The 140050-nt window shown below is 42.1% G+C and overlaps 24 protein-coding genes across 24 annotated transcripts; 16 read left to right on the top strand and 8 right to left on the bottom strand.

The window, feature by feature from the left end:
* Positions 1-9439: 9439 nt before the first annotated feature.
* Positions 9440-11013, top strand: K441DRAFT_686823 (alpha/beta-hydrolase; the record flags this gene model as incomplete). The annotated part of the gene is made up of 4 exons (XM_067652028.1): positions 9440-9578; positions 9632-9772; positions 9821-10134; positions 10186-11013. 4 exons carry the CDS (start codon positions 9440-9442, stop codon positions 11011-11013), a joined length of 1422 nt encoding a protein of 473 aa, XP_067504556.1.
* Positions 11014-11646: 633 nt separating this feature from the next.
* Positions 11647-16540, top strand: K441DRAFT_676966 (WD40 repeat-like protein; the record flags this gene model as incomplete). Its single annotated transcript, XM_067651015.1, has 5 exons — positions 11647-12240; positions 12309-13122; positions 13435-14109; positions 14302-14324; positions 14381-16540. The coding sequence occupies 5 exons, from the start codon at positions 11647-11649 to the stop codon at positions 16538-16540; spliced, it is 4266 nt and encodes a 1421-aa protein (XP_067504555.1).
* A 4314-nt stretch (positions 16541-20854) lies between these two features.
* K441DRAFT_84341 (uncharacterized protein) lies at positions 20855-23104 on the top strand. The gene is made up of 6 exons (XM_067654488.1): positions 20855-21450; positions 21496-21739; positions 21792-22029; positions 22091-22206; positions 22259-22390; positions 22449-23104. The coding sequence occupies exons 1-6, from the start codon at positions 21101-21103 to the stop codon at positions 23031-23033; spliced, it is 1665 nt and encodes a 554-aa protein (XP_067504554.1). The 5' UTR covers positions 20855-21100; the 3' UTR covers positions 23034-23104.
* Positions 23105-23175: 71 nt separating this feature from the next.
* K441DRAFT_705256 (phospholipase C/P1 nuclease) lies at positions 23176-24239 on the bottom strand (the record flags this gene model as incomplete). The annotated part of the gene is made up of 2 exons (XM_067653580.1): positions 23479-24239; positions 23176-23412 (listed from the first exon to the last, which is right to left on the bottom strand). The coding sequence occupies exons 1-2, from the start codon at positions 24088-24090 to the stop codon at positions 23176-23178; spliced, it is 849 nt and encodes a 282-aa protein (XP_067504553.1). The 5' UTR covers positions 24091-24239.
* A 426-nt stretch (positions 24240-24665) lies between these two features.
* Positions 24666-27101, top strand: K441DRAFT_686819 (NACHT and ankyrin domain protein; the record flags this gene model as incomplete). Its single annotated transcript, XM_067652027.1, has 1 exon — positions 24666-27101. One exon carries the CDS (start codon positions 24666-24668, stop codon positions 27099-27101), a length of 2436 nt encoding a protein of 811 aa, XP_067504552.1.
* A 725-nt stretch (positions 27102-27826) lies between these two features.
* On the top strand, positions 27827-28505 carry K441DRAFT_676962 (uncharacterized protein; the record flags this gene model as incomplete). Its single annotated transcript, XM_067651014.1, has 2 exons — positions 27827-28043; positions 28273-28505. The coding sequence occupies 2 exons, from the start codon at positions 27827-27829 to the stop codon at positions 28503-28505; spliced, it is 450 nt and encodes a 149-aa protein (XP_067504551.1).
* A 956-nt stretch (positions 28506-29461) lies between these two features.
* On the top strand, positions 29462-30561 carry K441DRAFT_659006 (YCII-related protein). The gene has a single exon (XM_067648453.1). The coding sequence runs from the start codon at positions 29671-29673 to the stop codon at positions 30109-30111; it is 441 nt and encodes a 146-aa protein (XP_067504550.1). The 5' UTR covers positions 29462-29670; the 3' UTR covers positions 30112-30561.
* Positions 30562-30651: 90 nt separating this feature from the next.
* K441DRAFT_695983 (uncharacterized protein) lies at positions 30652-32156 on the bottom strand (the record flags this gene model as incomplete). Its single annotated transcript, XM_067652851.1, has 3 exons — positions 30652-30786; positions 30818-31946; positions 32000-32156. The coding sequence occupies 3 exons, from the start codon at positions 32154-32156 to the stop codon at positions 30759-30761; spliced, it is 1314 nt and encodes a 437-aa protein (XP_067504549.1). The 3' UTR covers positions 30652-30758.
* Positions 32157-38347: 6191 nt separating this feature from the next.
* On the bottom strand, positions 38348-39183 carry K441DRAFT_84295 (uncharacterized protein). The gene is made up of 3 exons (XM_067654487.1): positions 38752-39183; positions 38609-38669; positions 38348-38506 (listed from the first exon to the last, which is right to left on the bottom strand). The coding sequence occupies exons 1-3, from the start codon at positions 39147-39149 to the stop codon at positions 38456-38458; spliced, it is 510 nt and encodes a 169-aa protein (XP_067504548.1). The 5' UTR covers positions 39150-39183; the 3' UTR covers positions 38348-38455.
* Positions 39184-39895: 712 nt separating this feature from the next.
* On the bottom strand, positions 39896-40481 carry K441DRAFT_473620 (RTA1 like protein; the record flags this gene model as incomplete). Its single annotated transcript, XM_067641871.1, has 2 exons — positions 39896-40281; positions 40340-40481. Coding segments are annotated over 2 exons (528 nt in total), but the record flags the coding sequence as incomplete, so codon positions are not given.
* Positions 40482-58529: 18048 nt separating this feature from the next.
* Positions 58530-59402, bottom strand: K441DRAFT_659004 (uncharacterized protein). The gene is made up of 2 exons (XM_067648452.1): positions 58917-59402; positions 58530-58859 (listed from the first exon to the last, which is right to left on the bottom strand). Exons 1-2 carry the CDS (start codon positions 59190-59192, stop codon positions 58830-58832), a joined length of 306 nt encoding a protein of 101 aa, XP_067504546.1. The 5' UTR covers positions 59193-59402; the 3' UTR covers positions 58530-58829.
* On the top strand, positions 59396-59722 carry K441DRAFT_84220 (uncharacterized protein). The gene has a single exon (XM_067654486.1). The coding sequence runs from the start codon at positions 59469-59471 to the stop codon at positions 59634-59636; it is 168 nt and encodes a 55-aa protein (XP_067504545.1). The 5' UTR covers positions 59396-59468; the 3' UTR covers positions 59637-59722.
* Positions 59723-59809: 87 nt separating this feature from the next.
* Positions 59810-62933, top strand: K441DRAFT_705254 (glycosyltransferase family 1 protein; the record flags this gene model as incomplete). The annotated part of the gene is made up of 10 exons (XM_067653579.1): positions 59810-59954; positions 60010-60332; positions 60414-60772; positions 60827-60984; positions 61039-61296; positions 61345-61453; positions 61507-61857; positions 61912-62287; positions 62341-62479; positions 62539-62933. The coding sequence occupies 10 exons, from the start codon at positions 59810-59812 to the stop codon at positions 62727-62729; spliced, it is 2409 nt and encodes an 802-aa protein (XP_067504544.1). The 3' UTR covers positions 62730-62933.
* A 704-nt stretch (positions 62934-63637) lies between these two features.
* K441DRAFT_84060 (glycosyltransferase family 8 protein) lies at positions 63638-66349 on the top strand. The gene is made up of 5 exons (XM_067654484.1): positions 63638-63920; positions 63979-64006; positions 64060-64166; positions 64220-65127; positions 65184-66349. Exons 1-5 carry the CDS (start codon positions 63888-63890, stop codon positions 66211-66213), a joined length of 2106 nt encoding a protein of 701 aa, XP_067504543.1. The 5' UTR covers positions 63638-63887; the 3' UTR covers positions 66214-66349.
* A 937-nt stretch (positions 66350-67286) lies between these two features.
* On the bottom strand, positions 67287-68491 carry K441DRAFT_676956 (uncharacterized protein; the record flags this gene model as incomplete). The annotated part of the gene is made up of 3 exons (XM_067651013.1): positions 67287-67675; positions 67796-68336; positions 68411-68491. 3 exons carry the CDS (start codon positions 68489-68491, stop codon positions 67287-67289), a joined length of 1011 nt encoding a protein of 336 aa, XP_067504542.1.
* A 708-nt stretch (positions 68492-69199) lies between these two features.
* On the top strand, positions 69200-72697 carry K441DRAFT_686814 (uncharacterized protein; the record flags this gene model as incomplete). Its single annotated transcript, XM_067652026.1, has 2 exons — positions 69200-70490; positions 70527-72697. 2 exons carry the CDS (start codon positions 69200-69202, stop codon positions 72695-72697), a joined length of 3462 nt encoding a protein of 1153 aa, XP_067504541.1.
* A 632-nt stretch (positions 72698-73329) lies between these two features.
* K441DRAFT_635314 (uncharacterized protein) lies at positions 73330-75260 on the top strand (the record flags this gene model as incomplete). The annotated part of the gene is made up of 3 exons (XM_067646429.1): positions 73330-73575; positions 73673-73783; positions 73842-75260. Coding segments are annotated over exons 1-3 (1641 nt in total), but the record flags the coding sequence as incomplete, so codon positions are not given.
* A 1688-nt stretch (positions 75261-76948) lies between these two features.
* Positions 76949-78936, top strand: K441DRAFT_84158 (uncharacterized protein). Its single transcript, XM_067654485.1, has 2 exons — positions 76949-77065; positions 77129-78936. Exons 1-2 carry the CDS (start codon positions 77048-77050, stop codon positions 78503-78505), a joined length of 1395 nt encoding a protein of 464 aa, XP_067504539.1. The 5' UTR covers positions 76949-77047; the 3' UTR covers positions 78506-78936.
* A 431-nt stretch (positions 78937-79367) lies between these two features.
* K441DRAFT_676952 (uncharacterized protein) lies at positions 79368-83520 on the bottom strand (the record flags this gene model as incomplete). The annotated part of the gene is made up of 5 exons (XM_067651012.1): positions 79368-80324; positions 80372-83101; positions 83155-83210; positions 83279-83371; positions 83487-83520. 5 exons carry the CDS (start codon positions 83518-83520, stop codon positions 79368-79370), a joined length of 3870 nt encoding a protein of 1289 aa, XP_067504538.1.
* Positions 83521-83833: 313 nt separating this feature from the next.
* K441DRAFT_659000 (uncharacterized protein) lies at positions 83834-86270 on the top strand. The gene is made up of 5 exons (XM_067648451.1): positions 83834-83874; positions 83937-84481; positions 84593-85565; positions 85629-85827; positions 85888-86270. Exons 2-5 carry the CDS (start codon positions 84198-84200, stop codon positions 86130-86132), a joined length of 1701 nt encoding a protein of 566 aa, XP_067504537.1. The 5' UTR covers positions 83834-83874; positions 83937-84197; the 3' UTR covers positions 86133-86270.
* A 225-nt stretch (positions 86271-86495) lies between these two features.
* Positions 86496-89833, top strand: K441DRAFT_635306 (uncharacterized protein). Its single transcript, XM_067646428.1, has 2 exons — positions 86496-86589; positions 86709-89833. Exon 2 carries the CDS (start codon positions 86731-86733, stop codon positions 89761-89763), a length of 3033 nt encoding a protein of 1010 aa, XP_067504536.1. The 5' UTR covers positions 86496-86589; positions 86709-86730; the 3' UTR covers positions 89764-89833.
* Positions 89834-91077: 1244 nt separating this feature from the next.
* K441DRAFT_676949 (uncharacterized protein) lies at positions 91078-93771 on the bottom strand (the record flags this gene model as incomplete). Its single annotated transcript, XM_067651011.1, has 9 exons — positions 91078-91095; positions 91222-91366; positions 91416-91848; positions 91980-92251; positions 92296-92372; positions 92422-92740; positions 92800-93063; positions 93173-93437; positions 93582-93771. 9 exons carry the CDS (start codon positions 93769-93771, stop codon positions 91078-91080), a joined length of 1983 nt encoding a protein of 660 aa, XP_067504535.1.
* A 952-nt stretch (positions 93772-94723) lies between these two features.
* K441DRAFT_658997 (uncharacterized protein) lies at positions 94724-95301 on the top strand. Its single transcript, XM_067648450.1, has one exon. It carries the CDS (start codon positions 94831-94833, stop codon positions 95143-95145), a length of 315 nt encoding a protein of 104 aa, XP_067504534.1. The 5' UTR covers positions 94724-94830; the 3' UTR covers positions 95146-95301.
* A 30244-nt stretch (positions 95302-125545) lies between these two features.
* Positions 125546-126851, top strand: K441DRAFT_557349 (uncharacterized protein; the record flags this gene model as incomplete). Its single annotated transcript, XM_067643374.1, has 3 exons — positions 125546-125576; positions 125633-125719; positions 125776-126851. The coding sequence occupies 3 exons, from the start codon at positions 125546-125548 to the stop codon at positions 126849-126851; spliced, it is 1194 nt and encodes a 397-aa protein (XP_067504533.1).
* Between the last annotated feature and the right edge of the window lie 13199 nt (positions 126852-140050).

Here is a 140050-nt window from a genome sequence, read left to right as displayed (position 1 = left end):
AAATTCCTTTAAGGGTCTAAGGCTTTATTACTAGTTCCCTCTAGTTTTATAGGCCTCTACTTTTCCTAACTATTAGCTATTTAATCCTATTTATACTTAGTCCACTTTTAGCTAATACTTAGTTTGCTTTTTATCTTTAATATACTATAAATATATATTCTCTAGGTATTTCTACCACTATTATTTATCTAGGTATTCTTCCGTAAGGAATTTTCCTAGCTAAAGTATTAAGTTCCCTTAGCTTTATATTTCTACTAGGTGCTAACTATATATATACTTAGCACTCTAATATTTTACCTTATTCGGTGCCTAATATATCCTTACTAAGTACTTCCGGTTTTTATCTTTAAGTGCTTTATATATATTATATATATTATCTATATATATAATCTATACTAATATATAATATACTTAGTGTCTTAGGTTAACTCTTAGCTTATTTTTATTTTTAAGTTTAAACCTTTTTTATATTAATCTAAGCGTTATAACTTTATTTATAAGTACTAAGATTTACCTCTTGCTTTTCTAGTTCTCTAATTACTCCTCTAGATCTTTTAAAGTTATAATTAAGGCTCCTTTAATATAACTTATAGCCTTTTCTATAATCGGGTGGTCTTAAATAACTTTTTCATCTAACTATATATAGAAATCTTCCTACTCGTCGTTATATCGTTACCTATACCACTTTTAGTATAACCCCTTAAGTATATATAGCTTATCCATAAGAAAGTATCTTCTTATTACTATATTATAACAGCCCTTTATATATCATTCTTTAAACCTAATTAAAATCCCTAAATCCTTTTCTTATTCCAGTTTAGTAAGCCACTTAGCTCTTAGTATGCCTATTTTAGGCCTATTAGTAATTCTTTATATAGGTGCTCTGTCCCTTATATAACCTAATATACTAAATCTCTTATCTAGTTTCTAATCTTGCTATAAAGTAATTCTTACTCTAAATTCCTCTATAGTTTCCTTTTTTTCGCGTTTTATAAGTAGATCCTTAAAGTCTTCTTACTTTTTAATTTTATTAATAGTCCTTATTTATATCTTAAAGTCTTAGTTCTATAGGATTTTTAATCCTAAGCTTACTTCTATTCTAAGCTTTACTCCTACCTTAGTCTAACTAGGCTTAGGTATTCTTATCTTATTTTAAAAGTCTTAAATCTTACTTATCTCGTCTTAAGAGTCTTATGCCTATAGAAAACTCTATCCCAAGCTTATTCGTATATCTTTAAACTAAGCTATTGCCCTATTTTATCGGTTTCTATCTATTATAGGTCCTTAGGTATACCTTATCTCATCTTAAGAATCTTAGTCGTCTTTTATCTTATCTTAAGAATCTTAAGCCTTTAGCCTTTTGCCTTTATTAAGTGCCGAAGTAGTTTGCTATCCTATTTCTCTTACATCCTATAAAGCGATAGACATCGTATCTAGTGGGGTCTTAATCCCTACTAATGTTTTTTATTCTATAGTGGAATTATTCTCTACTTCTTTTATAATATCTTTAAGGTCTATATACTCCTAGTAAGCTACCCTTATTACCTTATTATTACTAAATATTTCGCCTATATTAAATTCATCGTCCTTAATATCCGATCTATAAACTAGTTTATTAGTTCCTCTATATTCTAAGGATTTTAGCTCCTATAGCTAATAGCTTACGCCGTACTTAGCGTCTTTATAAATTTGGTATACGTTATTATAATAAAACGCGAAACTTTTAATTAAATATTCCTTTATTCCTTGCAGTATACTATTATCCCTCTATATATATATGTCTTCTGCTAGTCTAGTTCCCTTTATTATATAACAACTCTAACTATTTTTATAATCCCCTATAAAGTAACCCTGTTTTCTATAATTTATATAAGCTCTATTTTTAAACTACTAACCTTGCTATAGAGTCCGCCTAAACATCTTCTGCTACTAAAATCCCTAGTTTAACCTCTACTCCTTAGTCCTATAATTACTAAATCCTTAACCTCTAGGTTTCTATAGCTTCTTACTCTATCTCTTATAGGCTTCTTTAGTACTACTTAGGTCTATTAGCTCTACGCTATACCATAGTTTTTAACTTAGCTTCTGTTATTGTGTACTTTGCGCCTTATATAACTATAAAACTCTATCCTAGCCTCTTTTAGCCTATTCCCTTTAGTAGATCCAATTATTAATCTTAATTGCTTAATATATTAGTTCCCGTAGGGTATCCGCATCTTTTATTAGAATAATCGCGTCCTAGACTTTAGCCTTAAGTCCCTACTTATACTATACTATAAGCGCCTTATTATTCCACTTAACTTATATAGCTAACGTCTGGAACTACGTTATATACTTAGTTGCTAAGGTTTATTACATAATATCTTAGAGTTTTCTTTCCGCTATAGTTACTGCCTCTAGGTCTCTAAACATTTATATAAGTCGCTCTATAAACCCTTCCTAGCTTAAGAATATAAACCGCACCTCTTAATTAGTAGTCGTTATTCTATTTGCCTATATTTCCGTAAGGTAAGGCTTAAACTACTTAAGTGCCCTTCCTAATAGGAATAGTCCCGTATAGGCTATTTAATCTATAGGTGTTAGTAGCTTAGCTCCTTCTTATATAACCTTAAAGTGCATTTATATAAGAAATCCCTTAAGCTTTAATCTTTCCCCTAAGTACCTTTTAATTAATAGTAACTTAATCTTTACTGCTCCTATCCCATTAACCCTTTCTTCTAGCGCCGCATTATTTGTTATTAATTAGTTAACTATCTCTTATAGTTGTCCAGCTGTTATAGGTTGCTATAGGTTGATATCTGCTATACTAGTGTCGCCTCCTAACCTTAAAGTAGTTGCCGCCGTCAATAGCGTTATAGTGGCTGCTTTTAGTGGTATATTGTTCAACTTTTTATATTTAATCCTATAACTAGGTAGTAATTATATAATAGAACCTTATAGCAAGTACTATAATAGGCTCGTTATTAGGCTAGGTGTGTAGGTGATATAAATTAAAGTTATCAATATAATAATAACTAGTGGAGTGGTTACCTAATAGATTAACTCTAATTATATTCTAAGAATCACTATAAGGAAGGAACTATCTAGGTAGGGACTAAGGGTCCTTAAATACACAACCGTACTCCTATAAAATCCTTCTTATATATAATATACGTGTTATATATATTATATCTACGTTCCCTTCGTATACTACGTATACCGCGTATAACGTTATATAACCTTAGTTACTATTCCTTATTATATAGCTCTATCGGCTCTATCCTAGACCGTGCCTAAATTAACTAACTAGCTTCTTCTAACTCTTCCCCAAGTAGTTATAACATCGTACTTAAAGCGTCCGTAATACAACTTAAAGCTATATTAGTCCTTTAAGGCCCTATATACCCGCGTTTAAAATACTAATAGAGTTAAAATTAAGGATCCTAATAGGCTCAGTAATAGGGAGCTTAATTATAACTATAACTAGAGTATATATTGGGGTATATACCCGCAGCTTAATAAGAGGACTTATTAGCAGGAAGTATGGCTATAGCCTCTACCGTAGAGCCGCCTATCCTAAATAGTAACTCTGTCCTCTTTATAACCAGGTTAGCGTTATATCTATAATATTATAGTTAATTACTACAGGCAGATCTAAGTGGGCCTTAGCCCCCCCCTACTACGGATTAACATTAATAGAGAGGCAGGAACCGGTAAATTATATCTTATTACTATTCTATCTACTACGCTCTATAATATAGCCATATCTAATAGTAAGCCGTTACTATTAGTTTAAGCCGCCCCTACTAGAGTAGCTGCCTTTAATATTAACGGTAGAACTATATATAAACTATTAAGGTTACTAGTAAATTGCCCCTTTAAGGAATTGCTTACTACTAGTTTTATACCTCTATAATAAGCTTTTAAGGATATTTACTATTTTATCCTTAATAAGAAATCTATAATTAGGCAAGTATATCTAGCCTAGATTAATTACCGCCTCTATTAGATCTACCCTATATATAATAACAACTACTTTAAAGGCTTAAACATCTTGCTAGTAAGCGACTTCTATTAGCTTCCCCCTATAGGTCAGGCGGCCTTATACAGTAATTTACCCGCTAGGCCATTAGAGCTTGCTAGCTATAAAAAGGGAGCCTATAAAACAATTAACTAAACTACTATCCTAGATTAAGTTATGCGGTAGGGCGGTAATAACGCTAAAAGCTCTATATTTAGGACCGCCCTTATAAAGCTACGTAGTAATTCTATAAGTAATTTAACCTAAAAGCTTCTTTTAACTAGGAATAAGCAGGGCCTATTTACCAATAAGGTTATAGGCTTTAATAATGTAATTCGGCTATATGGTATACGCGCTGCTATAGGTAAGTATAATACTATTTAGCTTCGCAATCTTTTATAGCCAGTAGTGGCTATTAAGTTAGTTAACACTAGTATAAGTACGCAGAAAGTTACTTCTAATTAGTGCGATACTATAGAGAATCTAGCTCTATATATTGGCGCGAAAGTAATACTAATATAAAATATCTGGGTTGAACTAGGCTTAGTAAACGGTACTACTAGTATAATTAAAGATATTATATAGAAGGGACACGCGGATATTAAAAAGGATTAGCCTTAGTTACTATTAATTACGGTAAATAGGTATAACGGACCTACCCTATTTACTTAGTAGGATAGTAAGAAGGTTATCTCTATATTTTTTATACTTTATAAATAAGAGGGTATAAAAGGCTCTTACTTATAGCGTTAATTTCTAATTACTCTAGCTTTTACTCTTACTATATATAAAAGCCAGGGCCTAATACTTAACTAGGTAGTTCTAGATGTTAAGGAAAAGGATAAGACAGCTGGGCTAACCTATATAGCAATCTTATAAGTTAAGAAGCTTTTAGGGCTTATATTTAAACGTGGGTTTAATATAGAATAATTTTAGTCATTTATAAGTAAGACTAAAGAGGTATAATAAAAAGATTTTATATAGAAGTAGTAGTAACTACTTATAAACGACTTTTCCTAATTAGGAAATTATATACTGGCTTAGAGGTAAGCGGAGAATATAGTATTTATCTTAGTTTCCTACCTTTTAAATAGCTTAACCGCAAAATCTAATTTTCTAAATTTTAACCCCCCTATCCATTTTACATTTTTACCGCTTTTAGAGCTGTTAGATATATATATAATAATATATAGGGAGAATTAGAAGTACTACTAGATTAATATTACTACTATCTATAGCGTTAATCAATTTTTAGAATTTTTTAATTTTTTTAAAGGGCGGAAATATCGCTTATATAAGAAGTTACGTAACCCTTAAGAATACTTAAGACCGTATATTAGCAGCTATAACTTCTCTATACTATAGTTAAGATTTTATATATACTACACCTAGAGCTACTTATAATAACTATTACCTATAAATCTGCCGATTTATAAATTAAAAATTAGACGTAGTTAAAGCTATTAGTAGGGGTTATTAATCGCGCTCCTCGTGATAAAATTTTATATTTTAGTAATCTAAACTAACAAATTAAATTAAAAGTTTAAAATATCTAAATAAGGTTCTACTAAGACGCTAGTTAAACCCTAACCTAGACCCTTCCTAACCTATTAAATTCTAAAAATAACAACCTCTATTAAATTAAAAATTATCCTTATCCTTAACAAGCTATCCAATTAGATTTAATAGTTTTTTATTATCTAAGACATAGCTAAAACTAATAAGGTATAGCAGTATATCGACCTATTTAAGAAGAAAGATAATCTTCTAAAGCCAGAATTATTAAGTTGGCTTATACTAAGTAATATACTACCTACGGCTATATTAATAGCAAAGCTAGACCTAAACTAGCTTACTACCTATAACTAGCTCTACGCTAAATATAAGGACGATTTACGCGTATACTAGAAGTAGAAATAGGCTATAAATAATATTAACAACTATATCGTTCGCACTATATCGGTAGCCTACCTTTCACTTATTAATAGCCTTAGTAGTTAGTTACATTAAATATTTAAGGCGTCTCTACCACTATAGTAGTCACTGCAGTAACAGAGACACCCTATATTTTAGTAAGTAATTAAGCCTATCTTATATAAGAATCTTATACTATTAGTACTTACCAAATTATATACTTATAGGGCCTCCTCCTATCTATAAATACTCCCTCCTCTATACCTTCCTCTCTTTTCTTCTTCCTTATAAGAGCTAAAGGTGCTCTAATACTCCTTCCTAGTCCCTACTAAGGGATCTATTAGTCGATATAGCAATATAAATAGTATTAGACGATAAGACGGGCGAGAGAGGATAGAAAGGATGGAGGAGCCTTTAGTATATATTAGTTAAGCAACGTTACTGGCTATATTATAGCTGCCTAATCTCCTATACTCGTAGGCCTCCTCCCGTCTATAAATATTCCCTCCTTTATATCTTCCTTTCTTCTTTTCTTCTTCCTTATAAGAGCTAGAGGTGCTCTAATACTTCTCCCTAGTCCCTATTAAGGGATCTATTAGTTAATATAGCAATATAAATAGCATCTAATAAGGAGATAGGTAAAAGAGGAGATAGAAAGGACGGAGGGGTATCTAGTAGGTGTTAGTTAAGCAACGTTAATATCTATATTATAGCTACCTAATCTCCTATTTATAGGCCTCCTCCCATTTATAAATACTCCCTCCTCTATACCTTCCTCTCTTCTTCTTTCTTTTTCCTTATAAGAGCTAAAGGTGCTCTAATACTCCTCCCTAGTCCCCACTAAGGGATTTATTAGTTAATGTGGCGATATAGATAGTATCTAATAAAGAGATAAGTAAAAGAGGAGATAGGAAGGACGGAGGGGCGTCTAGTAGGTGTTAGTTAAGCAATATTAATATCTATATTATAGCTGCCTAATCTCTTATTCGTAGGCCTCCTCCCGTTTATAAATACTCCCTCTTTTATACCTTCCTCTCTTCTTCTTTCTTCTTCCTTATAAGAGCTAGAGGCGCTCTAATACCCCTCCCTAGTCTCTATTAAGGGATTTATTAGTTAATATAGTAATATAGATAGCATTAGACGAGGAGACGGGTAAAGGAGGAGATAGAAAGGATGGAGGAACCTTTAGTAGGTATTAGTTAAGCAACGTTAACGGCGGTTTTTATTACCTAAAAATTACGTTATATAATAACATTTAGGAACGCAAATATATACCCCCATCCTATACTTATACCACTACTAAATATTCTAGATTTTATACTTAGAGCTACTTATAATAGGTATTCCTAAAAAATCTACCAGTTTAAAGCTCTATAATTAAACATTGTTAATATTTTATATAGGGGTCGTTAATTAAGCTCCCGGGATACGATTTTTAAAGTTTAATACTATACTAATATTATAACCTTCTTGCAGTGGCCAAGCTACCTCCAATCTCCTCCCTCTCTTCCCCCCTCCTATTACTCGGCGCTAAGCTATTACGTTATTACTAAGCTATTGCGTTATTATACGTCTAATCTAGGTAAGCAATAATATGGTTACTTAATTATATTAAACGTCTCTATATACACTTATATCTCTTCCTATACGCGTATTTAATTAAGTTAGGGTAATAGACTTACTTTAATTCCAGCTATATAGCGATTTAGTTATTAGGTATTAAAAATATTTAATATATAAAGCTTTAAATTAGAATTATAATCTACTATATTAGATCCTACGTAAAGGGCTCTATATTAAAGCTCTATAGTTTAAATATATACTAGATTCGTAACTAATATAATCCTTAAGCCCAGCTTAAGTAGGGCGCCTTAGTCACTATAGTAGATCCTTACCTAGCAGTGACTAAGGCGCCTTAATCTTACTACTACTTCTAAATTAAGTAAAAGCTCTATATAGGGGGGTCCTAGGGGGTCTCCCCCTGGAAAACCTTATCTCTATATATATTAATTAAAGTCTATATAATAAAGCTCTAAAATTAATTGGCTTATTACTTATAAACTCGGGTCAAAATTTACGTTAAGGGATTAACGTTCCGCATGTTTTCTAGGAATGGAGGGGTCGAATTAGTTAGCGCAGCTATATATCTTAATCCGGAAGGACTCTAAACAAGACTTAAGTAGCAGAAGAATCAATCCGCTGGTATACATCCTTCGACAAGCCGTATAAATTAAAGTCAAGCTATCCCAAAAGTTCGTCAATCTAGGGTTCCTTATTGGCTAAAATCTTATCGATAACGTCGGACACAACTCGACGGGCGAAGGGATAAGCTGGTGGAGGCCACTTCGAAATGAGGCCCGTGCGCGAACACTAAAATATTGACAATCAGCCCAACTAAAATACAACTACAGTAAAACCTCTTTAATACGATACCGTTTTTGCAGCCGAGCATATCGTAATACCAATGGTATTGTTATACTAAATAGTCACGTGATGCGTTAATAAACAGGAAAAAGGAGGCCAACTACCCCAAAAGGGTATAAGACACCTACTGTACGGGCTAAATAGGGCTCCTGTCACGGGAGTCACCCGCGCACGTTCGTCCCGTGACACCTACGCACGTCCCACGACCATCCCTATTTCTTTGACCAAGTTGGCCTGACCTGTTCTGTTTCCTTATCCAAATGTCTGTATCAACCACGCATAGTTACGCGTACGTAGCCTTCTTCAATTACTACCCCGTTTAGTACATTGTATTCCAGCTCGTGCCCACTTCCGTGACAGCTCCTCCCATACGGAATCTTATCTAGTTACAACGGTTTTGGTGGAGCCACCTTAACGATATCGTCAAAAGTCAGATTATCGTAATATTACACCAAAAAAGGCTTGATTAAGGAGTGTAGATCGTAATGTAGGGGATATCGTTATATACCACATATCGTATTAAGGGGGTTTGACTGTACTATAGGCCGCGATCGTGTTTCCGATAATGTGGATTTTGTCTAAATTATATATACATTATTCGGGCGACATTAAGCTTTAAAGTTGCGATTAATCTAAAGCTTTGTGGAAATAAGGAAGACGATTTGGAAGGATCTAATTGGCTCGGTTAAAAGTGGCCTCAATCTCGCAGCTTATGGGATAAAGCGTTCCACGAATACCCAAAATTTATCCGGAGCTAACTCCGGGAGTATTTCGGTATATAATACGATGATCTGTTTCAGGGTGCCGATAGTTGGTGAAACGGTGTCTCTTTGAAGCAATGATCGAAGAGATGGACATGTCCATGTGCCCGCATCCCAACCACCTTGCAGCTACCCTCTCGAGACTGCCCATCATGTCTTCCCGTGACTGCGGCTGGATGCCTTATATCGTACATCCTCAGTTTTCTGGGCCTTCTCACATTCATCGAAACTTTTTCCTATCCCGGGCGCAGTTATACGAGATACGAAGTCAAACCCCTCCATGACTTCGTACAAGAGTTTGCTCAACCTTAGACATTGCACCATCCGCAAAGCTACCGCCATGATCTCCAGAATCATCTGGCGAGTGTTTAGCTTGCTCTACGGCACGCTAGTCCTTGCTCTCTTCACAGCTTTTGCTGTCCTTGATGGATCGATCTTCCGAAGACCCACGGAAAAGGAGAAGAAAGAGCTCGCAATCGGTAAGCTGAATACTCACCCTCATCAGATTCAAGCTGAAAAAAGCTCCGTGCAGCTCAGCAGAAGTTCTGGGATCTCTCACAATCGCCTTTGGGGCTCAAGCACAAATTCTTCAGCTTAGAAGACGGTCGCAAGCTCCACTATGTCGAGAAGCTCGGGACAAATAGCTCAAAGAATCTCACAGTATTCATCCATGGTTAGGCTGATCCCCATAAATATCCAACATCTAGCTAACATGCCTCAGGGTTCCCGGATAGCTGGATCCTCTGGCAAGGCCTTCTGACATCATCGCGACTTTCCCAAAACTCCGTTCTCGTTGCTGTAGATCTCCCTGGATATGGTGGCAGTGATGGGCTACCAAATTACGGGGCAAATGCTGTCCTGGAGACTATGACAGCATTTATACTGGGTATGAGGGAGGAATATATCGCAAGCCAAGTGGAAGAAGCGGGCAAAGTGTTCGTCGTAAGCCACGACTGGGGTTCCATCATAGGATACAGGCTTGCGTCCGAGGCTCCTCAACTGGCCGACCGCTTCATTATCAGCTGCGCTGTTTATGTATGGGAGAAATCCACTATTATTTATTCCTAGGCTAACATTATCCTACAGCCACAGCAAACCTACGCCACAATCAAAGCCCACTTTGCCTCTTCCTCTAAGATGTTGCACACCTGGACCCAGCGCCCTTTCTCCGTGCGCCTGCTCAAAAGCGCGCTCAAGAACATCACTCCTGTCCTCAAGCAGGCCTCAAAATCTGGCTACGTCTTCGCGTTCAACCTGCCCAGTCCTCTCTCAAACTTTTGTGGTGCGATGGGCAATATGTGGCTATTAAGGATTATGCACAGAGTCGCAACGGGGAATGCAGAGCCCAGTGGCAAGCCTTTACTGCTAGGCCCCACAGAGGCCGCAGAAGCGATGACAGCTTCCATCGGGCCCGGACCCGCTCAATTTGGCGCGTCGGACACCAAAGAGGACTACCCCGAGTCGGTCAAACGCCGTGCTCCGACGGGCGGCTGGCCGGAAAAGATTCGCATTTACCGCGAAGGCCTCTTGCTGGGCCAGTGGGAGAAGTCTCTCGAGACCATCGTGCGGCTCAGCGAGCTTGATCGGGGCAGTCCGCGGTCCCGCCGCTCGAGCAGCGGCGCGGGACTCTTTGAGGATGGCCCGCCCGGCGCGCTCAAGGCCCGTGCGACGGTCGTGTACGGGAAAAAGGACCCGGCGTTCGAGCCGAAACTTACCTTGGAGGATATTTCGGATTATTTGACCAAGGGAAGTCAGGTTGTCGTGCTGGGTGAGGCGGGGCATTGGCTGCCGATTGAGAAGGATTCGGCTGAAGTGCTGGAGGAAGTGGTGGGGTGGGCTTTGGAAGGGGAAGAAGCGCCTTTGAAGGCAAGGCTGGAGGGCTTTGGGACTGTGAAGGTCACGATTGATAAGTAAAGGTGGTGGTAAGATATGCGATTGCATTTGCTGGTGCTGGTGGATGATGAATGATGATGATGAACGATCGTGGACTTTGTATTATGGCTTTGGAAAGATGGAGTTGTGGCTGAGCAGGGAATATTTCTTCTGGCGAATTATGAAGATATTAAGAATTTTGCTACTAGCTACGAGCGAGAGCCTGCAGGCGGCAATCAAACAGGGCTGGAACTGGGATTCAGCTTTTAAGAGCTCTGTCAAATCGTTTTTCCGGGTTGTTACCACATCAACTTCCGCCTTTTGCATTTGAGAAATTCTCAGCGCACAGTCTTCCTGCATCTCTTGGCTTTTGATCTAGGTATCTGGTTTAGTCTTCTTGTCAAAGACTGTTAAGGCGTAGTCCAATGGGGCTCGAGCCATTATAGTCAACACCTAATGCCGAGCTCAAGGCCAGCAGTGCAGCGAAGCGGCTTGTTCATTCCTGAGGACGTAGGGCCCAACTCATCATTTCACGCGGCGCAGATCGGAGGCAGCCGTCACGTCACTCTGCTACATTGTGCACATTGCTGTAGTTAGGCATCAACCGGAGCAGTATCAGACGAGATCCACTAACACATTAACCATCCGTCCTCGGTTAGTCTGTCAGATAATGCGATGACGACAGACTCAGTTACACGGCCTGGAAAGCGCGGCCGACTGCAGCGACTGCGCAAATTCTTCTCGCACTCAAGCACTGCGGCAGAGCTGTCCCATCCGCCACCTGCCTCTCCCGAAGCCGCAAACCCGATCCGCTCGAAGCTAAGGTCGTCTGGGCTTTCAGGTACACGATCCTCATCATGTCGAAGCGAAAAGTCGGATCTCGGGGCTCGACCCTTATCGCCGACAGGCCAAACGACGTCACCTGCCCAGGGATGTCCAGCAAGCAACCCCGGCCGGGATCTTTTGGGACGGGCGTTACAGCTTCTCGAAGAGCGAGAACGAGTCACAATACAAGGGTACCTCTTGCCTTCAACGGATGACATTGCTTCTGCCCTTGAGGAAGCGTTCAACGCCGCACAAGAAAAGCAGAAAGTCTGCGAGAGCAAAAGGTGGACTTTCACATGGGGGAAACATAGTATGAGGTTATGGGACGAGGCCGATAAGGTCATGCTGTGGTTGGATAGATTCAAGCAGGTGGGGGATATCGCTGTAAATGCGGACCCAATCCACGCTGGCTTACCCTGGGCTGGAATCCGTCTTTTACTTGAGGTATGCAGATATTTGACTACTCCTTTCCGCATTGTGAATTAGTTTATCATCTTCTGATAGTTTTGTAGGCAACAATTTCTGAAAGCCGTCAAATGGCAGCTCTTTTAACGGGTCTCAAGACCACTCTTTACATGATGAATCGACTGAAAGCGTACTGGGAGTATCTGCGCGAGCTTCCGGAAACTCAATCGCGGACCAACTTCGAAACAGCATTGACCGAACTTCATGCAATCATATTACAGTTCCTGGCAAGAGCAATCCAAATTTACCAGAAGACCTCTCTTTCTCGAGGTTTTGATGCCTTCTGGAAACCTGACGAAGTTTCCAATTTTGACAGTGAGTGTGATAAGATTGCGGCACGGGCTGAGACCGAGGCTAGCAATTGCGACCGTACTCTAAGTGCTATAGAGCGAGGGGGAGCGAACCAACGAAAAGAGCACCTTCAAAGGGTGCTGAAGGAGTTGGAAGAACTTCGAGACATCGAAGAATCAGTAAACATGCTTGCTACCAGGATTGACCTGGCGGGATTGCCTTCCGTCAACGGAGCCGCTTTCAATTCGTACGATGACGAGCTTGATGCAAGATGTCATCCCGACACGCGGATTGATCTCCTTCGTCAAATCAGGGACTGGGCTGACGATCCGCAAAGCAAATGTATCCTCTGGCTAAACGGCATGGCTGGAACGGGAAAGTCAACGATCTCTCGAACCGTCGCTCAAAGTTTCGCCGACGCTGGCCAATTAGGGGCCAGCTTCTTCTTTAAGCGAGGCGAGGGTGAGCGCGGTAATGCCTCGAGGTTTTTCACCACCATTGCTGTTCAACTCGGGCGCACGGTCCCCGCAATGGTTCCTTATGTCAGAAAAGCAATCGATGCGGATCCTGGTATCTCGGGAAGGCTGATGAAAGAACAGTTCCAGAATCTTATCTTCCAGCCACTGTCAGAAGTCGGACAGATTTCTGTAACAATGCTGAAATTGGTAATTGTCATTGATGCTCTGGACGAATGCGAGCGAGAAGGTGACATAAGGAACATCCTGTATCTTCTGTCCCAAACACAGCAACTCCAGCCAATTCACATACGCATCTTTTTGACGAGCAGACCAGAGCTTCCGGTTCGCCTTGGCTTCAAGAAAATGTCAGCTCACGCGCATCAAGACGTGATCCTCCAAGACATACCTAAAGTTACTATCGCAGGCGACATATCATCTTTCCTCAAGGCCAAGTTCAAGAAGATCAGAGACAACTATAACGACTTGCATCCAGACTCATCTTTACCGCAAGATTGGCCTAGTGACCAGTGCATTCAAGCTTTAGCTGAAATGGCTGTACCACTCTTCATCTTTGCGGCAACCGTGAGTCGTTTCGTCGGTGATCATCGATGGAGTCCCAAGAGAAGATTGGCAGATGTCCTGAAATACCAGATTAGTGGTCAAGCCTCCAAGCTTGACAAAACCTATCTCCCTGTCTTGGACCATTTACTAGCTAATCTCAGCGATCCGGAGCAGGAGGATCTGGTTCGAGAGTTCCAAGCAGTTATTGGCTCTATCGTCGTCCTCGCGGAGCCCCTAGGCACTTCTTCTCTAGCGCGGCTTCTTAATATCGCTAAGGAGACCATAGATTGTAGACTAGATTCGCTTCACTCTGTTCTCAACATTCCTTCAAATCCAGACTCTCCGATACGGCTCCTCCATCTCTCATTCCGCGAATTCCTTCTAGATCCTTACAAGCAGGGGAAGAGCCCATTCTGGGTCGATGAAAGGGAGAGGCATGAGGTTATTGCGGCTAGATGCCTTGAATTGATGTCTGAACGCCTCGGTGAAAACATTTGTCACCTGGAGTTCCCCGGGAAGCCGCGTGGCGACATCGACCGTAAGAGAGTAGAGAAGTACCTACCAGCAGATGTCTGATACGCATGTCGCTATTGGGTTCACCATTTTGTGGAAGCAAAAAGACCCTTAGGGGACCAGGATGCAGTCCATGCTTTTCTTCAAAAACACTTCCTTCACTGGCTTGAAGCCTTAAGCTTCATTGGGAGGATATCAGATAGCATTGCAATGATAGGTGATCTTCAATCTATAATTGCTGTAAGTTCATTTAAGCTGGGATTATTTACTTTACTAAAACTGACACGGTGTATTAGGCAGACGGAAACACCGAAATATCTTACTTTTTGTCTGATGCAAAGCGCTTCATCTTGCAGAATCGGTGGATCATTGATACTGCCCCGCTTCAGCTGTATTCTTCCGCCATCATTTTCGCACCTATAAAAAGCTTCATAAGGGCCCAGTTTGAGCGGCCCATACAGTGGATTCGCAGGTTGCCGGAAGTACCGCCGGCCTGGAGCCTGGAGCTTCAGAAGCTCGAAGGCCACAGCGGCGCAGTTAATGCGGTCGCATTCTCTCACGACGGCCAGCTGCTCGCGTCGGCATCTGACGACAGGACCATCAGGCTCTGGAATCCGGTGACGGGAGAGCAGGTGCAGATGCTTAAAGGCCACACCGGCGCGGTCAATGCCGTCGCATTCTCTCACAACGGCCAGCTGCTCGCGTCGACATCTGACGATAGGACTGTCAGGCTCTGGAATCCGGTGACGGGAGAGCAGGTGCAGATGCTCGAAGGCCACAGCAGCACCGTCAGAGCCGTCGCATTCTCTCACGACAGCCAGCTGCTCGCGTCGTCATCTTACGACAGGACTGTCAGGCTCTGGAATCCAGCGACGGGAGAGCAGGTGCAGATGCTCGAAGGCCACAGCAACATGGCCAGTTCTGTCGCATTCTCTCACGACGGCCAGCTGCTCGCGTCGGTGTCTGACGACAGCACCGTCAGGCTCTGGAATCCAGCGACGGGAGAGCAGGTGCAGGAGCTCAAGGGCCACAGCAACTGGGTTAATTCTGTCGCGTTCTCTCACGACGGCCGGCTGCTCGCGTCGGCATCTAGCGACGGGACCGTCAGGCTCTGGAATCCGGTGACGGGAGAGCAGGTGCGGGAGCTCAAAGGTCACGGCGACTGGGTTAATTCTGTCGTGTTCTCTCACGATGGCCGGCTGCTCGCGTCGGCATCTGACGACGGGACCGTCAGGCTCTGGAATCCGGTGGCGGGAGAGCAGGTGCAGATGCTCGAAGGCCACAGCGGCACGGTCGGAGCCGTCGCATTCTCTCACGACGGCCGGCTGCTCGCGTCGTCATCTTACGACAGGACCGTCAGGCTCTGGAATCCGGCGACGGGAGAGCGGACGCAGGAGCTTAAGGGCCGCGGCGACCGGGTTAGAGCCGTCGCGTTCTCTCATGATGGCCGGCTGCTCGCGTCGGCGTCTGACGACAGGGCCGTCAGGCTCTGGAATCCGGCGATGGGAGAGCAGGTGCGGGAGCTCAAGGGCCACCGCGACCGGGTTAGAGCCATCGCATTCTCTCATGATGGCCAGCTACTCGCGTCGGCATCTAACGACAGGACCGTCAGGCTCTGGAATCCGGTGACGGGAGAGCAGGTGCAGATGCTCGAAGGCCGCAGCAGCACCGTCAGAGCCGTCGCATTCTCTCACGACGGCCAGCTGCTCGCGTCGTCATCTTATGACAGGACCGTCAGGCTCTGGAACCCGGCGACGGGAGAGCAGGCGCAAGAGCTTAAGGGCCACAGCGACCGGGTTAGAGCCATCGCATTCTCTGATGATGGCCAGCTGCTCACGTCGGCATCTAACGACGAGACTGTCAGGCTCTGGAATCCGACGACGGGAGAGCAGGTGCAGGAGCTTAAGGGCCACAGCGACTGGGTTAGAGCCGTCGCATTCTCTCATGATGACCAGCTGCTCGCGTCGGCATCTGACGACAGCACCGTCAGGCTCTGGAATCCGGCGACGGGAGAGCAGGTGCAAGAGCTTAAGGGCCACAGCGACTGGGTTCGAGCCATCGCATTCTCTCATGATGGCCAGCTGCTCGCGTCGGCATCTAACGACAGGACCGTCAGGCTCTGGAATCCGACGACGGGAGGGCAGGTGCAGACACTTAAACAGAACGTTACCATCTACCAGTTGCACTTCTCCACCGACAGTCAGTACCTAGAGAGTGACAAAGGGATTCTGTGTCACCGTTCTCACCCATCTACGGTACTATCACTTACGCCGAAGTTAGCAGGCCACATCTTTCTAAATGGGGATTGGATAACTCGCGATGGCCGAAATCTACTCTGGCTTCCCTACGACTATCGAGGGACATGCTCCGCTCTAAGAGGCAATCTTCTAGTTATAGGACAAAGTTCCGGTCTAGTCCACTTTATTGAATTCAGCACTCTATCAGCTATTATATGAAGTTGAAGGTAATTTAAGTCTGGTTCTCTGATCTAAGCATTCTATTGTGTTAAGGTAGACACGTACTATTAAGATACCGCCTAATACTAAGGTCATTCTACCTTACGGACACAAAAATATATATTAACACAATCCCCATTTCAGGAGAGGGGTTCGGCAGAGAGTCTTGATATACAGTGTATTGCCGCTCTATTCTCGAATCTTCTAGAATTTAAGGAATCAAAAATAGCGCCCAGACATACCTTTTGTGATGATTGACTGTACAGTTCATTAGCTATCTTAGTGCTTCTGATCCAGAGCTGTCATCATATGGGCTTGACGACTTGAAGAGCTAGAGATTGCCCTCCAGAAGCGCAGGTTCGAGGTCAGCTTGATTGGGAATTCGCCCGCCCTGCCGGGCGTTTTGGGGTGAATAAAATGGCTAGCCGGAAGGTGACTCACTTGTCCCGCGCTTCGCAACATTAGTATTAAAGCACTATAATTTTGGAAACATTTCAAATGCTCCCTGTAAGCCACTAAGTCGAATCGGATAAAGTCTATACCAAGAGCTGTAGAAAGACCGTGCGCTGAGAATTTCTCGAATGCAGGGTTGCGGCCGATAACTTTTATCCTGATAGCCTATCGGATAATAATAGTATTAGCTGACACCGTATTATCCGATATTTATCCGATAAAGCTTGGTATTTAGAACTTCCGCATAAAAAATTATTAAATTCTTTAGATGGCTTTAACATGGCTAGTAATAATCTTTAATCTAATGATTTTAATAGCAATATCTTATTTAAAAATGATATTTCTTCTACTGCTCTTTTAAGCGCTGAAACTAAGGGTAATGAAGGCTTAGTCTTAACTAGACATACAACAACAAAACAGTCTTCCTTAATTTATAAATATACCTATACAGTAATAGCTGAAGAGAAAGCTTGTATAAAGAAGAGCTATTTTTATTAATATTGTCCTTCTAAAGACCTAAAAGGATATTATAGCTTAATATATGGACTTCAAATTTATCTTAAGAAATATAAGATTTAATGGAGTTTAGAGGAGAATAATACTCGTACAATAGTAAGAGATTAAGGAGAGAGTTCTACTTAAGTACTCTATACTAAGCTTCTGGAAAGGGAACAAATTAAAGGTGTTAAGGGCGAGGTTCTAAAGCATACGGTATATTAAAATATTGTAAAGCAAGCACTTCTAGATCTAATTATCGTACAATGGCTTCCCTTCTTATATGTAGAATGGCCAGAGTTTTATACTTTTGTAAAAGTATTAAATTAAGAAGTACCCTTAATTATCCCTATATACTACTTAATGATTATAACCTGGATTCTTAACTACTTTACTAAGAGTTAAGATATCGTATGAAAAGTACTTTAATCTATAAAGATAAATATTTACCTTGCCGTAGATATCTGGAGCTCTCTAAGTTATACTCTTCTTCTCGGAATCTGTACTAGCTTTATTAATATCTAGGATAAATACCAGAACCCCTTAATTGCTCTTCGTATGGTATCTAGCTAGAGTGGTATAAATTAATGGGAGGCACTTCGTCCTATTTTTATTAAGTATAGTATTAAAATAAAAATTAGAGCTCTTATTAGTAATAATACTGGATTAAACAATGTTCTCTGTTGTATAATTAGCTAATAGCTTAGCCTTAAGTATAAAATTAACTGGATCGTAATATATTAAAGAATTCGCTGTTAAGGGCATGTTATTAATCTTATTATTTAGGCCTTTCTATTTAGTTTAAAGAAGGATAAGAAGCTTATAAACTCGTATAATAAAGAGGATAAGGAGCAGAATGAAGAAGAAGAAGAGGAAAAAGAGGAGGAGGAGGAGAAGGAGGAAGTTATATAATAAGCACTACTACCAGTTAAGAGAAAAGATAAGAGGAAAAAGAAATATAAAGAATTAGAGCCCGCATTATACGAAAAGTATAAAAGGGGTAAAAATATTTAAAATATTATGGGGCTAATAGGGAAGCTTTATAACCACATCGTTTATATTTGCAGCTTAGCTAACCGTATAATATAGTTCGTAGAGCGTGCTAGCAGAATAATTCCTCTTAATAATTATATAAGGTGGAATAGCTAGTTTAATATATTAAATATAGCTCTAGAGGACAATGTGAAGGCTACGCTTTAACTCTACGTTAAGTACTATAAGGATAATTTCTTAAAAGATAATATCCTTATAATAAGCGAATGGATATATCTTTGTACAATTTATAATTTCCTTTAGTCTTTTTATAAAGCAACTCTATTTCTTTAAGGAGATTGTATAACACTAGATAGGGTTCTAGAATTAATTAATGTTCTTAAGGATATAATATATACCGCGTTAGTATATTATATAATACTCTTAACGTTTCTTTAGCTAATCCTTTTCTAGGTAATAGCTACTAAGGCTAAGGATAAGTTTATGGCTCCTTAACTCTAACGTGCTGAGAAAAAGCTTATAAAGTACGTTAAGAAGCTAAATAATTCTCCCTACTATTTAGCGGTACGGGTTCTTAACCTAGAGTGTTGTATAGCTTTCTTAAAAGATTAGAATGATTATATTACGATTAATAGAGAAAAGAAACTCTTTAGCGTATAAAAGCTCTAGGAGAGATTCTGTGAGAAAGTAATACTTTTAGATTTAACTGTATTATATAAAACTAAGACTTAAAAGTCGCCTTTAGAGTCTAAAGTAAACCTCTCTGCCTTTTATAAGGCTCGTCTTTAGCATTATTTAAAGTATACTTGTCTATAGAGCCAGGATAAGTTTAATACCTATATTAACAAGAGCCTAGTTCTACTTAATAGCCGTATAATAGCTATTTTATAGTGGACTTAGTCTCTATAGCGTATAAGATTCCTAAGACTCTTACTACTTACAGTTAAAGTTCTCTTAATACCTAGAATAAGTGATAAACCAAAGAGAGTATTTTTAGGATCTTAACGTCGCATTCTATGGGACCGTATGAAGACTACTCTACGGATACTTGAGGTATTAGAATGCGCGAAGGACTGGGCAGATTATGGAATTCTAGGTATTCCTTTATAAGTTGTATGCTAAGGGGTGCTGCTATATTCTGCCTAGGCATACTGCGGCATATTGCGGCTATGGCAGAATATGGCAGAATATTGCAGGTGTGGTAGAATATGGCAGAATATTGTAGGTAGTACGCCCTAGCACTGTTACACTAGTATTCCTTTTCTTAATATACGGTAGTGTCTGTACAAGTAGAGGTTGTAAATCGTATTACGTGCAGAGCGTATGCGGTAGGGGTCGCATGGCGTAGCGTAGGTCACCTGACTACCTACGGCCCGATAGATAGCCCGACCTTTACTACCCCTTTCTTTCTCTTTTAGTAGACGAGAAAGACACGAATGAATCAAGAACCAGTTACCTTATATTGCAATTGCAGTACCCCCCCGGGTGATACCGACAGGTAGTTTTTAAAGCGTTCGTTTCTGTAACATAGAAGACCTGGTATGGCGTCTTATGGATAATGTGGCTTAAAGTATTGGAGAATTATCGGATACTCTCGTAATACTATTAGCTGATAGGCTGATTATCCGATACGGGTATTGGGGTGTATCGGCCGCAACCCTGCTCGAATGTAAAAAGTGGAAGTGGATTTTGCAAGTGATTGTAGCTAATAATTAATGAGGTTCGAAAACGGAGCCCCGCGGAAGGGGCTCATTGTCCTTCCAACAATGAAAATGTGTTCTACGGTTATCGATAAGAGCCAGCCAATAGAATCAATAGGATCAAGGCTCCATGGTCATACGCGTACTTGTGATTCTAGTGTTCGCGCACTGTCCAACCGTTGGAAGGACAAGTAGTTTTGTAAAACCGAGCATACACTCGGAGAGTGCCGGAAGCTCCGCTGGTGCCAGCTAAGGCGCTCGTACGGGTGGGGAATCTTTGCGACCTCCAGCAAAAGGCAATCCTGACATCTCTTTTGTGGTCATCGATTCCAAAGCCTCGCCTGGAGGGTTCGAGGCAGTTGGCGACTTCAAAGACGCAGCTGGCTGGTGGACGTGATTGACTACCTGGAGAAAAGTGCAATGAATGCCTAATATAATAGCCAAAAGCATTGTCAAAATAGAAGTCCTAAGGTAAGCTTGAAGATAATGGAGGGTCAGGAGAAAAGGACTCGTTCATTAAGCGCTGCACCCCTGTTGTGAGCAGCCTCAAATGGTGGCGCTCTTGGCTCAGCTCTTCTTGCAGTCAGCGGACCGCTTAGAGGCTTCAATGGCTGACCAGAACCTGGGTATGCTTGATATGCCGCAAGAACTCCTGTCTTTGGCTCCAGCTAAAAAAAGAACGTGGCGCTTCTTGGTGGTGACGACGCCCAGCCTTCAGTCACCGAAAAGGGACCCATGACATTTCTCAAAGGCAATGGCTTTTACGGAAGGGGGTCCATCAGAACTAGAAATTCTCGAAGCGGGATGTTTCAGCCTTATCAGCTGAGCCTCAACGTTAATAAAGGTTCGGCCTTGCTCGACACTCCCCTTTCCTCTTTCTCCCTTCGTACAAAATGTCACTTGCTATCTTATAAGCATCATGTCGTCCGCGAAAGACCACAACCCCAATCTGCGCCGGCTACGAAACCGACCCGTCTGTATAATCTGCGGTCGACCTGCAGAAGCAGAGGAAATCGCGAAAGCCCTAGGGATCTCCGAAAATCGGCTGCCAGGTGACGAGGTCGAGAAGGTTAACGACGGGCATACATTCTACCTAGGTTCTTTCAAGCTCCAGGAAGGAGAGCTTGAATACTATGTAACGAGCAGTTTACGACAGGGAATTCAATCTTTTACCGTCAATGCGAGTGTCCTGTTCAGCATCTTACTTCCGCGGTTCGTTGTGCATGCAGGTGTCTGCGCCGGATTTAATGATCCTGACGGAAAATTGAAGTGAGCCGTTCCAGAGTTAGTGATGAAATAATACTAACCTTACAGGTTGCAACTCAAAAATGTCGTATTCGGGGAGGCGGCAATTAACTACGAGGAGGGTAAATGGGAAAACGTGCCCACGAAAGGGCTGCTCTTCAGGCCAGATTACAACCGCGTGAGTGCTTCTGCAGGCGATATGCAAGCATTCGCTGAGTCGCGCGGCCGACCACAATATCACTACGGAGAGTACATATCTGGTTCTGCAGTTCGAACCGATGCTGGCGTTGTATTTGAGAAGGTCCGCAGCGGAGTCAGTTTTACGTGCATTCGATCGTTGTAAACATCCACTGACTACCTCATAGATGCAACGCAACGCCATTGCACTGGATATGGAAGCAAGTGCTTTTATCCAGCTGTGTGAACATTTTGGGAATGACTACGCAAAGTGTCTTGGTGTTGTCAAGGGCATATCTGATTTCGGGAATTCTGAGAAAGGCAAAGATGAAAATGCTTACAGTGAAGCGCTTAAAAATACGGCACTGGCACTGCAAGAGTGGATTACACACAGAATTCCGGTCGTTAACTGGGAAGTCGACGAGAGTACGTCAGCAATGAATCCATTATTCTCGAGCACTCCATCGACCTCTAACACAATTCTTAGACCAGGAGCCTGGGGCCAAGATTGTCCCAGGTTACTACAAAAATTTTGTGAGCAGAGTCCTAGACAACTTCTGCCAGGGTTGGGCGGTCACGCTGAAGAACGACACTTCCGTTGTGGTAAATATTTCCAGTCACTGTTTTCTACAGAACTACGACTGATCGAGAACAGATCCCTCGAAACGAGATTAAAGGGTTCAAGACTGTACTTCCCAAAGGCCGTCAACCAGCATTCGTCAGCGAAATGGGAAATATAATGGCGATAACGCATCAATATGGCATTCGCGAGGTAGCTATTGGAGGAGTATGTACATGTCCAATCCCTCGTCGTTTCAAGATTAAGTAGGTTAACACACTGTTAGAACCAAGGCAGCCGCTACCTCTACTACAAAGCCGGCTACTTAATGGACTGGTCGCGTTGCTGCAACAGCCTTACACAATACGATGATGGAGTGTATCAAGTCGAAGTCTTCGAGCGGGTGCTGCGTAAAAATCATTACTATGCTACTGAGCACGAGGGTCCTGCGAAGGCCACCATCTGTACTTGGGAAGATACAGAGACATGGCTGAAAGACGTTGCTGCGAAGGAACAGGTAGAGGAGGAGGAGATGGCCGGGGAGAAGATGAAAAAGGAAAAGGCAAAAGGTTCCGGGAAGAAAAATGCCACTAACCACTCAACGCCTCCCCAACTTCCTCGATTGTTTACCACAAAGGTAAATAGGATAGCACAAGAACCGAAAGCAGGAAAAGAAAAGGTAACGGTCGAATCGCCAAGATCCCCCAACACTTTCCCAGCTTTGCCCAAAGTAGGGCAAAACTCCCCAGGCCACAGTCGAAAATCAAAGACTGGACCCGTCCCCCTAAGGAAGAGGATATCCCTCCCGCAGATGCTTCAATTGTTCCATAGGAAGATCCCCCCTACGCCGCTCATCAAGAATGAAGATTGACCTTGTCAGCGCTGGTTTTGTAGGTTCTTTGTGACGGAGTTTATGGCAATGTATATGTGATGGCACTATGATATGACTCGGGTCGGTCGGGTTTTTATGTAGAGAATGGACTATGTAATCTAGATTCTACTATATATCGCAATCACTTCAGTTCTCCTCGCTCCTTATCACCCCGCTTCAGTGCTTCCTCTTTCGCGAGTTCATTGATCCACGCCGCTAGCCTCCACCCCGCATTCGATACGAGCTCCTCAAGAGCCGGGATAGCCTCTATGTAATACTTGCCCGACAGCTCCTTCCTCTTCACACCATCCACTCCGCCCCTTAACACTGTCCGACAAACCCAGGCATTTGCTTCTCTCGCCCACCCCACAACCAACCTCTCCGCATTATTTTGTAGGCCCAGAAACTCATCAGCAGTATTGACCAGCCGCTGCGCCATCCACACGGTGGTGTTGGGGTCCTCCAGCTCCATGTTATAAAGCTGCCCCGCCCACGTAATAGCAGCGGCGCGCTCGTCTGCCTCGGTGCTGTTCGTCCTGCTCTGGGGAATCAGCACGTCCCACACAAAATGCAGATTCGTGTCCCTGCCCTCCCAGAGGACAGATATGTCATTCCCGCCTCGCAGCAGGCCCTCGGCATGCAGAGGACAATGCAGGTCCCCGATTAAATGCAGCAGGAACTTCAACGCCATGTTCCTCTCTCCGTGCTCTAACCGCTCGTCGTTCACTCTTCCCGTCATGTTCGCAATCGCTGCAATGATGCACGTGCGATTCGGCTGGCAGTCTCGCCCATAGGAGACGCTGCATGAGTGCGGGGGTTCATCACGGGCATCGACGAAGTGCCAGCTGCTGGTGTAGCGGCCTTGGGGGAGGAACTTGTAGGTGTCCGCCCATATGGCGGCGTCCGAGAGTGTTTCAGAGCCAAGAAGGGAGTGGATGTAGAGGGATGCAGAGGGGGTGAAGTGTTTTTGGGCCAGAAGAGCGATGGTGCGGTGAGCGAGGTTACCCCATGCTAAAGAGAGAGGGAGGAGAGAAAGGAGGGATAATAGGAGTTTCATTAAAGCTACCTATCCCTATATTTGCTTGGGGTTACGAGGGATAGTTGCTTAACACGCATGTGTGGCTATGCAAGTAGGTCAGGTCTTTCAGAATTGTATAACAATATTTATCGGGGATTGTCTTGAAATCATGAAATATGAAATGTCAGCCTAGCCAAGCGGTGAGATGGTGGATTCAGGGGAGCGTGCGGCAATATCCCAGTCCATCTCGTCACCCCAAATGCAGGGAAGCGGTTCAGCCGCCAAGGCTAGTTGAGACCTTTTCGACTCAGCCACCAGCGCCTTCGCTTCGTCTAGAATGCAGTCGTATTACAGTGCCCCCACGGGATTTCCCGGAGAAGGGGTTGGGCCAAGGCTGCAATATTTGGGGATGGCTGGGTGAGCAAAGCCGTTCCTCCTGAACTGTGCCGCTTTTGGCCTTTTGACCGAGCGTATGCAGTTTTCTGGCTGCTTTGTTGGATAAAGATGCCATGATTAGAGGAGCTCTACGATTTCAAGCATCTTATTTCTTTCGAGTAGCAGCAAAGGAAACGGCTGTGAGCCTTACGATCTCAAGCTTAGAAACATCAAGAGCAATGGCAGCGCCAAACAAGAAGAGAGCCGCGAGCATCACGGACATATCCTGGACGGACCAAAGACTAGGAAAAAGACAACATCTCCCGAAGACGTGCGAATGGATCCTACGAGAACCTATTTACAAAGCATGGAAGGATTGGGAAGATACTTCGTCGCCCATTCTATGGATCCATGGACCGCCAGGCTGCGGAAAGTCATACCTCGCCCAGTATATCGTCAAAGATCTGAAGGCGGCCGAAGATGAGTCCGCTGTGCTGAGCCACTTCTGCGATGCAAGCTCGACTCCTGCTTCAGTCCTGCGATCAGTCCTGGCGCAACTGCTCCTTCATCCTCGTGCTGAAAGGGACCTCAAAGAGCAAATTACGGAAACTGTCGAGCAACTTTCACCGGACTCCCATTCTGCGCCTTTGGATCCTACGTACCGGTTATGGGATAAGGTTATAAAAATCGTAGAAGGCGCTCCTCCAATAACACTGGTCATCGACGGCTTAGACGAACTACCCAGCAAGTATCTGTTACCAGCAGAATTTGACTTCCCATCTCGCCTTATGGAGCTCACCGCAGTTATGGCTGGATACATAAGACTGCTCGTTCTTAGCCGGACTGAGGCGAGCATTCGAAATGCCTTCAAGGACTCTCGCGAAATCCAGATCACTCCAAGTAGAGTTCGAGATGATGCGGAGATTTTTATTTCCTCGGAGGTCTCTAAGCATGCTAATCTGGTTCCCCTCAAGGACAAGATCGTGGATGCCCTTCTCTCCCAGTCCGAAGGTATCTTCCTGTGGGCTGCCCTGGCTGTCAAGACTCTCGCTCAAGAACCGACCGGAAAATTCCTGGAGAAACTGGAGAACCTCCCAGCCTCTCTCGATGACTTGTACGCTAGCATTTTCGAACATCAATCGGCCGAACTTGGCGATGGGGAGATTTTACTGCGTGACAGTATTCTCCGACTGATGCTCTTTGCGGTGCGGCCGTTGCGAGTCATCGAGATCGCGAACGCCCTGTCGGTAGAATCAAATGTATTCATACCCGACTTAGAGGCAAAATCCATTGAAGTGTGCGGCTCCCTTGTCAAGATTGGCGACGGCATCTTGAGGCCAATGCATCATTCTCTTCGCGATTTCCTACTCGGCGAACACTCTGCGTTGCAACGCATTGTTGGTATCAAACCAAGTATTGGGAATCTCTTCATCTCAAAAACTCTATTACATTACCTTGCCCACTCGAAGTTCGGAAGGATCTCCGAGCCATTAGATAGCGACAACTTCCACTCAACTCATCCTCTCGCTGAATATGCGACGCTTTACTGGGCCTATCACGCATCTCAGGCTGTATCAGATCCGAGCTTACAAGCGCAGATTCGGTCTTTCTTTAACCAGGACAACGCGAAAGAATGGGCCGATAGACTACTCCCGCTCTTTCTTCACCGCTCGGTCTTGCCTGTCCCGCCAAGGCCCTTCAACACTGCTCGCTTCTTCCACCTGTTTTCTCTCAAATCGCAAATAGTGAACTACTTTGATTCAAAGCAAAAGACCGAGGTCGATGAGCAAATCTCTAACTATCTACGCTCAACTTACGAAGAAATCCTCGAGAGCGCACGCACACAAGACGGCTCAGAGAGTCTGTCAGTCTTGAAGCGCCTTCTCGATCTCGCAGAAGTGTACAGCTGGCTTCCAAGCCACCAGAAACATGTCCCTACCGTCCTCGAAGAAGCCCTCCGAATATCCTCGCAGCTTTCATCCCCAGAAGCCCAGGATCTCGCCGTCGCCGCGCACCAAGCGCTCGCGGACGAGCACAAGCGCAACGGCAAGTACGAGGACGCGCAGAAGCTCCTGGACAAACTGCTCTATCTAGCGCACGACCGCATCCCCCCGAACGACCCTAAGATGATGTTCGCGCTGGACAGCCTAGGCTGGGCGTGCATGCGCCGCGGCCAACTCGAACCGGCCGCGAAGCACCTCCAGGACGCGCTGGACATTGCGACCGAGCGCTACGGGTCGCACTCGCCCATGACGTTGCGCTCCAAAGTCACGCTGGCCGAAGTCCTCGGCAAGCTCGGGCGCGGTGAGGACGCCGAAGCCCTCTGCGCCTCGCTGAAAGAGCAGCTGCGGCGGCACCGCGAGAACAGCGTCGCTCTTCCGAAGGACTCGATTTCGCACCTTAATACGCTTGCTGCCATTTACATGCAGGAGGGGAAGTACGACGAGGCGAAGGAGATGTACAAGGTGGTTGTGGAGGATCGGAGGAAGCTGTTTGGTGAGGAGCATCGGTTGACGCTGTGGGCGGAGATGCAGTGGGGGATTGCGATGGATAAGGGTGGGGATACGGAGGCAGCGAGGGAGACTTTTGAGAGTTTGGTTACGAGGCAGGAGAAGGTGCTAGGATCAGGCCATCCGGACGTTAAGGAGGTGAAAGGGAGGTTAGGGCTGAGTTGACGCGGCAAAGCAAGCTGGTGAGAGATCCTATTTTGGTAGCTGGAGACGAGGTATTGCAATGGAGGCCACTAATTTTAGTGAGGAGCAGGTGTTGGCAACGTCTATTATTCCCTCACCTTATATATATCTAAGTATTGCTCGGTCTTCTATTTTAGAAAGAAACATTCTGGCTAGATAAGGCTTACTTTATAACTATAACGATCAGTGAATTTGCATAAGCCATCTATATAGTAAGACACATTTCGGTTAGGCATGATTAACTTTTACGTCCTACAAGCAGTAATAAAAACCCGGCGAGTACTTACCTAAGCCCCCGTGGGTATGTAGTGGGATAAACAATGGTCTTCAAACACGAGCTCTTTGGGGCATCACACGCTCCATGGAGGAGAGGGCAATGTTGTTGTTGAGTACGTACATGTAGTTCACTGGTATTGTCCGGCTCTGGTTGATTGAAATAGTATAACATATGGATTACGAAGACATTGCTTTAAAACTTGGACCACTACAAGGTCCGCGGCTGGATTGGGAAGGTGGTTTAAGTTCGAGGCAACAGGTTCGAAACTCAGTTGACGCCCGCGGCCGAGAACGGGCCACTATTTTCCGTTGATAGCCCTTTTATTTTGCTCTACCTATATAAGAGCTGACTGCCTTCCCTCCAGGACCATTCTCTTTTCATCCCTCTTTGGACCACTCTCCCCACACCACCCACTCTCTGCGTCACCAATATGGCGAGCCCCACTCACAAGGTGCTTCAGTTCTCCCCAGCGAAGCTCAACAAGATGCTTCAGTCCTCCCCAGCGAAGCTCACGAATCTCACGCCTCCCATACCCTCTACTCCAATCCGAAAGAAGCAGCCTTTGCCGGAAAAGAAATGCCTCCCATCTACAACTGTTCTATCTAAACAGCACACCAGCACTGCAACCGATAGCGGCCCTCCAGAAGGTGACTAGAGAGCTTTTCCCACGGTCCACGCCATAGAACTAAGTCAGCCATACCTAATCGTTCGGTTTGTGGAGTTGCCCCCTTCTCCATGGCCCTTTACTATTAGTGGTCTTCCTTTACGCTTTACCGATAGTGAACACGGAGGATATTTCAACCCAGGAGTGCTTGGAAGAGGGAAGGAGGAGCTGCAAACAATTGATTTGAGGTGGGGGGACTGTACTCGCTCTAGGGCTCAAAGCCCCTGAGGAGGGAGAGACTGACTACATCCATCACACCTGGAATATCTTTGAGAACGGGAGTGAGCCGATTGATGGCAGCTGTGGTCCGATTTTTGACAAACAGGGAATGGTTGTAGCGTTATTCCGATTCAAGATCAGAGGAGATCAGGGATGCCTAGCAGTTTCTGCCATGGAGTTACGGCGATTCGGTTATAAGATTTGCTGTGTTGAACAGCAATTCTAGTCATGGATTCATCCAATTTCTTCACAGGGAATGGTTGTGGGGTTATTCCGATTCAAAATGGGAGGAACCTTCGTAAGAAGGTCTAGTACACGGTTCGGATTTTTGCTAGGACTTTGTATGAGAAATTCAAGGTTTCGCGGTACACTTTGTAGCAAGAACCACGAACTGGATTTTTATAATTTTAGCAGCGTTGCATTCACCTTAGGGTACCTCGATGGCTAATTCTAAATGCAGGCGTTGTGTGGTTATTAAAATATGTATAAAGTTGGTGTCTTTTGCCAAGTACAAAAAACAGGGGTTCTTTAGTACACTTATAGCAAGAACCACTGATCCGATTTTAATAATTTAAGTATCATTAGATTCGCCTCGCACAGCTCTAGGGCACCTCGTTGGCTGATATTAAATGCAAGTGTTAGTTGGTTGTGGATATAGGGTGCTCTTAAGCTTCATATAAAAATGAATGCGGAGCGCCAGCCGTGTACCAGACGACTTTTGCGAGGTAGCTGATTCAGCAGCCTCTCAAAGTCGTCTGGTCACGAGGTAATTCCAAGAAGGCCGCGGAGGGGTTAAGTGCGGGCCTAGGGAGAGACTACTCAGGGCGTGGTCAGCCTGGTTCAGGGCTGCTCACCCCTAGCTCAGGCTAAAGCAGCGACGACCCAGTCCAAAGACGGAAATTGGATTTTGTGAGGTTACTTTTCACTGGAGATTATAGAAGAAAGGTCAGGCAGCAAATATCAGTAATCATTGATGCCGAGCAACTTTCCAAGCAACTGGTGCAGAGTTTTGGGTGTTATCCGTCTGCCGTCTTTCGTATAAAATCCCACTTCTCCCGTGTCCTAAGACGCTAACGTCTTCTTAGGAATGGCTCACCTCCACCACACCCCGCTTAGGCGTTTCTGCCTGAGGGCTAACGTATCAAGTCTCATGATCTCGCGTTGTCGCGTTGGCGTTTGATGCGTGAATGAGTCAGTTTCTGATGGTGCAGCTTGGTCATAAGACAAGAAATACGGATATAATTGAATATAAAAGTGTATAAGCCAGCACTTTTGATGATCTCGAAATCATCATATGTACTGAACATTCACTAACTCGATACTCCTAATCAATACTGCACAGCTTATATAAAGTCCGATCACGCGTCTTTCACCTCAAAATCAGCGTCAAAATGCCTCGCTACATCCTCTTCATCAACGCCAATGCCGACAGCGAGGCCGGAAAGATGCCCTCAACCGAGATGCTCGAAGCTATGACTACCTTCAACGAGTCCCTCTCGAAAGCCGGCATCCTGCTAGCAGCCGAAGGGCTACACGCCTCGCGCTACGACGGTGCCCGCGTTGTCTTCACCTCCGACCCCGAAACCAACCCGCCTGCGGTCGTCAAGGGACCATTCCCCAACCCGACGCAGCTAGTCGCGGGATATTGGATCATCCGGGCTAAGGATGCCGAGGAGGCGATTGGTTGGGTCAAGAAATGCCCAATTCGCGAGGACGGGGTTGTGGTGGAGATTAGGCGGATTGCAGACATGGAGGACTTCGGAGAGCAATTCACGCCGGAGCTGAGAGAGAGAGAAACCGTTTTGAGGAAGGAAGCGGAGGAGAGGAGCTAGAAGGCTTAACAACCACACTAGTTGCAGGCTGACGGGATTTTGGATGGTTTCGGGCGATTGGAGATGCAATGATGTCATTGTCTTCCGTCAAAACTGCGGGCGCTTCAGAGGATCCAGGTGTCAGAAGTCGACATAGTCACCCATGTCACCTCCTGCATCCATGGCTCCTGCAAAATCGGCTCCTTCTCCTTCAATCTCGAGCTCTTGATCATATACAAAGTCTTGCTGGTCGTCCATGTTATAGTTGTTTGACTGATCCTCAAAAATGTCAGTATTTTGTTCGACTGATATAATCTGGTCAGTGGTGAGATTTTGGTCCACGCTAGTGTCTTGACTTTCGTCAATGAAGGTGTCTTGGCTTTGGTCAATATAGATTTCCTGTCCTTGATAGGTGTAAGGCCCTTGGCTAGCCTGGGTGCTCACGTATGCATTCTCCTGAAGCCCAGTGTTCGAGTTCGAAACAGTGATTGATGACCGGTGGGCCTGCTGGTTCGTATTTTGATATCGCTGTTGTTCGGTCTGGTATTGCTGTGGCATATTCTGATTACGCCGCTGTCCAATGATCCTTTGTCCGGAGACCCTCCGTCCAGAGCTGACAAGCTGGGACGGACGCGCTCCATCTGTATTCCGACATTCAACAGTGCGCCTCAACTTAGATGGACCACCAAGTCCCGTCTCGACACGTAGAGCAGCAGCTAGCTCTAACTCTTTCCTCTGTCTCTCGCTCTGCTCCCACGCCTGTTGCTCTTGCCAAGTCCGCTGTGGAGGCTCCTCTTGGCAATCGGCACCATAATATTCGACCGTGCCATCATCATACTCAACCACATACTCGCCATCATATCCCTCATCTACTTCCTCCAGTATCAATTCTTGGCCCTGAGGCCCACCTTGCCTAATGGTAACTTCCTGCCTGTCACGCCCACTCACTTCTCTGGCAGCCTTTCGCCACGTTCTCTTGACCTGTCGATTTGCGACGGCGATACCAGTCCCTTTGGCAAAATTCTGTAGACGCTTGTTATGTTTCATCGCCTTCACGGTGCTTCTGACGCCTTGTCCAGCGATATGCGCAGCGATCTTCGTGTTTCGCACAATGCCGCCCTCGGAAGGATCAATGAGATTGATTGTTGCCTCTGCCGCTGTCTGAATAGTCACTTGCGACGCGCTCGGTGGCGCTGCCCCTGCTGTCGGAGTCGACCCACGAGGCTTGATAGTGACAAGATTAGCTTTGGCTGCAATTTGTGCCGGCCTAGCCACAGGCCCAGATCCTGACGGCCGGATCAGGGCGGTACTAGTAGGGCCAGCCGAGATGGGAGTAGTTGTCTGCCTACCGCCATCGGGCCTGCGCACGGGCGGTTGCTCTCCTGGACGGTACCAGGAGGATAGCTGCAGCCCGTCGTGTACGAAGAATGATTTGCCGTCTGGGTCTTTCGCCTCTCGCCAGCCCGCCGGTAGGCCCGCGGGGATGGTGCGAGATAACTGTCCTGTCAGAGCGTTCTCGTAGTAAATCTTTCCCTCCGGATCTTTTTTCAGCTGCCATCCTGCGGGGAGCTTGCAGATAGCCGTCATAGGCTGCATGTATGTCTTGTACCCAGTTTGCCGATGCTCATACCAAAGCCTCTTCGATGAATTTCTCCGAACAACCCACTTCTGCTGCGGAAGCTGAGAGTCCGGCAAAATGGAGTCTGAATTTGAGGCGTAAAAAGAGAGGTTGTGACTATGGCTGGTTCGGGAAGCCCCAGTTGCGTAGCATGTAAGGCAGAGACTACGTATCACACTTGGTTCATTTGCCGAACTGCAGATGAGGCACCAGATTGTTGGGTGGGGCATTGAAATTGCTGTAGGGATGCTCAGATTTTAATATCAGAGGAATAGAGAACGGCGAGCTCACCTTCTTTGCAAGTTTCACAAAACGAAAAGTATGAAGGTGAAGATGCTGTATCGTTTGTAGCCTTATTCAGGGATTTTTCGTGAGGAAGATATGGTGGACTCGCTATGCTGGTTGGTGAGGTTATGTTGGTGCCGGTGGGAGAAATAGTTTTGCTCATGGTGCTACTTCTTCTGCTTGAAAGCGAAGTGGCGGAACTCGTGGTGTCCGTTCGAGTAAGATCTGGCGCCTGGGATGTATTCGCTGAAGGCATATGATCTGTATCGGCAATTAGCCTACCAGAGATTCCGGTCGTATAGGCATTGTCCACTTCTGATATGGGGTTAGATGCCAATATAGGGACATGGTCTAGGCTATTCCTATTAGGGATGGATATTGAGGATTCTGTAACTAGTCCTACTTGAGGAACACTCGCCGAGCCAGTTGGTACTCTTGCACATTTCTGTGATGGATTCTGTCTGAGAACAAGTCCGGATGTAGTCCTTGGTACCGCTTTCCGTGCTACTTTTGAAGTGGGTATCGCTCCAGTGGGCGCCACCGCCGCTTCAGATGCTCCTGACATGCTCGTAGGTTTCTAGATGATGATTCATTAGTCAGGTTGCTGGTAAGACGAAGCACAAATTGTGTCAATCGGAAGTCCGTGCACCGATTGTAAGAAAAGAAGGACTCGTGTGAAGATTGATCTATGAAGAAAAAGAGGCTATATGTAACCGACTACCGACACTGCGCTGAGACACAAGATCACCGCTTGGAAGGCTCCAAGACGGCGTCAACGCCACCCAATATATTGGTTGCAGATCAATATTGGTGGCAGATTACCGTTCCCATTTCAGCTATCTATTACCCCATTACTTCTACCTTCTTCGTGTATATATAGAGCCTCTAGAGCTACATTTACAATCAAGTCGTTTATTTAATTCTTCGCACTGCAAAGCTTATAGTTATAAGCCCGGATCGCACCACCTACTAACCAATTAATCTACTACCTTATTTAAGAAGTTACTACTTCTACTACCTTTGCAGTGTCTTGAGCTTCTTTACCTACTAAACAAACGGACGATTAACCCCAGTTGATGATCGTACGTATCTAACCGACGAACGAACTGATAAATTAAATTAAAAGTTTGAAACGTTAAAATAAGGTTTTTGCTAAGACGCTAATTGGACCCTGCCTGACCTGTTAAATCCTAAAAATGATAACCATGAGCGAATTGAAAGTTAACCTTATCCTTAACCAGCCATCTACTTGGATATAGTGGTTCTTTATCATCTAAGATACTGCCAAAACTAACGAGGTATGGGAGTATATTAACCCATCTAAAAAAGATAAGTGTTTAAAGCTAGTATAACCAAGTCGTCCTATACTAAGGGATATACTACCTACGGCTATATTGATAGTAAAGCTAGACCTAAGTTAGCTTACCGTATATAACTAGCTCTATGCTAAATATAAAGACGATCTTTGTATATATGAGAAGCAAAAACGGGCTATAAACGATATTAGTAACTATATTGTTCGCACTATATTGGTAGCCTACCTTCTACTTATTAACGACCTTAACACGGTATACGAACGGCTTTAAGCACTTAAGACTGTACTAGCCCCTACTACCTTAGGTTAAAAATAAGACGTCCTTAATTAGTATATGGCTTTAAAAGTCTATAATAAAAAGCAGAGTATTAATAAATGGTTAAATAACTGGCGGAATGTTTATAAGCTTATAGAGTAATTAAAGCTACCAAATATATAAGGATTTAGGCCACACTATGACTTTGTTTAAGCTATTAAATCTATTTCTTCTAGTTTTATAGGAGCACTAGAAGTAGACCTTATTAGGAAAGAACGGAAGGATAAAGCTGCCCCATCTATTATTGATTTAATTAAAGAATTTAAGGAGCACTACCGTATGCAGCAAGCAGCATCCTCTACTACCCCTGCCAATAACTCTACTTTTATAACCCTAGGCAATTCTAATTTAGATTCCAATAGCAATTCTAATTTAGATTTAAAATGGAATAAGGAATATATATACGGCTTTAAACATTAATTTAGTAGCTACTACTATGTTGTTAAGCAGAAGCGCCCTTAAGGATAAAAACTAAACCTAAATATCTAAAAGAAAGTAGAAGAAGCAATCTTATCTACGCCTTAGATTAAACGTATTATTAACCTTATCTTAAAAAGAGAATAGGAAGTAAAGAAGAATATAGAATCTATAATTGATTTTAATTCTAAAACCCTGACTAGCTATACTGCCGTATTTAGTACTGGTTAAACTCTATTCGAACTCTAGAATACCTAGATACTTAACCCTAGTGTAGATACCCACGTCTGCAACAACTAAGAAGACTTTACCTTCTCCTACCTAGCTGTAGAAGACGACTACTTAATTACTGGTGGAAATTTTGAAAAGATATAAGCTTATGGAATAGTAACGATTACTGTTAATATACCTACTGAGAGCTTAAAAATAAAGCTATCCTATGTAGTATTAGTACCTACTATATTTACAAATATTGTAGCACTATTAAGAGCTACTAATAACGATATCCATTTCGACTTAGGACGAAACTTGCTATACCGTCTAGTAACTGGCGAAATAGTATGCTATGCGAAATGACTAGGGGGCTACTAGGCACTAATGCATAGAGAGTCTACCCTAGATTTGATAACTTAATCGACCTTCTTAATAAGAAGATATTAACTAAGTAGAATGGCCTATAAACTAGTTGGAGCTATAGCTATAAAATATTATAAAATACTTGGCTATATAGGACCTGACGCTATTAAGCAGCTTCCTAAGTATGTTAATGGCGCAGAGCTTAAAGAGCTAATTGATAAATAAGCACCGCTTAAAATTAAATGTGAAGTCTGCTTATTAGCAAAGCATACGTAGTAGATCTCTTAAAGACGAGAATATAAATTTCTAGCCACTCGACCATTTGAGCGGGTAGTATTTGATATTATTACCCTAGGAGAACTAGGGTACAATGGCGATAGATATGTAATGCACTTCTATTACACGTATTCTAAATTAAATTTTATATTTACCGCTAAGAATAAGGATAAAGCTACCGTCCTACCTACTATCCATAAGACCCACCGTTTAATCAAAATATAATTCTACTAAGACGTGATCTTCTTCTGGAGCGACGATAAACGAGCTTTTGAATAAATAGGAGATACCTTAAATACATGGTGCGTAGACGAAGGCATTACTTTTAAATGCCGAGCCCCGTATATAGAAGAATAAAATGGCGGAGCTAAACGATCTGGATAAACCCTTATGGATTAATTAAGGGCTATGTAGCTAGAAGTATCTTTACCTTTATCTCTAGGACCAGAGGCTTTTTTTGCTGCTAGCTACGCACTTAATCGAACCCTAAATGAGTAACTAGGATGGAAAACTCCGTACGAGATCGCCTACGGCAAGCTACTATTACTTACCTATATATATGTATATGGTTGTAAGACCTATATACTAGATAAACGAATTAAAAGGGGAGACAAGCTAGCTCCTTATGCATTAATTAGATACCTAGTCGGCTATAATTTAACTAATATCTATTAAATCTGGATTTCGAGTCTCCGTAAGGTTATTTAAACTAGAGACGTTATATTTAACAAGACCTTGTTCTATAACCCTAAGGGTTAAAACATTAACTACCTGCTAAGGGAAGTATTAGAGGATACTATCTAGACGATTAGTCTACTAGAACCTCTCTATAAGGATAAGTCTAAGGATAAATCTGTCCTATATAGACCTACCTTAAATATAGATTAAATGACTATACCTAAATCAAATAATGTAGCAGAGCCTCGTATAAAGGATATTAAATAGTTACCAACTCCTAGCAGAACGGTATCTCCAGATTTACCAAAATTAAACACCTCACTATAAGGACTTTAAGACGATATCTTAAATATAATTAAAATAATTCTAACCTAGCTAAGCTCTCTAGAACTATTTAATAGAGTAACTAATATAGCTCTATAAGCTAATAAAGTCTTAGCTAAACCTTCTGCCGACTTTATCTTACTAAAAGAATTAAAACGAATTTAATGTTAAGCGTATGTAGTAGCACTAACTAATCTATCTACCCTATTTAGTTACTATGCTGGATTTGCTATAGGACTAGTAAAGGACATCAACCGAACTAGATCCTTATCTCTATATTAGGATAACCTTCCTCCTAAACTAAAGAATCTTAAAGATCTGAGAAAGCACCCTTTAACTACTGGCTTTTAAAAGGCTATAGAGAAAGAATATAATAACCTAAAACGCCAAGGGACATTTAAGACTATACTAAAAGTAGAAGTAGGTAACGAGCAGATCCTTTTACTAAAATAGGTCTTTAAATATAAGCTTAATAGCGATAGTTACCTTTAAAAGCTTAAAGCTTGATTATGTATCCGCGGAGACCTATAAATCACTGAAGAAGAGACCTATGTAGCAACCCTAGCTGCTCGAATATTCCGTGCTCTTATGGCTATAGTAGCCGCATTTGACCTGGAAATTCGATAGTATAACGCTGTAAACGCATTTATAAACGCTAAGCTTAGTAAACCAATCTACTACTATTGCCTAGAAGGTTTTAATCAAAACGGATATGTCCTAAAGCTACTTATAGCGCTATATGGATTGAAAATCTCACTACTACTTTAGTATAAAGAGCTTATTAATATACTGGCTAAATTTGGATTAGAACTAGTACTAGGCACTAACTGCCTATTTACCGATAGATGACTTATTGTCTTCTTCTATGTAGACGATATAGCCGTCCTATTTGCTAAGAAGGACCTTTTAAGACTTAAAGAATTTAAAGTAAAATTGCTGTACCGATATGAGATCCGTGCACTAGGAGACCTACAGTAGTTCCTAGGTATTTAAATTAGTTAAAATTAAGTAAGTAGGAAGCTCTGGCTTTGCTAAGACTCCTATATTAAAAAGATAGCTAATTAATTTAATATTTAACCACTAGAAAGATTTCTTAAGTTACTACTTTCTGCTAAAGAACTAATTCCGTCCGACCAGTAAATGAACCCTTAAAGAACCCTAGCCTACTAGCAACGAGTAGGGTCACTTATACACCTTGCCGTATTTAGAAGATCTAATATTACTAAGACGCATTCTAAGCTGGCCGAATTCCTTATTAATTTAAATTAATAATACCTTGACGTAGTAAACTAAGCTATTGCTTACTATCTAGGAACAAAATCTATAGCTATTAAATACTCTGGCGAAGTATTTAGAGCCTATATCTACTTTAGAAACCCTAAAGGAGAAGATATTACCTTTTACGGAGCATTTAACGTAGCATTTGCGGACCATATAGAAACTAGATAGAGCTCTTAAGGATATCTATTTATCCTATTTGGAGGACTAATTAATTAGAAAGCAACCCTATAGCGATCTATTACTCGCTTAACTACTAAAGCAGAGCTTCTCTCCCTATCTACTGCTGCCGTTAAAATTATCTGGTGGCAACGATTCTTTAAGGTAATTAGCTTTAATTTAGAACGCGATTTTACCGTACTCTGCGATAATATATAGACCGTACGACTCCTAAGACAGGATATACTAAAGCTTGACACTAAGCTTCGACATATTAACGTCCATTAGCACTGGCTAAGATAGGAAGTTTAAGACAAAAAGATTAACGTCTAATGGGTCCCTATAGATAAGATGCCTGCTAATGGCCTTACCAAGATCTTACCCCGTCAAAAGCACGAGGCATGGATAAAGCAATTAAATTTGGTGGATATTCGACATTAGATAAATTGACTCTATTTACAATGTCCGCAATATCCACAATATCCGCGATATTCGCAATATGCCATTTTAATTACCCTACCCTTTGCTACTCTTAAATTGTATCTAAATTTCCTATTTTGGTATAGCTTTTGCCCTTATTTTATGTTCTATAGCTTTAACTACACCGTTAAATCTGGGGGGGGTGTGTAACCGACTACCGACACTGCGCTGAGACATAAGATTACCGCTTGGAAGGCTCTAAGACGGCGTTAACGCCACCCAATATATTGGTTGCAGATTAATATTGGTGGCAGATTACCGTTCCCATTTCAGCTATCTATTACCCCATTACTTCTACCTTCTTCGTGTATATATAGAGCCTCTAGAGCTACATTTACAATCAAGTCGTTCATTTAATTCTTCGCACTGCAAAGCTTACACTATATATACACAAGGTAGATGCAGGTACATGGGGGGGGGTACGTAATAGAGAGTCGGTGACTGAGCCGGTGACCGAGTCAAGGGGTAGGTAACTGAGTCGGCGGCATGACACCCGACTCAGGTCGACAAATTGTGCAGGACTTTATCGAGATAGCAACAAGCATGCTGATATAGCGTTACCCCGCTGAAGCTTGGCACATGATGACTTCAGCAGCACTCGTTTGTGGAGGTAAATATTCCTGTTCTTAAAATATTTTGCCTCCTAATTGGTTTTGAGGGATTTGTGATTTTTTGCCAAGTTACAGCTGAACACCTATCGAAGTCAGAATCACGGAACCGCGTACCGCTATTCTAAATCGCTTCCGTCGTCTATCCAGAGAGAAGCTGGAAACCATGGTGGGGAAATATAGCGTACATCTGCTAAAAGAATTTGTACGCCGTTCAAAAAGACCAACCCTATCCGGCTGCTAGTCGACCTGTCAGGACCCCTTTTTGATTAACTACGGACAATCTAGATACACGATGTGGAGACCATTTAAAGAATATAGTTTAACTCACTTGCGATAACTCTTGATTTTCCAAGCCCGCCAGTAGTCCAAATTTGGTCTTTGCAGATATGATATTTGAAGTATGAGGTCCGAGATGGATACCAAAGAGGTTAGCCTGCACTTCTCCATATCGGCATTAAGAAGGAGCCAAGTTGCGTTTCTCGATCCTTTGTAGCTTTCGCTTAACTTCTCAGGGCACGTTCGATAACTTTTTTTGGCCGGTTCGGTTCCACCAGGTGGGCGCAGCCAGGTCGATATTTTTAAGGCCCACCTGGGCGCAATCTGCAGGGTGTAGGCGCCTCTTCTAGACGCCAAAGCAGGGGTGCTTTCCACCTGGTAGAAGGCGTTCGTTCGGTAGGCGATTCGAATTGGATCACGTGATGGGGAGACCGGGTCAAAAAATATCATGAAGGGCAGAGTCGTTAACCAGGTCGTGTCCGTGTTCCATCTGGACCCCCCCTTCAAAACGGCAGGTCCAGATGGAATTCGCCCAGGTGGACTGCCCAGGTGGCTTGAATTGCTGACAAAACTCGCTGCTATACTAGATTGGGGAGTGCAATCGCGGTTGGCGCGAACTCCTCCACCTAGCCAGGTGGAACCTCCTTTTCAGCTGCCAAGACGGCCAATCTGCCCAAAATCCACCTGGGGTGTCGAACGGACAGTATCTACCAGGTGGACCCAGGCGGCTTTTTTAGAGCACCCACCTGGTGGAGTCCACCTGGCCAAAAAAAGTTATCGAACGTGCCCTCAGGCCCATGTCTAACTTCCTAGATTGAACCCTGTGACAGGGCTTACGACAAAACATGCTTCCCTAATAAATGGGTTATCCCCTAACCGTTGATTTGGGTCCCACGGTTATCGATAAAGGACTAGCCAATCGGAGAACCCTGTTCAATACAAGTGTAGCGAATTCTCTAAGGACCCCAACGGGTTAGGGGATAACGTGGTTTAATATTGTTCTAACACAAATCATTAAATGAATAAATTCTAGACCAAATGTGCTAATAAAACCAAAACTCCATGGGGACGGAACTTCAACTATGACCATAATACCAGTAAAGATGTTAAAATAGGAGTGATTATCGATGATTTGGCCGCACTGCCCCGAGTCTGTGACTGTCAGTTGCTTCGACATCAGTAGAACTGAGCTGCAATTTTTCCCTGACAATGACCTTGCTTGGATGAGCGAAATTGAATAAGAGCATTGTGATAAACATGAGCGCCGCGTCGAAGAGATAGAGGTACATCTCGCGCCTGAGGAGGAAACCATTGGATCCTTGAATATATTCAATAGCACGGAAGACGGACCGAACCATGATTAGGATACTGGCGAAATACAGGACGAGGAGGTAGGTTTGCCACTTAAGACCCAGGGACAAGGAACGTGAAGTCGGCTTCCGTGCCATTCGGAAGTGGAAATTGCCTGCTACGATAATAAAAAACCCGAAGAAGAGCAATTGAGCTATGAGGCCACCAGTGATTGCGCGCTCTCCAAGGGTCACTTGTGAGTCTGTTTTCGCGTTTGCAAGAATACCACCACCTATGGCCATTTAGCAAAAGACAGGTTAAATAAGAGAATAGGTTTGCAGCAGGCTTACCTGCGGACTGTCCGAGAAATGATATTATGTCCCCTGCCACAAATATCTTCGTGATCCACCTTCGTTTAATCATTGATCGTGAGTCCCCATCAGTTAACGTAATTATTCGACCAAGTATCATATATATCGATGCGGCCAGTAGTCAGTGATCTTTTTAGACTGGACTGGAGTGGATCTGGGCTCGAATCCACTCCACCAGCCTATTAAAAGCTGGAGCTCCAAGAGCTCTATGAAGCTTCGAAGCAAATATATACTATAAATAGTAAATCTTAGTATAAATATAGTGTTAAGGAGGTTAAGGTAAAGGTGGTAAAAATTACTAATATTAAATTAGATTTTCTACTTATCGTCCTTATTAACCTCTCTATCCTTATTACTGTTATTAGTATTATTACCTAAATTAAGCATCGCCTTAATAGCGGCGGACTCTACCTCTAATACCCCCTCCCTATACTTATGCCATATTAATAACGTTTACATTTTAGTATTTTTAGGCGCCCTTATACTAAATATACTACTTACTATATAGCTTAAATTCCTCTACTTTTTTTAATGCGTTGGTTCTGTTTAGGTTAATTTTTTTAAGAGTAATAAGGATATTATTAAAGGTAGGTATATAGAGGGAAGGACCGCTCTATATTAGTTAGCAAGGAATAATACTAAAAGGGCAAGTAGTGGTGCTAAGGGGGGGGGAAATAGAGGGAGGTAAAAAGGGCAATGGCGAGGATAATAGGGGCGGTATAACTAGAAGTTCTAGATTTAGTAATAGCGTGGTTTTTAATAAGCGAAAATCTAGCCAATAAAATATTAGCATTTGTTAATATTGCAGTGTTAATATTAAAATATTGGCAATAATTTGGATATAATTATTATAATAGAAATATACTTATTAAAAATAAATATTATATAAATTATTAGTATAGATTGGCAGTTTTATAATATAATTATATAACTTAAGCTATAGTTACGTAATAGCGCGCCTTCGTATAATCTTTTAACATTAACCCTTTACTTTAACTTTAACTTTACCTTACTAATAATAGTAACAATAATATACGTATATTATCTAGAAAGATTATATAAAGCTAATATTAACTTAGGGCTCTTGTCCTCTATAACGCTGCCGTTACTACTACCGCCCTTACTAGCACTAATGCTAACCCCGTCCTTATTATAGGACAGCAGCAGTTAGTGTTACAGACGCTTTAAGTACGATATTATAACTACTTGGAGAAGAGACGGAAGAAGCTAGTTAGTTAATACAGGCACAGTCTAGGATGGAGCCGATAGAACTATATGACGAGGAATGGTAACCAAGGTCACATAATGTGATCTGTATAATCTGTGTAATCTGTATAATCTATAACAGAGTAGATAGAGTATATGTATATTATATACAAGAAGGATTTTATAGGAGTATGGTTGTGTATTTAAGGACCCTTAGTCCCTACCTAGATAGTTCCTTCCTTATAGTAATTCTTAGAATATAATTAGAGTTAATCTGTTAGGCAACTACTCTACTAGTTGTTATTATTTGTTGACTTCTATCTTTGCATTTCCTATATACCTAGCCCAATAATGAGCCCAACGTAGTTCCTGCTATAAGGTTCCGTTACACAATTACTACCTAGTTACGGTATTAAATATAAGAAGTTAAATAATATGCCACCAAAAGCAGCCACTACAACGCCATTGACGGCAGCAACTACTTTAAGGTTAGGTAACGACACTAGTATGGCAGATACTAACTTATAGCAACCTGTAACGGTCGGACAACTATAAAAGATAGTCGACCAGTTAATAGAAAATAATGTAACGTTAGAAAATAGGATTAACGGGATAGGCGCAGCAAAGGTTAAATTACTATTAATTAAAAGATACTTAGGAGAGAGATTAAAGCTTAAAGGATTCCTTATATAAATGCACTTTAAGGTAGCATAAGAGGGAGTAAAGCTGGCAATACCTATGGATCAAATAGTATACGCAGGATTGTTCTTAACAGGAAGAGCACTTAAATAGTTTAAGCCTTACCTTATAGAGATACAAGCGAACGGCATAACAACCACCAACTAAGAGGTATGGTTTATGTTCTTAAGCTAGAATGGATTCGTAGAATAACTTATATAAATATTCGGAGACCTAGAGGCAGTAACTATGGCGGAAAGAAAACTCTAAAACATTACGTAATAAACCTTAGCAATTAAGTATACAATATAGTTCCAAATATTGGCAACGCAAGTAGAGTGGAATAATAGGGCGCTTATGGCATAGTATAAATAGGGACTTAAGGCTAAAGTCTAGGACGCGATTATCCTAATAGAAGATACGGACACCCTAAGGGAACTAATAAATTAGGCGATTAAGATTAATAATTGGATCTACTAAAGGGAACAGGCTAAGAGAGGCTAGGATAGAGTTCTATAGTTGTATAAGGCGCAAAGTACGTAATAATAGAAGCTAAGTTAAAAACTATAGTATGGCGTAGAGCTAATAGACCTAAGTAGTACTAAAGAAGCCTATAAGAGATAGAGTAAGAACCTATAAAAACCTAAAGGATAAGGATTAAGTAATTAAAGGTCTAAGGAGCAGAGGCCGAATTAGAGATCTTAGCAGTAGAAGACATTTAGGCGGATTCTATAGTAAGAAAAATGGTTTAAAGAAGGAGCTTATAGAAATTACGGAAAATAGGGTCATTATATTAGAGACTGTAGAAGTGGGCAAAGTCACTATATAGTAAAAGGCATAAGACTAGCAGATGATATATATATATAGAGGGACAATAATATACTGCGAGGAACAAAAGAGTATTTAATTAAAAGTTTTACGTTTTATTATAATAACACATACCGAATTTATAAGGACGCTAAGTACGGCGCAAGCTACTGGCTATAGGAGCTAGCACCTATAGGATGTAGAGGAACTAACGAACTAGTTCGCAGATCGGACATTAAGGACGATAAATTCAATATAGGCAAAATATTCCGTAACAATAAGGCAATAAGGGCCGCTTACTAGGAGCGAGCAGACCTTGGAGATGTTATACTAGAGGTAGAGGATAATTCCACTACAGAATAGGGAACATTAGTAGGGATTAAGACCCCACTAGACATGATATTTATTACTTCGCAAGACGTAAGAGAAGTAGGACAGTAAACTACTTCGGCACTTGATAAAGGCAAAAGGCCAAAGGCTTAAGATTCTTATAGCGAGATAAGAGACGACTAAGATTCTTAAGATAAGATAAGGCAAGCTTAAGGACCTACAACGGACGATAACTAATGGAGCAGAGTAGCAGCTCAGTTTAGTGAGATACGAATAAGCTTAGGACGAAGTTTCCTACAGGTACAAGATTCTTAAGACAAGATAAGTAAGATTTAAGACTCTTAAGACGAGATAAGAATACTAAGTAAGCCTAGTTAGACTAAGGCTGGAGTGAAGCTTAAGTCAGAAGCAAGCTTAGGATTAAAGAATTTAAGGGACTAAGAATTCGGAGTACGAATCAGGACACCTATAGGTAAAAGGTAAGGAGCTTCTTTATAGATCAGAGAATCTATAGCGTAAATAGTAATTAGACTAGGAGACGAATATATAGACCTAGAAGATTTACTAGTAAAACATAGTGTTTAGACTAAAGATCGAAGAGTTAATACCAAGATTAAGAAGTAAGAGAACTTTGAGGATTAGAGCGTAAGGCGTAAACTAAAAGAAACTATGGAAGAGTTTAGGTAAAGAATTATTATATAGCAAGAATAGAAACTAGATAAGAGATCTAGCATATTAGGACATATAAAGGACAGAGCACTAGTATAAAGAATTACTAATAGGCCTAGGGCAGGCATACTAAGAGCTAAGTGGCTTACCGAACTAGAAGACGAAGAGGATTTAGGAATCTTAACTAGGTTCAAAGAACGACACATAAAGGGCTGTTATAACGTAGTAATAAGAAGATACTTCCTTATAAACAAGCCGTATACACTCCAGCAGCTGTACCAAAAGTGGTATAGGCAAAGGCGCAATAATAAGTGAGAAGATTTCTATATATGGTTAGATAAAAAAGTTATCCAGAACCACCTAATTATAGAGAAGGCTATAACGTATATTAAAGGAGCCTTAATTATAACGTCAAAGGATTTAGAGGAACGATTAGAGGACTAGAGAAGCGAGAGACGTATCTTAGTACCTATAAATAAAGTTATAACGTTTAGATTAGCATAATAAAGGTTTAAACTTAAAGATAAAGATAAGTTAAGAGTTAACCCGAAGTACCTAGTACACTATATATTATTATAGATCGCGTACGTAGACGATATATACAAGATGCATAAGAATCTAAAAGAAAAGAATTAGAAATACCCTATAAGGATGTACTAAATAATAAACAAACGATAGTACAGAAATGCCAAATATATACATAGATGGCATCTAGAGGTTTAAGAGGAAGGAAGTTTAGTACTTTAATTAGGAAGATTCCTTACGGAAGAATACTTAGACGGATAATAGTGGTAGAAATACCTAGAGAATATATATCTATAGTATATTAAAGATAAAAAGCGAACTAGGTATTAGCTAAAGAGCGAGCTAAGTGCAACAGGATTAAGTAGCTAATAGTTGGGAAAAGTAGAGGCCTATAGGACTAGAGGGAGCTAGTAGTAGAGCCTCAGACCCTTAAAGGAATTTAAGGACGATACCTAAACTTATAAGTTAAATGGCAAGATTAACAGTTTAAAGCGCTAATAGATAGTAGAGTAACGCGGAACTATATCTTACTAGTAGTAGTTAAAAGAATAGGGCTACCTTATAGATAGAAGGAGTAACCTTACCTATTAGTTATAATTTTAGGAGATCTAATAGCCTATAGAGGAGGGATTATTAATCTTAAAACAGGACCTATTTAGATAACCATTAAAGGAAGATAAATTGAGATGTCTTTTAATATCCTACCGTTGGGACAGAATAAGGTAGTATTAGGAATGCCTTAGTTATAGGAATACAATCTAAAGATTAATTGGATTACAGGTCAGGTTAATATTAGGGATACTTAACGCCGCAAGTAGCGATAATAAGCTAAGTTAGTATAGTACTAAGTCGGAGCGATATATAAAGAGATTAAGCGAGGCTTAAGTTATATACCAAAAAGATACTATAAGTACGGTAAGAAACTATAGTTACCGGAGAGTAAAAAGCTATTAGAGTATGCAGTATGGGACTATAAGATAGAGTTAGAACCAGGAATAAGCCTAAAGTTCTTTCTAATCTACAAGCTTACCGAAGAAGAAGGTAGAGCATTAAAAGAGTTTGTCTAGGAAAACCTACAAAAGAAATATATTAGACCATCGCAGTTATTAGCGGGTTATCCAGTACTGTTTATACTAAAGAAGAATGGCAAACTAAGGCTGTATATCGACTATAGACAGTTAAACAGCATTACTAGAAAGGATAGGTATCCTTTACCCTTAATTAGCAAAATCTAAGATAGGATAGGTAATGTATAAATCTTTACGAAGATAAATCTAAGATAGGCGTACTATTAGATTAGGATTAAGGAAGGCGATAAATAGAAGGCAGCCTTTAGGTTAAAGGAAGGACTATATAAACTATTAGTTATACAATTTAGACTTATAAACGTACTAGTAACGTTCTAGAAGCGTATTAATAATATATTAGGAGAATACTTAGATAAATTTGTTATGGTATACCTTAACGATATTATTATCTACTTAATAACTAAGGAAGAACACGGAGAACACGTTAAATAGGTCTTAAAGAGACTATAAGAAGAATAGATGCTAGTAGTAATTAAGAAATGCGAGTTCTTTACTAGGAAGACCAATTTCATTAAATTTATTATTAAACTAGGCCAACTCAGCATAGATCTAAAAAAGATTAAGGCTATAGTGAATTGGTAAGAACTAGAGAATGTTACGCAGTTAAGATTGTTTTTAGGGTTTTGTAATTACTATAAAAGGTTTATAGCGCAGTAGTTAAAGGATATTAAGCCACTTACGTAATTAATAAAGAAAGAAGAATTATAGGTATGGGGAGAGGAATAAAAGGAACTCTTTAAGAAAGTTAAAGAGTTATTTACCTAGGAACCAGTTCTTAAGATCTATTAACTAGAACTAGAGACGGTTATAGAAATAGATATATTAGACTATACACTAGGGGCATACTTTATGTAGAAATATTAAGACGGATAGCACCCAGTGGTATACTATAGTCGGAAGATAACACTACTAGAGTTAAACTATAACATCTATAATAAGGAGTTATTAGGTATAGTTATAGCATTAAAAGAATAGAGAGTATTCTTATAAGGTATAGAAAAACCATTTATGGTTAAGACGGATTATAAGAACCTAACAGGATTCCTAATAATAAAGAAACTTAACTAAAGACAGGTTAGATGGGCAGAGATGCTTACAGAATACTATTTCAAGATTTAGTATACTAAGGGTATAGACAATACGCGGGCAGACGCTCTAAGCTGTAAAGCTAAACTATAAAACGATAAAAAGCCGTTAGGGGCTTTACTGCGAAAGGATATAGACGGATTAATTAGGTATAATTATCCAAAAATCACAGTAACTTAAGAGAGTGACGAACTGGAGAGAGTCTACGGGATACTAGAAAGCTTTTAGGTATAGAGAATTCTAAAAGTATAACTAGAAGATCCATAAACGGATATATACGAAAATTGAGAAGTAAAGTATATCCTAAGAAGCATAGCAGAGCAATTTGTGGAAGAATTTTATAAGGGATTAACTTAAGGACACAACGGAGCTATAGGCTTAGTGTTAAGACTCTAGGAGGAGTATATTATTGACGGAATCTAGAGGATGGCTAGAAGGGTTATAAAGGAGTATCTAGATTGCTAAAGAAATAAACTAACAAGGCATAAGCCATATAGAGGGCTATAACCTATTAAAATACTAGAGAGACCATAGGAGGTTATATTATAGGACTTTATTATTAAGTTACTAAAGTTAAGAGATCCTATTACCGGATAAGATTACGACGCGATCTTAGTAATAGTAGACAAGCTTATAAAGTAGGGATACTTTATAGCATATACGGAAGAAATCTCAGCGGAAGATATTGCTAGAATCTATATTAAAGAAGTGTTTATAAGATATAGAGCACTAAGTAAGATTATATTGGATAGAGATCTAAGATTTATAGCAGTATTCTAGAAGGTATTCTTGGTGGAGTAAGGAGTTAGAGCAGCAACTTCTACCGCATATTATCCGCAGATAGATAGTTAAATAGAAAGATTAAATTAGACGCTAGAGCAGTATCTAAGGTATTATATTAATCACGTATAGAATAATTAGGTATCGCTATTACTAGTTATACAGTTTGCATATAATGCAATACCTTAAGAAGGGATAAGCATATTACTATTTAAGGTAAATTACGGATATAAGCTAAGGATATTATTATTACTACGGCAAGTAAAGAAAATAAGTAGCATAGTTAAAGAAAGAATAAAGACGTTAATAAATCTTTATATAGACCTTATGGAATTAGTAAAGAAAGTATAAGAAAGAATAAAAAGGTATTATAATACTAAGAGATCTAAGGGACTAGATCTTAAGGAGGGAGATAAAGTATGGCTACTATACAAAAATTTCAAAAGTTAACAACCAAGCAAGAAGTTAGACCACGTCAGACTAGGACCTTTTAAAATTACATAGAAGATTTCACCGGTCACGTTTAAGTTAAACCTACTAGCTAAGATAAAGATCTACCCTATATAGTATATTATAATGCTAAAGCCAGCATATAAGAATATTAAGCCACCGGTCTATAAAGTAGACACGTATAGAGGATAAGAGGAAGACGAATAGCAAGTTTTAAAGATTGTTAGTTACAAGGACATTAATAATAAAACATAGTATAAGGTTAAGTGGATAGGCTATATTAAAACTACCTAGGAGCTACTAGAGAATTTAAAGAACGCTATAGGAAAGGTATAGGAGTATTAGAAGAGATTAGGTTAGGAAGCATTAATAAAGAAGGATTGCCAAAGAACAAGTTACCTAAGGGGGACCTAAGAAGAGCAGTTGTCGAGCTACTCGGATCTATTTCCTTCTCTATTGGAAGAGAATCTATTTTTTTATCGCCAAGTTTCTATAAACCTTATTCTATAAGTTTCCACTTCTTAGAACAAACCTTCTTACGCACCTTCTTAAGACGGATTAACTAAGCGGACGCCGCAAGACGAGACTCGAGGGCCCGTTATTAAGCATCAGCAGCCTCTTATTTAGCATTATAAGAACGGCGCAGTTCCGCTAGAGTAACAGATAGTTTATTATCTAGCCGCGTAGTAGTAGATTAAACATAAGACCTTAAAATAAATTAATTAGGGAACTAGACGACTATTAGAAGTAATAGGTTGTATATACTTAGTATTAGAGACAAAGCGAACGTTATAGGATAAATGAATATTTGCTTTAGTGCACTCTAAGTAAGAGGACGGTTGTTATAAAGATAGGTTCGCCAACGCAATACAGACTAACCCCTCTTTTAAACAATAAGAATATAGAGACGGTATAATCTTACCAAGAGACAATATTGCAGCAACAGTGCAAATACGACGAGCAGTCGAGGAAGAAGAAATTGCTTTAGGTATAATGAGCAATAATATTAACCAAATTAATTAAACGGATATTATACCTCTAGTAAATAACTTAGAGATATTTTAAATCTTTAAGGACGAAGATAAAGAGGAGGGAGATAGTATTACGGACGCTTTAAGTACGATATTATAACTACTTAGAGAAGAGACGGAAGAAGCTAGTTAGTTAATACAGGCACGGTCCAGGATGGAGCCGATAGAACTATATAACGAGGAATGGTAACTAAGGTCATATAATATAATCTGTGTAATCTATATAATCTATGTGATTTATAATAGAGTAGATAAAGTATACGTATATTACGTACAAGAAGGATTTTATAGGAATACGGTTATATATTTAAGGACCCTTAGTCCCTACCTAGATAGTTCCTTCCTTATAGTAATTCTTAGAATACAATTGGAGTTAATCTGTTGGGCAACCACTCCACCAGTTATTATTATTTGTTGACTTCTATCTTTGCATTTCCTATACACCTAGCCCAATAACGAGCCTACCGTAGTTCCTGCTACAAGGTTCCGTTATAGTTGGCTCCCTAGTATTATAGTTCGCAGAGCTATACGTTACTGGCCCTTCTAGGACAGGATATGGAGTTCGTATAAGGCGCGATCTCCCCTTATTAGATAGCTTTGTACTAGCCTTTATATATTAACGCCATCCTTATATAATCTTGGGGTTGGGTAGTAGGTAACCTATACGCTGCGTGCCTCAGCGCTTACCTAGGCTACCGCCTGTTCCTATTATATTATTAAGTACTTAGGCACTTTAGCAAAATATATAGGAATTATAAATAGCGTAACTATATATCCCGCTACTCCGTATAAGGCGAGGATAGAGGTAATAATAGTAGACCTCTACGCTTGCTATAAGTAGGGCTTAGTAGTAATAGTAGGGACGGCACGGCAGCGGTACCGTTATTAATTAACAACGAGCCTAGGGCTATGGCCTAAAACGCAATTATTCTTATATAAGGTACGTATGAACTTTTATTTAGTATATATTAGCATATATCTAGCTATTAGGATTATTAGCAGCACTTATATAAGATTTATAGTTTAACGTGCCGTATAAGCTAAGTAGTTGTTTTATATAATAAAACTAAAACAGATTAGCATATATATAGATAATTAAGATAGACACTATTAAAAGCTTTATATAAAAAATAAGTTAAATAACCTTAAGCAAGAGCTTAGTTCGCTGCCACTATTTTAAACATTCTACTCTTTTAAGACTCTTAATACCTATTTATATCCTCTCCTATAAGATTATATAACGCGCTCCTAAAAAGGATCGTTCTAGTTTATTACTTATTACTAGAATTAATAGAATAGTAATAGCTAGTAGCGATAGTCGTGGCCATCGTACACGCTGTTGCTCTTAGCACTATTATTTAAGGGCAGAAAGCTTGCTAATTTAACTTAGAGAATTAGTAATATAGTCGTTGTACTCGTCTTAGCTTTAAGGTTAAGTAAACTTATTAAGGTCCTTAATAATTAGATTATATAAATCTAATTCTTATTTAGTAGAGGCTTGCCTATATAGTAAAACTAATGGCTAGGTAGAAAGAGTCTTAGGCCTAAAAGCTTGCGATTAGTAATCCTCCTAAAGTCCTTTAACCTTTTTAAGTATAGCTTTCTACTACTTCTTTTTCCAATTTGCTTGAATATACCTTATATAATATTTAGGATAAAGAATAATTACCGCAGTATATAACGGGGATTTATTAGACTTTAGGTAGTATTTATTAAACACCTTCTATGTTATAGCTTGTATAAATGCCTCTAAACCAAAGCTTATAGAATGCTGTATTACAAAGATACTAAGCTAAGGAGAAGAGGAGAGGTATATATAGGAGGCAGAGGCGTAATATATACGCGTTATGACGCCAAGTCCTTAGCCGAACCCCTAACTAGGCTCCCTGTCCAGGTTACGCGTTACGGTGCCGTAACATCACCCCCCCCTTTGAAAGAAAGCCTGCCTTTAGGCTTTATTAAAAACAAAGTAAAACTAGAGAAAGAGAGACGTAAGTACGTTTGGACTAAGTATATAAGGCAACTATAGGTTACGTGGAAGCGCTAGAGTAGAAAGGGTAGCCGCTAAAACTCTTGGTAAGGATCTGGCTAATTAGAGAACTTTAACCGGCGGTTAAAGTTCCTGGATATCTAAAGGCCTTATATGACGCGCAAATCTAGGTGGCCGTATATTATAGTAGGCTTCGTTTCTTAGGCCTTAGGGCATTCTTATCTTTATACTCTTCTAGTAACTTATCGTCTTTATTATACTAATATTCTATCTACTTGTCTAGGTACTTTGGGGGTCTAGGTAAGTTAGGGTATTAATTATAGAACTTCTTAAGCTTCTAGGGGTAGCCTATAAAGTTCTAAGTAGGGTACTAGGTTAGGTCTGGGTTATAGCCCTTCCATTAGACACGGTATTTTAGCGCTCTTCGCACTAGCTTATATACTAGTATTTCTTTAACTTCCTATTTACTATCGCTACTAACTTAAATCGGTAGGGGAGGCTCGTTCTTCTGCCCGGGTAATAGGTTACTTATAGCTTTTTATAACTTATCTAGTAAGAAAATAGGGTAAACTCTAATTAAATCTGGGAGCTTTACCTTATATAAGTTGCCTACCTTCTCTAGGACCTTATACGGTCCTACTATCTAGTAGTTTAGCTTATAGCTAGGCCGCTTAGTCCTCTAATTCTTTATTATAACCTAGACCCTATTACTAGGGGCAAAGTTAGGTTCCTAGCGGTGTTTGTTTACCTACTGTTCTATTAACCTCTAGGCTTTTTCTAAGTTCTTACGGGCTACCATCTAGGCCTCTTCTAAGCGTTTAGCGTACTGCTAGGCCTCACTATAGAATAGTTTCTCGCGTATAGTCTAGGGTTCTTCCGGTCTTTTCTAGTCAAAGCTTATATAGGGTAAGTAGCCTATTTCCAGCTAAATAGGGGCAAACCCTATAGAGTTATGGGGTAGGGTCACTTGGGTATAGTCTATTAGGGGAAGCAGTTTAGACTAGTTATCTTAGAAGTAGTTAATAAAGGGCTAGAGTCTCTAGTCTAAATACTAATTTATAATCTCTATCTAACTGTCTGTTTAAGGGTGATACACTATAAAGAGCTTTAGCTTAATACCTAGGATTTAGGTAAACTCGTTCTAAAAGGCTAATATAAACTACGGCCTATAATTAGATATAATAGTGTCTGGCAGTTTATAAATTCGGTAGACGTAGTGGATATATAGCTAGGCTACCTCTTTGGCATTAATATTCTTATAGCAGGGGATTAAAATAGGCGCTTACTAAAGCGGTTAACTAGGATTATAACTATATTATATTTATTACGGTCTATAGGTAGTTTATAGAAGTCTATAGAGATATATTACTAGGGGCGCTCTAGTATTGGGAGCGGTTTTAGTAGTCCTAGGGTCTTATCTCATGGGATTGTAGCTCTTTAGCAGTTGTCGCAGTTCTGTATATATTAATTAATATCTATAGCTATCCTAGGCTAGTAGTAGCGGCCGCTAATAATTTTACGGGTCTTATTCTTACTAGGGTATGCCGTAGAGACTTAGCAATAGGCTTTATAAATTAGTTCAGTCCGCAGATTATTAATATTAGGGACTATAAGCCGCTCTTAATATAGGAGCAATCCTTCCTCTATTTTAAAATTGGGGTCTTCTCTTATAGCTTAATCGCGGAGGGCCCTTAGGGCGTTAGCTATGCGGTTTATAGTTAGGAGGTAGTTAATTAGCCCTATTAGTTTATCTAAGGACTCCTCTATTAGTGCTAGCTCGTTTTACTAGAAGTCTAGCTCCTTAAGGATCTGTGGGTTAAGCTGTTTAGGATAAAGGAGCGGGCGCGTCCGGTATTGGGTCTTTAGCTCGTCCTAGGGTCCTATATCTTATTCTCTTTAAGTTAGGGTATTAGCCTTAGAGTTTTACTTGCTAGAACAATATATAATTATAAAGAAGAATTAGGAGAGTACTTTGGCCTACTAGGCTTACTATTTAGTAAGCTGCTTTATAGTTATAAAGTACTCTAGGGCCTTATAATCTGTATATATCTTAATTTAAAAGTTTATACCTTTAAGCTCCGCGCGCTATTAGGATAGCGATTAAATAATAGCTAGCATTTCTTTATTATGTATTTTATAGTTACACTTAGCCGGGTCTATTATTTTTTTAAAAAAAGGTAATAGGGTACTATTTGCCGTCCTAATATAGCTGTAATAGGATTCCCGCTATAACTCCGTCAGAAGCGTCCGTTTCTAATATTAATTTAAGGTCTAGGTTATAGTAATAAAGAATTAGAGAAGAGATAAGCCGCTCTTTTAACTCTTTAAAGGCTTCTATATAGTTACTATTAAAGGTAAAGGGCGTGTCTTTCTGGGTAAGTTATACAAAAGGCTTAGCTATAACTTTATAGTTACGGATAAACTGGCGGTAGAAGTTATAAAAACTAAAGAAGGACTAGATCCCTTTTATGGTATAAGGGGGTTTCTAGTTACGGATTGCTTTAACCTTCTTAGGATTAACTTTAATTCCTTCTATAGTAATAATAAACCTAAGGTACTTTATATATTTTACTCCGAATTCGCATTTTTTAATATTAACTTATAAGCCTACGTTCTATAGCCTCTCTAGGACCTTCTTTATATAAACTTCGTGCTTAAGTTCGTTATCTAAGTATATAAGGATATTATCTAGGTATACTGTGCAGAATTCATTAAGGTAGTCGAAAAGGACATTGTTTATATACCTTTAGTATATAGCTGGCCTATTTATTAGTCTAAAAGGAAGGGCTTTATATTTATAGGACCCGTAATAGGTACGGAACGTTATTAAATCTTTAGATATAGGGTCTATTCTAATTTAGTAGAAAGCTTAGCGGATATCGAGTTTAGTAAAGATCTTTGCCTAGCTTAGACGTATAAGGGTCTTATTAATTAAAGGAATAGGATACTAATCCTTTTAAGTAATAGCGTTTAGCTTTTAATAGTCAATACAGAAACAAAGGCCTCTATTAGGCTTTTTTATAAATAGGATAGGGGAAGTAAAAGGGGCTTAGCTTAGCTCAATAAACCCTTTATTAAGGTTCTTAATTAAGTACTACTTTATTACTTTTAGCTTATCCGTTAATTATTAGTATAGAGGGCTATATCCTAGCAAGTTATTAGCTTTTAATTAAATCTTATAATTATATATCCGGTAAGGAGGTAACTTGTCTAAAGCTGCCCTTAAAAATACATTCTTATATCCCGTATAAGTAGTAGGGAGAAGGCGTTTAACTAGTTCCTTATTAGTTTCCTTAGCTGGCTTTTCTTCCCTCTTATTAATAATCTAGTTAATTTTGTATAAGCTAGTTATAAAGACCTCATTGTCCCTCCTATATATATTAAAGTGGAATACTATAGCGCTAATTACCGCGATATCTACTATAGGGGGGTTATGTGACAATAGAGGTATACGGGACCCTAGGGGCTTCTGGGGTAAAGGCGTTATTATTACTCCTTTTAGCTCCTATTATATCTTTTAGAGGTCGTCTCTTATATCCTATCGGTATGTTCTCTTCCATATTAGTTAGATCTGCGTAATTTAGACGTCGTCTATATCGCTATCTGTCCCGCTACTATATATAGAGTCTTTGTTAACTATAGCGCTCCGGGGGAGTATCTTTGTTAGTATAAAAGAGTTCCTTTTAGCCTCGTAACGGGCGTCTTCCTAGGCGAAGGCTAGGTCGCGGTCCCTAACATCCCACTAATAGGTAGGGTTAGCCCTCGCGGCTAGTGTCTTATGGTTGGTTTAGATTTCCCTAATAAAGGAATATAATTTCGGTCTATCCTCTAGCTAGACAAATTGTCTTTATTATATATTTAGCCAAATATTAAAATAGGACATCTATTTTCGGCTAAGGATTATGTTATGGACCCTAGGTCTAGGATATAAAAGGGGATATCGTACTAGCGTCGTCTATTAAGAGCGATATATAACTTTAGGACGTAGGTAACTGGCTTATTAGCCTAACCGTTATATCCTTTTACTTAGATAGGCTTCTTTAGTCTAGTAGCTTTTATATTTAGAAACTTAGCAACGTTATTTATATAGGTAGTATTTATAAAGGCAAAACCATTTGCTCTAGTATTAATAAGGGCGGTTATATTAATACTATATCTATTTTAAGATACTATACATAGAACCGTAAAGTATTTTCTACCTATTAACTAACTTAGATTAATCTCTTTAAGATTAATAGGGTACCCTAGGGGGGAGTCTTTCCCTAACTTGTTAGATGTCTCTCCTTCCTCTATCTCCTTAATATCGCCTATATCCCTTAGCTCTAGGCAAGATAAGGCGAAGTAACTATCCTTATTGCAGTTATAATATATAACCGTAGTAGGGTTAATTGGGGTATTGCGGCGATTGCTAGTTAAGGGCGTAGTACGCGGCGGGTTAGACAAGGCTTGCGGATGCGTAGTAGTGACCGCTTTTAGAGTAGGGACCGCTGTAACTTATCTTCCTACTCTAGCTCCTGTAGGTGTAATTAATGGGTTCTAGGGTCGCTTCTGCCAATTAGGGTGGGCGTTAATTCGCTTTAGTTCTAAATTTAATAATAGGTAATGGGCCGTAAGTCTTTTATAGTTTGGTAGGTCGTCTAAGGTTACTATAATCTTCTCTTATAGCCTAATCGTCAGTTTATTGTATAGGTCCAATTAGTAATTTTTAAGGGGGACTTAGCCTTCTCCTGTAAGGTATAGGAATTAAGTCTAGAATTTAGCAAAGGGTTGGTTTAGTTTTATTATTAGGCGATTATAGTTATACTAGGTATCCTATACTTTATTCGGGTTAATATAGATAGTAGCTAAGTATTATATTATCTTATTAACAGATATAAATCAGACAGGGGAATTATCCTTAAACTTGGCTTAAAGGTGCCGTTGGGCGTCCCTAGTAGTTTAACTAAAGAGGTAGAGTATTTTGGCTTCTTTAGAAAGGAAGTGGTTATAGTTAACGCGGAGCTTTCCCCGTACCCAAATCCCCCAATTCCCAAAGGTAGGGTCTATTCTATTAGACAGTAGTAAGGGGTTAGGGAGCTTAACGGACTTTAATTACTTTATTATTATATCCGTACTCCCTAGTATATTGCACTTAGTAAAGTAAATAGGTCGGCTAGGGCTTTAAAAAGGGGAAGCCGGGCTATTTTATAGGGCCGCGAGGCTCTCTAGGATCTCTTATAGGGTCTCTTATATATTTCTTGCTTTAAGACAATCGGCTTCCTGGCTGGCTGCGAGGGCACAAATCTGCTCGCGTACGTCTATAATGTTATTATTGTTTTCGATTTCTAATCCCAATTAGATCTTAGGTTCCTCTTGGGTAGAGGCAGCTCTCTTAGATAAGCTAGCTTTAGGTGCCATCGTTAGCTTCCTAGGGTTCGTTAATATTATACGCTTCGGTCTTAATTCCGGGGGTATAGGTCCAGTCCTATCTAGCTTATAAGGTAGGATATTATCTAGGCCTTCCCAGGCAATGTAGAGTTATTTTAGTGTCTGAGTATAGCGCGTTAACGCGTTGTTGCAGATAAAGTTTCTTTTGGGGTAGGATATTATTAAGGCCTTCCTAGGCAATGTAGGGTGAGCTTAGTATAATGTTACGGCTCGTACAAATGCCTCTAAACTAAAGCTTGTAGAATACTGTATTACAAAGATACTAAGCTAAGGAGAAGAGGAGAGGTATGTACAGGAGGCAGAGGCGTGACATATACGCGTTATAACGCCAAGTCCTTAGCCGAACCCCTAACTAGGCTCCCTGTCCAGGTTACGCGTTACGGTGCCGTAACATTCTATCCAATTTAAATCCTTTTACTAAAGTAGCTATTATTCTTATAGTGTTCCTATTATACGATATTAAAAAAACTTTTAAAAGCAAAGAGAATTCTTATAAGACTCTGCTTAAAATGCCTTATAAGAATATTCATTAAAAAAAGAACGCTTAAAATTGTTATATTATGCCCCTAAGTTTTTAATGTTACCCTTTTAAAGATTTAGAGGAAGTTATATATTGTATAAAGCGAAGTCTAATCCTATAGAGTTAAGAAATCTTCGCCTAAGGTCTTAGTATACTTCTTTATATAAAGATTAATTGCTAATTTATGCTCTAAGGCAACCTAAAGCATCTAATACTAGCTATTCTACCTCGTACAATTATCTAATGGAATTCTTCTTTAAGTAAAGGTAAGGAAGTTGTTTGTATAGCTAGGTAAGCTCTAAGTATATGCAATAATATTATAGAGTTTACCTAGTATACTAAGAGCTTAAAATTGGCTACTCTTAGAGTTTAGGTTAACTTAAAGTCCTCTTTTATCCTTAATGTTGTATAATATAAGCTTATCTTCTTAAATTAAGTCTTAGAAGAGGAAGGCCTTAATAATAAGGTGGATAATATGGCCATTATACTAGATTCGTTGGTGTATAGATTTCCACTCTATATTATATTCTTCTTAAAGATACTTCTAGATCGTACGATATAGGACGTTATTTATAAATATATTATTAGCGATAATAGTACCAAGTCTCTATATAATACTATAGTCCTAAAGTATTAGAAGTAGCGTTTAGAACTAATTCTCTCCGCTATATAATGGAGTTATATAAAGCATAAGAAGGCCTCTTTTTAATCTTTTATTTTAATCTATAAAGTGTACGTAAACCCTAAGCAAAAGATGTTAATTTAGGGACGTCTAGATATCTAGTAAGAGATAAACCTTAGATATTGCTAATTAAAGCTTCTTTTATACAATATCCTTCTGCACTATAAATGTATTTTGGATTATATTATTAACTATAGAGTAAGCTATTATAATATAACCCTTAACCTCTGGATTAAGGACCCTATAAAATACGTAAAACTCTGGCCATTTAACTATTCTAAATAGGAGTCTCCGTACGGTTATTAAGGAAACAAACGCTGCAGTAATAGCTTCCCGATTTAGGGTGTTTTAAAGGGTAAGTGTATTAATATTATTTAACTACTTTATATCGCGGAGCTGTATATAGAGATATCAAAGTTAATTGCTAGTATTTATATAAATAGGGCCCTCTTGCTTTTCTAATTGGATATTATACTTAGTTCTTAGGTAATTTTGAAAGTTTATAGTAGATTTTAAGCAATATACTGTTATTGTACAATATTTACAGTATATAAGCCTTATTCTCTTATAGTGTGTATCCTCATCTTTGTCTAGAGCCCGAGTATGTGTCTATAGGTTGGAAGTCTTCTTTTACTAGCGGTTTAACGACTCCTCTGTATTAAAGGAGTCTAATATAGGTAGAAAAAGTAATAAGTCTGCTTTAGAAGCCATAATATTTGGATAATCTATCCGTACAATATTAAGGTTAAAAATTTTTAAGGGGTGCTAAGAAGATCTGTAAATATGGCCAATACTCGCCAATACTCGCCAATATTAATTAGTAACAATATTAATTAATCTGATTAGCAGTATTTATATTGAAAACCACGCTGTTTAGTGGCTAATACTAGCTATTAAGAACGCTGAGCTATTGCGTAAACCCCTAATTGGCTAATCCTACGTACTAATAATATAATGTCCTTTCCTTCCTCCTAATTAGGTATAGGGTTTAGAGCTCTAAGAGCTCCACTACCTTAGATCTACTCTATCCACCAATTAAATTACTTAGATCCACTCTAGGGCAAGCCTTAGTCCATCCTGGAGCTCCATATTGGCTCCAGTCCAAAAAGATCACTGCCAGTAGTGCAGGAGCTAAAAGCAATAGTAGACTCTGCATAACGTAAGGCTAGACTTGCCAATCTGGGCTTTGTCGACTGGAAATCATTCGACCCGTATATCCCCCAATTTCGACTTTTAGGACTGGTTAGCCAAAAATATCTCTAGTGAAGGAGACCGGTCCCAACTTACATATCCCGCTAATAATGAAGGGTATGAAATACCAAATTTTGCGTTTATATATCTGCCATAAATGAAACAAAGTGGTGTTTGCGAAGAGCACCATAGCAGCAGTCGCGGCGAGGAATGAGGGTTTGTAATGATAGAGGACATGTTTCTGGACCATTTTGTGCCTGACAGAAATGGGTACACGATAACGAAGAAAGAAGTAACAATGTGTAAAGGGGAGGGTGAATTATCAGTGACCGGATGAAGAATTAGAAGAGCAAAAGACCACACGTTGGACATAGTAGTATATATAGCAAATTGATCAGGGGTGAGAGTGTATGACCATACTTCAAAATAACAATATATTGTCAGGATCATATTCGCACATCGTAACATCGTCGCAAGGTCTGCCCAATATGTCCAACGCGGGCTTGGCGATCTAGTAGCCTGTTTGAATTTTATGGCCTTTTCTACACTCAGCCTCTTCGACGATAAGCTAGCGAAGTTGTGTAGCTGCCGTAATTAACTCAGATCCGCGAGTGTCATAAAGTCTCTTCTCGGCGTGTGGTACGAATCATGATGAAGCCCTTCGGCGATAGGAACCTCCGTCGCAGGGCCGGTGTACATAATGCGTGGCACGTTGTCGCTTGCGTGTGCGATCTCGCACTCGTTCTCGTGTTCGGACTCGCAAGCTTTTCCGATTCTAACAACCTTCACAAGTGTACAGTCACTTCTGCTAAGTGAGTTCTTTGCTGATCTCTGCTCTTAAGCTATAATTGGAGCCTAGAGAATTTGGCGTGTAGTGTGGATGCGCCTGAATCAATTGAAGGAAATCATGAGCCTCTTGTGTCGAAATTTTACCCCTATGCCTAGAGTTTCCTAAATTACTATTGCAGTACACTTCAAGTAGGCCCAAAATGTACCACGATCAAGACCACTCAGATAGTCGCCCAGCACTTGAAGCCAATTCCGCCGACTCCGCCGACTCCAATTCAAGCTTGCCTTTATACAATGATGCTGTGTCTGACAATGCGTTCATTCAGGGCGCCGTTGATGTCGCATGTACTTCCTCTTATTTTCTGTTATCTCTGAGTCTCTCCTTACGCTCTCCATGTAGACAATGGCCGAATTAACGTGAATCTCGACTCAAGATTCAGCAGGTTACTTGCTAGTCTAGTACCTCCTGCGCCTGACGACCTTCCTCATGTCGAGCCACCTCCATATAGCACCACAAGGAAGTCTTGGCACATTCCCCTCAACATCGTCATACAGGTAGTCGGCAGTAGAGGTGATGTCCAACCATTCGTCGCTCTTAGCAATGAGCTACAAAAATATGGACACCGAGTTCGATTAGCGACACACGATGTATTCGCAGACTTTGTAAAAAGTTCAAACCTTGAGTTCTTCCCCATCGGAGGCAACCCAGCTGATTTGATGGCTGTAAGTCTACTATTTCCAATTACGCTAACAACCACCGACGAAGTTGGCTCGAAAAGCTGATTGAGAATCCTTGATTACTAGTACATGGTCAAAAATCCTGGGCTGATTCCAAGTATGAAAACGCTTCGCAAGGGCGACATCCAGAGAAAACGAGCTATGATGGAAGACATCATTGATGGCTGCTGGAGGTCTTGTATCTCGCCGGATCCATCGACAGGTGTTCCTTTTGTTGCCGGAGCCATTATTGCTAATCCAGTTAGTTTTGCTCACATACATTGTGCGCAGGCGCTCGGCATACCTCTGCATCTAATGTTTACGATGCCCTGGAGCGACACACGTGCATTCCCTCACCCTCTTGCGAATATCATAAACTCCAACTTCAACTCCGGTTTGGCCAATTACTTATCATACGGGATCGTCGAATGGATGACGTGGCAGGGGTAAATCTCACAGCCTTAGACAATAACGATGCCCAACGCGCTGAATAGTAGAAGTTTAGGGGATATCGTAAACAGATGGCGACGAAAGCATGACCTGGAACCGATTCCTACCTCAGAAGGGCCTTCGCTAGTAGCAACTCAGAAGATCCCGTTCACGTACTGTTGGTCCCCTTCGCTAGTACCAAAGCCAAATGATTGGCCACCCTATATCGGTTCGTATCTCGGGATCGTCTGAAGTTATGGACTTTTGCTAAATCTAGTTGCAGACGTTTGCGGGTTCTTCTTCCGTGAACCTCCGCATTATAAACCACCGCGCGAATTGTACGATTTCCTTTCCCAGGGCCCTCCGCCGATATATATCGGCTTTGGAAGTATTGTAGTAGACGATGCGGAAAGATTCACAGCGACTCTTCTGGAAGCGATAGAAGCTGCTGGTGTACGAGCTATTATCTCCAGGGGATGGAGTCAGTTGGGCGGAACGGAAGGACGGGAGAACATATTCCTCTTGGATGATTGCCCCCACGGTAAGAGCGAAGACCTGCCTTACTTACATGCATTAACTAACTCCGCAGAATGGTTGTTCCAACGTGTTTCGGCTGTCGTGCACCACGGTGGAGCGGGGACAACTGCGTGCGGGTTACTGAACGGCCGCCCATCTGTGGTTGTGCCATTCTTCGGCGAGTAAGTCTCCCATCGTGAAGCTGTAAAAGCTGTATTTTGTTGATAGATTCTAGTCAACCCTTCTGGGACAGCATGATAGCTAGGTCAGGAGCAGGACCGGAGCCGATACCGTATAAATCTCTCAATAGTAAAAATCTTGGAGAAGCAATCAAATTCTGCTCGAAGCCTGAAGTAGCGGTCGCAGCGCAGGCAATCGCAGATAAGATGCGTACGGAGGCTGGGGCTGAGGCAGCCGTTCAATCCTTCCATCGCAATTTCCCCCTTGAACAACTTCCGTGCGCTATACTAGGGGATCTGCCAGCAACATGGTCGTATACGCGGTCGAAGAAGACACTGAAGTTGTCTGGATTGGCAGCAGAAATCTTGATCAGACACCGCAAGCTCGACAGAAAGAAACTCAATTTGTATGTTCATATTTGCGTGTTGTCTAGCCGCGAAACGAGCTGAGAATTTCTTAGGCACCAATCCAATCCGGTGATAATTAAGCATCGCCGTTTGGATATTTTGACTGGGTTTAGTGCTGTGTGGGTGACGACGGCAGCGGACTTGGTCGGCGCCATGGGTAGAGTCGTGTTGGAGCCGGCTAGAGAATACCGACGTGCAGCCACCAGGTCTAAAAAGGGGGAGCCAGGCGCTCAGACTCCCGCCGCTGCGGCTGCTGCGGCCTCTGCAGAAAGCTTCTTGAAGCTTCCTATGCACGTTCTCAAAGCAGGCGCGGAAATCCCAGTTGCGGTTGCTGATGGTTTCTATGCTATAACGACATTATGTGGAGACAAAGTTCAGGACCATGGGCCGGTGACAGATTGGAAGAGTGGCATGAGAGTCGGCGGGCTAGTAAGCACTACCGAGAACCAACACGATAGCAGTGGAGGTCTAACCGCCGCTAGGGCTTCGCAACAAGCGTGTTCGAAAGTGTCGCTGGCCTTGCCATGCACCCCTATCGAGGGGCGAGAGATGAGGGCGTAATAGGTCTTGCGAAGGGCGTTGGGAAGGCCACTATTGGGGCTGCTGTGAAACCTTGTGGTGGTATATATTATTCCGCTCAAATATCAGCCCACTTTGTAGTTGACTGATTTTGCCAATAGCTATCACCGGCTTGATCGCTTATCCTCTCCAAGGCGCTTACAAAAGTCTCTATACAGCGACTCATTTGAAGACAACGAAGAGCATCATCACGGCGATACACGCAGAAGGAGAGTTTTTTCTCACCACCGATAGAGGACGAGCGGTGGACGCGGAGCGTGTGCTGAAGGAATTCGATGCTCTAATGAAATAATTGATGCAGCTATGGAGCCTGCATTTATAATCAGGAACGAAGTTACTACCCTTGAGCTACGAATCAATACAAGAAGCCGCATCACCGTAGAGGGAATAATGTATTAACTTGTCAGTGAATGGTACCTACAGTTAATGCTGCATTTATCAAGATATACGACCAGATGAGTAATATGGATTTTATTTACCAGGGGGCTGAAGTTGCTAGAATTGCTGCGTCTGGAGAACGGGAACGTTGGTTTGCCTGGAGTTTGGAGGTTAGCAGGATTCAACTAAATTAAAGATTGTAGCGTGGCTCATGTCCTACCCAAGCAAGTCTGGTGAAGCAGACGACGATTTCATGCTTATACCACAAAGGTCCGGCCATAGTGCGGTCGGAGATATGTTGGAAACATTACGGAACTCGGCGATGCTAAGGTGACTGTTGACATTTCAAGACGGGAGGGAGCGATCCCTGCGAGGGTCACACATGGGATCCGTGTTTTCCCGCTATGAAATGTCCGGCTATGAAGGCCAATTTTCCTAGAAGACGTCCCAAGGCTTGATCACCTGGTACGGCAATTCCTTGGCGGTGCATATTGGATAGCATCATATTATCAATCAGATGCAATTGAAAAGGGAAAGACGACTGCTGATATTAGTATGCTAGTTACAGCCCTATGACAGGCGTGGCACTCGTGGCGCTCGTGGCACTCGTAGCCGGCGAGCGTTGAAGCCAATTTCTGTTATGATGGCATTTGGCGAGCTAAAGTACGTAACCCGGCCATCTACAGAAAAAAAGTCTTGGCGTTATCAGAGCTTCTGCCAAGCTGCGGGTAACCCAGCATGAGGAGATTGCTCTGATCCCGCCATCAACACCAGCCTTTTTCGCCGTTCGGCTGCTCTCCTGCTCAACGAGCTGCAAAAGCTTCATCGGCAGCTGCGCTTGTAAATATGTTTGCCATTGAGCTGTTTATGCCCCGGCAGCTTTAGTCTTTGTTGCACCATCTTTTTCTCGTCGTGTGATCGGCAGCTCCATACGTCGTTAGAGGGCGGGGAAGCTTGAGAGAGAAAGAGGTTGATACTCACCAACCGGGAGCGTTACGCCCTCCACTGGCAGCATCGCTATTTTTCTCTTTGTTTTCTCCCAAACACGCTCTCTCTAATAAATCCTGCCATTATGGCCACTCCAGGCGAGGATGTCTATTGCACCGTAAGTTGCAGAGTCCAAGATAGCTGCTGTGCAAGTAAACAAGCTCATACAAGGATAGTTGCTCATGAGCGATTCTTATTTACCCGGTATCAACATTCCTCAACTTCAATCTTCTAGAACAATCACTCATTCCTTCTAGGAGCTGCTGTTCTCGCACATTCTTTACGAGATGCCGGGACCAAGAAGAAACTCGCCGTCCTCGTCACGCTGGACACCTTGTCTGCTGGTACCATCACGGAGCTTAAGGTCTGCTATTGAAGTTTTACTTTAGAGTGAACAGATGCTTATGATCTTTGCAGGAGCTCTACGACTATCTAATACCCGTTGACCGAATAAGAAACCCTAATCCTGCCAACCTCTACCTCATGGATCGTGCCGATCTTGCCTTCGCCTTCACTAAGATAGCCCTGTGGCGACAGGTGCAATTCCGTAAGATTGTATATCTTGATGCGGATGTTGTAGTTCTTAGGGCACCGGATGAGCTCTTTAACATCGACGCTCCCTTCGCTGCAGCTCCCGATGTTGGCTGGCCCGATGCCTTCAACACAGGTGTGATGGTTATCAGCCCAAACATGGGTGATTACTGGGCCTTACAGACAATGGCTGCAAGCGGAGATAGCTTTGATGGAGCTGACCAAGGTCTGTTGAACCAATACTACGAGCACAGAAATTGGCACCGGATAAGCTTCGCATACAATTGCACGCCGAACGCACAGTACCAATGGGAGCCTGCATACAGGCACTACAAAAGCAACATTAGCATGGTGCACTTCATTGGCAAGGACAAACCTTGGTCTAAAGGGAGACAGAGTAAAGGCGGAGGAGTCTACAATGAGCTTCTTGCCCGGTGGTGGGCTGTCTATGATAGACATCTCAAAGGAGCACAAGTCAGCCGTTCAGGCGGGCCTGCTTCTTTTTCACAACCCCAGACTTCGTACACTCCAAGTCTAGGTTCTCTGCCTTCCACAACGGTTCAGCAGCATGTTCACGGCGAGGCGACTAATGTCGATTTTGGTACCTCGTCCTTTGAACACATAACGCCAGCACCTGAGACCGCGCAGCCTGAAGCAGCGACAACGACTACGGAGCAACCATTTTCTGATCCAGGAGAAACATCGGAAAATATTGACCAGGGTGTAGTAGAGCCAACACCGACAGCCCAGCAGCGGAAATTCTCAGCCCTCACAATGTCTTGGGATGCGACACGGTAAGGTTCACTGGAAGACGGGTGAGCATTACATTCTGTATTGATCTATATTCTAGTTCCGCGCCACCGGTTGAGTCGAAACCTGAGGCCGCCAACTTCCCAGTCCAAACGTACACTTTCAGCGAGGATCGGGAGCTCTTCCAAGCACCGCAGTCGTATCCAGAGCCGCCTAGAGACATGTGGTACGAAGTACCTGAAACTAAGCCTGCTGTTGCGGAGAGGCCTAAGCCTATCTTTCCTTGGGAAAAAGAACACGACCTACCAAAGCCGACACGCGTCTTCGCCGAAGACTTACCACCAGAGCCAACACCACCAGCCCCAACTTCGGCGCCTAGTAGTGGCGAGAGGGCTGAGGAGGGCACATCGACTCCGCCATCATCAGCACAGCCAACAACTACTGACGAAAATTGGCAGAGCTTTTCACAGAGTACGAACGCTTGGGATACCGTACCAGGAATCGAGCAATACGTGCGCGCGATTATAGAGTCACAGCAACGGCGAACCAAACCCCAAGTTCTCCAACAACTTGGCGGAACCGAAGAAATACTCTCCCCTTCGATCGGTCGCAAAGAGCGCCGCGAGAGCCTTATCCTAACTGACTTCCCATCGGCCGTTGAACGGCCCAGCCTCCCCGTGACCCCAGCGCCAATCCGGCGACCAACGTTCTGGGGCGAAGAGAGAGATGCAGCAGGCGAGCTGCCAGCGGCGGAAGGCGTGCCGGACCAAGTCGACTGGGTATGTCCCCGTTGTGGGTTTTCCTCTGATAGCACTACATCGTTTCGTCGTGAACGGCGGTTGTCGTCGACTTCCTTGAGTGACTCGACCCTCGCTACTTCTGCTACTTCTGTTGCGCCTGCGCCTGCGCCTGCGCTCACTGCCGCGCCTGCTGTGCCCGCTGTTCAAAGCCCGTCCCTAGCTAGTCTCAGCAGCCCGCGCGGTGCGCCGCTCGCGTCGCTCACCAACCCATCCCACTTCCCCAGCCCCGCGGCCGTGCTGGCGCTTGCCGCGGAGCACGGCCTGGGCCTGGAGTCTGAGTCTGATGTTGATGCAATTGTCGCGCTGTTGATGAAGAGAGACAGAAGCTGACTACAAGATCGTGCCCGCAAGAATCCAGAAGAGAAGCTCGAGCAGTTGCGTCGTAGCTCGTTGCTCGAGTTCGAGCACCTCACGCAGCCGGAGAAGAAGCAGCCGCCTCCGCTGCGCGAGCTGCCGGAGCACTCGGTCCCTACGCCTAGAGACAAGCAGGCGCTGCACCATCATATCGAGCCTGTTGGTGGCGACACCCTAGTGGGTTTGGGTCTGGATCAGGCGGCGGTTTTGGGGACAGGCGAGCCTCAAAAAGATTCGGAGGCTTCTGATGGAAAGAGTGAGGGGAGCGAGAGGACGCAGATCGCGGAACCTACGCCTGTGGCGGCTGCGGCTGCTGCTACTACTACTGAGGAACCGATTTTCAAAGACCCTGATTTTGGAGCCGACGACGCGACGGATGAACGGACGGGCTTTTTTGATGGCGCGGCGGACGAGGGCGTTATCAGTCCTACGGAACGATAGAGATGGACATGTTGTGTCTTGCGCTTACGTCGTGCCCCTGTCTACACAGTTTTCTTTTCTCAGCTATCAAGGGATGAAATGGCATGTCTTTTCCTAATTATTCTGTTTAGTTTCTCACTTTTCCTGCTACATTTTCTTTGCTATGAGTATTGCTATCATTGTTACTTATGCACATGGATTTGTTAATGTGTTTCTTTTATGTACTATTAGATTACGCCTGTTTCCTATCTCGCATCTAGCTGCGACGTATCTCTTTTCTTTGCGTTGCTATTGCATGGTTTGCGTCTCTTCCCCTTTGAGGGCCGGCTCAAGTGCGCTTTGTGGCATGGTTTCAAGCTCTGAACTGCTTCTTCATTTGCCTTTGCTTGTTGAGCATGGCGGTGTTTTGTAGTTAGATTGATGCAAGGTGGAGTATATATCTCTTCTACCTCCGCCGTTTGCCTTCCCTGCCGGATGATCTTATTGAGACACTATCGTGGCAGACATTGCTCTCCTGGCTTCGTAGAGGAAGCACCTCGCCCATTCCATCACTATAACAGGAATCCACCCGCCTCCCTTACCTACTCGCTTTATCTCCCCATCCCACCGCTCCCCTCCCTCTTGTACGCCTACCACACCCACGGCAGCATCCTCGCCCTCCCCTTCACGCTCTCCGCCCCAAACCTCCCAACGCACCACCCTCGCGTCCCTTCAGCCGTCACGCCCAGGTTCACGGCAACCAGCATCACTGCGGCCGCCAGCGTGTAGTTTACCGCTCGGCCTGCCGGCGCGGCCAGTAGAGCAAGCAGCGTGTAGTGCAGGACCTCGAGCGTGTAGTGTGGGCAGAGGATGCGGGGGAAGAGTGGGGAGGTGGGGAGGGCGTAGGTGCCCGAGCGGCGGAGGGAGGAGAGGAATGCGTGGTGGGCGTTTTGGAGAATGTGGGTTGTTAGGAGTAGGGGTACGAGGAGGGTGGATTTAAGGTCTAGAGGCATGAGGCTGGTGGGCCGTGGTGAGGGTGCTGTAGGGGGGTCGGCAAGGAGAGCGGCTGTGGCGGGGGAGGCGGGTTAGTTGTGGGTTGTTGGGAGGGGGGGACGAGGATGGGGGAAAGGGAGGGAGGGAGGGGAGGGAGGCGGCTTACGGGTTCCTTCAATCCATACCGCGATGTTTACGGTGCTGTAGAAGAGCACGCCGAGGGCGTAGTGGCCGATCCACATCTGGCTCTTAGAGTCGGAGGTGTAGAAGCAGCTCTCGGCGAGCCGGCGGAGGCCTTGGAGCAGCATCAGGCTGCAGACTAGGTAGACCTGGGCTACGGTCATGGAGGGCGTTTCGGGAGGCGCCGCTGCAGCGGCCCGAGAACGTGCTGCGAAACCATTGGGGATGCGAGAGGTGCTGGGGGTGCTGGTTAGTTGCGCGAGCTGTTGAAACGCTGGGCCACGTGTTCGGAGCTGGTGGAGCCAGAGGATGGAGCAGAGGATGGAGAGGATGTAGAAGTGCGTGAAGTAGCTGTGCGGCACGCGGTAGGTGGTGAGGTGGTCGAGGAGCTGGATGAAGCGATTTGAGGGTTGTGGAGAGGTGGGTTTGGGGGTTTGTTTGGGGGTTTGTTTGGAGGGAGAAGTTGCTCGTGAGCCGTAGGCGAGGAAGCGGGTGCGGAGGGTTGGGGTGGCGTAGATGAGGAGGATCTACTGGAAGTGGTGCTGTTAGTGATGGAGAGGACTGCTGGCGAGTTGGAAGTAGTGCTGGAGGGAAGGTTTACGAGGGCTGCTGCGGCGAGATAGAAAGTTCGGAGGAGCAGAATAGGGTTCAAAGAGCCTAGCAAAAAGTTTACAACGCCCATGACGCAGATGTGATCGCGTGTCGCTGGTCCGTAGCTCCTAGTTTAGGGTATGACAGCTGATGGCTGCTTCTTGGTATTTTTACGCATCCCGCTCGCACGAGCAACAGCCTACCGGACATTCCCTTCTTCCCCAACATGTGGCTATTGGAGGCCCACCCGGAGGCTTGATTAAGGTTAGTATCAAGCGGAGCGGAAAACGTTGTGTATAGAACTAATCCTTGGATAGAAGCTACGGGATTTTGAAGTCGACCTCGGAACATGTCTATTGCGTGTCGCTTTCGTCCCATGACGTTTGTGAGCTAGGTGTCCTCGTCCTCGTTCATAACAGGCCTGTCCCTTCTGTTCTCCTTTGCAGGGGCGCTTATGATAGCTCGTGCAATCAGAGACCAGCAAATGTTGCCCAGACCAGCCTCAGCCGTGTTGGCCTCTCTGATTTGCGCCTTCGTCTCCCCGGTCGCATTTCCCTTCGCAGTCCTCCCCATCTCCTCAACATTCCACCTTCGAGTCTTCACGATCCTGTCACGATTCCACGACTTCTTGTTTTTATAGCTTTTTGTATCCACATACCCCGAGTCCCCGACAAAGCGCCACACCGAGGAGTTGCAGTCAAGCTTTTGTTCTTGCCTGCTCTACCCATTCCTTTCGTCCTGTGCTCACCCAAGCCGACAATGAGGCAGGATCCCTCGAGTCCTGTCACAGCCTTCCGTTATGACCAGTAATGTCGATGTTGCAAACAATGTACCTTCCATCTCTGCCGACTCTGTAGCTGAACCAACGCGCAAAGACGACCGGATACCTTCGCCTTCCAAGCAAACTGCCTCACCTCGAGCGCTCAAGCCTGCATCACCACCATCATCCGCAAAAGGCAATACAGCATCAATACCTCGGCTTCAGAATGGTGATGCTGGCTCCGACGACGCGCAGAACGAGTCGGAAGCGGAAACGGTCGTTCTAACTGATGCGGAACAAGATGAAGACAAGAAAGAAAAGAGGGTGGTCAAGACTGAAAGGAGCGATGGGGATGATGGAACAGATTCACGCATGGTGAAAGAGGCGGTGACTACGAGATCACCGGCATTAAATGGACGGAAAGACGTGGCCGTGGACGCGAAGGACATCAAGACAAACGGCGTCAGGAATGGCTCTGAGTACGACGGGAAGAGCTCAATTCCAACTTCTCCCAGCAGTCGATCAACCTTACGACAAGATCACGAAAGGAGTCTTGCCGAACCACCTCGATCCCCGCCGGCACATGCTGCGCCTTCACCACCCCTTCCAGTCTCAACTCGCGGGAGAAGCTCATCAACCGTCGAGTCTAGGAAGCGCAAACTACATGATGACAACATTGAGCCGCCGCGACAGAGACCCAAGACTGATGGACCTGCAAAACCATCTCACGGCCTCCGGATTCAGCCCACATCCCCTGCAACACCTGGGATAAGACCGCATAAACGCTCAGCATCTTCACAGTCAGTCTCACAAGCTGCCCAAAGTCGTAATAGAAGGGAGCTTTCAACGATTGTGCTACCATCACAGGAGCGCAAGACTTGGTCTGATTCGAGCTCCGAAGCGTCGTCCCCACGACACGTCCAGACGCCCAACCTACCGCCTCACACACGAGTCAAACGCTCATCTCATCGGGCTCTAACTTCACCGGCTCGCGCCATGGCTCACAAGAAGAACGTGGATCGATTTGGAGCCACAAGACTTGCTAGAGAATGCGAGAAGGGTGATCTGGACACTGTTAAGGCCGCATACAATGCAGCACCGGACGAGCTGAACCAAGAAGACTTTGCGGGAATTGCTCCTCTACAGAAGGCATCGCTAAACGGACACGCGGATGTTGTGGAATTCCTCATTGACCAAGGTTGCCGGACCGATTGCGAATCGAATGATCGAGATACTCCATTGATTGACGCTGTAGAAAATGGGCATCTAGCAGTCGTCAAGTTGCTCCTTACGAAGGCTAAAGTCAATCCACACCACCAAAACAAGAAGGGTCAGAGGGCCATTGATGTGCTTAATGATGATGAAGATGATGTTAAGGAGATCGAGAAAGAATTGAAGGAAGCTATGCTACGTGAAAATGGGACGAATAACGATGATGAGAATAATGGTCCCGAAGCAACTCAGCAGAAGACTATTTCCAGACTACTCTACAACGAATACAACACTGAGACCCTAATAGAAAGAGCTGGGGTAGGTGACATCATCGCGGTCGGAGAACTGATTAACAGCAATATCAAACCTAACATCGCATGCGGTGTTGCTGCGGCTCGAGGAGGCCATTATGATATCCTCAGTATCCTACTCGCCAGTGGACTTAAAGCCGACCCGGACCCCTCCAAACACAGCGAAACTCCTATGCTCGTAGCAATCGGTAGAGGCCATCTCAAGATTATCAAGCTGCTTTTGGTACAAGACCACTTCGATCCGACACGACGTAACCGCGAAGGCCGAACGTACTTTGAGATATCTGAAGATCGTCGAGGGCCGAAATGGGAACAGGAGAGGGACATTTTGAAGAATAGATATGACAAATATCGCCGAGAACACCAGAGTCCGAAGAGGAACAAGAAGGAAGCACAGGGCGGCGGTCAGATACGAGCGAAGAGGAGGTCGTCGCCTAGAAGAGAGCGCTCATCTTCTCCAGTGCGTTACGACGCTAGACGAATCCATCTTGCCAAATCATCGACGGTACCAGCTGCTCATCAGAAAACAAGAGGCCGATTGATTTCTGGGCGTGAGCTGTCCAACCAGCGCGATCTGAAGAGACGGAGAAGGGTCGTAAATGATGAGACATCATCGTCAGAGAGCGAGGAAGAACGGAAACCAGCGAAGAAAGTAGCTCACAATCCACGCTCATACAGCGAGGGCGAAGAACAAAAGGCAGTCAAGAAATCAATTAAGCCACGCTCTGAGGACCTAGAGCCGCCGAGAAAGTCCGCACGTACACCATCTGAAGATAGCGAGGACGATCAGCGAAAGCCAGGGAAAAGATTAGTTACAAAGTCACGCGTGGCCGAGCGGGAGAAGGCGCGAGATATCAAGCCAACCCCAGATGCAGACCCGGATGATCGAAAACCTCCTAAGAAGATGGCAACCAAGCCACGCACTGGTGAAAGAGAAAAGAGCAAGGACATCAAGCGATCCCCTGAGGAGGGATCAGGCAACGAAGCGAAGCCAAAGAACTCTCCAACCCCAGGCCCCGAATCGAAAAGTACTCCCGCGCCACCAGAACCAGCGACAACACCAGAACCTGTTCGTGAAGCCCGCCGGCAGGAGGTAGAACGTATAATGGAGGAGGCTAAGCGTCGGGCTGCCGAAGCCGAAGAAGCGCGTAAAACCGCGGAGGCAGAAGCTGCACGCAAGGTGGCAGAGGCCGAGGCTGCACGGCGAGCTGCGGAGGCAGAAGCGGAAGCCAAAGCAGAGGCAAAACGTCTTGCTGAGGAGGCGGAAGCCGCACGCATTGCTGCGGAAGCCGAGGCAAAGAGATTAGCTGAAGAGCAGGCGGAGCAGGCGGAGCAGGCTAAGCAGGCCAAGCAGGCCGCCCGTCTCGAACGGATATCAAATTTACCAAAAGCACTTAAGCGTGCTGTCGAATTGGGGCCGAATCGCCCTCTCCACTTTTCTGGTGATGAAATGGGCATTTCGGCCAACTTTCTGCCACTTAACTTTGTGCACTTGCAGGAAATCGATTCAGCTTGTGAAACCGCCCAGAAACAGGATCCGTGGCTTTTGTCCTTCCAAGCCGTGGGCGTCCTGGGTTTGCCAGAGCAGGACCTAGCATTGCTAGAGGAGCCATACGTTGCCTGGCCCCGTAAAGAAGTGACAGAAAGGCAGAGAGAGCTATTTCTACGTAATTATGATATCGCGCAACTAGCGCAAGACTTTCGCTTCCAGCCGGAAGGATCCCCTGATGATTATGCTGAGATTCAGAAATGTATCCAAGAGACACGGCAACAATTCCTCGGCATGCAAGGGCTGTACTGGATACCTTATGAAGCTTTCCTGAGTGCTGCTAAAGAGGTGCCGACTCTGAAAGACCTTCTGAAAGACCTAGACATCGCGAGAGCGAGGCTCATCCATGTCAAGCAGGAGGAAAAGGGGGGTCAGTCGCCGGAGAACATGGTCAGACCGCGGAAGAGCTTCTTGGATGTCGTCTTGGGAAGGGAGCCTGTCGCGGGGGGCATGGAGCTAGGTTGAGATATGGGGCCGGAAATGACCATTTGATGTCTCGCCTTATGTGGCTTACGATACTACGCCGCATTTTGTGGCGCTTAGAAGCCTGTAGAGTGCACAGTCTGCATAACTGTCTCCGCATGGTGTGTTTATGGAATAAGCGTAGACTAGAAGGCGGTTGGAGAGGTGCTATGCGAACGCTTGGCCGGCGTATGGGTGTATGAGACGGATGAAAAAGAGCCGTTTTGTCAGCTTTTCAGGACGCCTTACAATTCGGACGAGACAGCTGGATTGTTGCGGTGTGACAGCGTTCTGTACCTAGCAGAAATACCATGACGGATTACGATGCTGATGCCGATGATCGGTATATGGGCGTGATGGGCCAAAGTTTTTTGGCCGGAGGTATATAATTCATGCAGCCACATCGGAGTATTGACGCCACAGCGGCTGCATATGGTCTTCCGAAGACTGGAAGCAAGGCTGTGCGCTGACTAACGGCGAGGATTTGTCCCCTGTTCAGCTGAGCGATTGAGGCTGTAAGGCATGAGAATGTCCCGGCGTTTGAGGCGCTAGAGGCTAGTGCTGCACTTAGCCACAACGGCACCCTCGTTATCACCAGAGCACGCCGCGTCAGTAAGTTACTTATGCCAGTCCGCCCACCCCGCGTTGCCTAATATTCCCTCGGTTTCTTGGAGTCAAGTCATCATTCAACACGAAGCACAGTTCACCATCCTAAAAAGCTTTTATTTTGCTAGCCTACCGTGCCGGTCCATGCCACTTCGCCTTGCAACATGGCCCGACAGGGATCGTCCAAGGAGCCCGCGCCGTCCATCTGGTCTGTCGACTCGGGCTATCACAGCTCAGAGACATGTGCCGATGCGCCCGCCGCATGTTTAGGCCAGGTATATAGCACCTCTTTTCCCTTCTTTTCCCGTTTTTTTTTTCGGATTTCCTTTTTCTCGTCCATAACGCGGAGCGAGGTCGTCTGAGCAAGCCTAGGATTTATCCAATGAGAGCGCCGTTGCAGGGTCGTCGACAGCTGAGCGCTCACCCCTCCAAGACGACCTCTGTCGGGTCCCACAGTTTGCACCCTTCTGGAATGTCCATGTCGTAAGTTTCTTCGCTTTCTGCTGGCGGAGCGGGACTGGCTCTGATGGTTTGGGTGTAGAAAGATCAAGTGCTTCTCCATCACGGTCAACTCCTGATCTCGCCCGTAGTTACGAAACTTAATGTCTTCACGTCGACAGAACGCACCAATACGGTGTTTGTCGGCCATGGACAGCTTGTCTGCCCAGATCGCAAGTGCGTGGCGTGCGAGCTTTGGGCCATCACGAATCCGGGAGAGAATAAGCGTTGCAACAGTTGCAGTAGTTTCAACATGATGGCCGACTTCCAGCAGCCGGTCGAAGAACCGGAAGAAAAACTAGGACCATCGAAACCTAATTTACGATGCTCTGCTTGCGAATTATCGGCGTTGATTAATCCTGGACGACCTACGAAATGCCCTACCTGCAATGGCTCTCCTCCAATGCCGGAAACTCCAACCTACCACAAAGAAAACCATGTCACGAGATCACGGGCCCATCGAACAGTTAAACTCCCATTAAGTGCATTACAAAAATTACAAGCCTGGTTAGATGCGAACCAGCACGATCCATACCCTAGCACGGAAGTCAAGAAACAGCTAGCCCAGGAATGCGGTATAACAGAGAAACAAGTGGCCACCTGGTTCACAAACGCCCGAGCACGCCGGCTCAGTCCTGTGGAAGCGTGGCTTTCAAGCACATCTGAGGAAGACGCGGCTTCCGAGAGCGACATCGTGGACGCAGCACAGGAAATCCAGTACAGCACGCCACTCACTCAGCCGCCAGACAGTGGCAAACTCGGCATCCGCGGCTCCCGCGCCAGCTCCATCTCAGGATCAAGCGCATACACAGCCTTCTCACACCACAACGTAGCGCGGCGCTCCGGCCCATCGCGGCGCGGAAAGAAGAAGAACTACCGCAAAAGCCATCAACAGCACAGTCTCCGCGAGCCACCCACCTCCTCACCCACCACACCTTCAACCCGCTTCCCACGCCAGCCCCTCGCCCCACCACCCGCCGCACAGGAGACCTGGCAGTGCACGTTCTGCCTTAAGCACCTGTCGCCCAGGGCGTGGCGACGGCACGAGGAGACACAGCACCTGCCGCGGGTTCAATGGAGCTGCATGCTTTCCGGACCACGACTCTCGTTCGCGCAGCGCGGCGACAGCTACTGCGCCTTCTGCATGGCCAAGGACCCCACAGACGAGCACCTCGCGACGAACCACCGCATCAGCGAGTGCGAGGCGCGCCCGCTCGCCGACCGCACCTTTCTACGGCCCGACCACCTGCGCCAGCACGTCAAGAACTACCACAACGCGACGCTGTTTGCCCCCACCACGGCGCAGTGGAAGCGCGCGGCGGAGCCCGTCGAGGGCGGCTGGGTCTGCGGCTTCTGCGGCCAGGCGCTGGGCAGCTGGGACGTGCGCGAGATGCACATCGCGGGCCATTTCCGCGACGGCGCCACGATGGCCGAGTGGAGGGCGGAGGGGGAGGACGGCGGCGGCGGCGGCGTGGAGGCGGGGCGGCAGCGGCAACCCGAGGCGCGCGGCGGTGCGGGGAAGGGCAAGGCGCCGCGGTTTGCGGCGTCGCCGTTCTCTGACTTGCCGCCGGCGGAGTCCTCGACTGCGGCTTATGGGAGTGCCACGGCTTATGAGCGGATGGCGCCGCCACCGCCGCCGCCGCCGCCGCCGTTCGAGTCGCTGGCTACGGATGTGCTGGCGGATACGGCGGGGAATTTTCTCGATGCGGAGCAGGTTCCTGATGTGGCGTTTGGGGGATTGCCGGCGCCGTGCACGTTCGGCATGGATCCGTGGCCGCAGTTGCAGGACTGTCAGGGAACGTTGGACGGGCAGTGGGGGTATGATGAGTTTATGGAAGATGCGCCACCTTGGAATGGGATTTAAGAGCGGCGTACTGGGTTAGAGAGGCTTGGAGTCGGTGGGGTTGTTATCCTGTCTATACATGCTGGGTTAGAGATGCTTGGAGAAAGAAGACTTGTAAAGAGAAAAAAGAAAAGAGGTTTTTGGGTCGGTTTAATGAACACGGTAGTAAGAAGGCAATTTATTGCTGAAAGAAGTGTGAGGATTTCCTATCTTCCTCATTTGTTGTCGTGGTGGGGTTCTCTCTAATCCAGGTGAATATTACGGTATTTTAAAGCAACCGATGTTAATGTTAATGTTAATATAAAAGAGTAATAAGGTAGAGACAGGGGTAAGGTAAGATGTGGACTCTTCCAACTTTAGATTCTCTCACCCCCATAGCTCAATGCAACGGTGTACCCTGGCACTCATTGCTGTTTAAGTGTTACCACATTTCTCCAACCCCTCCCTCAATCTGGGAATAAGGGATAACAATACAGAAGACCTAACAAGCATGTAAAATCTTACAAAACATCGGTCCTACCCCGTGGGACCTCCCCTCGCATATCCAGGCTCCCGGTGATTCCGATGAGGCAGAATGGGCCGACTGCTGCGCTGCGTTCTCCGGGGGGGGGGGGGGGTAGACTTAACATGTGTTCGTGAAGTTGACTATAGGGGATTGGGAGGGATTTCGTCTCTCGTAAGAGCTTCCACCTTTGTGCGGTAGAGAGCCGTACTACCGAACATGTTTAGTACCATATGCTTCCTAGTTTGATTTTCAGTGCGTTTTAATGAAGCGAGAGACCGATAGGAATCACAGTTGAACGTCCTTTCAAGTTCTCCTACGCCGTGCACGTGAACGCCCAACGAATTGTTACAAGTTTAGCGGGGCAAGAAATCCACCATGATTTACGAAGGCCACTGGAGAGCTGTTCTAGAATAAAATAACTAACACATGAAAACCATATAAGCATCACGAATGCTCTCAATGTCTTTGAACGGAAGGTTAAGAGACGTTATTTCATCGATGTTTGTCGGATGCTTATTCTTCCCTACCGAAATCGTTGAGCTGCAATCAACTCCTACAAGGGCGGCAGAGTGTAAGGGCGGCAGAGCGTAAGAGCTGAGCAGAAGCATGACACACAAAGCTAACAGGGATAAGACTCATCCATTTGAATCCTATGATGTGGGGATATTGTCTCGGCACAACACTCTCCTCGCTCGCTCACTAGCTGATGTCCTACTGACTCACCCGCGGTTTTTGATGCCAGTCATATGTCGAGCACTTGGAGACAGCCCAAGTGGCTTTTCTTTCGCGTCCGTACTATTAAATTGAAGGCTATAACTAGTGGCATTCTGCTCATCACTCTTAATTTCATTAAACAAGCTCCTGAATTTTCTACAAGATGCTCTAAGAATCTCGAGAGACAATGAGGTGCTTAATCATGGTTAGCAACCACCAGCAGAAAAGCTCCTTGGAAGGATCTTTGCTCACCACACCATATTCTTAGGATCAAATATCAAAAATGTTCTCCTGGAGAACTGGCTCCGGTCGGAATCGCGCCATGATCCAAGAGCTTCCTGACGAGTTGCTATTGGAAATCGCTTTTCTTCTCCAAGACAAAATCGGCAATCATACAGACGACCTGCTTGCTCTCTGTAAGGTTTCGAAGGCACTAGCTAGGACCGCTCAGGAAGTCCTGTTTCAGAATTGCTGTATTGGAGGGACTCTTGCACCCAAAAGGCTCGGGCTATTCCTACGCACAATCCTCAACCGAACTGACCTGGCACGAAAGGTTCGAAAACTGGAGATCACGGTCACGCAACGTTATGCGTGGACACGCACGCATCCTTCCTGGACTAACATGGATGGTACCACGACTGACACGGTTGCCTTTCTCTCTAACTGCGTGCGTGATTTGAAGCTTCCCATATATAGTTATATGGAACAGACTTGGCTTGGTGAGTTGAGAATCCGAGCACACGACTCACATATCGCTGTCGTTGCGCTTGTCCTAGCGCGGGTACGAAAACTCCGTAGCCTTCATCTGATACTGGCGGAGCACCTAGAAATGCCTCCCCTACTAGTACAACTTTGCTCTATGCACCCCTCGCTTATACTAGGCGCTTTAGAAGATATCCACATTACCCGTGGGAGAGATATTTTCTCACTCAGCCAGAGAGGGGTGCCGCCGTTGCTTCGTCGGAGAGGGGTGTCGCCGTTGCTTCGCTTGCCATCTCTGCGTTCCGTCCAAGTAGAAGATACGAGCGACTTGACTGTTCATACGTGGGACATAAACCATCGCAATGTGGAAATCTCAACTATCACGTCTCTTACTTTACGTGGAAAAGTCTATCAATCGTTTAATGGGCAAATACTAAGGTGCTTCACTGCGCTCCGATCGTTCACGTGCCACTTCCACTCCGACTTCAGCCTCGAAAATGTGCTTTTTGCCTTGGGGAATCAACAAAACACATTAGAAACCCTTAGAATCAGCACTACGTCCTACCTTAGAAATCGCAGCCCTATTGGGTCGTTCGCTATCTTTACGCGCCTAAAGACCCTTCAAATTCCTCAGGGCCTACTTCTCGGGGATCATGAATCTACTCCGCCTTTGCTGGTCAATGTCTTACCCCGGTCTCTTGAGCGACTTGAACTAGACACCACCTGGATTCGCCAAGGTGGTGCCGACTTTGATACACGACTCGTTGAAGCAATCCCGGGGTTGGCGCCACAACTTGACCAGATCCACTTTCATAGGTTTTCCAAGGCAAACTTCAGCGTTCTGGTGCAATGCGATTGCGTTCCACTCAAAATGCTAACCAGAACTAGTTTCTGGGATAGTATCCTAAGGAAGGTCCGTAATAGCACTGTTCTATATTGGTGATTAAGATTCATCCAAGATTCCAAAATATGTCGGCTCTCCAGGATCATTTTATTTCAATTTGACCTTTTGACCTTCAAAAAAATATCTTTATTCAATAGCATTTTTGTAGCAGAGCACTTGATTCACATAATAAGTCTTGGTCTACCTAGGAGGCATTCCTAATAATATCCAAAACAACCACCTGTCGACTGAGTGGCGATTACGGATCGTCGTCGTCAGCCTTTCGCTACCTACCTCATGTATGTACGGTCTCTTTTCCTTCACAGATCAATCGACACACAAGTTCCTGACCTGGTATTTCCGGTCAACACCACTCTCTTGCCTGCATTCCATAGGAACTTGCTCAGCATCTTGTGAGAACCTCTAAATTGACGGCAGNCATGAAACTTTCAAAGCCTGATCAGCCGGCCAGGACCCACGGAAGCAGACGAGGTGGTGCAAGAGTAGAAAGAGGAGGCGTTAGCATTAGCTTTTGATACATAACTAAACCCGCATAAATCAATCCTTAGTCTAATCGCAAGATATAGTACAAATCCGTAACCCTGGAGTAAATCTCTCAACCCGGCGCTTTGCGCAAGGTATGGGAAACATTACAGGAATCATCTTTTTTAACCGCGCTCCCCACTCACTTCCCAAACATAGGCCTGGCAAGCTTGGCTCCGAAATGCACAAGATGAGGAAACTTGGAAAATTATGTATACAGGTACCACAAACAGGAAAGTGACGCTGGCAGGGGACACCCGGATTGGAGATGGTGAGTATATACTAGGGTAGCAGAGAATTTTCAGGCCGTAATCTCACATTATTCGTACACATTCAAAGCTCATATACCAGAATGCGGAACAAAAGGGATATGTAGGCACTATGCGCCGTCCGCCTTTTGTGCCCTTCTCTTCGGATTCGTTGTACGCTTTTTTGGGGTCGACTTCTTCGGTGAATCACCGCCCTCAATGTACTTCAGCAGCTCCTCGATGCTCCTCTGGTCAAACTGGTTGGACCCGCTCCGTGTCTCGCGCCCATTCGCCTCGGCAGATGTCTGCCCAATTTGTGGTTGCGGGCGCAGCGTGCCGCGGGTTGTCAGTTGCACTCGTCGAATTTTCTTGTTAGCTAAATCCTGCAATTGCTTGGCCTGTGAAACAGCAGTTTGTGTAAGCTGCTCAAGCCACTGTTCCGCCTCCTTCGTGTTACAGTCCTCGGGGCCGAGAACGCTGTTGAAGATGTTGTAAGATTCGCGCATGCGGTTGACCGCGCCGCGCATATCTTTGTCGAGTGCAAGCGCCTGCGAGAGCTGGAAGAGGAGCGTGGCTGTGTTGATGGATTGCTTGCCCGAGACTTCTTCGCAGATGGAGAGGGAAGCCTCGAACCAAAGACGCGATTCATGGTATTGTTTCATGGATTGTAGCATTACTGCCGCGTTATTGATAGTTGTGATGGAGTCGGGATGGTTCGGACCATAGATGATTTTCCAGAGCTCTAGTGCATGACGCACATAGGCTAGGGCCGCTTTCGTGTTGCCTGTCGCATGCTCGAAGAGGCCAAGATTAAGGTAGTTAAGAACCGTCTCGGCATGGTCTACGCCCAGCGTTCGTTCCGATACGATGACTGCCTTATGCGCTAATTCAACGGCAGCGCTCTTTTCCTCCAATGTGTATAGGAGATTCGAAAGCTGGTGATATACTCTAGCGACTTCGGGGTGTAGCACACCATAGATCTGTTCGTGAAGAGACAAGGACTCAAGGAGGAGTTCTTGACCTAATTCATTCTGATCTTGGGCAACGGAGATGCGGCCAGCTTCCAACGCCTCCTCTGCAAGAACACTCTGCTTTCATTAGCATAGAAATTGAGTTTAATCTAGAGAGATGTTACCTTTGGTGACGCTTCCTTGACAACAGGAACAATGTTCTGGACGTCATCGGTGTGGAATGTCTGCGAAGAAGTAGTGGGAATAGGGCTAGCGGCCCGAGGTGGCGATGGACCCTTCTTCTTCTTTTTGCTAGAGCCATTGGCGTGACCATTGGTAGCTGGCGCAGCAACGGTTTCATTAGCTGTTGCGCCGTCTGCTAGTTGCTGATTAGTAAAGGTATACTCCTTGGCTTCCAGCTGCAGTCCAAGTTTCAAGGACACTTCGCGGAGTAGTTGCAACTGTTTGCCTTGCTCTATCCAATCATTGCCGAGGTCGAAGCGGTATCTTAGAGCAACCTGATCCAAGACTTCACTCTTGAGGCTTCCTGGCGTGATTTTCTCAAAGCTAAAATCTGCATCGGGATACATCGACTTTAGAGCAGCATCCGTCTCGGCAACTGGACTTGAGTTCAGGCACTCTCCCAGTAGACAGTTCAGCAGATGTGTAACACATGGAGCTGCGAACGGCACAGGAAGGTATCGTAATCTCTGGTTGGTGACATGTTTAAATCCACGAGAGACCATCTCCTGGATTGCCAATCGCTTCAAGGCCTGTAGCCTTGGATCATCCTTATTGGCTAGGGTAGCTATTTTCCCAAGATACCTAATGTTGATACCGCGCTTGTGCAGGAGGGAACTTAGTGATAGACCGTCCATCGGGAACCCAACATCTCCTTCCTGTAGCTCGTGAATTAAGCGTGGGATGATGTCTGAAATAAGATGATCGCACGCCGCGCGGACTTCAGCCTCGTCCTTGGCCCACTCTTCTTTGTCCTCATCCAACTGCGGTTGCTGGCCACAGAAGACATCCGGATTTAAAGCAAATTGGAAACCAGAGATGTCCACTCTATCTTGCTCTGCTTCCTTCTTTTCAGGCTCTGCAGCAACCTCATTGTCCTTTGTAGCTGCGTTTTCGGATTCATTTGTTGCGTCACCGCTAGCGGAAGGTTCTTTGCTAACGTCAGAGAGTTGCTTTGATGATTCTGATTTCTTAGCAAGCTCGTCTTTAATGTAGTCACGTAACTTAACCCTTCCGTACGATTCGACGAGTTCTGGACGTAGAACAGCCATGCGATGAGGGTAGTTCCTTTCTTTGGGCTTTGGGCTTCCGTCTTTGGTCGGCTCGCTCCAGTATTGTTCGAGCCATGGAACGTCCAAAGGTGTCACCCGATAAAGGTCAAGAGCATATTTTCTGCCATCTGTCCCGATCAGTCCTTTGGTTTCCACACTGCCCTCCAGCTCATGCCGCACACCCTCCTTGTCCCACACAGGATGCTTCTTGACTCGCAATAATTTCGAAACCTTCTCAAATAATGGGGAAAAGTTCTTGTCGTCGGCAACCACATCCTTGCCTTCAACTCCACCATAGTCGATTTGGTGTTCTCCCGGTTCCCGCTGTTTGAATATCCCTGGAACTATGCTTTGGCCGACAATTCGTTTTCCTAAGTAGTCAACAACGACTGTGCCTGGCGTGAAAAGCCCTTGAATATCGAGGTTATTCACGGCCTTAACACCCACGACATCCTTTCCAGTTGCAACACGGGCGGCCTCATCCCCTCCATCCGTGCCAAATGTACCGACGCCATCAGCACCAAAGGAGAAGAATATATTGTTGTAAACAAAGATCTGCGCATCTCTGCTCTCCGTTGGATTCAGAGGAGCGACTTCTCCGCGAGCGACCATCATCGCTCCACGAGTAGCCGCGTCATTATAGTCAGCGAACAGCTTCGAGGTGAGTCGCTCTCGGAATACACGATCCTGAACAGCGTCCTTTGGCATTTCGCGGGTAGACTGGAATTCCTCATTCCAGTCACGTAATGTGTCAGTGTTTTCCACGCCCGAAATCAGGTAGCTCTCTTGCGTTCTTGTAAGATCCGATTGATGTGTGGTAAGCGATGAGGATGGTGGAGGAACCAACCATGGGTTAGCCGGAATAGCATTTGATAGCTGGAACACGGTAAGAAGGTCCTTCTTCGCGTTAAATTCCAGCAAAGCTTTGAACGATGCATCGAATGAGAGTGAGATGGTGGAGATGAGATTTAGGAGGGAATGTGCTGCATAATCCTTAGGTGCTGGCCTTGGAAATGGGTCAAATTTGCTATTAGAAGACTTGTTCACGTAGAAGCCGCTCACGTGCGCAGTAATCTGATGCTGCTCTCCCTCGTTCGTAGTTACTTGAAGGTACAGTAGATGGCCCTTGGCACGAAGGTGGTACGGCGGTGGGTTCCAAGGAGATACGGATATCGACTTCACAGTCTTTGGTGGGGGCTCGAGTGGTGGCGGGAGTAGATTCTTAACGGATCCTGGAGCGCCAAGATCATAATCCTCCATTATAGAGCTGTCAACATTGTTAGATTTTCCCCCATCAGCAGTCCCTTTTGTAGATTCATCCTGGGCAATGCCATCGTGCAACGATAGACCGGCTAGAATTCCGTGTAGCGCGTCTGTCCGATCGCCAGCTGCTCCTATGAGCTCCCTAACCCTAATCACATGTACCCGAGCCTCCTTCTCTGTGTACGGATCCTCCACAAGTGTCAATTCAGAATCAGCCTTCAGATCTGGCACCTCCGAAAGCTCAATAAAGTCATTGATACGCTCGCCCTTGTGCTCAAGGTGGAAGCAGGAGTATTGGAATGTTTGAGGCTGCTCGACGATGGATTGGCGAAGATCCTGGACTTGTTCCTGGGTGGAAAGCTGGGAACCTTAGCAAAAGTGGGGAAATAGAGTGTCTGGCAGAATTAGCCTACCATGACCTGAGTCTTGTATGGCTCATGAGGCAAGTTGATGGTGATTTGGAAGACATCTGTAAAGATTGGTGATCAACTTAAACTCATATCCTAAAGTATAGATGTCTGAATGGTATAGGCATACTTTCAGCATGGCCGTTTGCCCCCTCTTCTTGCGAGCTCTCTCCTACTCCTTCACCGTTCACGTTCTTCATTGGTTCGGTGGACTCGGCCAGCTCTATTGCGCAACAAGCATTAGCTTCGTATTACATGAGATAGCTTGAGGTAGCATGAGAGGAATTGCGAAGTAATAAATATCATGTCAAACGACCTCTAGATTGCTTATAGCTTACCTATCTTGGAAGCGTCATCGTGACTCTCGGCCATTGCTCTAGTTCAATTTGGGCCCAATGAGTTCGGAAGGGAGTGCACGATTACAGGAAAAGAAGTAGAGAGCGGCAAAATGTAAGGGTAATATACAAAAGACGCATTTAATGTACAATTGAAGGATGTTGCTCGATGATGGCTGATGAGGCTTCGAGAATAACTTTTTTTTGCAGGCCCGCGACGCACCTCGCACCCGGGCTTTGCCGCTAGAGCGCTCAGCCGAGTCGTCTCCCTCGGGCTCGGGTCGATCGCTACGCAACAGCCGCAAAACCAAAGAAACAAAAAGGGTGAGCTCCACAGTTACGTGTACAATTACTGTCATGAAGGGCTTCCCCGCATACTGACAAGATGGAGGTATTCGCAGTCCAACCTCTTCAGAAAGAATAGTTTTTGGGGTTTGCTAATCCATCTCTCAGCTTGAGCGAAATCGCTTCCTTTGGCTGGCGTAGGGCCGGTATGCAATGAAAGACTAATCTCCGCCAATATTCTCCTGAAATTTCTTCTCTTCAAAAGGAGTTTCCAGAGATCATGTGGTCTCCATTATTCACGACTATCCTCATTTAATCTATCAGAGCCCTATATAGCCACCGCGCTCCTTAATTTTCCGACTCGTTCCTTAGCTCTCAATCCTTGTCCTTTTTGTATTTGTCTTGCTTTGCACCGCGAAGCGAGAAAAGATGTTGCGACCTGCTATGAGAAACGGCATTCTCTCCAATTCCAGATATAGATCTACACCGTTGTCTCTCAGGTCCTATCCAGGCTCCAACAGCGTTGCGCCGGTATGGATGAGCCGGAGATGGATAATAGGTTCCCCAGCGCCCAATCAACTGAACCCTGATCCGATTGATGGTGCTGCTCCTGACCCATCTTCTAGCCGTGATGGCAGGAGTAAATGGAAAGGCACCGCGTTTAAGATGTTTGAGAGCGCTATGACAACTCTCGCATCCATTTCAGTACTGGGGTGAGTTGTTGCTCAGAGCTGTGTTTGATCACGTGATATCCAAAACTGCTGCTCCTACTCAGGTTCAAGGTTTATCAGATTATCGGACTTCTGAGCTAAATGATGGTACAGAATCATTGGCTATAGCTACACGCGCTACTACAAGCACCTTGTCTTAGAAAAAATGGAGAACGCCTTCCGTCCCGGTGATCCCGTTCTAGATCTGGCTGCATATGGAAAGCAAATTCTGGCAAACACCCCAGAAGTGCCTGGAGTGGGAGAAGATCATGACCGCTGGATTCCTCGAACTGAACAACTTAAGCTCGATGCGATCGTCAGTGGAGAAGACAGAGGTCATTATCACCTCTTGATTGGTGAGAAAGGGACTGGAAAATCGTCTATGCTGATTGACGCAATGTACAAGATTGACGGAGAAGGCGTCGCAATGTTCGAAGCCCACGCAGATCTCGAAATTTTCCGCATCAGACTGGGGAAGGCACTCGATTTTGAATTTCATGAGGACAATATCGGCTCACTTTTCTCGATCCGTGGTCCTAGAGACGCGTCGGCTTTACTCGACATCGAAAGAGCACTCAACAAGCTGGAAAAGGTCGCTCTCAAACGAAGGAAGGAGGTGGGACATCCTCTTGTGCTCATCATAAACAGTACGCATCTTCTGCGAGATGATGAGGATGGAAAGGATCTCTTGGAGCTAATCCAACAACGCGCTGAGCAATGGGCAGCATCCAGCCTAGCTACTGTTGTATTCAACAGTGATGATTACTGGGTCTATGAACGTCTAAAGCAATATGCCACTAGGATGGAGGTCACACCAGTCGGCGATTTACCAAAGGGCCGAGCAGTGATGGCTTTGAAGAATTACAGGATGAAATACTTCAAAGAAGAAACACCGATGGAGACACTTGAAGAAGTTTACGACAAAGTTGGGGGGAGGCTGACGTATTTGAATCGAGTTGCCAAGTCTAAGGACATGCTGTCCACATGCAATTCCATTTGCCAAACAGAAAAGAGTTGGCTCCTGAACAAGTGCTGGATTCTAGGTGAGGAAATGGATGACGATGTCATGGATCAACAGAAATATGCGGTCAGTGTTCAATTCTCTAATCGTAGATGAAACGTGGTACTGTCGTATACTCATTCCTACTAGTCCGCTGCCATGGTTCTAGCGAAAGCACTAGTAGACAAAGAGAAGGAGATGGAGGTTACGTATGATAAGGAGAAAGGCCACATCCTGCCTGAGATACCGCTTCACGAAGCACGACAGATTATGACGCGGGCCGACTTCATCCAAAGCTATGATCACATTAATATTTTTACTATTGATTCGCATTCCATGGTTCGCGCAGGTAAACGATATCCCAAATCCCAGGCCGACCGAGCTAGTTTGCGGAGCTGACATCACATAGATTCTGTTCCGATGCAAAATGCATTTAGGGAAGTCTGCTCTGAGGAAGGATTTGAAGAGCACCTGGAAGCAACCCTTGAACGAATTTCTGCCATTGAGAGCTTGGGGAGGACCCGGGAATTGACTATCAAGGATTTGTGGAATGGCGGGAAATACAAAATCACTTCGCGTAATGCAAAAGGCAATGTAGACAAGGACTTAACGTTTGAGGTCCAACCCAGGAAGAACGAGGACAACGAGTCATAACACAGCCAACTAAATTTATTATATTATTCTGTATTTTCTAGGCACTGTAAATCACCATGTGGAAGGCTGGGGTTGGCCGATGGTAGGATCCTGCGCTTTATCAATGAAGCTTTTGATACCCAGGGGAGTGGCGGTGGAAACTTTTGTATACTATGCCTTTACGTGTTTTCAGGGCCAACAACATTATATTGTTTCAAGCCTGCGTTTCGTGGTAGAGTAGTATCTCATAATGTTTTGTATGTCGATTGTGACATTTTATAACTAGACGCCAAATACGGACTAGCGCGTGTTTGATTGTTTGTTGACGGATGTGATATCCACCCACAACTCCGCTATCACCGATATTTCTTTGCGAAGTACATACAACTTTGCTTTATTTGCATTTACGATATCCACCGGGCATGAATTACTCGTATTAAAGGTATTTCGCGCATTGGGGCTTTGAGCATGATATCGAGTGAGTTTGCGCAATCCTGGACATTCACAAATGGAGGTGAAACTCCTCAATTGTTCCTACTATAGCTGAGATCATTCTTCATGCTTTGATTGCTATTGACTAAGATTATGGCTTTACAGGAATATAGAATTACTCCTAGTTATGAGCTCTTCCTATCCTTTGGAGGACCCGATTCCGTGGACCACCGCACGCTGTAACCGACTTCTACGTCCAATAGCTTCTCGACTTGCTATCCTTCGCAAAAACCTCCAGACTACAAAATCCCAGATCGTGGAGAACCACGATAGCCAACAAAATGCGCTTTTCAAGCCCGCGCCAGCGGCAGAGCGAAGAGTAAACATCTCACAAGGATCGAAGGAGACAAGGCCCAGGGGCTTTGACAAGGCTCAAGATCCAGACTGGATCCCAGAAGTCAGGCCAAAATGCTCAACTAAGCGCACGTACAGAGGGCGTCCGGTCAAGGTGCCGGCACCGGCAAAGCCTATTCCTGATACCAGATTTCTAGGGCAACCGGGGGAAATCTGCCTTCCGACACCATTCATTTCTAGGAGCTTTGGAAAGCTGCAGGACAGTCCTCAGTTTCAAAATACCCCTTTAAAATTTGCAGCACGCAAAGGACGTAGACCACTTTACACCAAGCCGAAAGATCATTTGCAGAATCTAAAATTGGAAATGACCCCGGAAATGTGGAAGCAGGTAGATGGACTTTACGGCGGCTTTTCGAACCTGCTCCAGACCACCAAAGCCCCAGCAGAGAAGACCAGAAAGGGCACGCGGTCACTTATGTCATCATGTCTTCGGCAAGTTCCAGCCTATATTGCGTTAGAAGAGTATTGGCAAACACAAGACGACTTTGAAGAAGATGATGACAGAGATATCTCAGCTGAAGTCTATGAAGACCTTGAAAGCCTTGGTGCTTGTGAAGGCAAAGGTTGGAGACAGTTGAGGGAAGTTGTCAGGGCCCATGCTGTATGCTTGCTCCGGGACGCCATTGAGGACGAAGTTCTTGGTCCAGGCACAATCCAAGGGCTCTATCAGCTTTGCATGAATGCGTCTGCTTGGAATGAAGCAGAAGAATTTATAGCTAGCTATGTCTCCGTACAGAAGCCTATAGCACCCCCGCCTAATCTATGCTCCGATCTATTTAATGCGGAAACGTCTCCCTCTCTATCCATGCTCTATGAGTTTATTGGGCGTACATGGCGGTACCGCTTTCTTTACGACCAGCTAGAGTTAATGTTATCACAAGAACTGCTTCCGGTTGAATGGTTAGCAACGCAGGGCATGCTTCCTATATGGAGTAGGATAGTCCGCACACTATCCGACGGTGATCACCGAACTTACGCCAATGCTTTCAAGCTACTCGAAACAGCCGTTCTTCGTGGTATTGGTTGCCAAATTCCTCTTTACAGTTTTGTTATAGAAGGGTTTCCAAGAGAAGTTATCCAAGACCTATATTCTCTCAAGCGAAACCCACCGGTAGCGAAACTCGATATCCGTGATGCATTAAGCAACACATTTTCTAGCCTTCTCACCCTTTTGGCTAGCATAGCATTAGTATCAAATACCCGTGCTAAAGAAGTCGACAGAGCTACCATGCACTCCGTCACCTGGGCACTCGACGCTATAGCACTCAATATAGCGACTAAAGAGGATATCGGTTCGGAACTCTTGAATTATCCCCAAACTCCCGAAGCTATCCAAACTTGTTCTGAGCGTGCATTATGGAGCCTTGCAGCAGCATTCCTGGTTCATCTGGGCGGTTGCAGCCTCGGATCAGAACTGATCAGCGTCGGTCTTAATGAACAAATTCTTATAATTGATCAAATTGGCTCCACATCATCCCAACATGCTTCATGTGGATCAACCGCTATCGAAAGCCTACCTAAATTAGTGTGTTCCACGGTGCGGTGTACAGGACGGGCTTGGCAAGATGATGGGTTCGATCAACTGCAACGCCTGGTCCAATCCCTTATCTCTCCACCAAAGAGTGCATCACCTCACTCCCACTGGTTCATGAAAAGACTGGCGTTAGACACGTCCCTGGAGTTCGCTGAAGAATCAAAAGCAGCAGATCACTCTGCTTTTGCTCGAGAAATTGAAAAAACAGTCCAAAGCTTCGGGCCCATAAAACCTATGAAGTCACCTATCAAGCCTACTGCATCGCCAGCAAAATGGAGCGGTTTTCGCTGGGAAGAAGGCATTTGCGAGTGGGTAGCTTGCACTCCATATGCTCGGCAACAAGTAAAACGAGCTGCTAGAAAACCCATACCTCCCGCACTCCCGCCGACGCCAATAGATTCGGAAACAGGGTCAGAACCAGGCCCACCTTCCTCGGCTCAAAGCGCAAAAAATACAGCATATACGCACTCATCTGACTCCCCAGAATTGCCCGAATCGCCTGGGACACTAAAGGCCCTCGGTTTTTATGGATTAGTTGCGTCGCCAGAATCATCGCCATCAAAGCCTCCAATGTCCAACATTCCCCTAGGCAGAGCCAAGCCAGTAGTCAAACGATCGCTAAATTCACAATCTTACCCTCTCTTGAAGAGACAGCGAACAAGCTCCATTAGAAGTAGCGGATCTGACTCCAGAGAGGATTTGGCCAGGGCCAAGGATATTTTCCAATGCGGTACCGCGCAGCCTAGACTTTCTCTTATGCAGACGGCCCTAGATAAACGGCGAAGAAGCTTAGCTGAGATTACGAATATTGTCGTAAAGCTAAAATCTGGACAGGCAGAGTCACACGACATATGGGAACATGAAAGTTCCCCCGAGAAAAATCCGGGGAAGGAGAGCCGAGATTCCAGAAAGTTGCTAGTCCAGATGATTAATAGTAAGGACGAGGCATCTGATAAAAACACTTACATTAAACAAAGAGGCATCGCCGGATCCGCTTTCCACGATGAAAGATTTCATATCGATTCATCAGCCCGCAGAATTCACAGAAAGACTAAGGCTAGTAAGAAAGCGGAGCTTGGAGCTGACGAAAGCGATGGAGATGAGCTTTGTATAACGAACATTCGGAAACGAAAATATGAGGGAGAAGCACGCAGAGTTATGGCCTCACGGTCTCTGAAGCGGACGTTATCGAGCGCGAGCGCTCCGTCTAGACGACGTCCGGCAATGATGAGAATAATGGAGGATAGCGACGACGAATTGAGTTTTGGATGATTATCCATTGGACACGTGGATACAGAATCTGATTTCCAGCAGCTGTGACTTAAACAGCACGGCGCTCAATGACCATTGTTTTTGTGATTAAAGATCATATTCTAATTCTACAATAAGCTTTGGATAGTTTATGCGGAAACTACTGCAAACGCAATAGATCCGCAAGAAGTTTAGCATCGGAATTCACGTGACTGTTTAGACAACACTGCATGAACAATCACCAAGCGTTGGCCAATTGATCTATCTAGGGGCTCGGCTATCAAATTTTGTAGTGCCAAGAATGCACTATATACAATTGGGAAATCACGTGAAAAGAACCACACCTGCTCTCCAGATCTTACCAGTATCTAAATACCAACTACTACCTAAAACTTTATAACCACGTTATATTATAGCTACTGTATATTTAAAATTATAAAGCAGTATCTGTTTTACTATTCTATCTATTAGGTTTATCCCTTAACCCGCCGGAATTCGTCCTACCGTTATCGATAAGAACTAGCCAACCAGATCAGCCAAATCGAATCATCAGAGGAGTAAAATCGGGCAGCGGCCATGGCTTCGGTGGTGGTTTTTGGGCACATCGATTCGGCTGAACGTTATATTGAGTCGGTTGAACAAGGTCTACATCATTGGAAGAACGATTGGAAGCCATTGTTGAGAGTAATTAGCTATACGCTTTTTTTCATTCTGGTGTTCAAGCACGGACCAAATTCTGGTAGGACGCCGGCGGGTTAAGGGATAAATAAGACTTGTTTTTGGTTGCTGTAGATGCGGTTTATATAGCTATGTGCATGACTAGCTTCCACCCCCCCTTCCGCAGGTTTCGAATTCGGTACACATTCAACTTCGCCTGATTGCCAGCTGTGCATGGCAATCGTAGCGAACGCCTCTGTTTGCGATCGGCCTTCCTCCGCAGCGTCGTGGTCTTTGTCAAATATCGTGAGGTTTCCGCCCGTACGATATTGCTAAATTTCATCGACCTCTCTGCAGAGACAGCGTTGTATTCGCGTTTTAGAGGCGTGGGCAAAAAGGGGAAGAAAGAGGAAGTGTTAATGAGGCGCTAGCACCCTTCGTGCCGAGCAACCGCACTGACCAGAGGCTTCAACATCAAGCTCTGTACGGTATAGAGCCTTTAGATTGGCTCATGAGGCGTGCATATACGAAAAGTCCAAGAAAACTTGCCACACGAAAGGATGAAGATGTGCCAAAGTGATAGACGAATGGCGTTTCTACATACAGTAATGACAGTTCATTCCTATTCTCACATGCACTGGTCCTAAATGTGGGGCCAGGTAGACAAAGAAGCGATTATTATGCGGAATGGCTTTGCTAAAACAAACGAGTAGCGTACCCAAACAGAGTTCTAACATACGTAGAAATCAAATTATATCAAGGAAAGCTTTCTAAGAGTCATAATTCCATTCACGGCCACATAATCGCCCCTTTACGACATACAGTCCCCGGCGCCACTGGCTGCGGCGGTTCAATACCGCCCGGCGAGCAAACGCTAAACAGCTGATCGCTAACGCAATAGATGCCGTCAACACAGGTCGGCACAACCGCCGTCGGAGGCAGCCAGCCTGGGTAGCGGAATGCATTGCTAGAAGGAGAGTCAGCAGGCAGAAAGGTATATTAGCGGCAAGACTCACCATCGACATATAGTCCCTGGGGGCACTACACCTTCCTCTCCGGCGCCACATGACCAGATGGAGTCACTCACACAAGCCATTACAACATCACCGCATGGCTGTCCGCCGGGAGAGGGTGATACGCCCGAGCAGTCTATTAGGGTAGTTGAGTTATTATTGCCCCCGCCGTTATTTCCTGATTCGGTTGTGTTTACTGTAATACTTGGGTTGATGGGAACAGGGGTGAGCGGCGCGGAAACGTTAGCGACGCCGTTATTAATGCCGAAGCAGTGATGGTAGAGGGTGTACGCTTTGTACAAGCCGGTGGGCAGGTCAAAATTCTTTTCACTTATCCCAAATTTCAGGATACCATCGAATTGAAGACCGTAGCTTAGGTTAGCCTGGATATCGATTGCCTCTTGAATTGTACCAGGATTACAATCATGGTCAACGTCTAAGCGGTGTATATTTCCGTTAGTATTCAAGAATGTTATGTTGAGAAAATACGTGGGAGGGGCTGTGTTAAGACGTAGTGATGGCTGAATTCGGGAAATGACTTAAAGCTCTGATAATAGGAATGCTTACTTGTCTCTTGGCTTGCACATAAGGATACTTTGGGCAGATCAAGTTTTCCTGATAATTGTGCAAGGAAAGTCGGATGATCCGAGTTTGTGAGCGAGATAAAAAGACTAGGTCCAAGAGCCACGGACGCACAAACATTTGCTTCTGCATCTTGAAGATGAACAATTGGTTTTCCAATCTGAATCTCTGGCTTTAAAGTGTTGCCCACTTCGAATTTCGCAACGTCTGCGTATATCTCTTCATTTGCAGGGACACTGATGGTTGTCGGCAACGTTCTGCCAACGTTAGCGCTTGTTAAACACCGGTAGGTTTTACCTACATGTTAGCCATGGCTTGTGCCTTTATATCGAGGGTGACACCCAAAGTACTACTGAAGGTGAAGTTCCAATTCCCAATCTGGTGGTGTAGTCAGCAAAGCCACCCTCGATTCTCATTAATAACTTACACTGAAGCCTGCGCCGTTTGCGTTTTTTGATGATGCTTGTTTTTTAAACTTGGTCCCAACAACAAAGCTTGCGAGGCTGAGGCTTCCGGAGCAACCACCAGGCAAGGAGCACGACCCCTCAATTGCGAGGCTTGCGTCTACGTCAAATGTGAAGTTGCCATCAATCTGTCGAGTTGTTTCGATTTGCATTTTAGCTTGGAGGGGACTCTTGCCAAGAGCAATATCCTTAAGAGCATCTAAGTCGGTATCGATCTCATAAATAAAGGACGCAACAGCCTCGCCGCTTAAAGAGCAGCCTACACACGTAACGTCAACGCCACTAGGCCATATTAGAACCGAAACAGATTTTATAGTCAATACAGTATAGGAAGTACCCACTCAACACTGAGGACTTGTTCTTGAGGAGCCCATGAATCGTCTAGGTTAAAAATGTAGTCCAATTGTTCAGGGCTATCATCTCGCTGTCTCAGACCACTGTTGTGAAATACTGTGCGCCGTGAAAGTCTCCTTTGAAGCTCAATTGATACAGGGCCACCGGCTACTATCAAACGGGAGCTTGCTTCAGGCGAATCTCCGAGTGAAACGAAACGGCAGTCGACAACGGCAGTGAGGTTTTGATGATCGAACGTTATTAACGAGGAACTAGAAGAATTAGCTTAATGTTCTTCAGCGACTCTCTAGAATCCCCTTCGCCAATTGGCAAGGGTGACGTAGAAGTCTATATCCATAAAGCACTAATAGATTGCCTTACATGTACATAGCTCGCTCGTGTGATGGGTTGCAAGAGGCATGATGCGTAACGAACATTAGTTCTTCTCGCTGGCCCCATTGACGTTTTGCAAATTGAAAAAATAATTCGTCTCGAAACGTGAACCTGAGCCTGCTAGAAGACTCTGTGTGCCCGTGTGTACACACCACTTCAGATAACATGAACTCGAATTTCTCTACAATAACGTATTCTCGCTCCTCATGAGTTGCAGTGACACTAATGGAGTACCGGATTGGACCATCGCCCTCTTCAGGAATGGAACGTGGGTTAGCAGTTAATCACATGAGAGAACGTATCTAAGGAGCACAGTTGTATGCCTGAACTACTCCCGGGGGGAGGAAACCCTAGGCTTCTGCTAGATAGTCGAGGGGAAAGACAATTTCAGTCTCACCTTCTGCATAGCGAAGCTCAACCTCACAACTAGGCTCTAAGAGGTCACCATGCTTATAGAGATCCCTGGCTTGAACCGCGCCTGTCAAAGTGTGTAAATGGATAGGAGCAAATCTTGCATTGACAAATATCGTGGAAAAAGTATTAAATATGACAAAAAGTGCTAACCATAGGAGCTTCAAGTTAGACATGATGAATAATATTTAGTGACTCTTGAAACTTGAGAGTGAAACGAACGAGACACGGTAGGGGACTCCTTCCGTTGCTAAGTGGATGCTGTATTTCAATATGAATGAATTCAAAAGGCTCGGGGAACGGTTGTTTAATACTCTTTGGCCCAGCAGTAAAAAGAAAGATAAGGCAAACAATTCATGTTTAGGCCCCATTGACCTAAAACGAAGCTACACAGATATCGCTGCCAAGTTGTGAAGGATGCTGTATCAGAGCATAGCCCCAAACAGATACCTCTGGTCATTGCTTGGCACTGCTAGCCAAAGCTTCTCAAGCCACATCATCTTCTGTAAGGCTGTAGGGCTTAGGCCTATCAAGCGTTTGAACCGCCCTTAATTAGTCTAGAGCGCGACGGTGACATTGATGTATAGATTGCGGAAATGACTGTTCGGAAAGTGTGCTTGGCGATGTGGAAGAACATGCGCGAAGTAGGGGCTAAGACGCAGGATCGGATATTTAGTTATTTCACTAACATGTATTGGGCGGGAATAACGGGAGGCGGTTGGGCCATCGGGGAGCTATCTTTAAGCGGGGCGTAACACGGCCGATTTAAGAGTTCGGGCATGAGTGTCTCAGCCTTATGCAGACCGCATACCTTTCGCAAAATCATTTCTTTTGTTTTGGTTGACTGCAGACATGATGGAGATGTGTAGCGATCAGATGTGTAGCGATCAGATGTTGCAGATCAATGACATGCATATAAAAGGGGCTAGCGCTTAAAAAAACGTCCTGACAGGGGCATGAAAGCTCATGTGGTTGTTATGCGGGCGAAGACGCAATTGATTAAGTGTCTATCTTCGACTGCATAGTGAGGCAATTCCTTGAGCAAAGCATCCTAAGGGATCTGTCTCGTGAAACTCAGGAGAGCTAGAACGACAGTAATCTCTCGAGTGGCACTATGTAGAGCAAAAATCCGCAACAGAATAAATTCAATGAGCCACTATTCCCAGCAGCAGTCTGGACGGCAAACGTAACGCTGAATACGCCGCCCCGTATCCCTGCGTGCTCTCACAACAAGAATGGCAATCCAGACCCTTATACCAAGCTCCCAGATCCTGCTGTTACAGTGTAAAAATAAACACACCTTTAAACCCTGGGATATCTCAACCAACGTACACCGTCCCACATTGCACAGCACTTCTCCCCCCCCATTTCCACCACAAAACACTAGACCCCAACAAACCCCAACCCCCAACCCAACTCTTTCCACACCACATCTCGAAAAACTCAAACACCCCTCTCCAAAAACCCCTATAAACCACCCCCTCCCCCTCAGCCGTCCACCACACCACCCTCTCAACCGCCCTCTCAACTACCCCATTGATCCTCTCTAACCACCTACCCCCCGCCCTAGCCGCTGGCCCTAGAAACTGCGCCTCCCCCGGTACTACAGCCCCCACAAGCGGCGCGGCGCGCGGCGCCAACAGCGGCGAGGGGCGGGACGGGGGAATGGGGGCTGGAGATGGTGGCAGACGCAGGGCCAACGGCAGATGCGGGAGCAAGAGCGGGAGCGGGAGCTGACGATGGCTCTGGAGGAGTCCTCCACACGCGTTTCCTGCTTACATAAGCAGATTCCCTTTTGTTCGGTCTCCGCAGCAACTACTTCGGTATCCGTAAATATAGGCCTATATTAGGACCTATATTCCTCATAGTTAGATTCCATAGATTCATTCATTTATTCCAATATCATTCAGTTTATTAGGTTATAAGCACTCGTTGCTACTAAGCTACAACGTTAGAAGATTAACACCTTACCATAGGTTGCATTAAGGGTTACCACACCCGTGCTAGGTTATTTCTTACTGCTCTGCATTATTTCTTATTATTAAATCTACGCGTTAAGTTTGTGTATTTACGCGTCGCCATAGGTAAAGACTATCTAGGCATTTAACGCCTTAAGAAAGACGGTTTAAATTAGCACCAATATTGGACGCAGCTTAGCACGTACCTACGTGGTGAGGGCCTTTTGTATATTATTTGGGAAGATATAGGCCCACCCCCCTACCCAAAGCTCCAGGAAGAAAAACCTACGATATCTATTAATTGAGTACTAAAGGACGCCGATAAGGAGTAGCGAGACGAGATCCTTAAGAGGTCTTAAATTATTACGGATACTAATAATTTAATTCGCTTAACTAATAAGGCACTCTCTAACAAGTATAATAAGGAGTTTAAATAGTATAGTAAGGAAGACGGTAAAGTCTGTTTAGTTATTTTTGGTATAATTAATAATAAAATCCTTACTGCCTTAGAGCATAAGTAAAAGAATTGGATTTAGACCTTAGCGGCTCATAGGTACGCACCGTTTAAAGCATTAGAGGCTACTAGATTCTATACTACGGGGAATAGGCTTTTTTTATGGCCAGCTAAGACTGTAATAGTCTATAGGATATACAGAAGATGCGCTTCTGTGCCGCAGAAATTAAGGGGTATAACCTTATTTTGGGATACCTATAGCTTTACCAAGTCAATCCAGACATAATTAGCCTTTAGCCTTATATTAATATTGGAAGTCTTAACCACGCATTATAGTTAAAGATTAAAAGACTTTCTTAAACTATATATAAGAAGAAGGGTGGGTATATACTATATATGCCACTCTTAATACTAAGAACAGGGATACAGGATATTTATTTTTAGATATCCAGCTATACGCAGTTAAGGAACTAGAGATTCTATAGGAATATATAGATTTAGAGGATATTTCTAGTAAAGAGGCTGCACAAACCTTACCTAACCCTATGTTAGTTAAGTATAAGATAAATATAGGGGACAAATAACCTCTTTTTAGACTATTATATAACCTGTTAGAAAATAAGCTAGTGGTACTACGTTAATATATAGTGGATAATCTTTAGAGGGGGTGGATTTGGCCCTCTATAAGCCTAGTAGGGGTACTAATTATATTTATACCTAAGAAGGATAAGACCCTTCGCCTCTATATTAACTATTAGGCGCTAAATAGAATTACTATAAAGAATTACTACCTATTACCCTTAATAGGGGAGCTTATTAACAGACTATTAGGCGTAAAGATATTTATAAAATTAGATCTAAAGGATATATACTATTAAATCCGGATTAAAGCCGGCAATAAGTAGAAAACGGCGTTCTAAATATAGTACGGCCACTTTAAGTACCTAGTGATGCCATTTAGGCTTACTAATACACCGGTAATATTTTAGGCCTATGTTAATAAGGCATTATTAGGCCTATTAGACACGATATATATAGTCTACTCTAATAACTATAAAGCATATACACACTACGTGTAAATAGTACTAGAAAGACTATAGGAATATAAGCTCTATATAAACCTAAAAAAGTGCACGTTTTATACTACTAGCATTAATTTTTTAGGTTTTATTATTAGCGTTAATAGAGTGTTAATAGAGAAAAGTCAGGTGGACGCTACTAGGGAATAGCCCTACCCTATAATATTTAGAGAAGTGCAGGTTTTTTTAGGCACGGCGAACTTCTACTAAACGTTTATTATTTACTATTTATAAGTAATACTCCTAATTACCAATCTACTAAAAGGATCTAAGAATGGTAAGAAGTTAGGACCCTTTATATTTAGGGAAGCTGCTAAGCAGGCTATAAACTAGTTAAAGGATTTGTTTATATTAGCGCCTATCCTAATATACTTCTGCTAGGAGCTATATATATACCTTAAAATAGATACATCCGGCTTCGCCCTAGGGGCAATTATATCTTAATTAAAAGACGGATGTATAATTACAGCACCTTTCGTACCAACCGCGTGCTTACGCGTTCGGTACGCCGGGTACGCGTTTACGCGTTCGGTGCACCAACCACCCGCTTACGCGTCTGGTGCACTCCTGAAGCACTGACTAATTAGGGGGAGGTGCGTTAGTATATAGACCACGTAGTCTACCTTAATAGAATCGACAGTCACCACCATCCAAATGAGCATACAATACTATACGTATTTCGTGCCCCTGGATACGACTCGCCTGTACCATTAAGTTGGTATAAACACTGATCAGTAAGCGCGCACAGATCAGCAATCACTCAACGCCTCCCCCGAGCGATACACGACAGCGACCACCTGTTTAGACTCCTAGTACGACCTGCTAGAAGGTCGGAAGCCGGGGATTACGGACTATCACTAACTCTGTATACTTATTTAAGTCTTAGTACAGTTTACCGGAAGTTTATAGACGCGAATACAGACCTTTACGGAAACCCCTTGCCCTTATGCGAACCATTACGGACCTATTAATCGCCGTTATAGACCATCGCAAGACCTCTCGAACCATTACGGACCCGTTAATCGATTTTACGGACCGTTATAAAACCTCCCCCACCCGTTACAAGCTACTACCACCCGCTATGTACTATACTATATAGAATAGCAGACACAAGCAAGCAGATTAATAAAGGTTAAGAGAAATAGAGACAAGGAGTTAACCTTATGTCTATAACTGACGTTAACAACTACATTAAGTACAAAATCCTTGAATACGGATACTTTAAGCTTATAAATAACGACCTATAGGAGCAATATAAGGAAGACTTCGCGGACTTTACGGAAGCTATTCTTAAGGCTTATAACCCTAATGCTATCTATAACCTACAAACCCTTTTATGTCACTAGGGTATATAGGTTAAAAGGGATAAACGAGTTACTATTGCACGGTCCTTATACAACATAATATAGGAGGAGGACTAAACAGAATAGACTAAAGAGCAGATCTTAGATTATATTAAAACCAACGACTTCTTTGCCTCCTTTAAACTTAATAGGATCTCTAGCCTTATAGCTAACCCATTTAACCGAATTCGTCCTACAGACCTAAGTAGCTTTAGAATTAACCTTACTGGCTAAAGCATACCCGATACTTAAGTTATGGACCACAACACCCCTATAAACCAAAATACGGACCAAAATACCCCCAAAAACCAAAATACGGACTAAAACCCTCCCGTTGCCTAAGCTATAGATCCGCAACCTGCCTAAGTTATAGATCCGCAACCCACTTAAGTAAAGACCTACGGTAAGGAGCTAGCTAACTTGGCTAAGCTCTATACCGACAAATCCAAATATAGCGGTAAAAACGATAACTTTAACTTTAAACTTACTATCTTTACGGACCTCTGTCGGAAGGCTAATATTCCCAAATAGGAATTTAGCTAAGCCTATTCCACTATGCTGCGCGGCCTAGCCCTTAACTACTACTATACTAACTTTAAGAGTAACCCCCTTAGTGTTTCCTTTAATAAGCTATACGAAGCTATACGTAACTACTTTAAAGGATTGGAATATAGGCGTAATATCCTTACCTAATAGAATGCAACTAAGTTACGGACCGTAATTAACAAGAATACCGAAAAATCGACTATAGAGTGCCTGTAAATCCTTATTAAAGACCTTTGGCACCTATAGTATGGCCTTAATATTAAGCTTTAAACAGACAACTTTCTGCATAATAAACTTATTACGGCTTGCTAGGAAGTAAAGCCCTGTAAATATGCCTATTATAAGCCTGCAGACACCTTAACCGGCCTTATTAATAATTTACGGTCCTCTATTGTAACGTATAAAGTCTTAAACCCGCTAGGCAGTACTTAAGCCTTTATTATAAACCTGTAAAACCCGCAAACGGACTTAGACGCCTACTTTACGGACCGCCGCTACCGCCGGCAGTACCTATACCGACTAAGTCCCACCTGTAACCCCCGCAGCGACTCCCGTACAAAAGCATACCCCTATAGATAAACTAGCTAGAAGTGCTTTATATGCGGTAAGAAAGGATATTAGTCTATAAGGTATACCTAGGAAGAACGTAATAAGTCTAAAAAGAGATTTAACAATTAGATTAACTAGTTTATCTTAGACTACAAAGGAGAGGAAGTAGAGAAGTCTCTTAACGAGTTAATAGAAGCCCTTATAATTGACTTTAACTTAAATACTTAGGAACAGGAGACCTTAGAGACGTTTCTAACCACTTTTGGACCTTTTATAGACGGCTAAGCCTTTAATATTACGACCGTATTAGCCAACCACTCCTTTATATACTTAATTGCACCTAAAAAATAGCCCGTAAGCATACCCGTTGGACCTATTACGGACGTTATAGACCGCGAATAGGACCCATTTATATATATCACCACTAAACGCTACACCCCTAAAGAATTCTACGGCGTTATAATTGATATAGGTGCCTCTAAGAAGTCTACTATAGGTTACGGATAATACCTTGTATATAAGACCACTATAAATAATAATACGGACATTAACACTATGCAAACTGGGGCCATAAACGTCCAATTTGGCATTGGCTTAACCGCATTAATTAGATTAGTTAAAGTTAAAACCCTAATTAGCCTAGTTAACTTCTATATAGTAAAAGCGGATACTTCTTTCCTACTCTGCCTTACGGACATGGATAGGCTATAGGTTTACTATAATAATATTACAGACACCTTAATTGGCCCCATAACTGCCCTAGAAAGCAACTATATTACCCTACTAATTATACAATAATTTGGACACCTATTCCTTATATAGGGAGAGACTTTACGGACCTATATTTAGGAATCCTTTGACTACAACCCGTACTACCTTACTAGTACTAAGATCTACCGCCTATACCGCCGCTTCGGCCACCTGTCAGCCGAAAAGCTATATAGAGTCCTTAAACACTCTGAATATAATAACGTTAATAGAAAGGCAATTAACTACCTAACTAAATACTGCTCCTTTTGCCAGAAATACGGACGTTCCCCAGGCCGATTTAAGTTCACCCTTTATAAGGATCTCGACTTTAACCACTTAGTGTACGTAGACATTATGTATATTAACAGCAGTCCAGTATTATATATAATTGACGAGGCAACCTACTATTAAGCCGCCCGTTGGTTGTAAAATATATCTATAAAATATACTTGGGACATTTTACGGACCTGCTGGATTAATATATACCTTAGACCCCCCGAGTATATTACCTATAACGCTAGTAGGAACTTTATTAGCAAGGAATTCTAGTAGTATGCTATGGCTATGGCTATTTTAACAAAAGCCGTTCTAGTTAAGGCGCACTAGTCTATTAGACTTGTTAAGCGAGCTTACCTAGCTCTATAGAGAGCTTACTAGATTATTACGGACGAGTATAAGAATATCTAAAAGGAACTGGCTTTATAAATGGCCGTAAAAGCCGTTAATAACACCGCTAGACCTGACGGACTGGTACCTACCCTCTTGGTTTACGGAGCCTACCTAAGGATAGGTAAACTAGACCCTTCTGCCCTGTCCGTTACGGACTGAGCAGCTATAATACGGAAGGTAATGGCTAAAATAGTTAAACTATAGGCTAAATAAACTGTTAATAACGCCCTATACTACCGCAACGGACCTAATACGGCCTTAGTATATAACCTCCCACTTAATTCTAAAGTCCTCATATGGCATAAAAGCGGTAATTGGACTAGACCTTACCGTTTACTAGCCGTAAAAAACGAGACCTACTGCGTATAACTTCCTAGCGGACCAACCAACTTCAGAAGCACGTCCGTAAAACCCTATTTTCGGCCCAAATACACCTATGACGTCGAGCCAGATAAAACAGAAGCACCCGCTAAGCCAGACGAACTAGAAGCACCTACCGAGCCAGACGAACTAGAAGAACCCACCAAATCAGATAAACTGGAAGCACCCTTGCCTACTCTAGAGGTCCCCTAGAAACCCACTAAACCCGCTAAACCTGCTATAAAATGTGGCCGAGGATGCCCCCATAAGAACCCCGTAACGGAGAATTACCTAACCTTCGTAGGTATATCTATAAAGCAATCTCCGCCTGCAGATATATTAGTTCTAGTATAGGAAACCCCTTTTACGGACTTATAACGCAAAGAGATTAACGGACTACTTAAAAAGGGCGTCTTTGCGGTTATAATGGAGAGAGACGTTCCGCAAGGCGTCCGTATATTTAACTCGCGCTTTATTAACAAAATTAAGCACCCTAGTACTAATAAAGCCTTTAAAAAGTTAAGGCTCGTTATATAAGCTTATAACAACTAGGGAAAGGACCTCGTCCTTACGCAATCGCCTATAATTCAGCGGGTCAGTTAACGGATTATACTTATACTTACGCCCAGACTACAGTAAAGTAAACCTATAGCCCTTTACCTACGGGATATCTTACAAGCCTACGTGTAGTCTAATACCTACCTAAGTAGGGACATCTTTATACGGCCACCGCTTAAGCTTAATCTGCAACTAGGAACAATTTTATAGGTTATAAAACCCCTTTACAGAGTACTAGAAGCTGGAAACCATTAGTTTAAAACATACCACTAGTATTACGTTAGTAAGCTTAAAATGGAACAGTCGACCTATGACCCCTACCTCCTATACAGCCCATTAAACGGCCTTGGTATTATTAGACTCTAAATAGATAATACCCTATTCCTAGCAGACCAGACCTTTGCGGACGCTGAAGAAACTAAACTATAAAAGGCTAAGTTCTTAGTAAAGCCGTAAGAGCAGTTAACTAAGTAGAATCTGATTAAGTTTAATAGAGGCCTAATTACATAAAAGGGCAACCTAATTAAGCTGACTTAGGAACGCTAAGCTTAAAACCTAAAGCCCGTTATAGCAAAGCCTATAGACCTTACTAGCTCTCGCGGAGAGACCTATAAGACTATAAATACGAAGGACTAATACGTTGTATAGCGTGCAAGAGGCGCCTATATTGCCACAGTCTGTTAACCCAAATCTGCCTACAATTTATCCTTTGTGGCCCAGGTAGTAGATCTATAAGAAGAAAATATTAAGCAGCTTAATAAGCGTATTTAGTGACAAATTGATAATATAGCAAGGGGACTTACTTTCGTACCACTAGACTTAAGTTCCCTTAGCTTACTAGCATTTACGGACGCCTCCTTTGCTAATAATAAAGACCTATTATTACAAATCGGCTTTATAATTGTACTTATGGACTATAATTAGGACGCAAATATACTACATTGGTCCTCAATTAAATATAAATAAGTAACCCGCAGTATACTAGCTTCTAAACTATATGCACTAGCTTATAGCTTTAATATAGCAGCCGCAATCAAATTAACGGTCCAGAAGATTCTATAACTAGAGTAGTTACCCCTAGTTTTATACACTAATTTAAAGTCCCTCTATAACTGCCTAGTTAAACTAGGTACAACATAAGAGAAGAGACTTATAATCGACCTAATGTGCTTATGTTAGGCCTACGAACGACGTAAAATTACAGAGGTTAAATAGATTAACGGCGGAAACAACCTAGTAGACGCCATAACTAAGGCAAAGCCGTGTTAAGCCCTTAAAACCCTAATTAACACGAATAAGCTCAACCTAAAAGTCATAGAATGGGTAGAGCAAGACTAACGGAGCATTTACGGTTCAGTTACGGCCCGTCGGAAGGCCGTACGGTACATTTACGGCCCGCTAAAAGGCCGTACGGTTTATTTTACGGACCGTAAGTAGGACTTACGGCCAGATTGGAGCACTATTTAGAAGGCAACCCAGAAGGCACCTTAGGGGGGGTCTCCTATGTATTTTCTTATGTGTTTTATGGTTCTATTAAGGCAATTACGGAGGCTATACACAAGTGGTTTCATTTTCCAAGTACCGCCAGTGTATAATTATAGCACCTTTCGTACCAACCGCGTGCTTACGCGTTCGGTACGCCGGGTACGCGTTTACGCGTTCGGTGCACCAACCACCCGCTTACGCGTTTGGTGCACTCCTGAAGCACTAACTAATTAGGGGGAGGTGCGTTAGTATATAGACCACGTAGTCTACCTTAATAGAATCGACAGTCACCACCATCTAAATGAGCATACAATACTATACGTATTTCGTGCCCCTGGATACGACTCGCCTGTACTATTAAGTTGGTATAAACAACGGAGAATAGCATCCTATGGCGTTTTAGTTAAGGAAAATAACCCCTATAGAATAGCGTTACATAACGCATAACTAGGAGTTTCTTGCAATAGTCGCAGCAATAAAGCACTGGCGATATTATTGTATAGAAAGCAATTACCCTATTAAAGTCCTTATAGACTATAACAACCTAAAATACTTTATAACTATAAAGGTATTAAGCGGTTAATAAGCTAGATAGGCAGAGATACTATTATAGTATAATTTTAAAATTATATACCGCCTAAGAAAGACAAATCCCGCTAATAGGTTATTAAGACGTCTAAATTATAAGATAAGAAGGATCTAGGACAGCATAGGGGAAATAATCCCTATATTATAAAATTTGCTTAAAAAAAAAAAGACTTTTTTCCTAAAACTATAGAATTTCGTAATAGGGTAGAGGTCCTAGCGATATAGCTATAAAGCGCTATAATTATAGAGCCGTAGGATATAGTTACGGACTAGGTTATAAGCCAGGCAGACGTTATAAAGTTAGCATACCTTAGAATTAGTAACTTAACGGCGTATTAGCTGCAAATGTCCGGATTTAAGGGGGATAGGTAAGATACCTATCCGCAGCGTAGTATACTATATAATAGTAGGAGAATCTACTAGCACTAATGGTTTAAAACATCTTATACTACGCCTTATATCTATAATAGTAGCAGGTAAAATAGAAGTAAGCGATTTATATAAAACCTTTTTAGATTTTCTTCTTTAAGCGTAATAGAGGGACGCCTTTATTTCTAGGGAGAGGTAAAAAGATATAGTAGAGACTAACTTAGCTAGAGTTACTAAGAAGCTATAGTAGCAAGACTAAAAGGGTCTATTACGCTTTAAGGGTGCTATATATATCCTAAAGGACTAAGCGGTTTAAGATAAAATTCTAAAGGTTTTCTATAATAACCCTCTTAGGGGTTACTATGGTGCTAATAGAACCCTTAAAGCCGTTTAAAGGAAATACTTTTAAAATAGAATATCTAAAGAGGTTAAGGACTATATATTAAGATATAATACGTGCTAAAGGGTATAGATATCCAGATATCGCCTATATAGCGAGTTATTAGTGCTTCCTATTCCGTAGAGACCTATATTAAAATTAATAATAAATTTTATAATAGGCTTACCCCCTACTAAAATAAGAACGGAAGAGGTTGCTAACGCTATTTTAATAATCGTTAATAGATATATAAAGTTCTTAGGGTATTTTACTATTATAATAATGATTACAGTAGCAGAGCTAGTAGACCTGTTTTTAGAACGGTAGCTTTTATTTAGTACGCTAAGGGGAATTATATCTAATAGAGGTATTATATTTAATAGCGCATTCTAGTCTTTATTTTATCTCTTATTAAAAATACGGCAAAGGATAAGCACCGCCTTTTACCCGCAAATAAATGGGCTAATAAAGCGTCTAAATACGTTATTAGAACACTACCTCCGCTACTATATTAATTATTAACAGGATAATTAGATATTGTGGTTGGCTCTAACGTAATATATATATAATATAAGCATCTATAGTAGTATATAAATAACCCCTTATAAAGCATTGTTTGAGGTAAAAGTAAATAACCCCTAAAACGTTAAGAACATCGTTTCTAAAAGGGAGGCATTAGCAGCGTCTAAGAGAATTAATCAAATAAGAATTCGTAGAGAAGAACTTAAAAAGTATTTACTAGACGCCCAGGCTGTGCAAAAAAGGTATTATAATAAAAAATATATACTAAAAGAATTTAAGATAGAAGACGAAGTTTTACTATTTATAAAAAATATCTAAATAAAACGTATTAAGAAGAAGCTGGATTACTAGTGGCTCGAACCCTTTAAGATAGTTAGGAAAACTAAAGGAAATTAAGCCTATAAATTAGAATTACTAAAATTATACCTAATATATCCCACATTTTATATTTCCTTACTAGAGCTATATTAGAGAAGAAATAGTGCGGAACCGCTACTACCTAGTAAAATTAATAGGGAACTAAAATAGAATGTAGAAGATATTCTAGACTAAAGATAGCGCTAAAAGAAGTATAAATTTTTAGTTTACTAGGAAGGATACTCTTAGGTATATAATAGTTAGGAACCTAAAGAGCACCTTTAGCTAGGATGTAATATGGTAATTAAAACCTTCCTAAGGACTAAAGGTAAAGATTTAGTAATAGTTCTAGATATTCCACAGATAAGATAATAGGGAAGACCCCGTAAATTAAAACTATAAGGTTAAGTATAGGCATTAAGAATAAAAACGTTTTGCTATTATAATAGGGATTCTAAAACCCTATAAGGGGAAGCCTATAAAATCTATAGGAGAACTACTAGGGATACTGTCTAAAGAAGACGCTATTTAAGAATAAGCAGTAGCAATATAAGAAAAGGCCTTAGGGGTTTAGAAGGACCCCCTAGGGATAAAAGGAGAGCATCTAGTCTGGCACTAAAGATATATAGTAAAGTTAATAATATAAAGAGGAACAAAAGGATAGCCTATAAAGAATTAAAAATTATAAAAAATTATAAAATACCTATAGGAATACTACCCGTTTATTATATATAGGGATTATAGTAGTGCACTGCCTTTATAAAAATTATTACCGAAGCTTAGAATAAAGGCATCCCTAAAGTATAAAGTTAATTCCTAATAATAGGGCATCTTAGAGGTACCTAAGAAGCACTATATAAAGCTATTCTATAAGAAGAAGGAAAGAGCTAGGTAATAACTTAAATACTAGTAATAGTAATAGAAGCTTCCTCTTTTATCTTAATATTATTATTAATAGTATTATTAGCTCCTCTATCCCTAGAAGTATTAACACTTCTACTAATATTCTTCTTAGAATAATAGGTACTAAAAGGACTAGTATAGGCAGGAGACTAGCAAGAAGAACGTTTATCTTAACCTTTATTACTATCCTTAGTATTACTAGGTTCTAAATTAGCGTCTAAATAGGGATTAAAGAGACGTTAGCTAAAGGAGTTAGTATAATTCCTAAGTAAGTTACTAGAGAAACTTACCTGGCTAAAGTAGCCCGCGTAAAAGTACAAATGTTATTATTAATAAGGATAAGCTGTTTGTATATACACTCCTAGATACTATATATCTGAGATTATTACATCTCTATAATAGTAGAAACCCTTATTAAATTAAAGAGTCTGCGAGCGAGGGAAGATACCTTCTATCCCCGCCTGTTACTATTAAAATATTAGCGGAAATCTTAGATAGCGTGTTAGAGCCTATAAGTCTTATATACATAAATAGCGGGGATCTAGTATAATTAGCGAAATTTAAAATAAGACGGAATAGGAAATACTAGGACATAGGTCTTTCTCTTGCTGCGGCAATAGGAGTATTTAGATTTATTTTTGCTAAAGCGAGGCATCTTATAGACGTAGGAAGGATCCTACGTAAGAGCATAAACGCAGCAATAATAGTATTTTAGGGAAACTGCTATAGGAGTAATAGACGCTATCTAGGGCATTACCGGAAGAGGAATAATACTACTGCCGGTTTGGGGACGTGTAGAAGGACTATAAGCCATTATAAGAGAATATTCTAAGAAGTTAGCATTGTTATAAGAGATAAAGTGGGGATCCTATTACTTATAAACGCGTTAAGAAAAGATAATAAGGTAGTAATAGAAGTGTAGCTAAAGATATAGAAGCTAAAAGGCGAAATATAATAAAAATAGCCAGTTTAAGAACGAGATAAATGGTGCTATTAATGGAAGGATAAGTAAGAAACGATAACTTATAAACAGAAAGAAATTAAAATAAAAGACGTTATTATTAAAACCTATTTTAGGTAAATAGGGATAATTGTAAGCTTTGCAGTGTCTGGGAATTGAACGAGTAACTTGATTGTAAATCTATGGAAATCAAGTGGTATATATACATGAAATGGTGACAAGAAGACTGCGCTTACAGTCGGCAATAGGTAATGGAAACAGGTAGTGAGACATAGGTAGTGAGACATACGAGGTGGTGAGTCACGACGTGATGCGAGCCTCGGTAGTCGGTTGCAATAATAGTTAGTTAACGCATCGCACCGGATAACCTCTAGATCTATTTATAACAAATTCCTAAAATTAAAGAGGTAAATCCCACTAAATTTTTATTACTATTATCGAAATCCTATTACGAAAGCACTATAAGGAGCTAGGGTAGGAGAAAAGTAGAGAAATAAAAGATAAAGTAAAACTCTACGCTAGTAAAGAGCTAATAATAAGCCGCATTATAGAGTACCTTTCTACTAAGGGTTTCCCTAGTAGTTTTAGCCGGAACTCTATAAAAGCTTAGTAGAGGCGAAGTTTTAGAGAACTAAGACCTTAAAAGGGGAGGCAATTATAACGGAACCCCCTAGGAGGTACATATCCGATAAGACGGTAGGAGGTTTTATCTATATCCTATCTATATTCTAGAAGATATAGTTAGGTAGGTTAGGGGCAAAAGGTTTTACTAGCGTTTTAAAAGGAATATATAGGAAGCTAGTTCCCCTCTAGAGAAGAACTAGCAATTAGTCTCTAAATAGAAGAGGTTAAAAAGCATTTATCCTTTATTTATAAGGATTGTTCTACCTTAACTTATCTTCTACTTACCTATAACTCTTATTCTATACTATTAATTAAATAATTATACGTTCTGGTTAAACTGGCCTCTTATAGGAAACCGCCTATACTATTAAAACTGTTTAGTCATCCCTAATTATAATAAACTTAAGCTTAAGCTCCTTAATTACGTATATAACCTACTAGTAGCCTGCCACCTAGGCTAAAGAAAAACCCTAGAGCTACTTTAATAGGAGTATTACTGGCTAAATATATATAATATAATATAAAGGTATATCTCTAGCTATATATCTACCGACAAGCTAAAGCTTTATATAAGATGTATAATAGTCTACTAAAGCTACTACCTATTCCGGACTAAAGATAGAAAGATATCTTAATTAACTTTGTTATTAACCTCCCTATAAGTAAAGGCTGTATAAATATTATAGTAGTTATAGATTAACTATCTAAGATAAGATACCTAATCGCCTGCCCTAATATATTAACACCTACTATTACCTAACTATTCCTAGATTACGTATAAAAACTCTATAAACTTCTTAAAACGATTATCTCTATATTTTAAAGAAAACTAACTACCTAGCTTTGCATTAAAGCACTACTATTTATAGCATACTACTTAGAAACAGACGGTTAAATAAAATATATAAATGCTATAATAGAATAGTATATTTAAATATACACGTTATATTTATAAGATAACTAAATTAACTAGCTTATATTTACTAAGTTTACTATAAATAACTCCGTCTTAAAAACTATAAAGGTCTCCCTATTCCTAGCCAACTACGGCTAGTATCTATAAATAGGGTTTAAACCTTTTAGTAGTATTCCTTACCCTACTTATTACGCCTTATAAGTTATAGAAGCAAATAAATTTATAAAAAAGATAAAGGAACTATAATAGTTCCTTACTAATAAAATAATATAGGTCTAATCTGTTTATAAAGCCGCAGTAAATAAGAAATAAACCCTAGCACTAGCCTATTAAATTAGTAACTTTATTTAGCTAGATATAAAAAATCTAAACATAAAATAACCTACTAAGAAACTTAATTAGAAGAACGCTGGCCCTTATAAAGTTAAGAAGGTCGTCTCCTCTTACTTCTACTAATTAAAGCTCCCTAATACAATTAAAACCCACCCTATATTTTATACGTTAGTCCTCTACCCTACTACCCCCGTATTAAATACCTTACCTAAATAGATATAGAACCCTCCCCTACTAATTAAAATAGATAGTAAGAATAAGTCCTTTATTAAAAGAATTAATAATATTAAGTATAATAAACGGAAACGCTAATATATATATCTTATAAAATAGAAAGGCTTTATTAAGCCCTTATAGGAACCTATTAACTCTATAAAACTTATATAAGCTATAAAAGACTTTTATAAACTCTACCTAAAACTACTATAGCCCCATCTTATAGAAGCTTAAATTTAAAAGGGAGGTACTATTATAGAACACCTCCGTAACACCTTATACACGCCTACCTATTTCTATTAACTATAAGACCGCAATTTACCGCGACCTATGGCAGCCTAACGGCAATCTGCTATATTCTGCTATATTCCGCCAAGTTCTACCAAATTCTGCTAAGTTCTACTAAGACTACGACCTAAATCCTATTCTGCTCCGTGTATATATTAACTAAGCAACCAAGTTAATAATATATACCCTTTCTTCCCGTTTCCTACCTTCTTTCCTTACGTAACGTCTTAATCTCATTATATAGTTTATATACATAGCTTAATAATATCTACTTTGCTATATATTATCGTCACTTATACTTACTCCGTAACAGTTCCTATTATAAAAAAGTAATTAATTATAGAGAAGATTGGTCTAACTCGACTCGTTAGCTTATTAGGTTAAAAAGATATTATTAGAAAGTTAAATATATAGAAGGAAGTATCTCTTATATAAAATTGCTTAGATTAAAGTTAAGCGCTATAGAGTTCTGTATTATAGGCCCTTAGACGGCAGGGCAAACTTAAGGTCGTCCATCGCCTCCCCTTTGCTCCTCCGTCCGTCGTCGCAAGGGCGCCGCCGGTTGTATACCCCCTAAAGACACGTCACCACGACGCTAGCCACCACAACCAACGATTTCACTACAACCGGTCTGCTATAGAGTAGACGACCTCTACTACAACTAGTCTGCCATTAAGCAGACGACCTCCTCTATAACTAGTCTGCTATAGAGCAGACGACCTCCTCTATAACCAGTCTGCTATAGAGCAGACGACCTCCTCTACAACTAGTCTGCCATAGAGTAGACGACCTCCTCTATAACCAGTCTGCCGCAGGGCAGACGACCTCCTTTATAACTAGTCTGCCGCAGGGCGGACGACCTCCTCTATAACTAGTCTGCCGCAGGGCGGACGACCTCCTCTACAACCAGTCTGCCGTAGGGTAGACAACCTCCTCTATAACCAGTCTGCCGTAGGGCGGACGACCTTCTCTATAACTAGTCTGCTATAGAGCAGACGACCTCCTATAACTAGTCTATAGCTATTGTACTATAGACGACCTCTACTATAACCGGTCTACGGCTATCGCGCTATAGGTAATTAAACTATAGAGGGCCGCAGGCGTACCGCAAACAATGCACTACTAGGGTAGCTATAGGGGATAGGGGAAGGGGGCCGGCCTATATTACTATTAGTATATTAAATATAAGGTATATAGGGGAATTGGTATTTATACCCCATATAAGACAACCTTGTGAAAATTTTTCCTACTAGGGTGGGTTTTATATAGCAAGGTTCGCCCTTATAAAATACCTATTTCCTAAAATATAAAACTAGGATTAATAGCCTACTTATAGGGAGAGTAGCTATTAATTACTAATTCCCTACCTACTCTTAAGCAAGGAGAAGAATAGGTTATATTACTAAAAAAAGTTATATAGTATAAGGTAGTATTGCTAGGGTATATAGTGTTACGGTACTGGCTATTACGGCACTAGCAGAACTGGCAGAACTTAGCAGAACTTCGCACTAGTAAGTTGCCACAGATTGCCACAGATTGCTATATATTGCGATTATATAATATAAAGATCTTATAAAACACCAAATGGCGCTACTCTTCTTCTCCTTTCCTTTCCCTAGCTTTAGATTCTCGTTTATAGATAATCTAATTGTATAGGCTTACGCGACCCCTTTACCGTGCTTATATCTTAATTAACTAAGTCGCTAATATTATCTAAAGCTTACTCTACTCTTTCTTCCTAAGAAGGAACTTAAATATATCTATAAGAACATAGAATAGAACCCTAAGGACATTACTAGAACTATAAGGATAGGACTTAAAAGAAAAGAATAAAACCCTAAGGAAAGGACCTATAAGATATATATAGACTAGAACCCCTAAAGAAATTACCTAGAATTACCTAACACCCCTACCACTATGCTATAAACTATAGTAGTAGGTAAAGCAGCTATAGGACCCTTAAATACTTTAGATAAAGAAACAATTAATATTTTAACCCCCTAGACGGAGCTTACGGCTGCTAATACCGAAATTAAACGACTATAAGAGCTGCTTAAAGCTAAAGATACCCCTATATCTAATAATAAGTCATTATTAGATAACTAAAGACTTACTATAGTCCTTTAGGCCCTATTCTAGCGCCTTAGTAGATCTACTAAGGCCTATATAGCACCGAAGCGGTCGGTAAAGGTTACGGATCCCCTACTACTTATAGACGGAACCAACCCTATATTTAATAATTAGAAGCTTTAATTACAGGATAAGCTTAAAGTTAATATAGACCACTTCCCTAACGCCTAAGCTAGAATAACCTATATTTTTGGCCGTACTAGCGGAGACGCCTAGATATATTTACGCCTATAATACACTAAAGACTTAGCAGACCCCTTTATCTCTAAAAAAGAAATAATTAAATACTTATCTTCTATTTATAAAGACCCTTTTAAAGTATAAAACGCCCGCCTTAGCTATAAAAGCCTAAATATAAAAACAACGGAGACCTTTTTAGCCTTCTAAACCCGCTTTCTATACCTAGTAGGATAGGCCTAGATCCCCTAGGAAGACCTACTACTAGACCTCTTTAATAAGCTTACCCTAGACCTATAGCAGGACGTATTGCTAGCTTATACTATAGTATAGACGTTAAAGGAACTTATGGACTATTGCCTAACTATTAACTAAGGCCTCTATTAAATTAAGGCACGCGCTAACCGGCTAAAAACTAGAAACCTTATAAACTAAGCCATAAGTACAGCAAATACGGCCTATAGTGCCCCGGCATAATTGGCAACTCCTATAGTTAACCTAGCAGCTAGCTGCGCAGCTACCCCTATTATAGGCCCGGTATACACCTAGCCTATATATAGTAACCCCCATATATAAGCCCTTAGCGATTAAAAAGCTTACTTCTTATGCGGTTAAATAGGCTATCCTATAAGGAACTGCCTAATAAAGGTAAAGATAAATAAGGTCCTATTAATTTAGGAGGATAGTACGGAGCTAGAAAAAAAGGAACCCTAGAGGAAGACTCCTCTTTAGGGTTAAAAGGGATTAATATGTTACATATTAATCTAGATCAGCTAATTAGTAGAAAAAGCTGCACTATCCCTTATACTTTATTTCGCAATAAATATTAAGTTTTAACCTCTACTTTAGCTAACTTAGGAGCAAATGCCTTTACCTTAATTAATATAAAGTGTGCTGTAAAACTGGCTAACTTTTTAAATGCACCCCTTAAAGAACTGCCTAAACTAGTTCCTATTTGCGGTTATAACGGACGGATAGAACTACCTATTATAACTATCTTGCGGATCTACCTCCGCGTTAACAGACAAAGGTAGTATAATATCCCCTTCCTTATTACGGACCTTAGAAGCTATAATATAATTTTAAGGAGAAAATAGCTAGCCTATTTAGGCTTATAGCTTAATATATAGAATAGGCAGCTTATCTAGCCTAAAACTATACCCCTAACGCCTTCCTTTATAAAAGAGATTAGTATTATAATAGAAAACCTTATACGGCCGTAGATAAACACTATTTACTAGGCCAATGCAACGCGTAGGGACTAGGCTTTAAGAAGGATATATAGCTTAATCCGTAACGGATCCGTATACTACGCCGCCCCTAAACTACCTATATTATACAACCCGCACCAAAGACTTAGGAAGTCGGTAGTAGCTTAGCTAAGTCCTTAATAGAGAACTTAGGCCCTACACAGCCATAAAAAAAGGCTAGGGATATTAAATAATATACCAAACTAATAGACTAAAAGGATAACTTGCGGAAAATAAAACGTAAGCTAAGGAAGACTATAAACTCTATACCGCAAAATACGGCTACGGCCTATAGTGCCCCGGCATAATTGGCAACTCCTATAGTTAACCTAGCAGCTAGCTGCGCAGCTACCCCTATTATAGGCCCGGTATACACCTAGCCTATATATAGTAACCCCCATATATAAGCCCTTAGCGATTAAAAAGCTTACTTCTTATGCGGTTAAATAGGCTATCCTATAAGGAACTGCCTAATAAAGGTAAAGATAAATAAGGTCCTATTAATTTAGGAGGATAGTACGGAGCTAGAAAAAAAGGAACCCTAGAGGAAGACTCCTCTTTAGGGTTAAAAGGGATTAATATGTTACATATTAATCTAGATCAGCTAATTAGTAGAAAAAGCTGCACTATCCCTTATACTTTATTTCGCAATAAATATTAAGTTTTAACCTCTACTTTAGCTAACTTAGGAGCAAATGCCTTTACCTTAATTAATATAAAGTGTGCTGTAAAACTGGCTAACTTTTTAAATGCACCCCTTAAAGAACTGCCTAAACTAGTTCCTATTTGCGGTTATAACGGACGGATAGAACTACCTATTATAACTATCTTGCGGATCTACCTCCGCGTTAACAGACAAAGGTAGTATAATATCCCCTTCCTTATTACGGACCTTAGAAGCTATAATATAATTTTAAGGAGAAAATAGCTAGCCTATTTAGGCTTATAGCTTAATATATAGAATAGGCAGCTTATCTAGCCTAAAACTATACCCCTAACGCCTTCCTTTATAAAAGAGATTAGTATTATAATAGAAAACCTTATACGGCCGTAGATAAACACTATTTACTAGGCCAATGCAACGCGTAGGGACTAGGCTTTAAGAAGGATATATAGCTTAATCCGTAACGGATCCGTATACTACGCCGCCCCTAAACTACCTATATTATACAACCCGCACCAAAGACTTAGGAAGTCGGTAGTAGCTTAGCTAAGTCCTTAATAGAGAACTTAGGCCCTACACAGCCATAAAAAAAGGCTAGGGATATTAAATAATATACCAAACTAATAGACTAAAAGGATAACTTGCGGAAAATAAAACGTAAGCTAAGGAAGACTATAAACTCTATACCGCAAAATACGGCCCAATAAACATCTATAAAGAAACCTATAGACCTCCCGCCAGTTAATATCTACTATATTAGCGCTATAGGATTCTACTAAAACCTAGTTTAGCCTAATACCGTTACCTTTATAACTAGCTTATACGAAATTAATTAAATAATTAAAGAGAAAGAAGCCCTAGCCTAAGAGAAAGATAAGCTTATAGATAAGGAGCTAGTAGAATAGAAACTGCCCCGTTAATACTAAAAATTTAAAGATACCTTCTCTAAAGCAGTGTCTAATATACTCCCGCCTTACCGACTATATAACTATAAAATTAAAATTAAGCCGGATAAGGTGGTTACCCTTAGCTATAGCCCCCTCTAATAGCAATCTATTGCCGAATTATAGGCTATAAAGCAGTATCTTATTAATAACCTAGATAAGGGCTTTATTAAGCCTAGTTAAGCCCCTTTTAACTTACCTATTCTCTTTACTAAAAAGCTAAATAGAGGATTTTATTTCTATATCGACTACCATAAGCTTAATAATTTAACCCTTAAAGACCGCTACCCACTGCCTTTACTTAATAAGACTTTAGCCTAAATAAGTAAAGCTAAGATCTTTATAAAGCTTAATATCCGCTAGGCTTTTTACCAAATTAGGATAGACCCTAAATTAAAAGACCTTACTACGTTTTAAACCCGTTACGGAACGTATAAATATAAAGTACTGCCTTTTAGACTAACTAACGGACTGGCCACATACCAACAATATATAAATGACGTACTATTTAACTACCTCGATGACTTCTATACAGTATACCTAGATAATATTATAATCTACTTTAAAAACGAACTAGAATATAAAGAGCATATCTATAAAGTCCTACAACGGCTGTAGGAAGCTGGCCTTTAAGCCAATATTAAGAAGTTAGAATTTAGTGTTAAGCGTATAAAGTACTTAGGGTTTATTATTAGTATAAACGGGATTAAAGCAGACCCAGAAAAGACGGCTATAATTAACTAATAGGTACCCCTAAGGACTATAAAGGGGGTGCAGTTATTCTTAGGGTTCTATAACTTCTACCAACGCTTTATTAAGAACTATAGCAGGATTACCTAGCTATTAAGCCTACTTACCTATAAGGACCGGCTCTTTTACTTTAACACCGCATATAGGCAGGCCTTTAATAAGCTTAAGAAACAACTAGTCTCTGCTCCCTTACTTACCTACTTTGACCTAGAACGGCCCTTAATGCTAGAAACCAATACCTTAGATAGTGTTATAGCTAGCGTCTACTCCTAAAAGTAGACAAACGGAAAATGGCACCCTATTACTTACTACTTAAAGACTATAATAGATGCTAAGCTAAACTACCCAATTTATAACAAAGAAATACTAGCTATTATCTCTAGCTTTTAGCACTAGCGAGCCTAACTAGAAGGCACCCCTAAGTCTATCTAGATAGTTTCCAATTATAAGGCCTTAAAATATTTTATAATAATAAAGGCCCTTATAGCCTAATAGGCGCGCTAGGCGGATACCCTATCTTAGTTTAACTTCCTAATTATATATAGGCTAAGCGCCATTAACCGTGCAAACGCTCTTATAAGGCGTAAATAGGATATAAATAACTAGATAGCCGTAAAGATCTTATTACAGACCTAAGCGCTACTATAACTAGAGCACCTTAACTCCTAAATACGGGCAGAACTAAATATAGACTCTTTAGATGCCAAGATATACCCTATTAACTCTATAGAACTAGACCTTATTAATAAACTACTATAGGTAAACTATACGGCCCCTTCTCTATAGGAGTACTATAAAAAGGCAAAGAACGTTTCTAGCCTATAGTCCCTTAAAAGTGGACTACTTAAGTACTATAAACGGCTAGTAGTAGCAGAGGAACAGAACTTATAGACTTAGCTTATTACTAAAGTATATACCTAGGTCTTTATAGCCCACCCTAGAAAAAAATATAACCCGCAGGATTATTAATAACCGCTACTACTGGCCCGGAATAATTATAGATATTAACCGCTATATATAAAACTATAATAACTGCTATAGGTCTATAATTCCATAAGATAAGACCCCAGAACTATTAAAACCCCTCCTAATACCCAACCGCCCCTAGTAATATATCTTAATAGACTTTTATAAGCTACCTCTAGACCGTAACGGATATAATATAGTTATAATCCTAGTTAACCGCTTCGGCAAGCGCTCGTTCTTAATTCCCTATTATAAGAATATTAATACTAAAGAGGCAGCCCAACTATATATCCACTATATCTACCAAATTTACAGACTACTAGACACTATTATATCCGATTATAGGCCGCAGTTTATATTAGCCTTTTAGAATAAGTTTACCTAGATCTTAGGTATTAAGCTAAAGCTTTCTACAGTATATCACCCCTAGATAGACGATTAAACGGAGATTATAAATTAATACTTAGACTAGAGACTCCGACCTTTTATTAACTACTTCTAGAATAACTAGGCTAAACTATTACCCTTAATAAACTACGCCCAAGTAACCTTACCCTATAACTCTACTAGATTTGCCCCTATTTAACTAGAAATAGGTTACCTACCCTATATAAGCTTTAACTAGGAAAGATTAAAAGGGCCCTAAACCGTATATAAAAAACTATCTTATAAGGAAGCCTAGCAGTACGCTAAGCGCTTAAAAGAAGCCTAGAAAGTAGCCTATATAAACCTAAAAAAGGCCTAGAAATTAATAAAATAGCAGGTAAATAAGTATAGGCGCGAGCCTAACTTTACTATAGGTGATATAGTCTAGGTTATAATAAAGAACTAGAAGATAGAACGGCCTAGCTATAAGCTAGACTATAAAATAGTAGGACCATATAAAATTCTTAATAAAGTAGGCAACTCGTACAAGGTTAAGCTCCCAGACTTAATTAAAGTTCACCCTATTTTCTTACCGGACAAGCTATAAAAAGCTATAAATAACCTACTACCTAGATAAAAGAATAAACCTCCCCTACTAATTTAAGTTAATAGAGATAATAAATAGAAAATCGAAGAAATACTAGCCTATAAACTTATAAAGGGAACGTTAAAGTATTATATTAGTTGGAAAAGATATAACCTAGACCCTACTTAGTACCCTATATAGAACTTTATAGGTAGTCCCTATAAGCTCTAGGAGTTCTATAGCCGTTACCCTAATAAACCTAGACCGCTAAAGTACCTAGACGAGTAGATAGAATGCTAGTATAATAAAGATAATAAGCTACTAGAAGAACGTAAGGATAAAAATACCCTAGAAATTTCTTAGTTATGTAAGGTGTTAAGATATCTAGGAACTTTAACCGGCGGTTAAAGTTATCTAATTGGTTAGATTTTCTTACTAAGACTTTTAGCAATAAAGCCTAAGGGCAGGCTTTTTTAGAGGGGGGGGGGTAATATTACGGCACTGGCTATTACAGCACTGGCAGAACTGGCAGAACTTGGCAGAACTTCGCACCGGCAAGTTGCCACAGATTGCCACAAATTGCCGCATGTTGCGATTACGTGACGTAAAGATCTTATAAAATACCAAACAGCGCTACTCTTCTTCTCCTTTCCTTTCCCTAGCTTTAGATTCTCGTTTATAGATAATCCAATTATACAGGCTTGCGCGACCCCTTTGCTGTACTTATATCTTAATTAACTAAGTCGCTAATATATAGTAGGGAGTAGGTAAGCCAAGCATAAGTTATATAAGGAGTCGATAGAAGAGGACGATATAGTAAAGAGTAGGTAATAGCCTTATACTAAGACGAACTAATAGGGGAGGAAGGAGGCTGTAAGCCTAAGGTGCTTATAAGGAGGTGCTAAGGGCTAGCCTTTAGCTAGCCTTAGCGACCCCTAAGAGCCCCTAGGCGATACAGCTAAGTAAGGGCTAAAATAACCCTTATATTGCCCCCCCCTTAGTTAAGGCTAGCCCCTAGCCCGTATTTTAATAGATTAATTCTATATATAGAAAGGTAAGTAGTGCAGAAGCCTTACTTATATAGGGAAATAAAGAAATAGGGGAAAAGGACTAGCTAAGCAGCCTTAATAAAAACTTTAACCTATAACTAAAACCTAGTAGGAAAAAAGGTCTAATTTAGGTAGGAAAAGAGCGTCTATTAGGGTAAGACTTAATTATATACAATTAGTCTTAGAGATAATTACCTATAATTAAGTCTTAATAGCTCTATAGCTAATAGCTAGATAGTCTCTACTTAGAGCTAGCTTAATTATATAGGATCTTTAAGCTGCTACTATTCTCTTAGGTAAGCTATAGCTCTTAATATAAGCTGGAGCTCTTAGAGCGACTAAAGCCTTATAAAGAGATCGCGTATAATCTTTAAGCCGTAGCTCTTAAAGTAAGTAGTAGCTTATAAGATTATATAGGATCTCTAAGCTAAAGCTCTTAAGGTAAGCCATAGCTTAATAAAATAACCGCCTGCGGTTTAGTCTTGGTAGCTCTATAGCTAATAGCTGGAAACTTTCTAGGTTAGGCTATAACTCTAATTATATTTAATCTGGAAGCGTATAGTAGTAGCTATAGCTTTAAAAACTAGCCGTTAGTTCTTTAAATAGCCATTAAATAGCAATTAGATAGCCTCTAGGGTAGCTATATTTAGGGTAACTAAGCCTAGAGTGTTATAAGCTAGCGCAAATTGTATACAATCCCTATTATACACAACACCCCCTTAACTCCTACTAGAAAGCCTTTGGATAGTAATTAAATCGCCTTTAGGTTGCTATTAGGGCAGAGCTATGCCGCTACACTATTAATCGTATACGGGTATACCAATCGCGTTAAGAGATAATTGCGTACAATTTAGATAGCACCTTTAGCTAGGTAGCTACCGTCTCCCTTATCTCCTAATCCGTATCTACTACTATAATATATAGATGCGATCTACTAGACGTCTGCTAGTGTAGCTGCTCTACAGTATACGCGATTATCCTAGGTAAGTAGAGTACCTAATCCGTATTCTAACACCGTTATGCGAATGCGATCTCCAGGCGTCTGTTGGTGTACCTACTGTGTTATAGTAAACGCGATCGTCCTAGGTAAAAATGGAGGATCGCGATTTTGCTTAAGGGCGTAGCCCTTAGCTTGCTATAGGCTACCACCTATAAAGGTATAGGATTGGTTTAAATGTAAGGCAGTATTGCTAAGGTATATAGTAGGGAGTAGGCAAGCCAAGCATAAGTTATATAGGGAGTTAATAGAAGAGGACGATATAGTAAAGAGTAGGCAATAGCCTTATACTAAGACAAACCGATAGGGGAGGAAGGAGGCTGTAAGCCCGAGGTGCTTATAAGGAGGTGCTAAGGGCTAGCCGAAGGCTAGCCTTGGCGACCCCTAAGAGCCCCTAGGCGATGCAGCCGAGTAAGGGCCAAAATAACCCTTATATATAGGAATAACTGGTAGTTGTCTTTAAGCTAGCAAACTATATAGAGCCCTTTGTTTTTATATACAAATGTTACTAAATCTATCTTTTAGAGCGCTTTTTCTACTCTAGAAACGGTAGAATATGGCAGAAATAGATAAAAGAGCTAGGATTTCCTTTTAATTTTCTTAGTATAAACTAGACTATAGTGAGCAAAACACTAGGATAAAACTTCCCTAGCATTTAAAACGGGCCAAAGTGCCCACTTAGTTACTAGTATATATTAAGCTGCCTAGGAAGGATTTATATATATAGGACTATAGCGCTATAGCCTAGAGGCTGCATGCGTAGTATTATACTAGCGTCTATATATTGCTTGGCAGCATCTACCTTAGCAATGTACAATACTAAGACCTCCTATAATATTCGCGAATATCAAACGCAGTTACTATGTGGCTAATTCGCTTTTAATATCACTAAACTTATTAATATTTATTATATATTTATCATCCATTCGTTTAAGAATTATTTTATAACGCTATTACCGCTTATAACTAACTGGAAGATTTGTACGTATATATAATCCTAATAAGTAAACCTACCTAGACAACCTACCTTAACTATACTATCGTCTATAACCGCTACACCCTCCTCTACTAGTTCTATAATGCCGTCCGAGGCTAATATACGCGCCACTGCCGTAAAAGAGCGTAAAATTACTAAAGAGTAAAGGGAACAAGCCCGAGATAAAAGGGAGATTTAAAAGTATAAGGAAGAGTGTAAAGCCCGCCTAGTAGAGGAGGCTTACTAGTATAAATACCACCTAGCTCAAATAGCTTAATTATAGTTAGGCTTAGCCGCTTCGGCCTTATAGGCCACTATAATAGCTACTATAGCTAATGTCCTTAGTAAGCCTCTCCCTCCTAGTATAAAGTTGCTTAAACTTCGCCTTCCTAGCGTTATAAAAAGGGATTACATAGATATTTTTAAGGGTACCTTTAATCTAGTAAACCTCGCCCGTCTTTAAGTCTATACTGCTTAAATTAAGATCGCCAACAAGATATAGATTAAGAATAGTACTCTAGTTATAAGGAAGGTAAAGGTAGATAGAAAGCTATTTGTAGATAAAGGCGTCTAGTTTAAAGGTTTTACTAACTACGTAGTTATTACTGGCACCCTTTATATATGCCCGCTAGACCTTATTACTAGTATACTTTTCTAGATAAATATAATTTATACCTTATTAACCTAGTATATCTAAGTAGGTTATATACTTAACTTAGCACTTAACTATTATACCTTTATAATAACTAATAGCTAACTAGAGCCTGCTAATTGGCAAATACTAGCCTAATATATAGCGCTATACCTTATAATATCTAGTGCTATCGGCTTTGCCGCCTTAAAGAGACCTAGGTTAGATACCTCCTATACCTCTAATACCTACCGTAGGTTTAATAGTAGAGGCTGCAATAATATAGCTTGTAAATACCCGCATAAGTACTTAAAGTATAGTAAAGATTACACTATATTATCTAAAGCTTGCGCCTAGAAATAGTAAGGCGAACCTTATAAAGTAGGGTTTAGCCTAATAATAACACCAACTTTAATTATACGCCTAGGACCTAGGCCTAATATATTACTATTATTCTCTACCTTTATAGAGGCGAAGGCTCTCTACCACTCTCTATCGCCCCTAAGGATCTTAGCGTAGCACTCTCTTCTATCTAACTACCCGGGTAATCTACTAGCCACCTTAGTAGGTATCCTAACCTATAGCTATGAGATAAGAGCCGAGTCTATCTCTACTCTAAGATCTTATAGGAACCATAACTCCTCTTAGGATAATGCCGACCTTATCTCTAAGAAGATAATATCAGACCTTAAAAAAGGATATATTAGAATTGTGATAGGGCCTATTATAGTTTTACCTCTTAGCCTAGTACCAAAATCGGATAGAGGATACCGCCGAATTCATAATCTCTCCTTTCTACTAGCATCTTTAGTTAATAACGCAATCCTAGAAGAATATAGAGCACTAGTATATACTATAGTTACCGCTATTTAAGCCTATATTATTTCTATAGGTCGTAAATATCTACTGCTTAAAAGAGATATTAAAGACGCGTTCCGTATAGTCCCCCTATCTTATAGGGTAAGAACATTAATAGGCTTCTCCTAAGAAGGTGTTACCTACTAGGAATACTACCTATCCTTTAGTCTTTAAACTGCGCCACTTATATTTAACCTCTTCGCGAAAGGCCTATACTAGATACTCTATTTATAACTACCTTATAAGGTAAAACACTACCTAGATAACTTTATTTTTATCCTTACTAACCTAAATAACTTAGCGGCTGTTACCTAGACTTATATCTCTATCACTAACTCCCTAGGTATCCCTTAAAATAGCTCTAAAGATATAGTAGGAACTATTATTAAAGTTCTAGAATATACTATTAATACTATATAAATATAAACGCAATTATTACCATAGAAATAATTATATGCTATTAAAAAAGTCACTACCGCACTTTAATATAGCTTATTATCGTTTCTTTAAGCCTAGTAGCTTACGGGCTACCTTATATAGTGCGCCCACGTAATTAAACTCGGTTAATCTTACTTTAAATCCCTTTAGATCTTTATTACTACTTAGCCGGAGACTCTAGCAAATAAGTATAAACCTAGGCGATTTAGTACTAAGTTGCGAAGTGACTTATATATCTAGCTTAACCTACTTACTACGAGTAATAGGGTATTATTCTTTAACGACGTTAAGCGTACCCGTATTTATCTCTTTACTAACGCCTCTACCCGGTTTAGGTTTAGCGGCTTTTACTTTTTTAAGGAACTTAAATATAAGGATAACTAGCAGTGGTATATAGCCAACCTCCCTTAATCTTAGGCGTTTAGTATATTACCTAAGCCCAGTTAATAAGTAGACCATATTAATCTAAAAGAGATATATGCTATTATTTACGCATTTAATCTATAGTCTACTAACTAGCAGTATAGCGCGCTATCTATTTATATTAATAGCATAGTGGTTTACTAAGGCATTAAGAAAACTGTTATCTATAGCGTAGCAAATAAATTGCTTCGTAAGATTATGCTAGCTGCTATAGCTTACGATATTATAATATCCGTGAAGTGGATCCTAGGTAATTTAAATAGCTTAGCTAATATATTATCTTAATTCCAGGCCGCGGCTATTTATTAGTTCTACCTATACTGGGCCCTTAATTTATTACTACTAAAGCTAATAAGTTTTTAATAGGTGCCGTAAACCCAACAGACTACTTATAACCGCCTATAAACTTTAAAGATAATATTAACGCGCCATCTAACCTCTACGCGCTCCTTCTCTAAAACGGCCTTATACCAGTAACCTATAGGAACTATTCCTTAGCAGTTAACAGCTAGGAGTTATACTACGCACTTAAAGGAGTCTCCCTCTACTTAGCTAAGCCGCGTAAACTAGGCAAATAGATTGCCTGCTGCGCGTTTGGTACCTCCTAGCTATAAATAGGTAGGCTTAAGGCCGAAACCTTACGAGCCTATATCTCCGCAATTTGCTTGCGCTACGTGGATTATAGTATCTTAATTACAGCATTTAAGGATCCTATAGTACACCGATTACTTACTAGAGCAGCTACTATCTCTCCCTTAGTAAAAAAGGACAAGTAACCTATTACTAGGGACATTCTAGCCTAAGTAGTAATATACGGCCTATTACTACTAGATGTTAACACTAATGCCGTATTTACCCTTGCATTTGCTAGATTTCTATAGATAGGTGAGATTATATATACTACGGCGGAGCTTAAAAACCAAACAACCTTCCTAGTAAAAAAGGCCACTTAATATAATATTACCTTTACGCCTAATAGGATAACATTCTACCTTAAATAGAGCAAAGCCGATAAGTAACACTAGGGCGTTAATATTGCCATTACGGTAGTAGGTGGCCTATTATGCCCAATTGCTGCTATAATAAAGCTATTTAATAGGGACCCTTAACCCCTTAACTCTCCCTTATTTAGTCTTAATAGTAAACCCTTTACCTCTTTAGGGGTTCGCAAGATCCTTTCCTTCCGTTTAGTAGCTGCTGGGATTAACCTAAGTAGTTACTTAAACCACTCCTTCCGCTAGGGCGCTGCCTAGTTCGCTAAAGATTTAGGGTGTTTATATTAGCAAATTTAGTAGCTAAGTCAGTGGTTATTAGAAGCCTTTTACCTATATATTAGGACTAAGACCACTAACCTCCATCGCCTTAACTTTTACTTTTAGCGTAGTGTACCGCTTTTAGCGTAAGGATTACTATATAGTAGGTTAAGATATTAAGAGGGCCGCTAAGGCGCTAGTGGTAAGCGAGCTAATAGCGATTTTCTATACTAGGCATGGAAAATCCTAATTGGTTGGCTTATAACTTAGGGTTAGTAGAATATAGCAGAATACGATAATATAGTAGAACTTGGCAGAATGCGATAATATAACAGAATTTGGCAGAATGCGACAATATAGCAGAATTTGGCAGAATGCGATAAGGTGGCAGAATTTGGCAGAATATGGCAGAATGTGGTAATGTCTTATTGGGCGTAGGAGCTTTACTTAGGAACATCTGGCCGCTTTAGGGCAAGTCCTTAGCAGATTTAAGTGCTAGGAACTAGCAAAACTACTAAGAACTAGCCCTAGAGCGACCTTATAGCCCTACGCCTCCCAATTATACAAAAATTAAATATCCCCTTACGTGACTGCGATAGATAGATACTAGCGTCTATATATTACTTAGCAGCATCTACCTTAGCAACGCATAATACTAAGACCTCTTATAATATTCGCGAATATTAAACGCAGTCACTACGTGGCTAATTCGCTTTCCCCACTCGCTATCCCTTATACTTAGTATACATTATATATAGATAGCGCTTTAAGGCAATTCTTTAGTAGGTGCTAGGAACTAGNAAAACCACTAAGAGCNAGCCTTAATGCGACNACTATAGTTANATAGTCTTGCAGCTATAGGCTTGCGGTTAGGGATATCTGGCCGCTTTAAGGCAAGTCCTTAGCAGATTTAAGTGCTAGGAACTAGTAAAACTGCTAAGAATTAGCCCTAGAGCGACCTTATAGCCCTACGCCTCCCAATTATACAAAAATTAAATATCCCCTCACGTGACTGCGATAGATAGATACGTAGTATAATACAACGGACATAAAAATAAAATAAAAACAAAAAAAAACTTAAGGTCGGTAGATAGCTAATTGGTTGGGAGGAGTGGCGTTTTTTAGGATAGAGACTAGTGATACTTTAGTATTAGTGAGTGCGCCTTTAGTTTGCCCTTGCCGTGAGATAACCGACGTACGCAGAGCGACTGCACTAAATTTGTCGTCGCCCCCCCCCACGCCCAGCTCAACTGTTCCAGTATTTCGCCTCCGTCCACGGCTCGCCATGGCAGCGTATATCAACCTTAGCTTGCAGGGTACGTTGCCATTATAATACAGCCATAAATGGCCTGTGCTTCTCACGAAATATTAGGGACCGTCTATTTTGCTGCACATCGTTCTGCCGAAGACGGCGCCATGCTGCAATTGTATTCAAGCAAGCTTGTGGGCGTAGCAAGAGGTGCGTAGTGCCATCATCGCCCGGTATGGACGGCGGAAAGGCACTCATGGACATAGAATCCACCTTTGATGCTTTGTACTCGCGGGTTGCCCGAGATTGGCATCAGCAGGACGACGTCGTTACACCCTTTAACGACCGCCGATGGACTCACGTTGGAGCAGTCTGGACCTTTGACATTGATGGTGATATTCTGCGATTGGATAAGAAAGATCGCAACCTTTGGGTTCCTCTCAACCTTATTCGCCAGCGCTCTATAACCATTTCCGATTTCGAGCCCTATGAACCACCGCCGACACTCGCCAAACACGCCTTACAGTCCGTCTACGCAGCGCCATGTTGGAAAATAAGACGCAAGGAGATCGACCTGCAGCGCCTAGAGCGGCGCAAGGCTTTTGTCTCCAGGATACTTGCTGACTTTGCATTCCAGTGGAGGCACGTCCTCTATGGTCGTTACAATAACTCTACATTTCGAAGGCTTGCCTGTGCTATTATTAGGATTGTCACCGTGGACTTTACTGTTGAAGAAGCAACGCTCTCACGCCAAGGCACTGGCGGCTTCCTGGTCTGGATAGACAAACTCCCAGAGTGGGATTTTGCAAGTGGACACATCGTCAGGGTCGGTGGGACGTCCATCGTCATATGCCAGCATGCTCCACACGCTGTCACGCTGGTCCGAAAAGATTTCGCGAAGCAGATCCAGTCTACTCCCGGTTCGGCAGACAAAAGTTTCACTTACCTCATACTCTCGGTGCGGGAGCTTATCCTGTATCGGATGAACAGCGAGCTCGAAAGATACACGGAACCCAAGCGTCTATTTGATGGGACGCATCCTCCATCTGACGAAGCCATTGAGCTTCTTCTCCAAGCCACGCAGACCAGCACCAGCGCCCATGTGGCTCCTCTTCACAAGCTCCCTATTGAGCTGCAGGATGCGATCCTTGACAAGGTGTCAGCGGGACCAATTGAGAGCGCCAGGGTTGGCTGCCTGCTTGACGCTGGGTCAGCTTTTGCATGGAGGTGCGGCAAACGAAACATTGAAAGGGAAGAAGGCCGTCGGTCTAGAACGCCTTGGACTCCTGTGGAGTCGCATATCTGGTTCGGTGGCCACCCTAGTGGTATAGCATACAAGTAAAACGTGCTCGAAACGCCCATGGTGAGATATCGATCTAATCGATCGATCTATCGCACAGTAGGAAGCTTGACGATTGCATTAACTATCAATAGATCGTGAGTCGTACTCTCTATATATCAGGCAGAATGGCCAGTACATGTTTCATATTCCACCAATCATGGATATCCCTTACAAACCAATAGAAAACCCAAAAGATCTCCATCCCACGATCATCTGATATTTGCTATACGATATCCGTCACACCGATTGACAACCCACCTGCTGGTCTAAACGAACGGCAGGGGGTTATTCTTGATATGTCGACCCCAGGTTACAACGTTGTTGGCATCGTTAATAAGGTGCATCCGCCCCCAAACCCTGCTGAAATTATGGTTTTCGCACTTATAAAATTGCACATCCAACCCAATCTGAATCATTCCGTAGCAATTCTTGGAGTCGTTCCCATTTCCTTCAAGATAATCGTGGAGATGATCTTCTATAGATCCCCAAGCCAATCCCACCTTCTTAGATTCCATGAGCATAAACTCATATTGGTATAGGGTTCCGCCGGGCCTTCAAGAACCCTTAAAGATACAGAAGTCGGGCTGGGTGTTGACAGACACCGTCTCCTGGACGACAGAATACCCTTCACTCAAGGGGAAGATAAAGCGAAGGATATCTCCTATAGGCCTTCGGTAGACGTGTTCGTCCGAGTCCGGTACCCTAACTAGAAGGTCAAGGCCAGCCTTAACGCTGAGATTGTCAAGGTATGTTTGAGGCGGAGGAGGGTTAGGGTTAATAAGGACTACCCTCCCAGTTCTGCTATTGTTCCTAGAGGGTATTATTCAGTGTGGTTTGCAATGCATGCGCCATACACCGTACGTACCATTGTGGCCAACTCTTTGTAGTGTCCAGGGTCCAAGTATCCTGTCCGGTATTACCATTAGCGGCACAACGTTGGGACCTGTTAACTAGTCTACGAGACGGGATTAACGTACGCCTGCGCCATCTTGGAACCCGTTCGGGATTGCATAATTTATCGTCCCTGCAACAGTATCGTGGTAATAGACTTGGCCAGCGGAATTTGCGTATTAGTGGATCCTCCCGCCCAGTGTGTCCAACAGTCAGCTAGCTGCGAGCTTCAGCTTTTATAGCTGACTGACTGCGTCAATTGGACCGCTCGCTGTCCGCTGACTGCGAGGTAAGGTACGCTGACTGTTACGCTGTCAGCTAGCTGTCCCAATTAGGAAATTGATATAGACTTTATGGTGTTTCATTGCGGATTTTTGGTAGCACCTCTCTATATATAAATATTGACGTTGCCCAATTAAATCTAACCCTAATTTACCTAATATAGTATTTAAATATAGCTAAATTCGTCCTGCGCACCCACAGAGGGTTAAAAAGGTAGAACGTTTGGTGGTAACGTTAGTGGCAAGGTTAGAAAGAAGGCATTGGTAAGGGCTCCGGAGGCTCTATTTCTATATTAGATTTAATTAAATACAAAGCTCTATTCAATGTATCTTACCAAGCTACCTCTGTAGTTAGCTTATAGCCAGTAAGATTAATATTTAAGCTCGTTAACCAAGATGTAGTTAAACCTCTATTAAAGTTAATATAGTTAATTAAACTCCTTAATAAAAGGCCTTTAATTAACTACCATTTTTGATATTAATCTGCTTTAATTGTATTAGCTAATAGTTAATTACGCTTATTAGTAATAATCCTTTTAGCTTAGCTAAAGGTTTATTTATATATAAAGTTTATTACCGGTATAGAGAATAGATTAAGGGCAATCTTAGTAAGTATTAGATAAAGGATTTAACCGATTTTAAGCCTCTAGTTAAGAGGATTAGGAATAATATTATTCCGCTTATTACCGTTATTAAAGCGGATCTTAATAAGCTTAAGGCCTCTATTATAGTAGCGGTTAAGCTTACTAGCAAGCTTAATACGCTTTTAATTGCGCTTTAAAGAAGTAAGGCTCTTATCTATAACTAAGAACTGTATATATTTATTAGCTAAATTATTATTAGTGTATAATTACAGCACCTGTCGTACCAACCGCGTGCTTACGCGTTCGGTACGCCGAGTACGCGTTTACGCGTTTAGTGCACCAACCACCCGCTTACGCGTCTGGTGCACTTCTAAAGCACTAACTAATTAGGGGGGAGACGCATCAGTATATAGACTACGTAGTCTACTTTATATAATTAACAGTCACTACTATCCTAAAGAGTATACGATACTATACATATTTCGTACCCCAGGATATAACTTACTCGTGCTATTAAATTAGTACAAATACTGATTAGTAAGCGCGCATAGATCAGCAATTACTTAATACCTCCCCCGAGCGATACTCAACAGCGACCACCCGTTTAGACTCCTAGTATAACCTACTAGAAGGTTAGAAGTCGGGGATTACGGACTATCACCAACTCTATATACTTATTTAAGTCTTAGTACGGTTTACTAGAAGTTATAGACCCGAATACAAACCTATACGGAACCCCTTACCCTAACCTACCTTTAAACCTTAAACCTCTATCCTTAACCCCCCTTAAACCTTAAACCTCTTCAAACCTTATAAAAACCCTCTACCCTTCTATAAACCATTACGGACCCGTTAATCGCCTTTACAGACTACTATAAGACCCCTTAAACTATTACGGACCCGCTATAAGCTACTATAACCCGCTATAGCTTATATAGATATATAACGCTATATAATATAGCAGATATAAGTAAGCAAATCAGCGAAGGTTAAAAGAAGTAGAGCTAAGGAGTTGACCTCACATCTACAAATAACATTAACAACTATATTAATTTTAAAATCCTTAAATACGGACACTATAAGCTTCTAAATAATAACCTATAGGAGTAATATAAGGAAGACTTTGCGGACTTTACGGAAGCTATTCTTAAGGCTTATAACCCTACTACTATCTATAACCTATAAACCCTTTTACGTCACTAAGGTATATAGGTTAAAAAGGATAAACGAGTTACTGTTGCATGGTCCTTATATAACATAATATAGGAGAAGGACCAAATAGAATAGACTAAAGAGAAAATCCTAGACTAGGTTAAAGCCACTAATAATCTCTCTACTTCTCCTAAACTTAATAGCATCGCTAGCCTTATACCTAACCTACTTAACTAAATTCGTCCTACAAACCTAAGCAATTTTAGAATTAATCTTATGGGCTAAAGCACACCTAGTACCTAAGTTACGGACTATAATACCCCTATAAACCAAAATACAGACCAAAACCCTTCCGTTAACAAAGCTACAGATCTATAACCTACCCAAGTCACAAATCCACAAGCTATATATCCGTAAACTATATATCCGCAAACTATATATCCGTAAACTATATATCCGCAAACTATATATCCGCAAGTTATAAATCCGCAATATACCTAAGTAAAGACCTATAGTAAGGAACTAGCTAACCTAGCTAAGCTCTATACTAATAAATCTAAGTACAGCGGTAAAAACAATAACTTTAACTTTAAACTAACTATCTTTACGGACCTCTACCAGAAGGCTAATATTCCCAAACAGAAATTTAGCCAAGCCTACTCTACTATACTACGCGGCCTAGCACTTAACCACTACTACACTAACCTTAAAAGCAACCCCCTTAGTATTCCCTTTAATAAGCTATATAAAGCTACCCGTAACTACTTTAAAGGACCAGAATATAAGCGTAATATCCTTACCTAATAGAATATAACTAAGCTACGGACCGTAATTAACAAGAATATTAAAAAATCAACTATAGAGTGCCTATAAATTCTTATTAAAGACCTCCGGCACCTATAGCACGGCCTTAACGCTAAGCTTTAAATAGATGACTTCCTACACAATAAACTTATTACGGCCTACCAGGAAGTAGAGCCCTATAAGTACGCCTATTACAAGCCTACAGATACCTTAGCTGGCCTTATTAATAATCTACACTCCTCTATTATAACGTATAAAGTCTTAAACCTACTAGGTAGCACTTAAGCCTTTATTACGGATATTTAATATCCGCAAACAGACTTAGACGTCTACTTTACGGACCACTACTACCGCTAGCAGCACCCGTACTAACCAAGTCCTACCTATAACCCCTATAGTAACCCCTATACGAAAATATACCCCTATAGATAAACTAGCCAGAAGTGCTTCGTGTGCGGTAAGAAAGGATATTAGTTTATAAGGCATACCTAAGAAGAACATAACAAGTCTAGGAAGAGACTTAATAACTATATTAACTAGTTTATTTTGGAATACAAAGGAAAGGAAGTAAAAGAGCCCCCTAATAAGTCAATAGAAGCCCTTATAATTAACTTTAACTTAGACGCTTAGGAATAAGAGACCTTAGAGACATTCCTAACCACTTTTAGACCTTTTACAAATAGCCAAGCCTTCAATATTACGACCGCATTAGCCGACTGTTCCTTTATACACTTAGTTGCACCCAAAAACCATTCCATAAGCACCCCCGTTATAAACGTTATAGATTATAAGCAGGACCTATTTATATATATCACTATAAAACGCTATACCCCTAAGGAATTCTACGGTGTTATAATCGACATAGGTGCCTTTAAGAAGTCTACTATAGGCTATAGACAATACCTTGTATATAGAACTACCATAAATAACAATACGGACATTAATATTACGTAAACTAGGGCCGTAAACGTCTAATTCGGTATCAGCTCAACCGCATTAATTGGATTAGTTAAAGTTAAGACTCTAATTAGCCTAGTTAACTTCCACATAGTAAAAGCGGACACCCCCTTCCTACTCTATCTTATAGATATAGATAGGCTATAGGTATACTATAACAATATTACGGACACCCTAATTAGCCCTATAACTACCCTAGGAAGTAAGTATATTACCTTACCAATTACATAATAATTCAGACACCCGTTCCTTATATAGGGAGAGACTTTACAAACCTATATTTAGGAATCTTTTAACTATAACCCGTGCTACCTTACTAGTACAGAGATCCACTATCTACACCGTCGTTTCGGCCACCTATTAGCCAAAAAGCTATATAGAGTCCTTAAACGCTCTAGACATAACAACGTCAACAAAAAGGCAGTTAATTACCTAACTAAATACTACTCCTTCTACTAGAAATACGGACGTTCTCTAGGCTAATTTAAGTTTACCCTTTACTCGTGGCACCCACTAGTAAGCAGCGCTTACTAGTGGTCCCGGGCTCAATGCAACAACCGAGCTCAATGCAACTTTTATATTTGTATGGCGTCTCATACAAAATCAACCTTTTTCCAAGTTGAATAACTCAACAACAACGCTATAATAAATTATTAAATATATATACTTCTTTTTTTTATACCTAAATAAGTATAAAGAAACTTAATTTTAATATTAATTTTCTATTTTATAGAAGTTTTAGTATTTACTGGCCTTAAATAAAATATAATAATAAAAGTATAGAAATACAATAAAATACAATAAATATCAGCTTTAAATAAGTTATATTATTGATTTTTAAAGGATTATATATAAGCCTTTAATTCTATATAATTTCTATGTAGTATTGTTAAGTTATTCAACTTGGAAAAAGGTCGATTTTGTATGAGACGCCATATAAATATATAAAGTTGCATTGAGCTCGGTTGTTGCATTGAGCCGGGACCACTAGTAAGCGCTGCTTACTAGTGGGGTGCCACGAAGTATAAGGAACTTAACTTTAACCACTTTAGTATATATAGACATTATATATATATAACAGGCAGGCAGCCTAGTATTTATATATAATTAACAAGGCAACTGTCACAGCGACTCAGTCAATCGAGGCATGAGCCGCCGTAGAACGTATGCGACAAGCCTGTACAATTGGTAGTCTATTGACCCGGATATCAAGATGAGAGAAGAAGAAGAAGAGTCAGGTCGTGAAAGGACACGTCGTACTTATACAATGGAGCCAAAAGACGTAAGCGTAAGACGAACCCCCTGACTAGGCCCTATCCAGGTTAACGCGCGTCAGTGCCGTAACATTACCCCCCTTCAAAAACGCTTGCCCTCAAGCTTTATCCTTAGGTGCTTGTCTTCTACCTCTTGGTACCAGTTGTAGTTATTTGCTGCAGGTTGGGCAGCAGTAGTCCAATGAGATGCTGCAGGCAGAGCAGCAAGTGTCAGTTGGAAATGCTGCAGGCAGAGAGCAGCGAGGGTCGATCGTAGTGCTGCGGGCGTAGCAGCAGGAAGTCAATTGTGGTACTGCAGGGCAGGAGCAGTAGTGGTCGAATTAAGGTTTAGCTGCAGGTAGGAGCAGCTGTGTTCGGGTAGTAGTAACGGTACTAGCGGCGGTTAACGATAGTTGGGTCGAGCGCAGAGCTCGTTTATCGGTTGTCTTTTGTGATAGCAGGTCCGAACGTAGGAGCTCGGGCTTATCGATTGGTCGAGTAATCGTAGGCGTAGAGGCACGATCATTGTTCTCGGTCGACTGTGGCAGGGCAGTACAGTCGTTTGTTGTAGCAGTACGATGCAAGCGGAAAGTCGTGGATCGCAGGCGTAACGGCACGATCGTACGGTCAGAAGACTGTAGGCGTATCGGCACAGGTTGTAGTCAGGTCGTAGTAGCAGGCGTATTGCGCTACTGTTGTCGAGTATATGGATCGTATTGCATATCGGCACGATCGGTAGTCAATAGCAGAGTGATGCCAGCGTATGATAAGTCCTGAGTGATTTCGTTACTCCTCACAGCTCGTACAACTCAGTTATCCGTTCGGGTCGTTCTTCTTCGCAGCCAGTGCATAGCACTAGTCTCAGTATCAACCGATTTCGTTCCTCACAGTATACATAGCCTCAGTATTCCATCAAAAAGGACTATTTAGGTAGCAGTACGGTGCAAGCGTCCGAAGGAGACGTACGGTCGGTTCGTCGGAGTTCGTACGGTCGGAAAGAAGGTTACCGTCTCGGCACGTGCTTCCCCATAGCATAGGCGGCCGTTTGGTAGAGAGAAAAGAAAAAAGAAGAGAACATAAGGGAAGGGTACCTATAAGTGTGTGGGAGTTCCATACCCAGCCACCACAGGACCACAGGTAAGGGTGCCTACGATTGTAGATCTTCGATGAATTCCTATCGATTGTAGGGCTTTCAATAACAATAACAATGATTCCTGCTTGTCCTCAGAGTATGCATCTCCTGCCTTCTTTGTTATAGGAGTTAGGCCTCTCCTTCCTTCCTTTGCCTGCTAGTATATAGGGCTCCGTCACCCATCAACTACCCTAGGCCACAGGGCTTCTTTGACCTGGGATACAACAGCCTGCGATCGGTTGAGGGATCTTGATATAATGTCACAGCGACTCAGTCAATCGAGGCATGAGCGCCGTAGAACGTATGCAAGCCTGTACAATTGGTAGTCTATTGACCCGGATATCAAGATGAGGAGAAGAAGAAGGTCGTGGAAAGGACACGTCTATATACATGGAGCCAAGACGTAAGCGAACCCCCCTGACTAGGCCCTATCCAGGTTACGCGCGTCAGTGCCGTAACAGCAACCCACTATTAAGCCGCCCGTTAGTTGCAAAATATATCCACAAAATATACTTAGAATATTTTACAGACCTACTAGATTAACACATACGTCGGGCCTCCGTAGTATATTACCTACAATACTAATAGGAGCTTTATTAGCAAGGAATTTTAGCAATATACTATGGCTATAGCTATATTAACAAAAGCTATTCTAGTTAAGGCGTATTAGTCCGTTAGGCTTATTAAGCAAGCTTACCTAGCTCTATAGAGAGCTTACCAGATTATTACGGACGAGTATAAGGACATCTAAAAGGAACTAGCTTTATAGATGGCTGTAAAAGCTATTAATAACACCGCTGGCCCTAACGGATTAGTACCTACCCTCTTAATTTACGGAGCCTACCTAAGGATAAGCAACCTAGGCCCTCCTACCCTATCTATTATAGAACGAGCAGCCGTAATACGGAAGGCAATAGCCGAGATAGTCAAGCTATAGGCTAAATAAACTGTTAATAACGCCCTATACTACCACAACGGACCTAATATAACCCTAGTATATAACCTCCCGCTTAACTCTAAAGTCCTTATATAGTAAAAGAGCGGCAACTAGACTAGACCTTATCGTCTACTAGCTATAAAAGACAAAACGTACTACGTATAACTTCCTAGCGGACCAACTAACTTCAGAAGCACGTCCGTAAAACCCTACTTTCGGCCTAAAACCACCTATAACGTTAAGCCAGACAAACTAGAAGTAACTACTAAACTAGATAAACTAGAAGCAACTACTAAATCAAACAAACTAGAAGCACCCTTGCCTACCCTAGAAGTCCCCTAGAAACCCACTAAACCTACTAAACCTACTATAAAGTATAGTTAAGGACGCCCCTAAAAGCACCCTATAACTAAGAACCCCGTAATAAAGAATTACTTAACCTCCGCAGGAATATCCGTAAGGCAATCTCCGCCTATGGATATATTAGTTCTAGTATAGGAAACCCCGTTTACGGACTTATAACGTAAAGAGATTAACGGACTACTTAAAAAGGGTATTTTTACGGTTATAACGGAGAGAGACGTTCTATAAGGCGTCCGTATATTTAACTTACGCTTTATTAATAAAATTAAGCACCCTAGTACTAACAAAGCTTTTAAAAAATTAAGGCTTATTATATAAGCCTATAACGACTAAGGAAAGGACTTAGTCCTTACGCAATCGCCTATAATTTAACAAGTCAGTTAATAGATTATACTTGCACTTATGCCCGGACTATAGCAAAGTAAACCCGTAGCTCTTTACCTACGGGATATCTCGTAAGCCTATATGCAGTCTAATACCTACCTAAGTAGGGACATCTTTATACGGCTACCCCCCGAGCTTAACCTATAACTAGGAACAATCCTATAGGTCGTAAAACCTCTATATAGAGTACTAGAAGCTAGAAACCATTAGTTTAAGACATACTACTAGCACTATGTTAGTAAACTTAAAATGGAATAGTTGACCTATAACTCCTACCTCCTATACAGCCCATCGAACGGCCTTAGTATTATTAGACTCTAAATAGACAATACCCTATTCCTAGCAGACTAGACCTTTACGGACGCTAAAGAAACTAAACTATAAAAGGCCAAGTTCTTGGCAAAGCCGTAAGAGTAGTTAACTAAGTAGAATCCGATTAAGTTTAACGGAGGCCTAATTATATAAAAGGGCAACCTAATTAAGCTAACTTAGGAACGCTAAGCTTAAAACCTAAAGCCTGTTATAGCAAAGCCTATAGACCTTACTAGCTCCCGCGAAGAGACCTATAAAACCGTAAATATAAAGGACTAATACATTACACAGCGTGCAAGAGGCGCCTATATTGCCATAGTCTGCCAACCCAAATCTGCCTATAATTTATCCTTTACGGCCTAGGCAGTAGATCTATAAGAAGAAAATATTAAATAGCTTAATAAGCGTATTTAGTAGCAAATTAATAATGTAGCAAGGGGACTTACTTTTGTACCACTAGACCTAAGTTCCCTTAGCTTACTAGTATTTATAGACGCCTCCTTTACTAATAATAAAGACCTATTATTACAAATCGGCTTTATAATTATACTTACGGACTATAATTAGGACGCAAATATACTGCACTAGTCTTTAATTAAGTGTAAATAAGTAACCCGCAGTATACTAGCTTCTAAACTATATATACTAGCTTATGGCTTTAATATAGCAGCCGCAATTAAATTAACAGTCTAGAAGATTCTATAACTAGAGTAGTTACCCCTGGTTTTATACACCAATTTAAAGTCCCTTTACAACTGCCTAGTTAAACTAGGTACGACATAAGAGAAGAGGCTTATAGTCGACCTAATGTGCTTACGTTAGGCCTATACACGACGTGAGATTACGGAGGTTAAATGGATTAGCAGCGGAGACAACCTAGTAGACGCTATAACTAAGGCAAAGCTATATTAAGCTTTTAAAACCCTAATTAATATAAACAAGCTTAACTTAAAGGTTATAAAATAGGTAGAGTGAGACTAACGGAGCATTTACGGTTTAGTTACGGCCCGTTAGAAGGCCGTACGGTGTATTTACGGTGTTACGGACGCTTTAAGTACGATGTTACGACTACTTAGAGAAGAGACGGAAGAAGCTAGTTGGTTAATTCAGGCACGGTCCAAGATGGAGCCGATAGAACCATATGACGAGGAATAGTAACCAAGGTTATATAATATACTACGTATTAAACAAGAGGAACGAGAGGAATTTACGTACCTTATGTATAAGACGTACATTACGTACAAGAAGGATTTCATAGGAGTATAGTTGTGTATTTAAGGACCCTTAGTCCCTACCTAGATAGTTCCTTCCTTATAGTAATTCTCAGAATATAATTAGAGTTAATCTGTTAGGCAACCACTCCACCAGTTATTATTACGTTGTTAACTTTTATACTTACATTTCCTACACACCTAGCCTAATAACGAGCCCACCGTAGTTCTTACTACAAGGTTCCGTTACACAATCACTACCTAATTATAGTATTAATACAAGAAGTTAAACAACATGCCACCAAAAGCAGCCACTATAACGCCATCGACGGCAGCAACTACTTTAAGGACAGAAGGTAATACTAGTATAGTAGATACTAACTTATAGCAACCTATGACGGTCAAACAGCTATAGGAAATAGTTAACTAGCTAACAGCTAACAATATAGTATTAGAAGAAAGACTTAACGGGATAAAAGCAGTAAAAATCAAGCTACTATCAATTAAGAGATTTATAGGAGAAAGGTTAAAGCTTAAAGGATTCCTTACATAGATGCACTTTAAGGTCTTATAGAAGGGAGTAAAGTTACCTATACCCGTGGATCGGATAGCCTATACAGGACTATTCTTATCAGGAAAAGCACTTAAGTAGTTTAAACCTTACCTTACGGAGATACAGGCAAACGGAATAACAACCACTAACCAAGACGTGCGATTTATATTCTTAAGTTAGGAAGGATTTACAGAGCAACTAACATAGATATTTAGAGACCTAGAAGAAATAACTATAGCAAAAAAAAAACTCTAAAACCTCATACAATAAACTTTAGTAATTAAGTATATAATATAGTTCCAGACACTAGCAATATAAGTAGAGTGAAATAATAGGGCGCTTATAGCACAGTATAAACAGGGACTTAAGGCTAAAGTCTAGGATATAATTATCTTAATAGAAGATACGGACACCCTAAGGGAACTAATAGATTAGGCAATTAAGATTAACAATTAGATCTACTAAAGGGAACAGGCTAAAAGAGGCTAGGATAGAGTTCCACAGTTATATAAGGCGCAGAATACGCAACGACAAAAGCTAAGTTAAAAACTATGGTATAGCGCAGAGCCAATAGACCTAAGTGGTACTAAAGAAGCCTATAAGAGATGGAGCAAACTATAGAAACCTAAAGGATAAAAATTAGGTAATTAAAGGTCTAAGAAGCAGAGGCCGAATCAGGGATCTCAACAGTAGAAGACATTTAGGCGGACTCCACAACAAGAAAAATGGTTTAAAGAAGGAGCTTACATAAATTGCGGAAAATAGGGTTATTACATCAGAGACTGTAGAAGTGGGCAGAGTTACTATATAGTAAAAGGCACAAGACTAGTAGACAATATATATATATAAAGGAACAATAATATACTACAAGGAACAAAAGAATGTTTAATTAGAAGTTTTACGTTTTATTATAACAACGCATACCAAATTTATAAAGACGCTAAGTACGGCGCAAGCTATTAGCTATAAAAGCCAGCACCTATAGGATACAGAGGAACTAACAAACTAGTTCGCAGATTGGATATTAAGGACAATAAATTCAACCTAGGCGAAATATTCCATAACAATAAGGCAATAAGGGCCGCTTACTAGAAGCAAGCAGACCTTAGAGATATTATACCAAAGACAGAGGATAATTCTACTATAGAATAGGAAACATTAATAGGGATTAAAACCCCACTAGATACGATATCTATCGCTTTACAAGATATAAGAGAAGTAGGATAGTAAACCACTTCGGCACTTAATAAAGGCAAAAGGCCAAAGGCTCAAAATTCTTATAGCGAGATAAGAGATAACCAAGATTCTTAAAATAAGATAAGGCAAGCTTAAGGACCTATAATAGACAATAACCAATAAAGCAGAGCAGTAGCTTAGTTTAAAAACATATAAATAAGCTTAGGACAGAAGTTCCTACAGGCACAAGATTCTTAAGACGAGATAAGTGAGATTTAAGACTCTTAAGATAAGATAAGAACACTAAGTAAGCCTAGTTAGACTAAGGCTGGAGCTAAGCTTAAGTTAGAAGCGAGCTCGGGATTAAAGAACCTAAGGGGTTAAGAATTCGGGGTACAAATTAGGACACCCATAGATAAGAGGCAAGGAGCTTCTTTATAGATTAAAAAATCTACGGCATAAACAGTAATTAGACTAAAAGACAAATATATAGACCTAGAGGATTTACTAGTTAAACGAAGTATTCAGACTAAAGATTAAAAAGTTAATACTAAGATTAAGAAGCAAGACGACTTTAAGGATTAGAGCGTAAGGTATAAACCAAAAGAAACCATAAAAGAGTTTAGGCAAAGAATTATTATATAGCAAGAACAGAAACTAGACAAGAGATCTAGTATATTAGGACGTATAAAGGACAGAGCACTAGTATAAAGAATTACTAATAGGCTAAGAGCAGGCATACTAAGAGCTAAGTGGCTTACTAAACTAGAAGATAAAGAGGATTTAGGGATTCTAACTAGGTTCAAGGAACGATATATAAAGGGCTATCACAATACAGTAATAAGAAGATACTTCCTTACGGACAGACTATATATACTCTAGTAGCTATACCAAAAGTAGTATAGGCAAAGGCATAATAATAAGTAGGAAGATTTCTATATATAGTTAGATAAAAAAGTTATCTAAAACTACCTAATTATAGAGAAGGCCATAACGTATATTAAAAGAGCCTTAATTATAATATTAAAGGATCTAGAGGAACGTTCAGATGACTAAAGAAGCGAGAGGCGCATCTTAGTACCTATAAATAAAGTTATAACGTTTAGATTAGCATAATAAAGGTTTAAACTTAAGAATAAAGATAAGCCAAGAGTTAACCTAAAGCACCTAGCACACTATATATTATCATAGATTGCGTACATAAACAAT

Source organism: Cenococcum geophilum, assembly GCF_001692895.1.
Source record: "Cenococcum geophilum 1.58 unplaced genomic scaffold K441scaffold_18, whole genome shotgun sequence".
Lineage (NCBI taxonomy): Eukaryota > Fungi > Ascomycota > Dothideomycetes > Gloniales > Gloniaceae > Cenococcum > Cenococcum geophilum.
The sequence above is the reverse complement of the archived record's forward strand: the minus strand, read 5'-3'. Positions and strand labels throughout refer to the sequence as shown.

Excerpts from the sequence above, each read along its gene's own strand:
- K441DRAFT_84060 (XM_067654484.1), top strand. The coding sequence starts at position 63,888 with ATGGCCACTCCAGGCGAGGATGTCTATTGCACC. Across the intron at positions 63,921-63,978 it reads GCGAGGATGTCTATTGCACC|TTGCTCATGAGCGATTCTTA; the intron begins GTAAGTTGCAGA and ends ATACAAGGATAG. Across the intron at positions 64,007-64,059 it reads GAGCGATTCTTATTTACCCG|GAGCTGCTGTTCTCGCACAT; the intron begins GTATCAACATTC and ends CATTCCTTCTAG.
- K441DRAFT_659000 (XM_067648451.1), top strand. The coding sequence starts at position 84,198 with ATGTTGCGACCTGCTATGAGAAACGGCATTCTCTCCAATTCCAGATAT. Across the intron at positions 85,566-85,628 it reads TGGATCAACAGAAATATGCG|TCCGCTGCCATGGTTCTAGC; the intron begins GTCAGTGTTCAA and ends CATTCCTACTAG. Across the intron at positions 85,828-85,887 it reads GCATTCCATGGTTCGCGCAG|ATTCTGTTCCGATGCAAAAT; the intron begins GTAAACGATATC and ends GACATCACATAG.
- K441DRAFT_635306 (XM_067646428.1), top strand. The coding sequence starts at position 86,731 with ATGAGCTCTTCCTATCCTTTGGAGGACCCGATTCCGTGGACCACCGCA.
- K441DRAFT_658997 (XM_067648450.1), top strand. The coding sequence starts at position 94,831 with ATGGCAATCCAGACCCTTATACCAAGCTCCCAGATCCTGCTGTTACAG.
- K441DRAFT_84295 (XM_067654487.1), bottom strand. The coding sequence starts at position 39,149 with ATGATATTTTTTGACCCGGTCTCCCCATCACGTGATCCAATTCGAATC. Across the intron at positions 38,670-38,751 it reads AAAATCAAGAGTTATCGCAA|GTCGACTAGCAGCCGGATAG; the intron begins GTGAGTTAAACT and ends GGGTCCTGACAG. Across the intron at positions 38,507-38,608 it reads TACAAATTCTTTTAGCAGAT|GTGTTCAGCTGTAACTTGGC; the intron begins GTACGCTATATT and ends TGACTTCGATAG.
- K441DRAFT_659006 (XM_067648453.1), top strand. The coding sequence starts at position 29,671 with ATGCCTCGCTACATCCTCTTCATCAACGCCAATGCCGACAGCGAGGCC.
- K441DRAFT_659004 (XM_067648452.1), bottom strand. The coding sequence starts at position 59,192 with ATGTCCAACGTGTGGTCTTTTGCTCTTCTAATTCTTCATCCGGTCACT. Across the intron at positions 58,860-58,916 it reads CTTCATTATTAGCGGGATAT|TCGAAATTGGGGGATATACG; the intron begins GTAAGTTGGGAC and ends CAGTCCTAAAAG.
- K441DRAFT_84341 (XM_067654488.1), top strand. The coding sequence starts at position 21,101 with ATGTCGTCCGCGAAAGACCACAACCCCAATCTGCGCCGGCTACGAAAC. Across the intron at positions 22,030-22,090 it reads TAACTGGGAAGTCGACGAGA|ACCAGGAGCCTGGGGCCAAG; the intron begins GTACGTCAGCAA and ends CACAATTCTTAG. Across the intron at positions 22,207-22,258 it reads AGAACGACACTTCCGTTGTG|ATCCCTCGAAACGAGATTAA; the intron begins GTAAATATTTCC and ends GATCGAGAACAG.
- K441DRAFT_84220 (XM_067654486.1), top strand. The coding sequence starts at position 59,469 with ATGATGAAGCCCTTCGGCGATAGGAACCTCCGTCGCAGGGCCGGTGTA.